The sequence below is a fragment of the Felis catus genome, chromosome D2 (assembly GCF_018350175.1).
Source record: "Felis catus isolate Fca126 chromosome D2, F.catus_Fca126_mat1.0, whole genome shotgun sequence".
Lineage (NCBI taxonomy): Eukaryota > Metazoa > Chordata > Mammalia > Carnivora > Felidae > Felis > Felis catus.
In genome coordinates, this window is record NC_058378.1 from 39,567,581 (window position 1) to 39,707,225 (window position 139,645).

The 139,645-nt window shown below is 48.8% G+C and overlaps 6 protein-coding genes, 2 long non-coding RNA genes and 1 pseudogene across 12 annotated transcripts in view; 4 read left to right on the plus strand and 5 right to left on the minus strand.

The window, feature by feature from the left end:
* Positions 1-3,283: 3,283 nt before the first annotated feature.
* On the minus strand, positions 3,284-12,130 carry TMEM254 (transmembrane protein 254). Its single transcript, XM_003994095.6, has 4 exons — positions 11,973-12,130; positions 9,535-9,638; positions 9,286-9,345; positions 3,284-4,977 (listed from the first exon to the last, which is right to left on the minus strand). Exons 1-4 carry the CDS (start codon positions 12,060-12,062, stop codon positions 4,857-4,859), a joined length of 375 nt encoding a protein of 124 aa, XP_003994144.2. The 5' UTR covers positions 12,063-12,130; the 3' UTR covers positions 3,284-4,856.
* Positions 12,131-30,912: 18,782 nt separating this feature from the next.
* Positions 30,913-43,360, plus strand: CPHXL (cytoplasmic polyadenylated homeobox like). The gene is made up of 3 exons (XM_045040212.1): positions 30,913-31,265; positions 38,233-38,435; positions 40,564-43,360. Exons 1-3 carry the CDS (start codon positions 31,160-31,162, stop codon positions 41,107-41,109), a joined length of 855 nt encoding a protein of 284 aa, XP_044896147.1. The 5' UTR covers positions 30,913-31,159; the 3' UTR covers positions 41,110-43,360.
* On the plus strand, positions 54,604-55,380 carry FELCATV1R-PS71 (vomeronasal 1 receptor felCatV1R-ps71 pseudogene; annotated as a pseudogene).
* Positions 62,541-74,495, plus strand: SFTPD (surfactant protein D). The gene is made up of 8 exons (XM_003994112.4): positions 62,541-62,661; positions 64,727-64,928; positions 69,788-69,904; positions 70,167-70,283; positions 70,581-70,697; positions 70,970-71,086; positions 71,700-71,783; positions 73,950-74,495. The coding sequence occupies exons 2-8, from the start codon at positions 64,730-64,732 to the stop codon at positions 74,324-74,326; spliced, it is 1,128 nt and encodes a 375-aa protein (XP_003994161.3). The 5' UTR covers positions 62,541-62,661; positions 64,727-64,729; the 3' UTR covers positions 74,327-74,495.
* On the plus strand, positions 65,777-69,166 carry LOC123380818. Its single transcript, XR_006587046.1, has 2 exons — positions 65,777-66,374; positions 66,871-69,166. It is a non-coding gene; the product is annotated as an uncharacterized LOC123380818 (long non-coding RNA).
* Positions 74,496-76,536: 2,041 nt separating the features above from the next.
* Positions 76,537-85,686, minus strand: LOC123380819. Of its 2 annotated transcripts, XR_006587047.1 has the most exons (4): positions 81,224-81,844; positions 79,400-79,491; positions 78,148-78,236; positions 76,537-77,247 (listed from the first exon to the last, which is right to left on the minus strand). It is a non-coding gene; the product is annotated as an uncharacterized LOC123380819 (long non-coding RNA). The 2 variants fall into 2 exon arrangements; XR_006587048.1 differs by lacking the exons at positions 79,400-79,491; positions 81,224-81,844 and adding an exon at positions 85,093-85,686.
* A 3,654-nt stretch (positions 85,687-89,340) lies between these two features.
* MBL2 (mannose binding lectin 2) lies at positions 89,341-94,707 on the minus strand. Of its 2 annotated transcripts, none has more exons than XM_019813387.2 (5): positions 94,588-94,707; positions 92,657-92,832; positions 92,127-92,243; positions 90,698-90,772; positions 89,341-89,793 (listed from the first exon to the last, which is right to left on the minus strand). In XM_019813387.2, the coding sequence occupies exons 2-5, from the start codon at positions 92,820-92,822 to the stop codon at positions 89,420-89,422; spliced, it is 732 nt and encodes a 243-aa protein (XP_019668946.1). In that variant the 5' UTR covers positions 92,823-92,832; positions 94,588-94,707; the 3' UTR covers positions 89,341-89,419. The 2 variants fall into 2 exon arrangements, with proteins under 2 accessions (XP_019668946.1, XP_019668947.1); XM_019813388.2 differs by having other exon boundaries at positions 94,564-94,651.
* A 6,880-nt stretch (positions 94,708-101,587) lies between these two features.
* On the minus strand, positions 101,588-106,086 carry LOC101101085 (pulmonary surfactant-associated protein A-like). 2 transcript variants are annotated; one of them, XM_003994114.4, is made up of 5 exons: positions 105,935-106,086; positions 104,956-105,150; positions 104,553-104,672; positions 103,758-103,835; positions 101,588-103,055 (listed from the first exon to the last, which is right to left on the minus strand). In XM_003994114.4, the coding sequence occupies exons 1-5, from the start codon at positions 105,936-105,938 to the stop codon at positions 102,679-102,681; spliced, it is 774 nt and encodes a 257-aa protein (XP_003994163.2). In that variant the 5' UTR covers positions 105,939-106,086; the 3' UTR covers positions 101,588-102,678. The 2 variants fall into 2 exon arrangements, with proteins under 2 accessions (XP_003994163.2, XP_019668945.1); XM_019813386.3 differs by having other exon boundaries at positions 104,956-105,169; positions 105,935-106,068.
* Positions 106,087-124,651: 18,565 nt separating this feature from the next.
* The window catches only part of MAT1A (methionine adenosyltransferase 1A), a 19,975-nt gene continuing 4,981 nt past the window's right edge, over positions 124,652-139,645 (minus strand). For both annotated transcript variants that reach the window (XM_045040214.1, XM_019813389.3), the window contains 8 exons: positions 138,282-138,359; positions 137,359-137,481; positions 134,427-134,539; positions 133,866-134,009; positions 129,401-129,619; positions 127,671-127,853; positions 127,186-127,319; positions 124,652-126,513 (listed from right to left, as the gene is read on the minus strand). In XM_045040214.1, the coding sequence (XP_044896149.1) occupies positions 126,411-126,513; positions 127,186-127,319; positions 127,671-127,853; positions 129,401-129,619; positions 133,866-134,009; positions 134,427-134,539; positions 137,359-137,461 (999 nt within the window). In that variant the 5' untranslated portion in view covers positions 137,462-137,481; positions 138,282-138,359 and the 3' untranslated portion in view covers positions 124,652-126,410. The remainder of the gene's footprint in view (positions 126,514-127,185; positions 127,320-127,670; positions 127,854-129,400; positions 129,620-133,865; positions 134,010-134,426; positions 134,540-137,358; positions 137,482-138,281; positions 138,360-139,645) is intronic.

The following is a 139,645-nucleotide window of genomic DNA, read 5'->3' on the forward strand; positions in this document are numbered from 1 at the left end:
TGAGGCCCAGGAAGGTGACAAACTTGCCTAAAATCTCGTGCCTGGAGCCAGGTGAAATGCCACACTTCAGTATCACTGCGTAGTGTTATACCCCTAAATTGTTAACAGTTTGCTGAATGCATCATTAATGTGCCTGGTGAGTTAGGTAACAACTGTGCTTTATTCTCATACGTATCAGAGGAAAAAAAAAATATAACGAACAAACCAAGCAGGGCATTTCATAGTTATTCTTCCCTAGGAAGATTTCTTAAAATGAATTCCTGTGTAGCATAGGCATGACCAGCCTTGCGGGGGTGGTCCCCACATGCCTGAGGGTTAGGGAACACTCCCTATCTTATCATTACTCTCCTTTATAGCAACATCAAAGCTTTGGTGGCAGTTTTTATCAACTAAGTTCTGTTTAGTAAGAACGGCTTGTGCAACCTGTTGGTACAAAGAAAAAGTGAATGTAACTCCCAGAGACAGAGTCCCCAGCCCCTGAAGGGGAACAACAGAGACATGGGCTGGAGGCAAGGATGGTGATTTAAAAAAAAAAAAAAAGAAAGAAAAAAGAAAGAAAAAGCTACACAAAGCCTGGGAGCTTGAGGCTGACCTTGAGGCTTCTAAGACCTCGGGCCTCCCACCTGGGCCCCAGGGTAACCCCCACACTCAATATATGCACTGGCATTGGGTCCAGCCCTGCCCGTGGAGAAGGGCCGGATCAGGCTACAAAGCAGGCAGTGATCGCCCTACTGTGGAAGGAGTTTCCCATCCTGTGGGCAGCAACCTCCTTTAGAGGCTTCCCCACTGTGTGTCCCAGCTCCCGGCCCAGAGAGACCCAATAATATCCAAACCCAAAACAACCTAGGGGCTGGTTCCACCTGGGGGAAGCTGCCGGCTCTCTCTCCCATTTTGAGAGCACACCTTCGTTTTAGGAAACTGCTTGGGGCTCGCTGTTTCCTTTTGGCTGGCTGTCCTTATTGCAGCGCGGTTCCCCCATGTGAATCGTCTCGTGGGAAATCCAAGGACTGAGACCTCCATTCCCACAATGCACTCTCTCACCCCTGACACTTACATGAACATTTCCCTGACAGTACTAGGGTGTCAAAGGCTTTTCCCCTAAGCCACCTTTATGCCTCACTACAAGCAAAAAGGAGGCAATCGGTAAACTCAATCCTATCAAGAAAGCCTAGTAGCCATCTTAAAATGGTCATAGAGGGGCGCCTGGGTGGCGCAGTCGGTTAAGCGTCCGACTTCAGCCAGGTCACAATCTTTGCGGTCCGGGAGTTCGAGCCCCGCGTCAGGCTCTGGGCTGATGGCTCAGAGCCTGGAGCCTGTTTCCGATTCTGTGTCTCCCTCTCTCTCTGCCCCTCCCCCGTTCATGCTCTGTCTCTCTCTGTCCCAAAAATAAATAAACGTTGAAAAAAAAAATTTTAAATGGTCATAGAAATGACAAATACAGTATTTTGAATAGGATTTTCAAATATCCGCTGTGGAATCAGAGGATGGTGTTCTTCCTCATAAAGAGAAATGTGAAATGACAATTAGTCTCTCACTTGTCTAAACTTGATGAAGAGAGAACCATAATTCCCAATTTGAGGCAGACAAGGAGCCTCGCGGACAGGTGTCTCCTGTGCTTACGCAGACATTACTCAGCTGCCCTACCAGCATCTTTTTGCCTGGGCCAATAAAGGGCAGATCAATATTTATGCCAAACTAAGAGCTTTAATTAACAAGGGTCCAGGAAGGGTCCAGGCAAAGATAAAAACGTGATTGCAGGGTTCTCTAATCTCAACGGCAGGTGCTCAGACTGTCCTTGTGTGTCTTCAGACCCTCCGTGTAAATACGTACAGCCCGCAGATGGCAAGCTGTTTTGCCAAAGACCCTCCATCTGGAATAGGACCTCTTAAGCCCAAGACTTGTTTTAAAACCATGGCTTGAGGGGCGCCTGGGTGGCGCAGTCGGTTAAGCGTCCGACTTCAGCCAGGTCACGACCTCGCGGTCTGTGAGTTCGAGCCCCGCGTCAGGCTCTGGGCTGATGGCTTGGAGCCTGTTTCCGATTCTGTGTCTCCCTCTCTCTCTGCCCCTCCCCCGTTCATGCTCTGTCTCTCTCTGTCCCAAAAATAAATAAACGTTGAAAAAAAAATTTTTTTAAATAAAACCGTGGCTTGAAAACATGTTTAGACATAGACTGCATGGAGTCCTAAGTAAGTTGAATGTTTATAAGGAGAAACTATAAACAGGTCTGTTACTATTTAAGTGGTGAGGTCATTAGTTTTTTCCATTAGTCCTTTCTTTTTTGTTCTTCCAAACTACACATGCTCCCAACATCTTCGGGGTAGGGGCAGGAGAAAACAGGTTAGTTTGTCTGCCTCCCACGGTTGCTTCCATTAAGGTGCTTCTGGTCCTTTCTCATCCAAACTCAACAAGGATGTTTCTCCCCTATCACCTTTACAGCTGCAACACAAAGCCAACAGGTCTCTGTATTTGTTTAGTTTTTGCTTCACAGGCTTAATTTCTATGCTCCTGGGCTGCAGAGGAGGGGAGACACAAGATCCAGCTGAGGTCTGGCCTCTCCACGTGATGTTAAGTTACTTCACCTCGATGGGATGCAGTTTATGGGTCCACAAAATGACCTACACTGTGTGCTCATTAAGATCCTTTTTTTGCGGTAAGCCATGATAATATCGCAAGTGAGATTATAGTTTATACTTTCGGCACTTAAAAGAGCACAAATATTCCTCTTGCCTGCTGCATAGACTGTATCAGATGCTGAATGAAATATAAATGAAAACAAAAGGGGAACACTCCCACAGTGAAAGGAGACACTCACGTCCACCGACGACTCTGTGCATGGAGGTAAACGGGCCCTGGGCAGCTCTGTAAATGTAACGAGGAGCATATGCCCTGCAACTAGGGCATTCTACGGTTTTTTTTTTTTTTTTTTAAACGTTTATTTATTATTGAGAGACAGAGACAACATGAGCATGGGAGGGGCAGAGAGAGAGGGAGACAGAATCTGAAGCGGGCTCCAGGCTCTGGGCTGTCAGCACAGAGCCCAACGCCGGGCTTGAACTCGCAAACCGTGAGATCATGACCTGAGCTGAAGTCGGACGCTTAACCCACTGAGCCACCCAGGCGCCCCTCTACGTTTCTTTATCCATGGAAAAAAAGCCTCAATATCTGAACTGTACGAACAGTTCCATAATAGTCTACCTAGAAAAGAGTAAAATCAAATGTGCGACAATAATGAAACTGACATACAAAAAAGTATTTGAATAGAAAAGGCAATTCACAGCATTTATTCAAGTTAATGCATTTTATTCAATGATCTGCCATATCGTTGCTGTCACCATTACTGTAATATTGTCATTACTATTTCTCTTTTGACAGGGCCATGTGTTTAAAAAATCTGGGTTGGATTTCCATGATGTTTAACTCTATGATTAAAAATCTGTCTCTTCACCAAAAGGCAACCCCTTCGCCACCAGAGAAACTGGAAAGACTGAGATTTAGTTGTAGAAAGTGATCACCACCAGAAACAATTCACAGTCCATCATCTCTCAGGGTTGTACTTTTACTTGGGGCCTCTTTAGGGGTGAGCGGGCTGCCTCTCATAAACGTTTGCTTAAAACAGGTAACATGCCCTCCTGCATCATAGAAGGAAAATAAGGTCTAGTCCCTGGGGAACAGATCCTCCTGGGAAGGAATCTGAATGGCTCCTAGGTGACTGAGCCATTCTGGCCAAGGTCAGGGGACAGAGTCAGTGACCCTTCTGCCCTGACCAGTCAGTAGTAAAAAGGTCTAATCAGGTGAATGGGAGAGGTAGTCGTTAGCTTCCAGTTAGAATCTCTAGCTCAGGAACATCTGTGTTAGGGTAAGCCAGAGCAGGAGGGAGATGTTAGAGTCTGGAGAAAATGACTAAGAAAAAGATACAGGTTTCCTAATGGGGAACCCACAGAAAGGTGGCGCTACCGGCCAAGGGCAGTCCTGTGCTTCTCTCTGAGAAGAGAATACACCGAGTGGGTTCTGCAGTTTTCATAGAACAACTGGAATGACACTGAACACGTGGAAAGTTACATCAGTTTCTGTCCTTTGTTCGGAAAACGCTGGTAGGACACCTGTGTGCAAAGCAATGGGCCAGGTGCTGAAACAAAAATAAATCTGTCTGAGATGTGATCCTGCACGGAAGGAGCAATCCAGCAGTGGCCTTCAGACCCTTGCACACCACAGAGTGCTATGTCCTAGAGGCCGCGTGGAGGGAAGGACGGCTTCGGGCTGGCAGGATCAGGGAAGGCGTCCCCCAATCCTCTCCTCTTGGTACTCAGCGTGTCCTCTGTGCCTCTATGTTACTGCTCGGCCTGGCCCATTCCATGCACCTGCTCATCTTTCTGATCTTTTCTTGGTGGTGTGAGAAAAGGAAGTTCAAGATGAGATCCTGCCTCACAGATGCCTACCGTGTGTGGAATTGAGGTGTCGTGGAAATGTCACTCTGTCTTGGTTCAGAAAGGTGGAAAAAACTGGCGGAAAAGAGAGCTGAGATGGGGTTTACTGAGAAGGTGGGAGCAAAATTATACCACCAGACAATTCTGGTGCACAGCTTAAACCAGACAACAGAATGAGCACCAGCACTGCCAACGACCTCAAGAAGGTAGCTGGAAACCCTCGGCCTAATAGTCTGTCTACAGAACTGGGAAGCTTAAATCCTTTCTTGTCATCCAGTCAAGCTCAACCAGAGCATATGAAAGAATAATGAATAACTAGACGGTCTCCAACTTCTGGAAAGTAGAAAGATCAAGTAAAGTCAGCATCTTCCTTGCCCCCAAAACAGTGAAGTGGAAGGCCAAAAGTGTAGAGAAAGCATTTGAATATCTTCCTTAAGTTTGTTTTTGGCGTTTTGGTCTGTAAGCAATTAAGATGGAGAGAGATGCCACCCCAAAGAGGAAAGTTTGTAGGAACCAGAGCACTTGAGCCCGACCGTCCGTGATGCCTTTAGACCTAAAAAAAAAAAAGAAAAAAGAAAAAAGAGAAACTTAACCACCAGAATTTTTATGTTATGGTTTCATAAGAGTGAGTCTTCCATTTTTTATTTTTTTAATTATTTATTAAAAAAATTTTTAAGGTTTATTTATTTTTGAGAGAAAGAGATACAGAGCACAAGCAGGCGAGGGGCAGAGAGGGAGGGAGACACAGAATCCAAAGCAGGCTCCAGGCTCCAAGCTGGCAGCACAGAACCCGACGTGGGGCTCAAACCCACGAACCATGAGATCATGACCTGGGTCGAAGTCGGACGCTTAATCAACTGGGCCACCCAGGTGCCCCTAGCCTTCCATTTTCTTAAAAAATGTATTCCTTCTAGGGGCGCCTGGGTGGCTCAGTCGGTTGGGTGTCCAACTCTTGATCTCGGCTCAGGTAATGAGTTCAAGCCCCACATCAGGCTTTGCGCTGACAGCATGGAGCCTGCCTGGGATTCTCTCTCCCTCTCTATCTGTTCCTCCTACTCTCTCTCTCAAAATAAGTAAAAAAACTTTAAAAATATATATATATTCCTTCTATCTATCTACTTTCATTAGGTTTATTTTTGCCATTTTCCTCTAGTTTCTTAACTCGCATGGTTAGTTCATTTATTTTCATTTTTCTTGTGCATTCAGGATGGTACACTCTTCCCTCAGATGCAGTCTGGCTACTGCCTAGGACATGGAATTCTGAAACTGTTTCTCGGGGCACCTGACTGGCTCAGTCGGTTAAGCGTCTGACTTCCACTCAGGTCATGATCTTGCGGTTTGAGAGTTTGAGCCCCGTGTCGGGATCTGTGCTGACAGCTCAGAGCCTGGAACCTGCTTTGGATTCTGTGTCTCCCTCTCTCTCTGCCCCTCCCCTGTCTCTCAATAATAAGTAAATGTTTAAAAACATTAAAAAAAAAAAAAGTTTCTCCTGTGACTTCGATGAGCGGAGGGTTAAAAAGCACTGGGATGCCTTCAGAGGAAGAGTTTTGAAGGTAGACCAGATGTAAATCCTAGCTTGGCCAACTACCAGCTGTGACGGCTGGGCAAGCCACTCCTCTCTTAGACTCCGTGTCCTCCTCTGAAAAACAGAAGTATCAGTATTTATCCCAGCAAGTTTGGGGATGATTTAGGAGATAACATACACACAGTGCTTAGTCAAAAGCCTGGCTCACAGAAATAATAAACACCCGGCTGCAAACTAAACTGCTTGAAACAGAGCTCAAAAGAAAATGGCCTAATGGGAGTGAATGGCTTGCCGGTCTCATCTGTATATAAATAAGTCTTATGTGGATGACTTCTAACTTAGAACAGTATACGTAGAAATGATATCGTTTTCCACACTAACAGATTAAAGGAGAAAAATCCTACGATCATCTGGATACATGCAGAAGCATCTGAGAAATGACAACATCCATTCTGAATACAAGTTCTCAGCTAACTTAGAAACAGGATGGAACTTCCTTACTCTAATAGAGGAGGTCTACGTGACTCTAGAAAAAACGGTGCAAAATTTGAAAGCTTTCCCTTTAATCAGCAACAACACAAGGGCCAGGATATATGAGGAATTCATGTTCATGCAGTATTATTTATAATAATAAAAAACTAGAGACTTCAAAGTCCATCAGAGGGGGGATTTGTGAAATACAGTGAGGCACAGCCATGTAACAGAATACTATGCACTAATAAAATGAATGAGGTAAATTTATAGGTGTAGACATGAAAATAGGCATATGCGACAATGGAAAGTTACGGAAGAGTTGATATCTACATTTATATATATTATGGTGGCTACGAAGTCAAACACATAGACCAATCTTTTCTCTGGTTAAAAAGGATTCACCAATTCCTTTTCATGGCTTGATAGTGTGATTTGGGAGGTTACAAAAATACATTCACTTAAATTCATTCATTCATTCATTCACAATTCAAATGGAATATTTATTCTGATGTACAGTGACTAATGATATACCGCAACATGTGACACCATAAAGAAATAACTTCAAGAACATAATGAGTGACCTCACCTCTCTATGCCTGCACTTCCTCTACCCTTCAAAAACTTGGATAGCAGGATGTTAAATTTGAGTCTTTTGGTTTTCACTAGAGGCTCCAAATGCCCATAACAGAACAGGCGTCAAATACTCCAACACTGTAAATTCGAGGGGTTAGACCACACGCCTCCAAGCTAAGATTTCAATGCAACGCTGAAGGGGCCAAGTGCTGCGGCATTTCCCGTCACAAGTCAGACTCAAAGAACAGCTTCAACAGACCCACTTGGAGAGCCTGACCCGAGTCCCCTGGAATTTAGGGAAAGAGATTAATATCTGACTCTAAAGTTAAGACTCAGGTAAAGCTTGCCTGATGGGAGACCAAACATACATGACTGCAGTGGGAAGTGCATGTATCTGCAGATTACCCCACTGGGAGGACAAGGAAGCTGTTACTGTGAGCCATCCAGATCTGGTGGAAGGCCACAGGCGTGGGTGGGCTGAAAAGGGACCCTGGCCCAGAGGCCCTAATTGAAGGGTAGAAGAGATCTCAGTAAAAGAAAACTTCCCCTCAACCACAGATCCTGAAGGGACACTGCAGGCGGCAGGCTGGAGGAGGCAGCGGAAGGAACCATCAAGGGAAATGCAGAAGGGAGACTGATCCCCAGTGATGGCTGCTTTCTCAAAAATCCACTGGGCCTCCGCCGGAGAAAACGAGCCACCACCGGGCATGCAACATCCACAGCCCCCAGCTGCCTGACCACAAGGCGGACCGTGCCCTGTTTCCCCAAACTTACTCCCACCCTGGTGGGCCACAAGCAGCTGTCGCTAACAAATAGGAAAAAGAGGTGGCCCGAGCGAGAAGACACTAACTACACTCTCTTCCCCAGGGCAGCCTCCTGAGCCCCAGCTGGATGAGAACAGACACTTTTGACTTTGGTTAACAGTTTCATCGTTTTAATAAATGGCCTGGACTAGACTGGATTACATCAGAGAGTGACTGGAAAACCTACGGAACCACTTTAGATTTCATCCACGGTCCAGTGGGAGGCAGACAATAACCCATAGGGTGAGTGTCACTGGAGAGGGGTGAGAAAGAATAAAGCAGCTTTCTGCTCCTCTCCTAGAGCGCCCAGTTTGTTTCATAAATCAGAAGACAGAGTGACATAATCTATTTGAAGCACTTAACAGGGGTCTGGCAGAGTGTGCACCCAATAAATATTAATTACTTTTATTATTAAAAGATAGTTGTTATAAAGTATCTTAGTTCTCACCTTTAGAATACAATAGAGGTGATAGTTCATCTCGACCAGATGCAAATTAATTGCAAAGTAAATTTGGCATGACGGTAACCATTGCTTCATGACAGCATGCTGTCTCTACACGCTTACGTAAAGTACTAATGGAAAGAGAATCTTTCCAAATACGCTCACATAGTATTAACTTAGGCTGGCATCTGCTGAGCAGGGTCTAGTTCAGAGACTTTTTTTTTTTTTTTTTTTTTAACTTGCAGAATTAACCCACAATTATTTGTGGAGCTTGAAAACAAAGAACATATTCTCATTTCTGAAGCAAGGCCTACCAAATCAGGATCTCTGGGTCTGGAAACCAGACATGTGTATTCTGAGAAAACTCCTCAGGTGATTCAGTCATGAAACTAGGACTGAGAATCTGAGAATTGATGGCCTATGTCCATAACTTGGCTCGTTTTCTTTTTTTATTAAAAAAAATTTTTTTTTAGTGTTTATTTATGAGAGAGAGAAAGAAAGACAAGAGCACAAATAGGGGAAGGGGCAGAGAGAGAGGGAGACACAGAACCTATAGCAGCCTCCAGGCTCTGAGCTGTCAGCACAGAGCCCGACGCAGGGCTCGAACCCAAGAACTGTGAGATCATGACCTGAGCCGAAGTCAGATGCACAACCAACTGGGCCACCCAGGGTCCCCTAACTTGGCTCTTTTTCAAACTAGAAAGCAAACTCCAAATCTTCTGTTCTAGTTGGGGCTATTCAGAGAATTTTTTTTTTTTTAATGAGAAAAACCATCTAAATTAAATAGCTCATTAATTGACTAGCCAACACAAACGAAATGAATCCATTTGTTAAATATTTACTGAGTACTCCCTCTGGGCTAGGCTCAGTATTAGGCATGGTGATTCAACCCTACACTGAGAATGCTCTTGGCCTACAAAGGCATGAATTATTTAAATGTGGCTACATTTAACTTACATTAGATACCAAGAGAAAAATGATAAAGACCTATTAAAAACAGTTACTTGCAAAAAATAAACAAACAAAAAAAACCCCAACACTTACTTGCACAAAACCATGGCATATAAGGCCTCTCCCACGTGAATCAGCCAGGCCAGCCAATACCTGAAACAAAAGTCAGCCTTGCTTAAGGTGATGGTTATCTGCTGATGAAATCTAACACAGAAACCTCAAAAAGAAAGGTGCCTTAATGTGAACCAGCAACACTCTTAGATATCTAAAGGCAAGTGCAGGCCTTCCAGGTCTTCGGCAGGGCTGGAGCTGGCCACACTCCACTTCCAGAGCTCTCCTTACCCACTGCGCAGGAGGGTGTGATGACGGTCCACCAAGTACTGAGTGAAGAGGCCCAGCGGCCCTAGGCTCTGGTAAGGAATACTCTGAGGCCAGAAGACAACCCACTGAAAGAGAATCAGAGGCACAGAAAACCTATTAGAGTGCTGAAATCAGCACAGGTTTATTTTTCAAAGAAACTATGAAATAATTCTACAAAAACAACTAAAGACCAAAGAAACTCTGAATTAAGTCATTTGGGTTTCCATTCTCCACTTGTTTTCTTTTTTTTTTTTTTTTTGAAGTTTTATTTATTTAAGAGAAAGAGAAGACAGTGCAAGTAGGGGAGGGGCAGAGAGTGAGGGAGAATCCCAAGCAGGCTCCACACTGTCAGCACAGAGCCCGATGTGGGGCTCGAACTCACAAAACTGTGAGATCAGGACCTGAGCCTACATCAACAGTCAGACACTTAACTGACTGAGCCACCCAGGTGCCCCTCCACTTAATATTTCCTAAAAGTTACCTGGTTGGGAGATTTATGACAAGGAAGCTGTGTGATTATCAGACTCAGTGTCCAGGCTGGATGACTCCTATTCTTTTTTTTTTTTTTTTTTTTTTTCAACGTTTATTTATTTTTAGGACAGAGAGAGACAGAGCATGAACGCGGGAGGGGCAGAGAGATTGGGGACGAAACAGGCTCCAGGCTCCGAGCCATCAGCCCAGAGCCTGACGCGGGGCTCGAACTCACGGACCGCGAGATCGTGACCTGGCTGAAGTCGGACGCTTAACCGACTGCGCCACCCAGGCGCCCCGATGACTCCTATTCTTAATGAATTCCTCCCAAAACATTATTTTTATACAGGTTACTAATAAATGTTTAAGTTTCCGCGTCCTTGGTAGCTTCTTTACGACAGAAGCTACAGCTTGAACCAAACCCCCATTTAACTTAGAATTCCTTCACTTCTTTCACTCTTCCTACCTCTAAAACTGGGAATGATCCACCTCAGAGCTGAAAAATATGTGAGTCAATATGTGAGTCAAGTTTGTGAAGTGCTAACACCAACTACCTAATCACATTAGGTTTGTGTAATCTGATCGACTTTCCTTTAATCTCTATGTTGTAACCTCTGCCGGATTTTTCTGAGAATAATTAAATGCCAACAGGTCCAAAACGTTATTGTCTCATTCAGATCTCAGGCAAGAGCAGGCCTACCTCTCCCATTATGTTGTAACACATCTAAAATTTAAATAAAGCTTAAAATATTACTGCACCTTCCAAAACCAAAGGGAATGGAAGGGGCAGCACCTGCCAGCCCCATAATATCCCAATTTGAGGTCCCCAGCGCTTTCCTCCATCTATTTTTCTAACTAGTCAGGAATGCAGAACCATAGAACAGAAATGCACCTTTGCAGAATTTCGGTTCAATCCCTCCATTTTACATATGAGGAAATCAGAGTCAAGGAGCTCAGATTTGACAACAAACAACACTGTGGACAGGACAACACACTTCTAAGCCCCAGTGTCCAAGGATCTCCCCGTCAAGATCCAAATAGATTTCCCTCTCTTCAAAATTATACCAACCTAGTCCCCACGCTACTTTTCCAGGCATCTTTCCTATTATCCTTTAAACGAACTGTCAGCCAGACAAAAGTCGCTCCTCTCTCAGCAGAGATCCCTTCTTCCTGATACCACATCTATGCCATAACATTTATATCCTGTCTATCCCTTCTTTAGGTTTATCCCCGTTTTCCAAACAATTCTAACTGCCTCAAACATTCTGCTTCGGAAGCCCTATTCTGAGCCGGCAGGCCTACGGCAGCCTGTCAACGTGAATTCCTCCTCGGCGAACTCTACTCACACCCGGTTATGCCGCAGTAAGTGTGGAGGCGAGAGGACGCAAAGGAGGGACGGGTGGAGTAGAAACCGTCCCGTGAGCCCACCTACCTTCCGCTTACGACAGTAACCTAGGCAACCGCCGGACGCGCAAGCGCGAGACCTCGCTGCCTGAGCTCCCCTCGCCCTACGAGGGCCTGGAGGGCCCAAAAAGATGCACCACCCCTCCCTACTCCTCACCGCGAAATAGCCCAGTGCCAGGACGGTGACCAGCGAGGGCAAACGTCTGGCTCGACGGAAGTAGCCAGAAGCAGCCCTGCCGGCCTCGGACTTCGTCACCACCATCTTGAAAGATCTACACACTGAATCGTGGGAGGGGGAACCATCCCCGCCCCCGCCCCCATCCCGACAAAGCCTGGGTAGCAGGTTTCTCAGGACCGCGAGAACCCGGGAGAGGCGCGGGCACACGAGTGCGCCTGCGTCTTCTTTCCCGGGCCCGGTCCCCGCCCCCGGGGCTCCGAGCCTTATTGCGCCTGCGCGACCCCTCCGGCCCGGCTGGCCCGGGTCCTGCGCTTGGAGGAGCGCTTGCTCCGCTCTTCGGACGGCTCAGGGCGGCCGCTGCCCTTACCGTGTAATACCCAAATGAAAGGATGATGACGGTGAACCACAACAGACTGCCCCTCTGGAAGTACGCTTTACCGCCTGCCGCTGTCCCCATGGTTGCGGCACTTCAGCGAGACTGCAAGGCGGGGCGCTCCGCTGCGCACGGCGAGGCGGGGCGGGGCCTGGGCGAGCGCTCCTCCCTTCCTCCTTACTCCCCGGAGGCTCAGGCACCTGCGTGTTGGGAAACTCGGACAGCGAGGCTTGCTGGCCTCTGACCTGCTGGGCCGGTCGTTGTCTCGCAGGGAACACCCCCTCTGTGCATGGCCCTTTCCCGGGCTTAAGAGGAAAGTGTTGGAATAGATGGTGCTTTCCGCCTCCAATAACCACGAGTCTGAGTGAAGGGATGCTTTTCCTCTTCATTAGCGAAGATGTATGGTATCATACTGCACAGCACTTGTGAGCAGGGGCTGTGGAATAGACGGCTTGAGTTTAAGTCCTGCCTGTGCCACTCATTTGTGTCTTAAGCCTACACTAGTCACTATTAAATAACAAAAATTCAAGTGAGTAATTGATCAAATTGGCTTTACTGAAGGATTCCTGAGTGGGGCAGCGCCCATCTAGCAAATCAAAAGGAGCTCTGCTGAGCTGCAGAAAAGGCTTTGGGTTGTTTGTTTGTTTTTAAGGTAGAGAGAGGGCATAAAAGCAATTTATTACCAAGGATTGCATTGTTTTAGGCAATGCATCCCTGCCAAAGGGTAAGGGGTTGACCGAGAAATTCCAATGTGGCTGGTTGAAGTTCACATCCGGGGAGTGGGATGGAGAATGAAACTGCAGTTAAGTTAGGTATTGAGTCTTGACATGGGGTCTGTTTCTTCATCTGTAAAATGGGAATATATCTATTCCTACCTCAGGGCTTTTCGGTGGATTAAATGAGTTAATACCTACCTATAATAACAGCACTCACAAAAGTGTCTCGCCCATAGTGCTTTATAAGTTTTGATGATAATTCCTGGGCCTTTGCATCAGGCCCTGTCAACATTGGAGTTACCAGTCCTAGACAGCTTTTCTTAGTACTAATTTTTTCCCATCACATCACTTTCTTGGTCCTCCTCTCTCTCTGAATACCTGTGCTTTTTCAGCTTCCTTTTTACTTCTTGTCTTCTAGACACAGGTTTTTCCCATGATCTTTTCTCTATATTTATAATCATACCTTTGAGATTCAATTTTTGCCTCCATCTGGATGACTCCAGCCTTAATGTCTGCAGCCTTAGCCTCCCTCCACTTGCCTGTTGGTCACCTTTACTAGGTGTTACACCGCACTTAAAAGACATGTCCACTATTATCCACAGGGTCAGTCCCACCAAGGCTCCCCTGTTTATGTTAATAGCCACTTCCTTCTTCCAGGAATCCAGATTCCCTCCCGCCCACCTTTGGCTGCCCTCATATCTAGTCAGCTGCCAAGAGTTCTGTTGATTGGGTAACATTACTTACCGTCCTTCTGGATTAAACCATGGCTTAATTTCTACTGCCTCCCTCAGTCATTCTCTCCTCTGTCCTACTTCTTCAACCCACATGCAATCCCTTTATCAAATCCGACCTACAGTAATCTACAAAGTACAGTCCTAACCCAACCTTTACCAAAAGTTTTCAAGAACTTCCCTAATTTTAGGCTATTGTTTTTCAGTATGCCTCTTCTGGTATTAGTCTGCAGCAAGGGAGATAATAGGAGGAATAACTCAGGATAAAAGTTGTTGAAGAGGCAAAATGGCTAGGGAAACCATATCTTCCACCATCATGCTCTGAGCCCAGCAAGATATGTAGTCCTCCGTGGCTCCCCTCCCCACACCCCTGATTATGGTGGGGAAGAGTGGTAGGGACATAACCAGGGGTCTTACCATCAGACCATCATGCACACATAAGGAATCCAGATGAAGGTACAGGAGATCTTTACTCAGATGTGAGTAGTTTTCGTCAGTTCATAAAGAACACACAGTTGGGGCGCCTGGGTGGCTCAGTAGGTTGGGCATCCCACTCCGGCTCAGGTCATGACCTCACAGATTCTGAGTTTGAGCCCTGCATCGGGCTCTGTGCTGACAGCTCAGAGCCTGGAGCCTGCTTCGGATTCTGTGTCTCCTTCTCTGTCTGCTCCTCCCCAGCTCACGCTTTCTCTCTATCAAAAACACAAATAAACATTTTTTTTTTAATCTAAAGACTTATCTCTTAAGAAAGAAACAAAGAAAGAAAGAAAAAACAGTGGTTTGAACAATATAGTGTCCATAGGGGTTATAGATAAATGGGTAGATTTGAGAGATACTGGGGCACCTGGGTGGCTCAGTCGGTTAAGCGTCTGACTTCAGCTAGGGTCGTGATCTCACGGTCTGTGGGTTCAAGCCCCGCGTCAGGCTCTGTGCTGACAGCTCAGAGCCTGGAGCCTGTTTCCGATTCTGTGTCTCCCTCTCTCTCTGCCCCTCCCCTGCTCATGCCCTGTCTCTCTCCATCTCTGAAAAATGAATAAACGTTAAAAATTTTTTAACGTTTATTTATTTTTGGGACAGAGAGAGACAGAGCTTGAACGGGGGAGGGGCAGAGAGAGGGGGAGACACAGAATCGGAAACAGGCTCCAGGCTCCGAGCCGTCAGCCCAGAGCCTGACGCGGGGCTCGAACTCACGGACCGCGAGATCGTGACCTGGCTGAAGTCGGACGCTTAACCGACTGCGCCACCCAGGCGCCCCTTCGTTAAAAAATTTTTAAAAAGATACTGAGGAAATGGAATTGTTGTAATTAGTGACTGACTGGATGTGGAGGAAAGAGGTAAAGAAAAGGGCAGTGTAAAGAACGACTCCCAAATTTCTCACTTGTGCAACTCAGATGGGAGGGTGCTATTTACTGAAGCAGAGAAGACTGGAACAAGGTTGGGGGAGAAAAGAATACAATCAATTTCAGACATGTTGAGCTAGGAGAGACTTCTGAGTGTAATTATCAAACAGACAGTCTTAGAGAAAAACACGGCACGAGGGAGACAGTAACTGGCCTGCTGACAATAATTTAAGTCATGGAAATGAATAGGTCATCTAGGGAAGATGTGTAAAATGGGAAAGAATAGGACTCAAAAACAGAGCCTTAAGGAATAAAATACTTAAGGTATGGATGGAGATAGGAATTAATTGCCAAAGAAATTTGTGGAAAACTAAAAATTATGATGTTGTAGAAACCGTCCAACAACTTCTTGAATATTTCCAAGAAGTTAAACACAAAGAGTCCACATGTGGGTGTATAAGGTTCCTTGCAGTATAGACTCGAGTCCAAAAGTAGGAGGAGGGGAATAAGTTAAGAGCCGAAGGCAGGCTTTGCTCATACCATCACATTCTGGTGCGGTGATATTGTCAAGGTGTGAGTGTGGAATACATTTCCTTTACTGCCTTGTTATCTTGAGTTACAACTTCTAAATGTTAAGACGTGGTATGTGAGCATTCATTTATATTGTTGCCCTGGACCCTGCAAATGTTAGAAGAAGGTCTGTTTTTTAATGTGTTAGATTTTTTTTATGTTTATTTATTTTTGAGAGAGAGAGAGAGCACATGAGCAGGGGAGGGGCAGAGCGAGAGGGGGCAGAGGATGCAAAGCACAGAACCCAACACGGGGCTCGAAACCACCAACCATGAGATCACGACCTGAGCGGAAGTCGGGCGTTCAACCAACTGAGCTACAGAGGTGCCCCACATGTGTTAGATTTTTATTCCTATGTACTAGTGGTCTACAGATAGGTTTACCTGTAATTTCCTCGGATTTGTACTTACCTTGGATTTGTAATTTCCCGCAGATATCTCAGTTCAGTCCCCACTGCAGAGACAGTGATGTTAATTTCCCTTCAGCAACTTACCCCCCTCCACTTTCTATCCATTACTCAGTTTCATTTTGTTTCTAGCCCATTACCTGTCTGACATTATTGAATTATTTGCTGCCTTGTTTATTTTCTGTCCTCCCACCCCTCCCAGCTCCCACCCATTGGATGGATGTTAGTTCCACTGGAACAGGGATTATAAGCATTGTGCTCACTGATGTCTCAGGATTTAGAACAGCACCTGAAATGTGGTAGACACCTAGTAATTTTCTAAAATGTAAATGAGTACTTTTATTTCTAAGTGGATACTGTGATTTATTTAAGGTATAAAAAATGGGTTAACCAAATATTTTCTGTAATATCACTGAGAGATTTAATAAACAGCTATATTGATATGCAAGTAGCATATCACTGATTTATCATGGAGATTTCTTAAGTAGTTGAGAGTTTTGAAAATGCTTTGTTCTCCTGGCCAATTTAAATCCTTCTCTAATCTTAAAATTACTATTTTTTAAATGTTTATTTATTTATTTTGAGAGAGAGATAGAGTGAGCAGGGGAGGGGCAGAGAGAGAGAGAGAGAGAGAGAGAGGCAGAGAATCTAACTCATGAACCATGAGATCATGACCTGAGCCAAACCCAAGAGTCGGACACTTAACCAACTGAGCCCTCCAGGCACCCTGTTAAAATTACTAATTTTTAAGATATTTCTCTTTCTAAATTTTGTAAGCATAAATTTAAGTTCCTCTTCTTTCCAATCATTACTATTTAATGCATTTACATTGCTTATTGAAATTTATTAATAAGTTGTTATTGTGACACTAATGATTGCTTTCAGACATAACCGATACTAAAAAAAAGAAATTAACTGCTATTTTAACTAAAATAGATGTAGAATCAGGGGTGCCTGGCTGGCTCAGTCGCTAGAGCATGTGACTCTTTTTTTTTTTTTTAATTTTTTTTTTTTAACGTTTATTTATTTTTGAGATGGAGAGAGACAGAGCATGAACGGGGGAGGGTCAGAAAGAGGGAGACACAGAATCTGAAACAGGCTCCAGGCTCTGAGCTGTCAGCACAGAGCCCGAGGTGGGGCTCGAACTCACCGACCGTGAGATCATGACCTGAGCCAAAGTCGGCCGCTTAACCGACTGAGCCACCCAGGCGCCCCTAGAGCATGTGACTCTTAATCTCAGGGTTGTGAGTTCAAGCCCTACACTGGGCACAAAGCTTACTTAAAAAAAATTAATAAATAAGATAGATGTGAAATCAGATAGAATAGGCAGATTTTTATTTTCTGAGCTTCTGAGGCAAGCTTAAACATCATGATATACTTCAGCATCGGTTTTTGAAAGCAAAAACTTAATCAGTTAAGAACATACTTCAGAAATAAAAATAACCGTCATAGAAACAGTGCTTTTCCCTACGAAAGTGCATTCATTAAATGTTTTATTTCACAGTCTGGCTGGCTCAGTCCAACTTCAGCTCAGGTCATTACCTCATGGTTCGGTTCATGAGTTTAAGCCCTGCATTGGGCTTTCTGCTGTCAGCGCAGAGCCCACCTTGGATCCTCTGTCTCTTTCTCTCTCTGTCCGTCCCCTGCTCACTCTCTCTCTCAAAAATAAAAAATAAACATTAAAAAAAAAGGTTTTATTTCACAGACTAGTATGTCAAATCAGTGTTCCTAGATGGTCTTTCTCAGAAGAAATTCCAGAAGCAATTTGCCTTCAATTACGGGAAGAAATAAGGGTGTTTTATTTCGCACAGCCCCTGGAATCACAAATGAAAATTTACCACTAAAATGGTAGTCATCTACTATTCGTTGTTTCACAAACAAATCATTCCACTTGGCTGCAAGTACGGTCAGGGTAAGGGATATATAGTGCTTGAAGCCTGCAAGGCTTGAGGGGGACTTTGCATTCTTGTTTCTAAGCAGCCCATTTCAAGGCTTCCTCTGTTTTCCCCAGCACCCCCAAAGCTACTCTCAGTGGTGCAAAGCTCCTTTGAGTACACAGAGGCTCCATATTTAGAAGCCATCTCTGGGAATTCAGGGTGTTCTGAGAGGAAAATTGGACTGTCAAGATTAAGGTGTATTAGTGAAAAGTTCTGTTAAATTTCTGTTGGGATGCTAGTCAGTCTCCTGAAAATTGTTAATCAGTTCAATTATGTAACACACTTCAACTTCAACACATGGTACAGGAAAAGAAAATGCCCTGGGGCATTCAGGAAGTCAGGGGAAATCGTCTAAACGAAAATCGTTCCCAAATAGTCTTTTAGCTTGATCTTCAATAGTCACTTGTTCTATCACGTTTGATAAGTTTGGGAAATCAATATTTAAAGCTCGGATAGCTGAAGAAGTATTAGAAGAATTCAGGAAATAGAATTAGGACAATTATTCTTTAAATGGAAACCCCTACTTGTAGTGCAGAAGACAATTTTAGCATGGATTATTAAACTCATGCTGGTAGCTTTAGCTCAAATTATTAAATAAAGAAATAATCCAGGGGCACCTGGGTGACTCAGTCAGTTAAGCATCCGATCAGGTCATGATCTCACAATTCATGAGTCTGAGCCCCACATCGGGCTCTGTGCTGACAGCGTGGAGCCTAGAGCTGCTTCTGATTCTGTGTCCCTTTCTCTCTCTGCCCCTCCCCAGCTCGCCCTCTGTCTCTTTCTCTCTCAAACATAAATAAACATTAAAAAAAGTAAAAGCAAAAAGAAATAATCCAATACTTTTTTAATATTTGAAGCCTGACTAACCACACTGTCAGCATTGAGCTAAATGAGTTACACTGTAAGTTATGCTCTATTCCTATTTATATTAAAATATTTTGTCTGCATTAAGAATATGGATCATATCAGAGTTGTCAAATATTAAAATGTCAATCCATCTCTAAATATTAGTGTACATGAAACGGTATGGGAAAGTATGTAGTACAGTGCCTAGAAAATTCGTGGTGGTCAGAAATGTTAACATGAATGAAATACTAGACAGAGGAACAGAAACAGATGATGTGATGTGACGACAAAAGTTAACCATAGCCTACAGATCTGCCCGTGAGTTTTACTCCTGGAGAATTGGATCGGGTAGGTCTAAAATGTGACTGAGGCAGCCTTAGTTTCTATTTCACAGCCAGGTCAGAGTTGAGAGTTGTGAAGGTCACATATAAGTAGCAGCACGTATTTTAACAAATAATTTTAATAAGTCATTTTGAGGAACTAAAAATTATAACATTTTAATCTTGGACCTATTTTTCTGTTGTTTTAAAAGAAGAAAGTTGATGTTAGTGATTCTGTTCTGGTTTAGAAAACATTTCTCTTGGCCACAGCTGAAGACTGTTGCCAGTAGGGTCGATGGAACAATTCACCAAGCTCACCTTGGCGAGGACACGTTGATCTTGGCTGTAATCTTGGGGTTTACATATTCAGCAACCCAATTTTATTGGTTCACTTAATGGATGATTAGACTTTAGATTCCTGCTTGTCAAAACCACTAATGACAATATGAACTAGAAAGATGATACCATATACTGGGGCTTCTGAGGGGCTGGGGAAAGGGAGCCTAGTTAAAGCAGCGGACTATTATAATAGAGTATGCTAGCAAAAGGAGGCTTGAAAGGGGTGCCATATTTGAAGATATTGGTGCAGTTGTGATGAACTCACTAGGGTCCTATAAAATCATTTTCTCGGGGCGCCTGGGTGGCGCAGCCGGTTAAGCGTCCGACTTCAGCCAGGTCACGATCTCGCGGTCCGTGAGTTCGAGCCCCGCGTCAGGCTCTGGGCTGATGGCTCAGAGCCTGGAGCCTGTTTCCGATTCTGTGTCTCCCTCTCTCTGCCCCTCCCCCGTTCATTCTCTGTCCCAAAAATAAATAAACGCTGAAAAAAAAAATCATTTTCTCAACATTCTCTGAACACTTTTGAGAGGACAATAACTAGTTTTGTAACCATAGGAAGACATCTCATTTTTATGGACCCTTGAGGTTCTTTGTAAAATCACCAGAACCTATTTATCTGAGCGTTTGGGGCCAGTTATTAGTCCTAGCTTCTACTGAGCTATTGAATTAGATTCTCCTACCAGTTCTAGCCGCTAAACAATCCACTTGTAGGCTTTTGCATACAGCTATCAGATGATCAAATTGCTCTTGAGTATATTGGGGTCCCTTTAGAAAAATGATTAATTATAACCTTATTTGTTTGCAGGATGTTTTTTGACTACGGGCTTTCCCTGGGAAAATATGGAGCCTTTTCTATTTATTTATTCGACAAGATAATTATATTTTAGGATTCCATCACTATGATTTTCCTAATAATATTGCCTTTCTTTTCTTACCTGATCATTTACTATGGATTTAAGGCCAATTATGCTTAAAACTTGGGGATGATTCTTGGGGAAGAATCTTGGGTGAGATTCTTTGGTTTCAGGGAGAAGAAAGTAAAGTTGAAATTTGAGCAGAGTAAAACATTAAAAACATTTTTTTAATGTTTTTATTTATTTTTGAGACAGAGAGAGACAGAGCATGAGCAGAGGAGGGGCAGAGAGAGAGGGAGACACAGAATCCAAAGCAGAGCTTCAGGCTCTGAGCTGTCAACACAGAGCCCGATGTGGGGCTTGAGCTCACGGACTATGAGATCATGACTATGAGATCATGACCTGAGCTGAAGTCGGACACTCAACCAACCGAGCCACCCAGGCACCCCTAGTAGAATAAAACCTTTTAAAGAGAGCAAGTTCAATTCATCATTAGGAATGAATCTTCAGGGGGGCACCAGGGTGGCTCAGTCGGTTAAGTTTCCGAATTCAGCTCAGGTCATGATCTCGCAGTTTGTGGATTCTAGCCCCAAGTCAGGCTCCCTGCTGTCAGCTCAGAGCCTGCTTCGGATCCTGTCCTCCTCTCTCTCTGCCCCTCCCTTGCTCCTGCGCTCTCTCTCTCATAATAAATAAATAACTTAAAAAAAAAAAAGTTTAAAACTTTTCTAGTAAACCCTTGTGGTTTCTTTGAAAAATGGCAATTGCTTAAGGTCAGTGTATCATCCTGACCCAAACTGGATTCACAGCCTAAAGCGAAATTTCGTTGAGATCAAATAACGCAATTCTTTTTTTTTTTTTTTTCTTAACGTTTATTTATTTTTGAGACAGAGAGAGACAGAGCATGAATGGGGGAGGGACAGAGAGAGAGGGAGACACAGAATCCGAAACAAGCTCCAGGCTCTGAACTGTCAGCCCAGAGCCCGAGGCGGGGCTCAAACTCACCGACCGCGAGATCGTGACCTGAGCTGAAGTCGGGCGCCCAACCGACTCAGCCACCCAGGCGCCCCAAATAAAGCAATTCTTGATCAGTCTAAATGAGAATAAGTTTTATATCTCCTCATACATCCAGACAACTCAAAAGTTTATTGATCAATACAAGCTATCTTCATTAAAAGAAAAACAATAGCACATTTGAATTCGACATACAGTGTTTATTAAGCTAACAAAAATGGATTCGTGTTCGGTTTCACTTTCATATAATATTGCTTACCTTAAACTTTCTTGCTCAGAATTGATTTCTGCTTTTTCTAATTTTTTTTTTCAACGTTTATTTTTTTTATTTTTGGGACAGAGAGAGACAGAGCATGAACGGGGGAGGGGCAGAGAGAGAGGGAGACACAGAATCGGAAACAAGCTCCAGGCTCTGAGCCATCAGCCCAGAGCCCGACGCGGGGCTCGAACTCACGGACCGTGAGATCGTGACCTGGCTGAAGTCGGATGCTTAACCGACTGCACCACCCAGGCGCCCCAATTTCTGCTTTTTCTAAAGGACTCGTCACCAACTTTAGGGAACCTCAGCTTGATCTCTTTTGGAAAACAAAGAACACGTTATTTCCAGTGTCTCTAGCTTAATTTCCAACAAAACAAAAAAACAAACATATCCTCAAGATTGGTACTTCACCTCCAGTTGAAGCACATGGAACTGACATACAAAAGATTTCTGAAAGCAGCAAAATTTAGCTGTAGGACGGCAATAAGGTGTGAAATCTGGGTTAAAAATTTAGTCTTGAAATGCCATAAATTTTGAGAAAGAATGTGGGAGGTTTAGGCTATGCAGAGAATAAGAAGTTCAATGGCTGCACTTTTTTCAGAGTTTTAATTGACTATACAATTGTGTTTATGTTAGGAGAAATTGTTACGGTTTAACATATTATTTTTATTTTTGATATTTTATGGCTAAAACGGAGTTAATAATTGTCTCTTAGAAGAAAAAGTCCCCGGGGCGCCTGGGTGGCGCAGTCGGTTAAGCGTCCGACTTTAGCCAGGTCACGATCTCTCGGTCCGTGAGTTCGAGCCCCGCGTCAGGCTCTGGGCTGATGGCTCGGAGCCTGGAGCCTGCTTCCGATTCTGTGTCTCCCTCTCTCTCTGCCCCTCCCCCATTCATGCTCTGTCTCTCTCTGTCCCAAAAATAAATAAACGTTGAAAAAAAAAATTAAAAAAAAAAAAAAGAAGAAAAAGTCCTACATCAGAGCCATCCCCTCATAGCTAGGTTGTCAAAAGTGAACTTTAAAAACTAAAATTCTCAGGGCCTGGGGGGCTCAGTTGGTTAAGCGTCCAACTTCAGCTCAGGTCACGATCTCCCGGCTCGGGAGTTCAATCCCTGCATTGGGCTCTGTGCTGATAGCTTAGAACCTGGAGCCTGCTTTGGATTCCGTGTCTCCCTCTCTCACTCTCTGCCCCTCCCCTGCTTGTGTGTGCTCTCTGCCTCTGTCTTTCTCTCAAAAATAAAAAACAAACATTAAATAAATAAATAAATAAATAAATAAAAGCCATAGAAGGAAAGCTAGAAATTGTAGCTGCATCTAAACTGAAAACTTACGCTTTAAAAAAAAAAAAAAGTTTATTTATTTATTTTGAGAGAAAGAAAGCGAGTGGGGGAGGGACAGAGAGAGAGGAGAGAGAATCCCAAGCAGTCTCAGAGCTGTTAGCGCACAGCCCCACCCAGATCTCGATCTCCTGAACCCTTGAGGTCATGACCTGAGCCGAAATCAAGAGTCAGACGCTTAACCGCCTGAGCCACCCGGGTGCCCTGAAAGCTTCATTCTTATGAAGGGCACCATAAAGTTGAAGGACTGGGGAGGGTAGAGGCTGCTTTGAGGCAAAGAGGCTTGAGCAACGGAATGTAGAAAGGGGCCCAGAGCAACCCCCTGGCTGAACACTGACAGGCCCCTCAGGAGACCCACCTCAAAATGTCCACAGGCCCTAACTGACCAATCAATGGGCTACGTACAACCAGGCACAGTTACCAAAAAAGAGAAGATTCCATAAATCCCCATACCTCCTCACCTTCTGCCTTTAAGTACAACCCCGCCCACTGCCTCTGTGCCCACAGCCTCTCCTCTGCTGTCCTGCTCACTGCTCCCTTGCAGTGTATTCAATAAATGTCTCTCTCATTTGTTCTGCTTCAGGTGAATTTGGGGGCTCTTATCTGATCGGGAGAGACACCCCATCTAGACACTACAAGAAGGAATTCTTCGATGTACACGTTTTGACAAATTAGTAAAGGGTATAAATCAGACATCCTTAAAAAAGAAAACTTGAGGGGCGCCTGGGTGGCGCAGTCGGTTAAGCGTCCGACTTCAGCCAGGTCACGATCTCGAGGTCCGTGAGTTCGAGCCCCGCGTCGGGCTCTGGGCGGATGGCTCAGAGCCTGGAGCCTGTTTCTGATTCTGTGTCTCCCTCTCTCTCTGCCCCTCCCCCGTTCATGCTCTGTCTCTCTCTGTCCCAAAAATAAAATAAAAAACGTTGAAAAAAAATTAAAAAAAAAAAAAAAGAAAAAGAAAACTTGAATGGCCAAGAAATGTGAAAAGATGTTCAACCTTCATGGCAATTTGGGATGTGCAAAATAAAGCCCAAATAAGATACTGTTTTGTTTTGTTTTTTTTTTTTTCCCATAAGACTGTTCTACCAGGTATTAAGACACACTATAGGATCACCTGGCTGGCTCAATCTGTAGAGCATGTGACTCTTGATTTCAGGGTCACGTATTCAAGCTCCACATTCGCTGTGGAAACTACTTAAAAAAAAAAAAGAAAGACACACTATGAAGAACTATAATAATTTAAAACATTTGGTATTTGAAACCCAAATCATATACATCAATGGGAAATGATACTCAAGAGACACATCTGATAAATACCCAACCACTTATTTTATGATAAAGGTAACATTTCAAAATATGGAGAAAAAAGTGAAGTATGCATTGACTTAGGATGACTGGTTATCTATTTGGGGGGAAAATATTTTTTTTTAATTTTTTTTTTTAACGTTTATTTTCGAGACAGAGAGAGACAAAGTACGAACGGGGGAGGGTCAGGGAGAAGGAGACACAGAATCTGAAACAGGCTCCAGGCTCTGAGCTGTCAGCACACAGCCCAACGCGGGGCTCGAACTCACGGACCGCGGGATCATGACCTGAGCCGAAGTCGGCTGCTTAACCGGCTGAGCCACCCAGGCGCCCCCGGGGGTGGAGGCGGGGGTGGGGGGTGAGGGGATATTTTAAACTCTATTCTCTTCCTTACACAAGTTCCTGGTGAGATGGGTGGGCATGAACTGATGAAGAAAAATCCCCCATACTGTCCTAGGATCATGAGGGGGAGGGGACTCTAAACAAACCTATGGGAAACTGGATAGAGCACTGTGTGCCCTGAGAATTAGAAGCCATTTGTTGTTGCAAGAGGGAACAATGTGACACTGAGTGAAGGAAGGTGAGGCTGGAAAGGCAGGTAGGGTCCTGATCCTTAATGGCATTAGGTGCCAAACTGAGGAGTTTCAATCCCTTAGCCAACGTGAGTCAGTGAAGATTTTTTTTTTTTTAATCGGCAGGGTGAAAATGGTGTACACATTGGATGGAGGTGAAACTAGAAGCGGGGAAAGCAGGGAAGTTGAAACATAGATGGAGGAGTAAAACGGGGTTGCAGAAAAGGTTACATCATTCATTCAAATAGTAAACATTTGGTGTCAGGCACCGTGCGGGGTCCTGGATACAACTGTGGTGAACAAGACAAATGAGGTCCAGACAGGGAGAGAGGGTTCTCTGAGGGCGCGCCAATCAATAAGGATTTACTCGAGGCAGCATAACTTAATCTTTTAATACAACGGAGCCATTTTGACCTTAAAATTTGATACCCTGGGGCGCCTGGGTGGCGCAGTCGGTTAAGCGTCCGACTTCAGCCAGGTCACGATCTCGCGCTCCGTGAGTTCGAGCCCCGCGTCGGGCTCTGGGCTGATGGCTCAGAGCCTGGAGCCTGCTTCTGATTCTGTGTCTCCCTCTCTCTCTGCCCCTCCCCCGTTCATGCTCTGTCTCTCTCTGTCCCAAAAATAAATAAACGTTGAAAAAAAAAAATGAAAAAAAAAAATTGATACCCTGCACTCCGGGGGGGGCGGGGGGGGGGGAATTGCAAACAGAGGTGTCCTTAGGGCATTAAATTAACAAATGAATGAAGGGGGCGGAGATAATGAGTAGGGGGTGATGAAGCTCTGGGAGGAAGGAGAGTGTGTTTGTCCTGCCTAAGAACCTTCAAATGACGGGTGATGACTGATGCTGATGATTAGATTTTGTGCTGGATCTTGGCCAATGGGACTCTGATTTTTTTTTTTTTTATATGAGCTTGGCAGTGGTTGGTTAAGAGGTGGCATAAAGTAAAAAGTCAGTGAATGCTTTCTGTCGTTCTTCCTACTGGTGTTGATTTCAGTGACCTAAGGGCTGTGATATGGGAGGAAGAGGTGAGCAAACGGCTAAAATTCAGTTTGAGAAAATGCAATTCATTGAATGGGCAAATTTACATACAATCAACAAAACCCAAAATGCACAAAGCCAATTGTTGAATCATCAGTTTGCAAAGTCACCAAATTTATGGAGTGTTGGCTTTATACTTTAATGGGGACAGTAAACAGCTTTGTCAGATATGTTTACTTTTGGTCATGGAGTAGCTTTTCCGTTTATTCTAATAGTTTGTGACTCTTAAGATGTAATTTCCTGTTTGTCAACCTTCAGAATTTTTACAGGATTTTTTAGCCATTTTCTCAGATAGTCTATTGTATTAGTTAGGGTTAGATATGGCTGTGAAAAAGCAAACTTTTATTTTTGTTCCACAAATCCAGGTGTTGATTTCCAGGGCTGGTTTGGGGACTCCCATGGGACTCTCTAGGCCTGTTCTCAGTTTACCCCCACTAAGCTTGTGGCTTGGTGGTCAACCCCTGCAGGTATCCTCACGCCTGTGTAAATGATTTTATTCTTTTTTGTGGAATAGCATTGCACACTGCACACAATTCAGCTGAGACCAACTTCTCATGTGCAACCAAGATTTCAGTATGGGGCACGGGATGCATGCAAGTGAAAATGCCTAAAATTTCCCTTTGAGCACATACCCTGAGAAAGAAAAATAAAAGACTATCACCTAGAGGCAAGTGCAATGTCTTTGTAAAAACACATTGTGGTTAATCTCTGCATAAAACAATTGTGGCACCGAGTAGGGACTCAGAAATACCTATGGAGTAGATAAATGAATGAAATACTCAGTTTCAAGTATCTGTATAGAGGGGCACCTGGGTGGCTCCGTCACTTAAATGTCCAAGTCTTGATTGCAGCTCAGGTCTTGATCTCAGGGTCGTAAGTTCAAGCCCTGTGTTGTGCTCCACAGTGTGGGTGAAGCCTACTTAAAAAAAAAAAAAAAATGTGTAGAGGGAAAATGTTAGTCACACCTTTGAAGTAAGCAAAGCGAAAACTAACCACTTGGGGGGCAATGAAGCTTAATTCTTAATATCACAAAAACAATGGAGCAAATGAATACAAAATTCATTGGATCCAAAAAGTGGAGGAAAGTTCCCAAAATTCTTGGGGGGGGGGGGCGGAGAACCCAGAGAAAAACACTTAAGGAAACAAGACTACAGAGCACCAAATTCTTAAACTCACCTATTCTTTCTTGTTGCCCTTTTAACCAGATGATCATTTTATTTATGTATTTATTTCTTTTTTAACGTTTATTTATTTTTGAGACAGAGAGAGACAGAGCATGAACGGGGGAGGGTCAGAGAGAGAGGGAGACACAGAATCTGAAACAGGCTCCAGGCTCTGAGCCATCAGCACACAGCCCGACGCGGGGTTTGAACTCAGAGACCGCGAGATCATGACCTGAGCCGAAGTCGGACGCTTAACCGACTGAGCCACCCAGGCGCCCCAACCAGATGATCATTTTAATCAAACTGCCACACTAATCAGCTTGCTTTTGGCTAGTTTCTTTTACAGGTGCCTGAAATTTATTTTCCCAGTGCCGGAGACACATCTATAGGCCAGGAAGGCAGAGGGCATCGCAGTAGCTGGAAATGGCCTGGTCTGGTTGGAGCTAAGAGTTTGCAAGAGGCCAGGCAGTCTCCAAGGCAAGGTTGAAAGAAGTACCGGCTAGGTCGTCAAACCCCGGTTAGGCGTTCTAGTAAGTTCTGACTTTTCCTTGTGGGTGATGATTGGGAGTTAGGTACTAAAAGCTCCCCGGAAGGCTGGTTTTCTGAGCACAGAAACTGTGTTTATGTGGAGCACGGCTGTATCACAAGGGCTCAATGCACAGGACCTGATGTATGTTGGGCTCTTACTGTTACGGGGTATTTTTAAAAAGTTTTAAGGACTCAGTGGGTGTCCCTTGAAGCCAAGCTTATTATAAAGAATCTGGGGGTGCCTGGGTGGCTCAGTTGGTTAAGCATCTGACTCCTGATTTTGGCTCAGGTCATGATCTCACGGGTCATGAGTTTGAGCCCTGCACAGGGCTCTGTGCTGACAGTGCAGAGCCTGCTTGGGATTCTCTCTCTCTCTTTCTCCCTCTCTCCCCCCCCCCACCCCCCGCTCATTCTCTCTCTCTCTCTCTCTCTCTCTCTCAAAATAAATAAATAAACTTAAAAAAAAAGAATCTGAAGTCAGCGAGTTTTCAATAAAAACTAGAACAAAGATTGGCCAACAATGTTTGATAACTTAGGGAGGCAGATTAACCACAAGACTGGGCAATTTAGGGGCTGATTTGTTGACCTTTGCCAGTGATGTCTAAAAACAGAGTGGGAGCCGAGGCAAGACCCACTGGAGGCGAGAAAGAATGTAAGGCAAGTAAAATAAAGATTGGAGGGGTCCGGTAAAAATGCTTTCAGGAAGCAGCTTGAGGGAGGACGCACCCAGTGTGAGTGCAAGGTACTGAGAGAAAATACGAAACAAAGACAGTTGAGCTGAACTTTGAATTACTGGGGGGAAAAATGCCAGAGATAATCAGGTCCAACCTTATTTTGGTTTGCTCTGCTCTCTTAGTCTCTGGACTTCTCCAATGCTTCCAGCTCCCCCAAATATTGCCCTCGACTACCTCAGAGCATCTGCTACTGCCCAAACAGATTGGCAGAGACACCAATGCCTCTGATGCCAGTGGCCAGCATAGGACCCATCTACAGCCATAACTCACTGACGTGACTTCCCATGATTTCATCTGCAGCTTCGAGTCTGTTCCTCCTGGTGATTTTTCTTCACTTTGGTTGGGGAGGCATGATCTATCTTGGGATCAAGTCAGAAATAAGGGCTCCCCTTCCACCGCAGCCATTAACTTGCACAATTAATATCAAATACTTTTTTTTTTTTTTTAAAGTAAGTTCTGTGCTGAACTCTGGGTCGTGAGGCTTGAACTCACAACCCTGAGATCAAGTTGCATGCTCTACCAACTGACCCAGCCAGGCACCCCTTAATTTGCCCAATAAAACCCTTACTTTCACCTACTTTATGTTTCTCTAGGGATTTTCTTATTTTTAGAGTTTGACCTATCTGTGCTTGTAAGTAATATATATCCACATTAAGCCACTACGATTTGAGATAATGTACAAAAAATCTGTTCTTTGGGCCTGCTACATAAATTTGTAGCAGTTTGGTTGAATAGAAAGGGGAACATGTAGACCCCTCTGAAGGTGGATAAAATCATCTGAAACAGCTGTCGAGCACGTGTTATGTTTTCCATACTTAGAGCATAAAAATCTTTCTCCCACACATTTGGGAAGGTACAAAGTCCTACAGTTGTGTAGAAAACACCAGTGGTTTGCAGTGTCCTCAACTGTAAAATGGAGGTTTCAGCTATCTCAAAGGATTGTTTTTTGTTTTTATTTTTTTTTAAGTTTATTTATTTAAAAATTTAAAAAAATTTTTTTTTATTTTTGAGAGGGAGAGAGAGAGAGAGAGACAGAGCATGAGCTGGGGAGAGGAAGAGAGAGAGGCAGGCTCCAGGCTCTGAGCTGTCTGCACAGAGCCCAATGTGGGGCTTGAAGCCATGAACTGCAAGATCATGACCTGAGCTGAGGTCAGACGCTCACCTGACTGAGCCACTCAGGCACCTCTCAAAAGATTGTTTTAAGGATAAGAGGAATTAGCAAACGATCTAACGTCCGTAATCTTTATTCAATATTAGTCTCTGGTCTCTCCTCCGTCTAATCTCAGTAGGCCTTAGGGATATATCAAGCAATGTGGATCATCTGTGAGCCATAGGGTGATAGTGACAAACATGAGGTCAGAGGTCAGCTGCCCCTGTCCGAGGCTCACTCTGTGGTCTAAATCTCTTTGCCCTCAGTGTCCTCAAGTCAAAAAGTAGGAAAAAAATAATACCTACTTTGTCAGGATATTATGGGGATTAAATAAAAGTTGATTTGGGGAGCCTGGGTGGCTCAGTTGGTTAAGGGTCTGACTTTGGCTCAGGTCATAATCTCACAGGTCATGCGTTCAAGCCCCGAGCCAGGCTCCGGTGCTTACAGCTCAAAACCTGGAGCCTGCTTCGGATTCTTTGCCTCCGTCTCTCTCTGACCCTACCCCACTTGTGCTTTTTCTCTGTCTCTCTCTCTCTCTCAAAAAATAAACAAACATTAAAAAAAAAAAAAGGTAGATTCAGTTTGTGCTTAGTAAACGGAAACGAGGTTTTGAAAGGTGGATTTGGTGAAGTCATCAAGAGGCGTGTCTGGGGCGGGGCATGTCTGGGGCGGGGCATGTCTGGACCGGGCGTGTCTGGAACTGGGCGTGTCAGGGGGCCGTGTGAAAAAGGTGTGGCTAGGGTGGGCCCGTCAGGGGTATATTACTGCCGCTCCCGTGCTCGTCACACTATTACTCAGAAAGACCCTGGCTGGAAGGTTGCTTGAACTCCCGACTGGTGAGTTTCTTTGGTGGGAGGCAGCCTACCTGATGGACTGGTGTTTGTAGGGTCTGTGCTTTCATCTTTTAAAAGTGCGGGCCTATCGGCTCAGGTCACTGGATTGGGGCAGTAGGACTTTCTGAGAGGCTCTGGTCTTTATTTATATTCTTATTTATTTATTAGATATATATTTTTAACGTTTATTTAGTTTTGAGAGAGAGAGAGAGGAGACACAGAATCCGAAGCAGGCTCCACGCTCTGAGCTGTCAGCACGGAGCCCGACGCAGAGCTCCAACTCACCACCGGTGAGATCACGACCTATGCCGAAGGTGGAAGCTTAACCGACTGAGCCACCCAGGCACCCTATTTATTGACAGAATCCGGAGCAGGCTCTGCATATTTATTTTTTAGAGAGAGAGAGAAGGGGAGGGATAGAGAGAGGAGAGACAGAATCCCGAGCAGGCTCCACGCCCAGCACAGAGCCCAACTTGGGGTTCCATCTTGTGAACCTTGAGATCAGGACCCGAACTGAAATCAAGAGTTGGATGCTCAACTGACTGAGCCATCCAGGCACGCTGATTTCATCTATTTTCGATATACAAAAGCATTTCAGGGTTCAGGGCATGGATGGGTTCCTGACCTAAGAGGGGCCATGTTGCTAGACAGTGCCCTGGGGTGATCGGATCACCAGGCTCATCATACTCCTCTCTCCTCATTTTCACGTATGTTTAAAAGTTAACACGATAAAAAGTTAAAAATTCTTTTTCCCAAACCCAAAGAGCTGCCCTGGGAGAATTAAAGCGGCCCTGGGATTTTAGTTTTTCCTAGTTCACAAACGATTTATTTTGTGAAGTTCAACAATAATTTGTAACTTTCCAAGCCTGGGACATGGAAGAGATTTTGACGCTCCGGTTCTTTGAGAAAGTAGATTGAGGATACATGGGGGTTTTGGCTTCATTTCGTTTTCTAGGTGAACCCTCCTTGAGGTGAGAAGTCTCCGTGGTCTGCTCCCGCCTTGCCAGGAGTCTTTTTGCGTTGTATGCTAATGAGGGGTGTGTGAGTCATCTGTCAGAGGCCGCTCAACTACAAATTGGTGGGACCGAGCAGTCCACTGGTCCCATCGCCATCTCTGTCTCAGAGACCAGAGTGATCCCAGAGCAGTGGTGGCCCAGCTGCAGTGCCTTCAGGAAGTCTTCCTTGAAACTGCTGTGGAAATGGCCTTCATCCCTGGGCCCGGAGAGCGGCCAAAGATGCAGAGTGTGGCCTGGGAGGACAGTAGCCCAATGGGCCGTCAGCCTCACAGCCAGGTTTTGAATACAGGTAGGTGGACTGCGAGACAGGCTCCCAAGGGTCTATGATGATACAAAAGAATGTCTGCTTGCTTGCTATTTTTAGGTTGATTTGTTTTGAGAGAGAGCGTGGGTGGGGGAGGGGCAGAGAGACCGGGAGAGACAGAATCCCAAGCAGGCTCAGAGCTGTCTGTGCAGAGCCCTACTGCAGGGATCGACCTCAAAAAAAAAAAAAAAAAAAAAAAAAAAAAAAAAAAAATCAAGAGTCTTGGATGTTTAACCGAACGAGCCAACCAGGCGCCCCAAGGGTGGGGGATTTTTATTCGATTTTAAATTAACTCCGCAGAGTGGGTGGGATAACGGCTGATTGTTATTATTTATTTACTTTTAAGAGAAAGAGACAGGGCACACGCGAGGGGGAGGGGCAGAGAGAGAGACAAAAGATCTGAAGCCCGGCTGGGTTCTGAGAGTGGAGAGCCTCCGAAGGAGGGCTCGAACTCATGAACAGTGACATCGTGACCTGAGCCAAAGTCGGTCACTTAGCGACTGAGCCACCTAGGCATCCCAGGGCTGATTATTTGTTTGCTGTGTATTCCTGTATTATAATGAAAACGTACTTCAAAAAACACCAAAAACAACTGGCTTGACAGTAAAATGAGCTCCCGGGCTCCGATGAACTTGGGATAGGGTTAAGGTCGAACTTGGATAGGGTTAAGGTCGTGGGAATCCATCTGCCTCCTTCATCTGAGGCCCTAGGAGTTGCAGGGCCAACCACTGAATATCTGGCCTGAGGGCTAGATTTGACCTTCAGCCTCTGCCTCTTCCGTGCATGCCCTTGGGCAATGCACTTACTGTCTTCTAACTTCTAGTACTTCCCAAGGTAAAATATTAATAACTTCCCTAGCACCCTAAATAGGAATTATGACGCTAGGAGCAAATAATTCTTGGGGGAGCACTGTCTCAAGGGGTGAAATGACATGCTCATGGTCACAAGAAAGTGGGAAAGATTTGTCTGGGAGAGATGGATCCTACAAAAACTGGGGCTTCTTTCCCTAATTCCCTTCCAGCTCTTTCTGTGGATTGTGGGACTGGGTTCAGCCCAGATGAGATTAACAACATTGCTCAGGGTTGATTAGCTTCCAGTTTGTTCAGGGATCTCTCCATACTGTCCTAATCTTCACTGAGGAAACATTTATGGGAAACTAGAAAGAAATTACCAATTGTGTTTTCAAGAATTGCCTTGGCCACTGGATTTCCCCCCATAGAATAGCTAATCTCATCTCCACACTTCTACAAGTGGAAGAATCTGGGTATTACAGGTTGTGAGCTGTTCTCCCCGAGCAATCCCCTCACTGCAGACTGAGACTCTGAAGCTGTCTCTTTGCTTGCCAAGTGAGGAGGAGCTCTTTGGAAAGAAGCTTGGATTTGGAAATTCCAGGGTAGTTTTTTTCCTTAAGCAGTCCTTAGTCTTTGTAGATTCTTGTGGGATTATTTCAGACCAGGTTAGGGAGGCCTGGGTCTTTTCCCACATTACTGAGCTGATATGGATAGAGACCCACGGCCAGGAATCAGCCTCCAGAATGCTCTGTTGTTGCCAGCCTTCCTCCCTCTCCTGGATCCAGTGAACTGTCATCTTTGGATTTGGATTACGGGTGGTCTGGAAGACAAAATGGTCAAGGATCCTGTACCGTCTGAGTTTCTGGGAGAAAAGGGTTCAGACCCAACATTTACTGTGTTCTTAGTATGAACTGGGATTTATTCAAAATACTTTACCCGTTGGGGCGCCTGGGTGGCGCAGTCGGTTAAGCGTCCGACTTCAGCCAGGTCACGATCTCGAGGTCTGTGAGTTCGAGCCCCGCGTCAGGCTCTGGGCTGATGGCTCAGAGCCTGGAGCCTGTTTCCGATTCTGTGTCTCCCTCTCTCTCTGCCCCTCCCCCGTTCATGCGCTGTCTCTCTCTGTCCCAAAAATAAATAAAAAACGTTGAAAAAAAAATGGAACCACAGACAAAATACTTTACCCGAATTATTCATGTAATTTTTTAATGGCTCCCTACCATAAATCCTCTTAGACCATGTGATCATGTGGAGAAATGGAGACTCAAAAGTCTGATAACCCAGCCGGCAGCAGTTAGGAAATCCCTAGAGCTAAGCCAATATTTGGAAATGTGTGGGGGCAATTTTTGGTTATTTCTATGACTAGAGGGAGCTATAGGCAACCTCGTAGGAGGGAGTCAGGGATTCCATGTGGCAGTTATGAGACAGTTTTTCACAAAGAATTGTCCCTGAATGCCAATGGCTTCTCTACTGAGAATTAGCCCCGCCCTCACTATGTGTGCCCTGTTTTCACCTGGGAAAGGAGAAACAACAAAAGTGAGAAGGAAGAAAAAAGGAACTTTCTGGTTAGTTCAGGAATTCAAAAGCAGAAACCTGGGGCTGACAGAAAGACTACGCCAAAAGTTTAAAGGGCACACGTTGGGCAGAGACAAACTAGGATGGGATTTTTCTTTTAAGGGCTTGATTTGCGTTTCCCTAATAATTAGTAAGATTAAACATCTTTTCTAAAAATTGTTAATGTTTATTCATTTTTTGAGAGAGAGAGAGAGAGACAGACAGACTGTGAGCAGGGGAGGGTAAAAGAGAGGAGGAGACAGAATCTGAAGAAGGCTCCAGGCTCTAAGCTGTCAGCACACTGCCCGAAGCTCGAACCCACGAACCACAAGATCACGACCTGAGAGCTGAAGTCGGACGCTTCACCGACTGAGCCACCCAGGCGCCCCTTAAACATCTTTTCATATGCTTGTAGCCATTTGTATATCTTTGGAGAATATTTATCCAAGTCCTTTGCCCGTTTAGAAAATCATATTTGTTTTAATGTTGAGTTGTAGTTCTTTTTTTATTTTTTATTTTTTTAAGTTTATTTATTTTGAGAGAGAGCGAGCACAAGTAGGGGAGGGGCAGAGAGAGAAAGAATCCCAAACAAGCTCCATGCTGCACCGATGTGGGATCTCAAACTCACGAACCAGGAGATGATGATTCAAGAGTCAGATGCTTAACTGACTGAGCCACCCAGGTGACCTGAGTTGTGGGAGTTCTTTATATATTCTGGATATTAACCCTTTATTAGACGTGATATGCAGATATTTTCTCCCATTCCTCAGGTTGCTTTTTCAATTTGTTATTGTGTCTTTTGATGCATAATTAAACATTTTGATATACTAGGACTTTTTTTTTTTAATTTTTTTTTTCAACGTTTATTTATTTTTGGGACAGAGAGACAGAGCATGAATGGGGGAGGGGCAGAGAGAGAGGGAGACACAGAATCGGAAACAGGCTCCAGGCTCTGAGCCATCAGCCCAGAGCCTGACGCGGGGCTCGAACTCACAGACTGCGAGATCGTGACCTGGCTGAAGTCGGACGCTTAACCGACTGCGCCACCCAGGCGCCCCATACTAGGACTTTTTAAATCTTGTTGCCTGTGCTTTTGATGTTCTAAGAAATAGTGATTGCCACACCCAATGTCATGAGATTTTGCCCTGTTTTCTTCTAGCAGTTTTATATCTTTAGATCTTTGGTCCATTTCTGAATTTTTGTATATGATGTAAGGTAAGCGTCCAACTTCATTTTTTCGCATGTGGATATCCAGTTTTCCCAACACCGTTTGTTGAAAAGACTGTCCCTTCCCCCTGAATGGTCTGGACACGCTTGTCAAAAATCATTTGACCATATATGTGAGGGTTTAGTTCTGGGCTCTATTCTATCTCGTTGGTCTGCATGTCGGTCTTTATGCCAGAACCACACTGTTTTGATCACTGCGGCTTTGTTGTAAGTTTTGAAATCAGAAAGTGTGAGATGTCCAAATTGTTATTTTTCAGGGTTGTTTTGGCTCTTCAGGGTCTCCTGAGATACCAAATGAATCTTGGGATGAATTTTTCTATTTCTGCAAAATATGCTATTGGGATTTTGATAGGGATTGCATTGAATCTGTAAATCACTGGGTAGTATAGACATCCTAACAGTATTTAGTTTTCCAATCCATGAGCATAGATATCTTTCTATTTATTTGTATCTTCTTTAATTTCTTTCAGCAGTGTTTTATAATATTCAGTGTGTAGGTCTTTTACTTCCTTGGTTAGGTTTATTCATAACAATTTCATTCTTTTTAAGTTTAGGTTTATTCATAACAATTTTGTTCTTTGTTTTTAATTTTAATTGTTTAAGTAATCTCTACATCCAAAGTGGGACTCGAACTTACAACCCTGAGATCAAGAGTCACACACTCTACCAACTTACAACTTATAACCCTCAGATCAAGAGCCAACCAGATGCCCTACAATTTTATTCTTTTGATCATGTTGTAAATGGGATAGTTTAATTTTCGTTTCAGACTGTTCATTGTGTATAGAAATGCATTGGATTTTGCATGTTGATTTTTGTATCCCACAACCTTCAGTTTGTTAATCAACAACAAACTTTTTTGGGGGTAGAATCTATAGCTGTTTCTACATATGAGATCATGTCATCTGTGAACAGACATCATTTACGGTGTCTTTCCTTGTCTGGATGACTTTTCTTTTTTTTACCCAATTGCTCTGGCTAGAATTTCCAGTACTATGTTGAATAGAAGTGGTGAAAGTGAGTATTCTTTCTTTGTTTCTTTGTGTTCTTTTTTTTTTTTTTTTTAATAAGTTTATTTTGAGAGACAGCATGCTCGAGTGGGGGTAGGGGCAAAGAGAATTCCACTGACAGTGCAGAGCCCAACACAGGGCTTGATCTCACGACCCTGAGATCATGACCTGAGCCAAAATCAAGAGTTGGCTGCTCAACCTGCTGAGCCACCCAGGCACCCCACGTTCTTAATCTTAGAGGATAATCTTAGAGGATAATCTTCCAGTCTTTCACCATTGAGAATTATGTCTGCTGTAGATTTTTTCATAGGGCTTTTATTACGTGGAGATAGTTCCCATCTATTCCTGTGTTGGTTGAGTGGTTTTGGGGTTTTTTTTTTTTATCTTGAATGGGTGAATTTTGTCAAATGCTTTCTCTACATCTCTTGAAAGGATCATATGGCATTTTTATCTTTTATTTTGTTAAGCTGGTGTATCCTTGCATCCTTGGGATAAATCCCACTTGATCACGGTATATGATTCTTTTAACGTGCTGTTGGATTCACTTTGCTAATATTTTGAGTTTTTGCATTTATATGCATCAGGATATTGGCTTATAGTTTTCTTTTTGCATAGTGTCTATATCTGGCCTTGGTATCAAGGTAATGCTGGCCTTGTAAAAATGAGCTTAGGAGTGTTCCCTCTTCAAATTTTTGAAGAGTTTGAGAAGGGTTGTGGTTAATTCTTCTTAAATATGTTAAGTAGAATTCTCCAGTGAAACCATCTGGTCCTGGGTTTTTCTTTATTGGGAGGTTTTTGATTACTGATTACTCTCCTTGTTTTCAGTCTGTTCAGACTTTTCTTTTTTAATAGTCTACTTTTTTTTTTTTTAATTTTTTTTTTTTCAACGTTTATTTATTTTTGGGACAGAGAGAGACAGAGCATGAACGGGGGAGGGGCAGAGAGAGAGGGAGACACAGAATCGGACGCAGGCTCCAGGCTCCGAGCCATCAGCCCAGAGCCTGACGCGGGGCTCGAACTCCCGGACCGCGAGATCGTGACCTGGTTGAAGTCGGGCGCCCAACCGACTGCGCCACCCAGGCGCCCCTACTTTTCTTTTTAAAATAAGTGTAGTCGACATACAATATTATATTAATTTCAGGTGCCGATTTTCTTTTTCCTCGTGATTGAGTCTTGATGAGTTCCCAGAAATTTATCCATTGCTTCTGGGTTACCCAATTTGTTGGTGTTAGTGTTCTCTTATAATCCTTTTTATGTTTATGGAATTAATTGTAGTGGCCTCATTTCTGATTTTTATTATTTTTTTTAGTTACTCTAAGCAAACATTTATCAATTTGGTTGATCATTTAAAAAAAAACAGCTATTAGTTTTGTTGATCTTTTCAATTTATTTTCTATTCTTTGCTTCTCTCTACTCTCATCTTCATTAGATCTTTTGTCTTCTAAGTTTGGATTTAGTTTGTTCTTTTTCTAGTCTCTTGAGGTATAAAGTTAGATTGTTGGGGCGCCTGGGTGGCTCAGTCGGTTAATCGTCCTACTTCGGCTCAGGTCACGTTATCGCGGTTTGTGTGTTCGAGCTCCACATTGGGCTCTATGCTGACAGCTCAGAGCCTGGAGCCTGCTTAGGATTCTGTGTTTCCCCCTGTCTCTGCCCCTACCCTGCTCACACTCTGTGTCTCTCTGTCTCTCAATAAATAAATGTTAAAAAAAATTCATATAAAAAAATAAAGTTAGATTGTTGATTTGAGATCTTTTGTTTTTAATTTAATTTTTTTTTCTTTTAGAGAGAGAGTGTATGAGTGAGGGAGGGGCAGAGGGAGAGAGAGAGAGAGAGAGAGAGAGAGAATGAGATTGAGAATCTGAAGCAGGCTCCAGGCTCTGAGCTGTCAGCACAGAGCCAGACACGGGGCTCGAACTCACAAACCTTGAGATCATGACCTGAGCCAAAGTCGGATGCTTAACTAACTGAGCCACCCAGGTGCCCCGATACTTTCTTTAACCTTCATTGTTCTTCCTCCACTCCACCTCATACATTGACATTGTTGGTTATCCACATGGGTGTGAGCTGATTCATTTTGTATTTCTTCAACTACTAATGAGGCTAACATTTTCTAATCTGTCTTTTCCTCTATAGCTATGACTCTTTGTTAGGAAGTCATTTGCTGAGGAAGTCATTCCATACCTTGACTCATAAATCTCATTTTCTCATTATAATTTTAAAGGCCTTTAACTCATTAGCAGTCTTATTATTATAAGTAGGCATGAGGTAAGGCTCTACTTTCCAACAATCTTATTTTATGAATGGTTAGCCAGTGAAGAGTGTTGTTTTTTTTCCCCTCAGTATTCCCCCATGCTTTTGTCTTTCCATTTATAGGTTTTTCAGGATCTCAAGTCGAAGATGGTCATAACAAAGTAAAAGAAATGAAAGCAGGAAGAAGAAACGGAAAACCCAGACGTAAATTTACTAAGGATGAATTGCACGTACTTAATTACACATTTGAAGAGAATCCGTATCCTGATTTCACCATTCGAAAAAAACTGGCTGAACAACTATATTGTCAAATATATGTAATTGACGTAAGTAAAATATTCAAAGTTTTCCATTTATGTCTTTTGTAGACAATATGGAAAATGTAAAGAATTAAGAAAGAATTTAATAGCATTTCATCACCTGGGAAAAAGTGTTGACATCTGGGTCACTTTTCTTGTTCATTTCAATGTGGGTATGCATACGCTCTGTGTTTCATGGAAAAATAGACAATTGTGAAGCAGGTCTGGAAGCAGAGACGAGTTAAGAGCCTATTGCAATGATCTAGAATTGGGACAATGATGATTTGGACCAGGGTACTGGTTGTGGAAGTATAGAGAGCTGGAAAGCACTTCTGTTATTTTGAAGGTGGGGCCGATAGTTTGTTAAGAGATCTCTGCATTCTGCCTCATTGCATATACGTAAGGAGGGCTCCAAAATGTCGGCTTAAGCAAGTGGAAGATAAGAGTTGGCTTTAAGGGAAAGAAGGCCTGGGAGTGGAGGTTTTATGCCAGAGACACTGGGAATTTCACTTTGGACATAAGACACATTTGGTATGCCAGTTAAACCTCCAGGAGGAGACAGTAAGTAAACACTAGGATACACAGGTCTGAAGTGCAGGAGAAAGGGTTTGTCTTGATTGTGTCCCCCGACTTGGCACCATACCTCACAGCTTTCGTGGGTGCTTCATAACCATTTGCTGTGTGGACCCATATCTTGTTCAGGGAATCTCTGACGTTACTTTGGAAATGATTGGTGACAGCTGCATGAGATTATTAAAAAATTACAGTATTTTTTAAGACACACAATTAGGAAAATTGTCATTTCTCTTCTGTTACCGTCCATAGCTTGGTGGATTTATTACTTGCTCGACAATTGGAAGACACAGGGAGCTTTGGAGGTTAAAGAGTAGGCAAATATTATGGAAGTCATGATGGTACATTAACAAAGTTTGAACTGGAAACATTGCAAGGAAGATAAAAGGCCATGATTTCACACAAATAAGTAGAAAAGGGATTGTTTCATAAGCAGATTCCTAACAGGAAGTTCACGCATATGGCCACTGAAATTACACTGAGTTGACTTGAGGTGCATGTGCTTGGAGAAAATGCCCGTGTGTGATCAGGAAGCCAGCACAGCTTACGGGAGGATGCTGGGAGGCTGTTACACTAGAGAAAGGGAGCACACTTGTTTTCAGTTGAGTCCTCATGAGATGATCTTCTGATTGGCCCTGTAACTTCTGACAAGTTAACTTTTGCAGCTTTGCTTTCTGTAAAATTATCTATGTTGTTCAGTTGTGAGAATGAGTATTTGGAGGTGTCAGATTCATTGTGCATGGAGTTTTGTTTTTACGCAATCGACCGTGAGTGGATCAGAGGTCCTTTAACTTCAGTGCTACTAACGGCCTAAAGCCTTCCTGGACTTGGAGACAGAGGAGACTCTAGGAGTGAGCAGATGGCAAAAGGCCCCCTCCCCCAGACACTATGACCCATGTCGCGTGACTGACTGACCTACAGCAGCCACGGCTTATTAGAATGGATTGTCCGAGAAAGCATCGTATCATTTCCACCTCCCCCAAAGTCCTGGAGATTATGATTTGGCATGTATAACTATCCCCATTGTAGGGAGGGAAAAAAATGGGAGACTGAAGGTGCTAAAGGGAATACTTAGGGTTACATAAAATAGGCAGTCACGTTATGAGTCAAGCTCTTATGGGTAGCCTTTGAAAATAATAAATTTCAGAACATAATTTAGAATACCTTGAGTTGAGAGTTCATTCTGGTGTGGCAGCTGGAGTAAAATTAAATTGTCGTGTGGGGAAAATTCATTGTGTTTAGGGAGCAGCTGGGAGAGAGTTCTGTCTAAACGCAGAGTAGGTTGTGAACAGGTCGGGGGAGATTTTGAAAGGCCTAGGTTTGCACGTACAGAAGGGCCCCTGTAGACCGTAACGGCCGTTGGGTTTTGGAATTGTGCACCACGTGACTCCTGTTGATCACACGTGCAGCCCCCGGAAAGACGGCCTTGATCTTCCGCGTCTCACTTCAGGTCAGGAGGAAAGTCAGTGAGGATACTGAGGCGAGGCTTAACTACAACAGTCTCTCCCACATTATGGAAATATATTGTGCAATGATACCAGATAAGTCAACTTGATAAATCACGAGTCTCTTTTCTCCTTAGAACTGGTTCCAGAACAAAAGAGCCCGACTGCCACTAAAAGAGAGACAGAGAATATTTGCTGCTAGAAAACTACGTCTGTTCCCTGTGCAGAGTCATTCACGTTTAAGCGTCCAGGACCCCCAGGCAGAATCTCCCAGGGCCACTGAGCAGACCTGCTTCTCTACCCAAGAGGCTCTTCCAGAAGGGGCTGGCTATTTTTTTCCGGGGACACAGCAGGCTCCCAGTCAACAGGTTGGCTCAGGGGACGCCGTGGTCCCAGGCATTGCAAAGGAACAGAGCTATGATTTGGAGTACCAAGGTGACACGGGAAGTAGGCTTTATCCTAACTATCCATTTTATAGCTATGACTCAGCAGTCTCGTTTCATCCTTCTACTTTTTCTGGGCGGTATTTGGAGAACTATGGGGCAGGGACAGGGGAAAGATGGGAGTCAAGGGCCCGCATCCTGCATCATGTTTGCGGCACACAGGGGGAGAGGCAGCAGCAGCAGCAGCAGGCCTGTTGTCCTTATTCACTGTGTCAAGGACAGCAGCACAATGGTTACTGATGTCCTCGGTAGCAGCCTCAGGTTCAGAATTATCAAGACAAACCGTGTTCTAGGATCAGCTCCCGTGCCTGAATCCTGGGGATTTTGGATAGCAGATGGCCTCCCTTCAGTCAGAGCAGCAGGGTGGATGTTCTCAAACGAGTCAGGTCTCTGCTAATGCTGCTGGAGCAAGATAGGCTTTGGGATGAGGGGTCTGCAAAGGTCTGCTGCCGGGACCAAGAACGTAGCTCTAGAATATGGTTCTAAGCTTCAGGAAAAAACACCCATAGGTCATCCCATGGTCGTCCACACAGCAGCCCAAGGCAAAGGCCTCTCCAAAGCCTGCACATAAACACTGTCTGCAGGAAGGCCCCATGAGCTGTGGATCCCTTCTGGTAGGGCAGCAGTGTCCCCCCGCGCTCCACCCCTGACTGTGCATTTACAGTGCCTGGAGAACGCTGGGCTAGAGTATGGAGCATAAAACCAACAAACACAGGCAGAAGCCCACCATCAAACGGCAGTTGCCAAACCCAGAGCAGTTTGCACTTCAGAAGAAAGAGGCTCTTTGATGCACCTGCCCCAGTTAGTGTACCCCCGCCCCTCAGAGACAAGAGATCCAACGAAAAGTACAAGGATATGAAGGTCCTTCCCCTGCAGTAGCCTTTGGATGAGGCTAGCAAGGCTGCTACCGCCAAGCTCTCTCCCCCGACAGAACCGGGGCAGCGGCCGTATGTCCTTGCTGGAGCCCTGACCGCGAAGGACATCCTGACGACAGCAGCCTGGTCTCCTTGCATCCAAGAGGCAAACCCTTGGTTGAGACCATTTAAGGCAGGAACTTGCATCCGCGTGCGGTGGATGATCCTATACCTGAGCCGGTGAGCAGCCCTCACTGTCCCCCTTGGCTGAGAGCTGCTGCCTGGAAATCAGTCCAGAACGTGGATGTGCATCAGCAAGATGTCGCAAGATCTGAGAGTTCCTGGTGGAACATCCAAATGCCATGCTGTTAACCAGAGTTTTTGAGGAAAAGCCTGGTATCTATGAACCTCCGACTTTGAAATGGTTTTCATAATTTTGAGCTTTAGGATACAGAACCATTTCTCAAGTATTTCAGAGCTTTTTCTGTCGGTTTGGTATGCTTTCTCCTACACTGTATAATGTGTTTTACATATTTTAGATTTTAACCCAAATTGTGTCCTGCTGACTGCAAAATAAGGCGTGTGTCCTACATCTTTCCAAGGCAATATGATATACAGATCGGCTTCATTTTGCAAATATTTCCCTTCTGTGACTACAGTAAGATTGAGAGTAGGAGGAGAAACAGCAACTCTGAATGAGTTGAGTATGAGCATGATTTGCACAGTCACTTTGCACGACCACTAAGAATATTTATTAAAGTTGTAGATGTCTGGAAACTCAGCTACTGGATGTATCCTTTAAAAAAACGTGTATGTACTTACAGCACAGAGCCCCAAATAAGAAATATCATGTACGGTAATAATCTAGCACAATTAAAAATAATGGATTAGGACTGTGTAGTTGAGAGTTCTGGTATACAATGTTCAGTGAAAAATCAAGTTGCCTAATTAGTTTTATAGTATGATGTTTATGAGAATGAAATAAGAACTCTAGCAGTAAATAATGTTGATTATTCTTGGATATACATACATATGCAGCAAAAACAAAAACATGGACTGGGTTTATACTGAATTATGGAGGGTTGCAAGAAGGGGCAACCCTTCTTTGGGCAAGAAGGGAAAGGAAAGGAAAGAATAACTTATATTATGAAGCATAGTTTCAGTGTATATATATATTTACAATAATGAGGGGTGGCATCATTGTCTATATTTCCCCAATTCACATTCGGTATGGTATTTACTATATTATGTATTATCAATTTCTGCCAAAGGATTTCGTTTACTTCTAATCGACTCAGTTTATTTCCTCCTCCTGTATAGATTTTGAAGTTTTTTTTCTTTTTTTTAGATTTTGAAGTTTTAATTTTTTCCAGTGATTTCCACAATATGATTTTTGATACTATAGCCTGTAACAAATGTAGTGATTTAGATACATTTTTCTTCTATTAAAGAATGTTGTGTTCTTGGAATAACCCAATTAGTCATGATGTATCCTTATGTATTGCTGGGTTAGAGTTGCTAATATTTTGATTAGTATTAATCAAATTAATCATCAATGTTAATCATAATCATCTATGCTCATGAATGAAATGGCCTCTAATAATTTACTGACACTATCTTTGAGGGCTTAGATCATGTTAAGCTAGACTTGGAATTATGTATGCTAACTCTTACTATTCTCTAAAACCTTGTGTAAAAATTTATTCCTTCATTAAATGAATTTCCTAATGAATCTGTTTGTCCTGACGTTTTCTTTATGGGAAGAGTGTGGACTACTAATTCCATATTTAAATGATGATAGGACACCCATTTCTCCTTGCTACTTATGGCAAAGTGAAATTTTCCCAAAATATGTCCATCTCACCTGAATTCTGAAATGTATTGCCATAAAGTCATTGAAAATATCCCCTTATGCCCAGAGCATATGTAGTAATGTATTTTGCATTTTATGATACATATCTGCATTTTCTATTTTTTTTTTTCTTTGGAGGGTTTGGAAAGACCCAGGTAGTATTATGGGACCTTATTTCCCTGTGGATGGGACTTCTGCAGGCCAAGGGTTGGGGGGGGGCGGTTGCTAGGAGTCGGGTTCGTGTGGGTTGAGGTCCCTGTGGACCAGGTCAGGAGCCTGGCGACCCAGTGGTGAGCGGATCCTGCTCCCTGAGGGCTGTCTGAGGGCACCTGCACCCCGGAGGTCCCGGCTGCTGCTCTCAGACACCCACCTGTGACAAAGTCATCCAAATGAGAGCTGGTAGATGACGGGTCAGAATCCAGGCTGGGACTCCTGTAGCTTTCTTCCACAAGAACACACACCCAGCCGGTGTGTGGAGTGTAGCACGGGGACCCAACCAGGGAGTCCTGTCGCTCTCTGGCCAGTGTGCCTGAGAACTGGGGGCCAGAAGTGTCAAGTTCTGGCATGCTGGATCAGGTCCAGGCTATTATCTGTGGCTCAGCTAAGACGACATAAGGAATTCCTACAGGAAATTTCTGTCAACTTACAAGTAAGGGCTCCATCTGGATCCTCTGTCTTCATTCACTTCATGCCTTGATAGCCCATCACGAGAGTGTTGCGGAAATGGCAGTCACAGATCTGCTGTTCATTTCTTCAATGATAGAAGAAACCAACACAAAGTCTTTGAGGTGTACCCCAAGAAACAGGTGCATCAGGAATATCTGCCTATTTGCATGTCCATTCTACAATTTTTTTTAAATATATATTTTTTTAACATTTATTTATTCTCGAGACAGAGAGAGACAGAGCATGAACGGGGGAGGGGCAGAGAGAGAGGGAGACACAGAATCGGAAGCAGGCTCCAGGCTCCGAGCCGTCAGCCCAGAGCCCGACGCGGGGCTCGAACTCACGGACCGCGAGACCGTGACCTGAGCTGAAGTCGGACGCTCAACCGACTGAGCCACCCAGGCGCCCCCATTCTACAATTTTTTAAAAGTCCGAGTTTATAATCGCCTGGACAGAGACAAATGGAAGGAAGAGCAGGGAAGCAAACATGATTTGTGCAAAGTTTTCATTAATTACTTTGTAGTATGTTCCATTCGATAATAAGGATAGAAATTCTAGTTGTAAGGTAAGCAAATATTTCTCTTTGAAAAGATTTAGCGAAAGGCATTGTAAAAATTTTTTTTTTTTTATGAATAGAATTGTCTTGGGACCACATCTTGACCTCCTTGCGGCATTGTTTCTCTTACTAAAAAGAGACTCAGCTGGAAAATGACATAAATCTGCTATCATCAGAAGAGATTTTATGGGGCACTTGGGTGGCTCAGTCAGTTAAGCGTTGGACTTGAGCTCAGGCTGTGATCTCATGGTTCCTGAGTTCGAGCCCCATGTCGGGGTCTCTGTTGTCAACACAGAGCCTGCTTCAGATTCTCTGTTCCCCCCTTCTGCCCCTCCCCCACTCATTCTCCCTCTCTCTCTCTCTGTCTTTCAAAAAAAAAGATTAAAAAAAAGATTTCATAAAAAAAAAAAGATGTGGATAATGCATGAACTCTGCACAAACTACAAAGAATAAGTTGGGGCACAAGGAACTATAAAGGTCTAGATGCTTCCATGTGGCCATTGTGTACCATGGACTTGTTGGTCCACTCCCTGAGAATGTTTGTGCAATCTTCCATCAAAGCTTTATCAAACTGATGTTTCGTTCTTAAAGATCTGTGTCCAAAAAGGATCTGGATGTCCTATAAGGGCTCTGACCTGGTTCATAGTGGAGTTCCTTGTTGAGCCATGGCTGATATATTCACGGTATGTGCCCTGGATCATTCTAGTTCATAATGTTGTTTTAGCAGACTGGGGTCTCACCCTTCAACTCCGCTTCAAGAAAAGTCCCAAGTACTGATTTGGCATATTGTAGGGACATTCCCTTGCACATAAAAGGATATCTGAACTCCTGGAAAAACATCGTACTTTAATCTGGGCTCTGGTGTTTCTTCTATAAATAGCTTTAAGAATTACCACTTTAACAATACCAATCTTGGGGCGCCTGGGTGGCTCTGTTGAGTAAACGTGCGACTTTGGCTTAGGTCATGATCTCACAGTTGGTGGGTTCGAGCCCCGCGTCAGTCTCTGTTCTCTCTCTCTCTGTCCCTCACCCGCTTGCACTCTGTCTCTGTCTCTCAAAATAAATAAATGTTTTAAAAAAAAAAAAGAATACCAATCTTACAGTGCCAGTGAGAAATCTTATAGTTTCCTTGAAAGATTTGGCATCTAATGTCATTCTGCTGGTAGGGTTGGAATATCCACCCCTCACTGATAGTGGACAAATCTGCAATGTCTCTCTAGTCATTGAACAAAGTGCTGTACCTCACATTGAGCACAAAGACTGGATTGATTGGTCTCCACTTCTAATAAATAGCTTTAGAACAAGGAGAAGTAAATCCGGAGAGGTCTTTGTTTTATCGCTTTAATCTTTTTTCCCAAAGACTAATAATAGCCACTCAAAGATAGAGAAACATTTGGGCCATTCTCTCTTCTTCCACCTGCAGGAAATATTCTGAGTCTTTGTCTCTTTAGTGCACTGGGGTCTCCCTCAGTTTCTGCACATCATGTGAGCACATGGACGAATACCTTCCTCACGTCTCTGATGTGAGGAATCTTGTCCTGTGGGTACCCTTGAGGCTTCCAACCTGAAGGAATGGGAAGCCTCTTGGAACATTTCATTAAGAAAATGAATTTTACGCCCTTCTAAAATACATGGGAATTTTGCTCCAGTTGAAAAGGGGGCAATAAAATCTGTAAGGAGGGACCTCTGGAAGTGCAGGTAAGAGCTGAAGCTGCTATCCATTTTGGGAATTCCTTCTTTGGGAGTTCTCAGCTTTGCTCTTAAGACCATTCGCTGATGGAGTCAGTCCCACCCAGTTATCTTGGATCATCTGTTTTTAGTTAAAGTCAACTGGGAGGCCAGAGGTCGGCTCACCTTCTCATCTTTGGGGAAGCTGGGAGTCTAACCAAGATCACTGCCAACCCGAGGCCCAAAGGAGGGCTACCCAGGTGCACCTGGCTGCCATTTCCCCGTCTGGTGGCCCCCAAAGGATGTCATTTCTGCTAGGCTCTACTTTGGTACTTTAGGTCGAAAGGCACTGAGGCCACGGGAGGGGCCCAGCATGCCCCGTGGAGCTTTTTCTGAGAGGCACCATGGTCCCCGTGGAGGCAGAATTGTTCCCTGGAAATGAGACCACGTCTCTTAAGTGGAAGAAGCAGAATGAGTGCGTGCCTGTCTTCCCAGCATCTGGAGGGGGCTCAGGGAAGGCTGCGGCATCAGGTACCTTCCCTGAGAGTCCCAGTTGTGCTCACATGCAAGCCTTTCCGCATGTCAGGGAGCCACCTCAGCCCGTGACTGTGCCAAGCTCTATGCCAGAGGCTAGAACCGACCGTAATCAAGACAGACCTGAGCGTCCGGAGACTCCAGTGAAGAAGGAAAGAAAGCATAAGGCAATTGTTGGCGCAAATACAGAGTGACAATTGTGCAAACGTCAAGAAGGAAACACAGAAAGTGCTATTGGGAGGGACCAGACCGGCCTATGACAGAGTTGAACCTTGCCAGATAACAAGGAGGTGGCCGGCCAGAAGGGGACAAAAAGAATAGTGAAGGCCCTGCAGTTGCAAGGAGTAGCGTGGCCCAGAGACCGAGGAAGGTCAAGTGCGTGCAAGGAGTGGTGAGCAAGAGGGGGCTGAGCCCTCTCTTAGAGGTCATGGTGAAAAGCAGGGTCTTGGTCCGAATCTTGGAGTCTTTTCATCCTAGACTATAAGTTCCACTGGCCTCGATCTTCTGAACCCAATTAAAACTTTTATGGTCAATCTGATCGATCACATTCGACAAATACAATAAACATTCACTGTGCCTGGCCCTAGAAGAACAGGACCAAAAAAGAGACTTTGTCCCTGTCCTCTGGTCCCCCTCTGGAGGACGAACTGGGGAGAAGGCAGCAGGTGAGCACTTTATTAAGTAACTCTAAGCAAGACAGACTGAGAGGAGTCTGCGAAAGAAACACAAGGGCTGAGGCTCAGGGACCAGATCTGACAGTTACAGGAACTTGTCATGTTAATGGCCACATCTTTGAAACGCCTGTCACATCCTTGGGAATGTTTCCAGAAAAAAGTATAATTTAAGCGGAGCCATGGACAATGATAGGGACTTTAAAAAAATGTTTATTTTTAAGGAGCATGGGTTGGGGGGCGGAGATGGGGAGGTGGACAGAGGATCCAAAGCTGGCTTTGTGCAGACGGCAGAGAGCCCGATGCAGGGCTCGAACTCATGAACTGTGAGACCGTGACTTTAGCCAAAGTCGGACGCTTCACCGACTGAGCCACCCAGGTGCCCCAGGACTTTTTTTTAAATTTTTAATAGGTTTTTTTCCAATTTAAAAGTAATATATTATCCTAAAAGAAAATTTGGTAAATACATAGAAAGATAAGGAAGATAATGACAACCCTACTTAATCCAGAGATACCACTGTGAACATTTTAGTGAGTAACCTTCCAGACTTCTTACCTAAATCTAACAACATTGAAATCATTGCATACATAGATGTGATTTGGCCTCACTCTCTTTTTTTCACTTCATGTGTAAAAAATTCTTTTCCATACCGTTATTCTTGAAAAATATTTTTTTTAAAGCCCGTTGATTTTATACTTTAATCATGTGTGCAAAATGCCTTCACAGTAACGCCTGCATTAATGTATGACAGAGAAACCAAAAAGCTTAGACCCGTCATATTGACACATCCACCAGATCATCATATTGATGGCAAAAAATATGTTTCCAGAAAAGCTGAGGCAAAGTGAAAAATACAAAATGAGGCAGACATTAAGCAAGTCCAGCCAGCATAATTAGGAAGCAAGAGAACTTGAACGTACCTGAGAACAAAGTGTCTGTATACTGGTTTATAGTAAACAGTTCATAAACTGGAAAGCACAGAACCCAAGTCATATTTGGAAGGATTTTATGATAGATGCAAAATTACACAGTAGATTTGTACTTTCACTTAAAATTCAACTTCCCCTTCATCCGATTTCTTCAAAAGTCTTTCTAAAGACATTAAACAATTAATGACACAATTAAATAGAAAGGTATTTAAGAAATGGGTGGGGCACCCTAGGTCTTATTAATACTGTGTCTTGGGGGATGCTTAATGGGCCAGCAGTCCCTGGAACGTAGGTGACTCTCTTTGGTTCAGCACATCAAATGATTAAGTTCCCCTCAGCCTCTCTGCTGTTTTCCTTCATGATGCCAAAGGCCTTAATTACTTCCCAGAATTTGTGACCATTTAAATCACAGCCATGATCGGAGGGACAGGTTTTTAACTGGTAAACTGGGAGTGGCGATTGATGAGTGTTTTGAAACTAGAGACTGGAATTTCAACATTTATTTATTTTTGGGACAGAGAGAGACAGAGCATGAACGGGGGAGGGGCAGAGAGAGAGGGAGACACAAAATCGGAAACAGGCTCCAGGCTCCGAGCCATCAGCACAGAGCCCGACGCGGGGCTCGAACTCACGGACCGCGAGATCGTGACCTGGCTGAAGTCGGACGCTTAACCGACTGTGCCACCCAGGCGCCCCTAGATACTGGAATTTCAAATGTAAGATGACAGTTAAGGGTCCCCTATATGAATGAGTCTTTAACCTGAAGTGTTATTTTAGTTGGAGGAAAAAATGGAGTTCCTCGTGTTTTATATTTAATTTTCTTAAACTGCGTTATTTATTCCAAAGTACCATGTTTTGGTACATTAACATTTAAGTTTTTTCATGATATTTACTTGTTTCATTTAGTTTCGTGAATTTTCCTAGTTTCTATCGCTTCCTCTTTTCTTTGCATGTAATACTGTGGATTTGCTGTACTCTCTTGCTTTGCACGCTTACATTATTGATTACCATCCTTTCCAAAATATATGTTTGTACTAATATGTCCGTGTTAACATGGCTTAATCTGTATCCCTAAAGTAAAAATAGATAGTCATTATTAGATGTGCAGACTTTCAACCTGGAATAAACAAAGTATGTGCTCACACCAGTTTTTAATTTTTTTTTTTAATGTTTATTTATTTTTGAGACAGAGAGAGGCAGAGCATGAACGGGGGAGGGGCAGAGAGAGGGAGACACAGAATCTGAAACAGGCTCCAGGCTCCGAGCTGTCAGCACAAAGCCGGATGTGGGGCTCGAACTCACAGACTGTGAGATCATGACCTGAGCTGAAGTCGGAAGTTCAACTGACTGAGCCACCCAGGCACCCCTCACACTGCAGTTTTTAAGCTGTAAACATATCCTTCATTCTCCTTTATCACTTTTTTCTTCATCAGACTCATTACAAAAAGAGCCCAGCCCAGGAGGATTGTTTTGAACCCGAGACAATAGGATACTCTCCAGTCACGGTGTGAACAGAACCCCTTTCCCAGAATAGCTCCCTGGGGACAACTGGTTAAAGAAACTGGCATTCTGGGGTCTAGAATTCAGGTTGGCATTAATTGCTATTTCATTCTCCCTCAAAGTCAAGGTAACAAGAAAGCTATGCTAAAAATATTTGAGCAATTCTTTTAGGTCAACTCTTTGCCAACAAGTTTTTTTTTTTCCTGTCGTCTAATGAAAAAATAGCACACAAAACCAAGAATTTTGCTTATAATTTTTACTAACAGTGGAAACATTGCTTGTGTGTATTCACTGATGGGGGAGGGATAACAGACTGGCTCAGGCTTTCCCCATAGGAGAGAATGAAATCATAGAGATTATAGAATTATAGAATATAGATTATTGCATCAGCACGATAATGATACGATGTCTTTAATGATTATATGTAGCACAACAATAATTAACATTATAGTTTTGAGAAAACCAAGGAGTAAGAACTCATGAGAATTCCCCGTTGATAGGCTAGTCTTTTTGTAGTTAATGTTTCAAACATGATTCACAAGAGTGTTTGAAATAAAATTCTATACCGAATTATTTTGAATAAAAGTACTTAAAAAAACCTTTTTGTAATGCTTGCAATTTTCTCTCTTCTCTCCCTCTCTCTCTCTCTCTCTGCCCCTTCCCCACTTGCACACACACTCTCTCTCAAAATAAATAAATAAGCTTAAAGACAAGAAGAGAGATGATAATATCATTCCTAAAGTGACATTCCTAAAGGATTCCTAAAGTGATATTCCTAAAGGAATATCATCCCTAAACTGCCTATCTCTTATGGATACTATCCCACCAGGAGATGCCAAACCAGTTTTGTCCGATTGGCTGGATGTTTGGAGTGACATAGACCGAGTGACTCACATTCTTTTCCACTTAGATTTGGTTTGAAAACCCCAGGGACAGGACGGCCTCATCTTAGGACTCACTGTAAGAACTCTTCAGTTGTAATGCAGTTCAACAACAGCGCTCCTCGAGAGGGTAAACAGTTCTGCATGTTTTCCAATTTTCCGTGAAGAATGCTTAGCATAGGAACCAATAATAACATATTTCGGGCTTCCTAGTGTCAGAGGTATATAACATTGTCCCACTGTTTGCTGGGATAAGCAGGTTCTTAGCAAGAAGGCTTTGGATTTTCTGTTTTCTGCTCTTGCTAAGTAGTGCCACATCCTGGTCTTTTGTCACCTCAAAGGTTTTATCCAGAAATTTAAAATCTATTATATTTCTATACATGAGCAATGAGCAACGCAAAGTGGAATTAAGAAAACAAATCTATATGCAGTTGTATGAAAAATACTTAACAGCCGATTTAACTTGCACAACAAAAACTACAAAACGTTATTAAAAGAAAGTATAGAAGCTATAAATAAATGGAGAAACATCATGTGTCCCTGTAAGGGGAGACTTCATATTGCCAAGACGGCAACACTCCCAAAAGAAATCTACAGATTCAGTGAATTCTTTTTTTTTTTTTAATTTTTTTTTTCAACATTTATTTATTTTTTGGGACAGAGAGAGACAGAGCATGAACGGGGCAGGGGCAGAGAGAGAGGGAGACACAGAATTGGAAACAGGCTCCAGGCTCTGAGCCATCAGCCCAGAGCCCGACGCGGGACTCGAACTCATGGACCGTGAGATCGTGACCTGGCTGAAGTCGGACGCTTAACCGACTGCGCCACCCAGGCGCCCCCAGATTCAGTGAATTCTATATCAAAATTTCAATTGCCTTTTTTGGCAGAAACTGACAAGCTGATCCTTAGATTCATTTGGAAAGTCAAGGAATCCGGATTAGCCAAAACAATCTTGAAAAAGCACAATGTTGGAAGACTTACACTTCCCAGTTTCAAAACTTACTACAAAGCTACATTAGTCAAGACGGTGTGGTCCTGACACGGTTCTTATATAAATCAACTGAACGGAATTTTGAATCTAGAAATAAACCCACTTATCTATGGTCTATAGAGTTTGATGCCAGTGCAAGATAGTTCAACTGAAGAATGTAGACTTTAGGGGCACCTGGGTGGCTCACTCAGTTAAGTGTTGGACTCTTGGTTTTGGCTCAGGTCATGATCTCATGATCTGTGAGCCCCACTTTGGGCTCTATGCTGACAGTATGGAGCCTGCTTGGGATTCTGTCTCTCCCCCCTCTCTCTTCCCCGACCCCACTCATGCTCTCTCTCCCTCTCTCTCTCTCAAAATAAACTTAAAAAAAAAAAAAGCATAGACTTAAAAAGAAAGGGCATTAGGGGAACTTGGATATCCACATGGAAAAGAATAAAAGGACACCTGTCTCACCCTCTATACACAAATTAAAAATTAAATTATTCCAATTGGCAAATATCAGATTCGTTTTCGTAACTTGTAGAACTCTTTCTACATATATGCTGCAAATCCGGGAAGGTGTCTTGTGAGTGATATGCCAAGAGCTCCCACCTCTGACCTATCTTGAGAATCACCCCTCGGGGAACAGAATCATCCCAGGAAACAACTTAAAAATAAGACTGATGGCACGGTATCCATGGGGTCAGATAATCACATCAGAATCTTTTCAGGTAAATCTGTACCATTAACATCTGGATGTGCATGCACATCAGCACATGAATGTTTTCATTTCCTAGATGATTGACGAATGTGGGGTTTACATGAGGCATAATAACTATTGCCGATTGGACTTGGACAATAAATACTACAGTTGGGATATCCCGCCGCTTGTGTTTTAGCGTATAAACGCTTGCACACAGGTGCGCACAGATGCACCGTAAACGATATCCGCTGCACGCTGTTTGCAATGGTGTGAAACTGGTATGTTTGCAGATATAAGCGATGAGCTAGTTCTGTGTGTACTGGCCTCATTCTCACGTCTTCAGCTGCAAAAAAGAGAAAGCAAAAGACTGAAAAGGTTGAACAGTGGGCAGAATGCAGTTTGAGAACATGAAGTAATATTTATCTTTCCCTTGTTTTTGTTGTGCAAAGGTAGAGCCACATACTCCTTGCTGTATGCAAGAATGTATTTTGGAAATGATCACTTCCAAGGAAGGGAGAAAGTAGAAAATGATGATTAGTTTTTAAAATTGAGATATCATTGGGGGTGCCTGGGTGGCGCAGTTGGTTAAGCGTCTGACTTCGGCTCAGGTCATGATCTCACGAGGTTCCTGGGTTCGAGCCCTGCAGCAGGCTGTCCGCTGTCAGCACAGAGACTGATTTGGACAAATCCTCTGTCCCCCTGTCTCTCTCTCTCCCCCTCCCCCACTCTCTCCCTCTCTCTCTCTCTCTCTCAAAAATAAATAAACATTTAAGAAAATAAAATAAGTTGAGATACAATTGACATGCAGTATTGCGTAAGTAAGTGTCAAGGTACAATGCATTGAGGTGATACATTTGTACTGCGGTAAGATTGCCCTTGTAGCAGTAGATAACGCCTCTATCGTGCCACATAATTATCATTTCTCCTAGTGGTAGGGACGATTGAAATCTAATCTCTTATCAAGTTTAAGGCTTACAGTAGAGTTTTGCTGTCTGTATTCCCTGTACTGTGAATTAGATCTTCAGGGCTTACGTATCTAGTAGTTTCCAATATGTACCCTTAAACCCTCCTCTTTCCCGTCCTCTCCCTGCCCCCAGTCTTTGGTAACCACCCTACCACTGTTTTTTCCTCTTTTTTTTTTTTTTTTTTAATGTTTATTTATTTCTGGGAATGAGTGGGTGGGGGAGGGGCAGAGAGAGAAGGAGACAAAAAATCCTAAGCAGGCTCCGCGCTGTTAGCGCAGAGCTCAGTGTGGGGCTCGAACTCACAGACCGTGAGATCGCGACCTGAGCTGAAATCAAGAGTCAGATGCTTAACCGACTGGGCCACCCAGGCGCCCCAAGACACTCCTATTTTTTTTTTTTTTAACATTTATTTATTTTTGGGACAGAGAGAGACAGAGCACGAACGGGAGAGGGGCAGAGAGAGAGGGAGACACAGCATCGGAAACAGGCTCCAGGCTCCGAGCCATCAGCCCAGAGCCTGACGCGGGGCTCGAACTCACCGGCCGTGAGATCGTGACCTGGCTGAAGTCGGACGCTTAACCGACTGCGCCACCCAGGCGCCCCAAGACACTCCTATTTTTAAAGCATAGCCTACCTAACACTACCTTCATCCCTGCGTTGATCATGAAATTTTGTTTTTCTCTGCAGCCTACTTTCTTGAGGAAGCAAATGAAATCGTGTGATATTTGCCGACATAATTCTTTCTGATTATTTTATAATCTGTCTCTGTCGTAATCTCATAAATGCCAAAAACAACGTTCCCTTATATGTACCATAGAGTGTTTGAAGAGTGGGGGTGGTTTTTTCTTTGCCTCTGGTAGAATTTTCCACTGTTATTTAATTTTCTGTGCACCAATCGATTTTATCAGCTGATTTCTAATTCTACTTCTAGGTATTTGTGGGCCTCCCTAGGCGTTGTTTCCACTTCTAACAAAGACTCAAAAGATGTTTGCGAGTAACGTGCTCTTTGGAATTGTGTTCCTTTCCCAAACTTGCGTTGGCATTTCAGGGAACTCAATGCCGCTCGTGGTTTATGTTCATATTTCCCTAATTGACAGATGCCGGAAGAAGACCACAGATAATATTCTCACCCATCTGACTTTTTGTAATATGGTTATCGTAATTGGTAGAGGCACCCCAGAAGTGCTGTTTGCTTTTGGAGTTAAGTGTGCTCTAGATGATGCTGGATGTAAGGCAGGGATGGATGTTCACTTACAGAGTCACACGTGGATTTTCCATCTGCTTCACATGTCTCCTGAGTATATCCCAGGCCAGCGCTGTCAGTCCCAGCACGTGCATTTTGGTATGGCTCAAATGTGAAATATCCAATTTGATTGTATCTTCTTTCTTCTTCAACATGTGGCTCAACATCAAGGTCATCAGAGGTAGTGCAGCACCAAAAAAAAAAAATGTCACTTTTCTTGGACATGGATTTTCTCTGAAATGCTGCATAACAGAGGACTCCATGTTACATTTATAAGTGTCATACCCACCTGTGACACTCTCTTTGTGTTCCTTACGGTCTCGACCAGTATTTACGTGGTGATTGTCCTGCACAGACATCAGAAGAAAGTTCAGGGCTGGCACAAGAGCAAGAAAGCCAAGAAACTGTCCCCAGAGAATAAAGCCACCCAAACCATCCTTTGGCTGGTGACATGGTTTGTTTACCTATCCTTTTCACATTACAAAGATTTTAATCAACAGAACACTGGTGACTTTTTCTCATCCTGTTACCCAATGACCTGCCCTTTGGTGCTGATCAATAGTGACAGTAGGGTTTTCAAAGTGCTTTGTGCTCTTCCAAAGAGAGGAAAGACCTCAAAAGCAGATAATTGATGGATGATACCCAAAATATGTTACACTTAATGGGTCGGGAGCAAAATTCTTCTTTGTCATGGTAAGGAAAAGTTCTGTACACAGAATTTTAATGCATAGCCCTTTCCCTAATGTCTCTGTTTATTTAATTCCAATAGAGATGTCTTCATGAGGTTATTATATTTTTCACTTGGCCGACAGAATTAAAGGTAAATTTGGGGAACGGTACAAGCAATATTGTCTGGGTAGACTCTTTGAAGCAATTGAGCGAAATATTTAAAGGTTTTATTATTTTATGTCAGTGGAAGATCACCTTAGATAAATTGTTGCATCATTATTTAGTTATGGTGAGAAAGGACTAATTTAGTGTTCTCTAATCTTACCACATAAATATGCATCAGAGTGTATATATATGTATATATATATAAATAATTTTTAATTTTTATTTATTTTAAGAGAGAGATAGAGAGCAAACAGGGGAGAGGAAGAGAGAAAGGGAGACAGAAACCCAAGCAGGCCCCATGCTGGCAGCGCAGAGCCCAATGCGGGGCTTGAACTCGCAAACCATGAGATCATGCCCTGAGCCGAAATCAAGAATCAGGCTTAACCGACTGAGCCACCCAGATGCCCTGAGGTAGACACAATTTTTAAGGAAATACTAAGAATTTTTCAGAACAAAAGAAATCAAGCCACAGATTTATGACAAAAACAATTTCCATCTTAGTGAGGATGCATGTGAGAAGGCTGTTCGTAGAATTACTGACCTTAATTTTTTTCTTAAAGACAACAAATCACACATGCACACACATCAATAGCTACCTATCAATAATTACTGGTATTTTCCTAAGTACTTTAATCACTTTGATACTAATATAAATGGACTATTGCTTGATTTCATTTTCAGATTATTTATTGCTAGTGTATAGAAATACACCAATATTTGTATATTGATCTTGTAACCTGCATCCTTGCTGAACTAGTTTATTACATGGTTTTTTGTTGCTGTTGTTGTTCCTTAGGATCTTCTGCACATTAGATCACAGCATCTGCAAAGTAGAGACACTTTAACTCTTTCTTTCCATTATGAATGCTTTTCATTGAGGAATCAAGAAAAAAGCTTTCAAAAGGGAAGGCTGGAAAAATCTGAGCAACAAAGTAAAGAAAGTAGTTGGACTACAACTCAGAGTACACAATAAATATACATGAGTCCATATTGATGTAAATAAATGATTGAGTAAATAAATGGAGAATAGACAAATATCCCATGCAGAAGAATTATAAACAATTTATGTAGATACTCCATCCTCAAGGAGGTGAATCATAACCCTCTACGTCTTTTTTTTAAAGTTTTTTTTTTAATGTTTATTATTTTGAGAGAGAGAGAGAGAGAGCAGGAGCAGGGGCGGGGCGGAGAGAGAGGGAGAGAAAGAATTGCAAGCAGGAACTCTGTGCTCACGCACAGAGCGCGACACAGGGGTCGAACCCACGAATCGTGAGATCATGACCTGAGTTGAAGTCAGGAGTCAGACGCTTAACCGACTGAGCCACCCAGGCACCTCTGTAACCCTCCACTTCGTAAGTGTGGGCTGCTCATAGGGCTATTCTTCAAAAGGATACAGTAAAGAATGGAAACAATAGTTACTTTTCAGTTGAGAAACCTGAGAAACCTGACTTTAGCGAGGTGATCCAAATCACCACCAACAGTGAAAAATCCTGTTCATAGTAAGTACGTTGGAAACAATATGATGAAAAAGGTAGTTTACCTCTACAGTATTCCTCCCCAAAAGTCATTAGCCCAAGTCTAATCACGAGAAAAATATAAAAATATGCAATAAAGGGACGTTCTACGAAAAACCTGGCTAGGAACTCTGAAAACTGTCAAACTCATCAAAAACAAGGAAAGTCTGAGAAACTCTCACAACCAAGAGGAGATTAACAAACCTAGGCATGACTATGAAAATAATGACGTATCCATGGTGAGCCCTAGGGATACAAAAATAAAATTACTTAAAACCTAGGGAAAATCTAAGAGTGTGGACTTTAGTTAATAATGTATCAAATTGGTTCATTAGTGGTAACAAATGTACCGTGTGAGTGCAAGATATTAATAATAGGGTAGACTGCTGAGGAGTAGATGAGCATTCTCTGTACTAACTTTGCAAATTTTCTCTAAATCCAAAACTGTTCTAAAAAAACAAAGTTTGTGTTCTAAAAATGGTGTATCTTGTACAAGTGAAAAGTAATATATTGCAGTCCCTGTTTTTTTATGATCAAGGGATGTTGGTCTTTATCAAATGCCTGTTGTCTGTCAATTGAGCGATCATGCAGTTTATGTCCTTTGTCCTGTAAATACATTAACATGTTAAAATTATAACAACCTAGTTTGAAGTGATACCAAGGTAGTTTCAATTGCACACCAAAACTCTGCTCCTATACAGTCCCATCCCTCCTTATTTATGTTCATTTCGTAAATTACATCTTTATACATTGTGTGTTCATTTACTTATTTTATGATGATTATTTAATATGTCTTTTATAAAAATTTTTTTGTAATGTTTATTTATTTTCAACAGAAAGAGGGACAGAGTGCGAGTAGGGGAGGGGCAGAGAGAGAGAGGGAGACACAGAATCCGAAGCAGCCTCCAGGCTCTGAGCTGTCAGCACAGAGCCTGACGCGGGACTCGAACCCACACAATGTGAGATCATGACCTGGGCCAAAGTTGGATGCTTAAGCGACTGAGCCACCCAGGCACCACATTTGGTTCTTTTTTTATAATCCCAATCTCTTTAGTAAATAACTCCTTCTGTTCATTAATTTTATTCTTGAGTTCATTGAATTGTCTTTCTGAGTTTCCCTGTAGCTCATCGAATCTCTTCAAAACAGCTATTTTGAATTGTTTATCAATTAGATTGCAATATTCCATGCCTTTGAGTTTGGCTGCTGGAGAATTATTATTTTGTGCGTGTGTGATACTATATTTCCCTGAATTTTTCAGTGTTTGAAGATAGGTGCTTCTGCTTTTGTACCTGAAGTAGCAGACGCCTTTCTTACTTAAGGTTTTATACTTTTATTATTGCTGTTCACACAATTCAACAAGCTGACTTTTAGAAGCCTTTCCTCTGAATTCCAGAAGGTGGCCCTATAGCTTAAGTTTGTGCATTCTTCCTACCAGAGAAGGTGCTCACGCGTGCGCTCTGCATACACAGGGATCAGCCCTTGGGGCTTTGAGGGTGCCGTGGGCCTGGTGGGAGGATCCTTGAGTGGCCACACACTCATCCCCCCAACCCCACCCGTGTGCTTGTGAGTGGACCTCCTGCTCCTGTCTCAAAGCAGACGGCAGGAAATGCATTCCTTCAGTGTTCTTATGTTCTCACCTGCTTCCTTCCCTGTCCTCTCTCTCCATTTCAGAGGTCCCTCCTCCGAAATCTGAGTGCTGGTGGACAAGAGCGGATCTTTCCAGCCACAACCCACGCACCTGGAACTGCCGGGCAGTCACTTGCTACTTTTGCTTTCCACTTCCTCTATGGGAGAGGTCAGTGCTTTCCTCCCCTTCTCCTGAGTGAGGTGGCTGCTATGCTGGTAAAAGCCTTGTAGTGTTGCACTGGGGAGGCCAGGGAGGTGGGGGGGGGGTACCTTGGTGAGTTCCTCCCTCTCCTCTGCGTCCTGTTTGACTCTGTTGGCATACAAGACTCTCCCATCAGTCAGGCTGGACCTCCACAAACTCTTTCTCTAATAGGTGCTCATTTTAGTACTCTCCAGATACCTCTTTTCTTCCCCAATTGCAGTGAGTGGGGTGGGGCAGGCTCAAGGACTCCTTTGGACCCACTGCCCCCACCCAGGTCTTACCCTTCCACTTTCAATTTTTTTTTTTTTCAACGTTTATTTATTTTTGGGACAGAGAGAGACAGAGCATGAACGGGCGAGGGGCAGAGAGAGAGGGAGACACAGAATCGGAAGCAGGCTCCAGGCTCTGAGCCATCAGCCCAGAGCCTGACGCGGGGCTCGAACTCCCGGACCGTGAGATCGTGACCTGGCTGAAGTCGGACGCTTAACCGACTGCGCCACCCAGGCGCCCCTACCCTTCCACTTTCAGATGCATGGGTGGGTAGAAACCTCTCAGGGGTCCTGCTGTAATGAGCAGGGGCACTCTTTTGTTTGGTTATGGATGTTAAGTTAGTTGTTAATCAAAAAAAAAAAAAAAAAAAAGATGGGGCGCCTGGGTGGCTCAGTCTGTTGGGCGTCCGACTTCAGCCAGGTCACGATCTCGCGGTCCGGGAGTTCGAGCCCCGCGTCGGGCTCTGGGCTGACAGCTCAGAGCCTGGAGCCTGCTTCGGAGTCTGTGTCTTCCTCTCTCTCTGCTCCTCCCCTGCTCATGCTCTGTCTCTCTCTGTCTCAAAAATAAATAAAAACATTTTTTAAAAATTTTAAAAAAAAGAGGGCAACTCTTGCCACCATAATGCTGACATCACTTTTCTTGAATGTAAATTCTCTTAAATAATAGTAATCAACAATTGTGTTTTCCACTCAGTTTTGTTTCCTATTTTATTGAACTATAATTGACATACAATATTATATTAGTTTCATGTGCACAACATAGTGATTTGACATTTGTGTACATTGCAAACTGATCATCACCATGTTTAGTTACCATCGGTCATCATACAAAGTTATTACAATATTATTGACTAGACTCCCCATGTTATACTTTACCTCCTGTGACTTATTTATTTTATAACTGCAAGTTTGCGCCTCTTGATTCTCTTTACCCATTTCACCCTCCATTCCCTACCCCTCTGGCAACCATCCTCTGTTCTCTGAATTTATGAGCTTGGGTTTTGTTTTGTATTGTTTACTTGGTTTTTTTAGATTCCACTCGTAAGTAAAATCTTGCAGCATTTGTCTTTGTCTGACTTATTTCACTTAGCATAATACTGTCAAGTTCCATTCTTGTTGCTGCAAATGGCAAGATTTCACTATTTTTTTAATGGCCCAGTAGTATTCCACTGTATGTATATATACCACATCTTCATTCATTCATTCATTCATTCATCTGGCTGTTTTCATGTCTTGGCTATAGTTCATAATGCTACATTGAACATGGGAGTGTATATATGTTTTCAAATTACTGTTTTGTTTTCTTCAGAGAGATAACCCGGAAGGGGAATTGCTGGATCATATGGTAGACCTATTTTTAATTTTTTGAGGAATCCTCATACTGTTTTCCATAGTGGTTGCACCAATTTACATTCCCACCAACAATACTCGAGGGTTCTTTTTTCTCCACATCCCCACCGGTCCTTGTTATTTCTTGTCTTTGTGACACTAACCTTTCTAACAGGTGTCGGGTGGTATCTCATTGTGGTTTGGATTTGCATTTCCCTAATGATGAGTGATGTTGAGCATCTTTTCATGTACTTGTTGGTTACCTGTATGTCATCTTTGGGAAAATGTCTATTCAGATCCTCTGCCCATTTTTTAATTGGATTGTGGGGTTTTTTTTGTTATTGAGTTGCATGAGTTCTTTATATATTTTGGATATGAACTCCTCATCAGATATATCATATGCAAATATCCTCCCCCATTTAGTAGTTTGTCTTTTAGTTTTGTTGATGGTTTCTTTCACGATGCAGAACCTTTTAAGTTTGATGCAGTCCCAATTGTTTATTTTTGCTTTTGTTGCCCTTGACATGGAGTCAGACCCAAAAAACAAAACAAACAAACAAACAAAAAAACCAATCAAATCCTAGCGCTGAAGAATACAATGGCTGACCTGAAAAATTCAAGAGATTCAACAAAAAACTTGGCCAAGTACAAGAATAAATCAGTGAACTTGAAGGTAGATCTTTTGAAATTACCCATTCAGAGAAGGAAAAAAAAAAAGTGTAAGTAAGTAAGTAAGCCTATAGGATTTATGGGACATCATCAAAAGAAATAATATATGCATTGGGGGAATCCTAAGAAAGAGAGCTAGATGGAGAAACAAAGTCTATTTAAAGAAATAGTGATGGAAAAAAAAAAAAAAACCTTGCCAAATTTGGGGAGAGAAATGGAATCCCGTGCTGATCTAGATCTCTAGGAGCACATGAACATCCTAGAATGGAGAGGGCTGTGTGTTAATAATGAAAGAGTTCTGTCATTAGGGGCTCAGGTAGCTCTATTACGGATCCCGCCTCAAAAAGAAAAAATTCAGCATAGGAAACAGAAGACCTTTCCCTATGAATTGAAGCATTATAGATTCAGCAGTACACAAGGGGACGCCACAGGAGCATCAGAAGCCGAAAACAAATCAGCACCACCAATGGAGGGGCCAAAAAGAGAAGCTTGGACACATGGGGATGCTGGCATGTGGATCTAGGAAAAGATTTCATGCAAGAGATAAAGACACAAGAATCTAGAAGCAAGCAGAGACGTCCTTTGCTATCAAAGGCAGGAGGGTGGGCAACTGGAAGTTAGAGTTTCCTTGGACATGGCTACAACAGTGTATCAGCAACTCAGGAGTCCAAACTGGTCACCTGAGCAATGCACAGGGCAAGCTCCAGCCAAGAAGGTGGGAGATAAGGTCAAGGAAGTTAAGGGAAGGCCATCCCCTAAAAGGCAAGTGGGGATGTCTCCAAGATCTAAAGTAGGAAGCAAAAGAGTGACCCTGCAAGAGTGGCTCCACAGCCCCTCCACTTGCCCCACCCCTGCCCGGATATGCCAAGGAACTGCCAGCTCTTTCCCAATATCTGGGCAGTAAAGTTGAGGTGAAGGAGGAAGAGAAGGGGGCACAGCAGGTCCTGGATCTTGGAATCTGCAGACGCGGGGCGCATTGACAATAGACGTAGATCATTGTGCCGCTTGCCGGTCTTCTCTGGAGCTCAGATTTTCGGACATCTGTAAAATACAGACCCTAATAATGCCATTTAACTCACAGGGCTCTAGGGAGGTACGGGTGAGATCACGGACTGAGAGTGCCGTATAACATTTAAGGTGATATGTGTGCAGTGTTATGAATATCAGTGGCAGGTTTCCAGAACCCAAGTGGGGTGAGAGTGAGTCAACAAGGAAGAAATGGCCCCACTTCTTGAAAAGAGCTCTTCAAAGACCAGGGCTGGGCAGCTCAGGTGACAGGGCAGGCATAAATAGCCAGTGCCTGCCAAGGAAAGGCTAATTTGCCTGGAGATCCTGGAGTCCGAGAGGCAGCATCTGTGAGTCTCTATTCTTGCCTTCATTTTGTTTGTTTTCAATGCCCGATGAATATCTCTCCCCCCGTATGGCTGGTTTATCCAACTGGTGCTGTGGAGGCAGAGTCTGGTCTGTTCTGGTCGAGGAAGTGGGAAAGGTGGGGGACGGGGTGAGGCGATGAGGAGTGCCCTTTCGCCCCTCACTGTTCCCTATGCTCAGTGGGAGATTTGCTCTCCGGGCTGTGGAAGGCGGTCAGTTGGACGATACCCACCCAGATGCCAGATGCCATTGTCTGGAAGCCCCAGGGGAACAGGCAGTTTCAACTTCTCTCTTGTTCCCCTCCATTCCTGATTTCTTTAGAAAGGAGGGTGGTAGAGGAGAAACAGACCAGGTCTCCGCAGGCCTGCCTTTTAAGCCCATCCGGGTACCAACTGCCTGTAGGACGTGGACATTCATGCTTCTCCCTTAGCCTCACATCTTTGCTTTAAAAAAGAGACTGACTGGGCTAAGTCACTAATTTTCCAACCAGTTTTCAGAGGAGTCTTTTTTTTTTTTTTCTTCTTCTCAATAAAATCTGAATCAGAAAGCTTGGCGCGGACACCGTGGGCTGAGGGGGCTGCAGCTCTGCCCACTCCCTCCGTAGCCCCAGCTAAGATGTCGCGTCTGAATCGTGGGTCTGAAAACCTGTGAGTCACCTCTCTTCACGGCCCCTTCCGGCTACAGTGGGTGCTGGTGCCTTGAGCTGCTGGGCAGAATGTCGATTGTTTTTCATTCTTCCTCCGGTTCGGGGCGCAGAGCCCCAGAGGTGCTGTAGCTGCGGACCAGGGGACAATGCCCTCGTTCTGGCCTGGGTCCTTCAGTGCTCATGACTGAGCCTCTGCCGCAATAAGGGAGCTCACCTGGGTGTTTCTAGAGATTCCCAGGAAGCCCAGGCAGGTGGTGAATTCAGAACTGAAAGGGGCTCCTGCAAAATAGGGTTCGTCCAGCCCAGGGTCACCAGCAACCTGGAGAAGGCACTTCTCTGGCCAGGAAAGCCCCTCCCCTGCCACCACCTCAGCCTGCCTGGTGACCCCCTTCTCCTTTGCACGTGTCCCCCAGGCTTTGTCCCTAGCCTCTGCAACTCCCACAAGCTCTTCCCATGCTCATAACCTTACCGTATCTCTCTGAGAGAGAAGAAAGAAGTCCAATAGTGGAGGTGACCGAGGCCCTGTACCTGCCCCGGTCTCACTTAGTCCCTAAGTCCCAATCAGATGGTGCCTGGACACCCTACTGGACATCTGCTCTCCCTATCCCCGAACTAGCCTTCCCTTGACTGAACCCACCTCACGTGGCCCTTTCCTCCATGAGGCCTTTCTCTCAAGTTCTTTTAGGTGGTCGGAGCAGAATGCCGCATGCCCCAGGGGCTCTCCAGCTGCTAAGTTAGCTTCTCTGAGAACTTTCACTTGGGTTCTGCGTGTGAATTTCCTCATGGAGATGGTGTCCAGTCCAGGGATGGCAAATCGCTTGGAAAACACGCAACCACACACCCATCCTGTGCTCAGGACAGACATCACTAAGCGTTCAGGATCCTAGCTCCTTTCCAGAACCACACTGCAGACAGCAAGAGTGTTAGTCCATCCAAGGCAGCAAGTGAGAGGAAAGGGGGTTGCCCTGTCAGAGCTAAGCCAACCACCTTGACGGTATAGACAGGGAGCTGGAGGTCCAAAGACAGGAAAGATCCTTCCCGGAAGCACCCAGTGAATCCTTCCTGATGTGACATGTGGCCTCAGTGAGGATTTCTACATCCTACCCCTGTGCCGACGGCAGTCCCCAAGGGAAGTCACAAGAAAAGACAACGCGGGCACCTGAGAATAGGTGGATTCTCCTGCGAACTTATAGTTGAGTTCCAGCTGGGTAACTCATGCTTTCCCAGACCAGACCATATGCCCACCTGGTCCCTAAACTGCTTTGGGAGACTTGCTTCTCTCAGCCCCATAGAGGGAGGGCAGGTGGGGAGGTGCTTCTCCTGACCTTCAGGAGCTGGGCCAAGCCCTAACCCATGTCCTGGGACCAAGAGCATGTCCTTTCTCGTTCTGTTCACCTGCCTAGGCCATGCTTCTCCTCCCTCTCTCCGTGCTGATGCTGCTCACACAGCCCCTGAGGTCACTGGGAACAGAAATGAAGACCTATTTCCAGAGAACAGCAGCCAGCGCCTGCACCTTGGTCATGTGTAGCCCCATGGAGAATGGCCTGCCTGGTCGCGATGGACGGGATGGGAGAGAGGGCCCCCGGGGCGAGAAGGGGGATCCAGGTAGAGCTGGGACCACTGGCTTGTCCTAGTGGAAAGGGGTGGGCATTGGAATTGTAACCAACCCAGAAGTACTGGGATGTTCTGCTATGGAAGGCTCAGAGGTGGATTTCTTCTTCCTGAGCGGATGGGTTTCCCCCAGATGTTTGGTCCATCTGCAACACTGCCTTACCGATTGGAAAATGCTGCTCTGAGCCCCCAGGTGCCTCCCTCCATTGCCAGCTGCCTTGTCTCCTTCTTTGGCACCTTCTCCTTCCTCCCACTCCCAAAATGAGGAAATGGTGGGTAAATCGAATCTGTGGCTCTCCAGAACCCTGCTCCAGGACTTAACAGTTGGTCGCCTGGATTAAATAGGGTCAGTGCAGGGTGTCAAATATTTTCAGTATCATATGCCTTGACTCATATGTGGAATTTGAGAAGCACAACAGATGAACACAGGGGAAGGAAAGGAAAAATAAGATAAAAACTGAGAGGGAGGCAAACCACAAGAGACTCTTAAATACAAAGAAGAAACTGAGGGTTGCTGGAGGGGAGGTGTGTGGAGGGATGGGTTAAATGGGTGACGGGCATTAAGGAGGGCACTTGTCGGGATGAGCACTGGGGGTTCTACATAACAGATGAATTATCGGGTTCTACTCCCCAAGCCCAGACTCCACTGTATGTTAAGTAACTTGAATTCAAATTTTAAAATACATATTTTTGGGGCGCCTGGGTGGCGCAGTCGGTTAAGCGTCCGACTTCAGCCAGGTCACGATCTCACGGACTCGTGAGTTCGAGCCCCGCGTCAGGCTCTGGGCTGATGGCTCAGAGCCTGGAGCCTGTTTCCGATTCTGTGTCTCCCTCTCTCTCTGCCCCTCCCCCATTCATGCTCTGTCTCTCTCTGTCCCAAAAATAAATAAACGTTGAAAAAAAAAATTTAAAAAAAAAAATAAAATAAAATACATATTTTTTTCAATAGTCATGAAGGACGGGAAAGAATGAGGTTCTGTGACCCCATACTCAGATCTGATCACAAGGATCTGTCCTAACACATTACAGAGAGAGTGAAAGGGAGCTCACATTCCTTTGTCCAGCCTTGTGCTTGGGCGTTCACTGAGTAATTCATTTAACCCTACCAGAAGTCTTACAGGGAACATAGGAATCTCATTTGACAGGTAAGAAAATTGTGACACGGAGAGGCTAAATGACACCCAGTCTGGAGGGGAAAGGACACGGGCTTCTGCATCAGACAGATCTGTGCTTGACTACCAGCTCCATTTCTACAGCAGGGACCCACCCTGGGACAAGCCAGTGCCCCTGAGTCTCAGTTTGCTCATCTATAAATGGGAATAATATCTACTACATAGTGACAAATAACGGAGCCAAGGCTTTCTTTTTTGTCAGGTTGTTAGGATAAAGTTACATCTTTCTGCTGGACCAATTGGGTGAATTCTCGTGAGGTTTCCACAGGTACTGATTATTAAGGGAATCATCTGAGAAGTACTGTCCCGTAGGGGAGGATCTGGGTCCAGTGGCAAGGAGTCAGAATTCAGTGAGCCAGCATCTAGGACAAGGGACCCCCAGGTTCTGGGCTAGGGCTATGGAGCTATCAACCGTGGTCTTTATCTTTTGGGAGTTGGCATTTTGGTTGGGGAGGAAGGAAACTAACAACATTTAAGTTGGAAAGAATAGGTAGCATCCCCAGGCTTTGTAGGATAAGGGACAAGTGACTACCTATCTGTCCTTTACAGACAGAAAGTGGCTAGCCGACATGAATGGCCCGGGGCTCAGGGAAGGCCCCTGGAAGTGAACTTGGAAGGCGTAGTCAAGGTGTCAGCATCTTGGAGAATCCCCGCTCTCTCTAGCTCTCAAAGGGGCCCTGAATTGAATCCTGGGGGGCCCTTTCCTATGGTCACACTGTGAGCCTAAGCATAGAGTGTGGCTGAGACCTCCCTCTCTTCTGCAGGTGGTTCACCCCATGCACATTCCAAGCCCGGCCTTGGGTTGGTGCTTGGAGAGAGAACCAGGCACAGACGGGCCAGGGGACCAGGCTGCACTCTGGCTCCTGAATTGCAGGCGTGTTAGTCACTCAACCATTATGGGTCTGAGAATTTCCTAGCGAGCTTGGAGCATCTCAAAATCCTGACCCATGTAAGTCTGACTGGGGCCAGAGTCTGCCCTTGTGACAATGTCCCCTGCAGATTTTGATGCACAGGGTTCCAAGAACCTGCTGTAAAGGGCAAGATAAGCCTGAGAGAAGAGAGCCTTGAGCAGAGGTAGGGGGTGGAGCGGGCTCAATGCGGTAATGCCTCAGGTATATCATGGAGGTCCAGTAAGACCCCACACTGCTTTGCAGCCTGTATTTCCAGGGACAGTCCTCTTATTCCTCAGCATCTCCAAGATTCCTGCCCAGAAGGATTTGGTGTATATAGGCATGTACCTCCCAGAGTAAAACCACACACCCCTCAGCAGCTCACAAGGACACTCTTCACCCTTGCATACTCCTCTGACCTCACCTCCTCTGGCCACACTGGCTCCTTGCTGGTCCCTAACCACATCCAGCCCCCTGCCACCCCAGGGCCCTATCACAGCTCTTCCCATAGCTGTCCCTGTGGGTCACTCCTCGGCTCCTTCACGGCCTTACTTACAGACCACCTTCTCCACGAGTCTGTCCCTGACCACCCTACTTAGAAGACACTACCCCCGCCTTCTGACACTCTCTGTGCTTTATTTTTCCTCACTGGCACTTATTCTGCTCTAATAAACCATATGTTGTACATTTTAATTTTTATGATCTGTCTCTGTGCAGTTGGGTTTCAGCCCCAAGAGAAAGAGAGATCTGATGTTGTGTCTGCTTTTTTCACTGTTGTGTCCCCGCATTGCCGATGGTATCTTGTGCACAGTAGAAGTTTCGAGTGAGTACTTGTGGAATGAGTGACTGTAAGATGTAAGGAAAGGAGGAATTTAGTGCAGTTCAGACTGGCCAGACGGCGGGTCCACAAAGCTTCACTTCAGGTGGCGTTAAGGCACAGGGCTGGCCTTTGGGGGACACCGGGATGCAAAATTAGTGCTTTGGGAGGCATGGGTGCTTGCTGTTGAAGAGGGAGTCCCTTCATGGTCTCCAGGACTTCTACACCATGGATGGGAGACCTCTAACACTCTTTCTACCGGCTGCCATCCCAGACAGGGTGGAGCCCAAGGGGGCCTCAGCCTAGGGATAGGACATCTCTGCCCAGCATGGTGCCCTATTGGATATGGGGTGAGGGGCCCATCCTGTAACCCTCCATGCTTCCATTTCATTCCTGGTGAGGATCATAACTAGAGGCAGGATACAATGCCCAGCACAGAGCCTCTCAGTCACCCATCACAGGCACCCACCCCACCACCAGCACGGTGTTACCCAGGCAGGCCTGGCCCCTCCTGGAGCACAAGTCTCCAAGTCTGACATGTCCTCTTCCCTCTGTGAGTCTCTCTAAATCCTCCTCACCCTGAAGTCCCATTTGCTCCCTCAGGAAGACAGCTCTGGCCATATGTGTGTGCACTGGGGTGGGGTGATGATGTGGTAGGACAAGGGGCATCTTGCGAATCTTCTTCCTCACTCATTACTTGTGCCTCACCGTTTAAAATCCTATTGCAAATCTCTTGCAGACCGGGTTCTGATGCTAACATTTGCATCTTGCCCGGTTATATTCCACAGATGGTTTCTCAGTGAACAGATGAGTGAATGAACAAGTCAGCGGCACCTGTCAGGTGTCATTCCTTCTCTTTTTGCACATGAATGTTTATAACAGCTTTATTCCCAACAGCCCAGAGATGGGAACAGCCCAGATGTCCATCAACTGATGAGTGGATGAACAAGACGGGTTCTGTCCACACAGTGGAATACTACTCAGCCACACAAAGGAATGAAACCCTAAGACACACTGCCAAGTGGATGGACCTCAAAAATGTCACTCTGAGTTAAAACAGCCAGACATAAATGGTCATCTATTGTCTGATTCCATTTATATGAAATGTCCAAGATAGGAAATAGAGACAGAAAGCAGAGTAGTGCTATCCAGGGGCTGGGGAGAGGGGAGGTTGGGGGTGATGGCTTAGTGGCTATGGGTTTTTTTTGGGTGACGAAGTGATTTTGAACTAAATACAGGAGGTAATTGCACACCACTGCAGACGTGCTAACTGCCAATCAATGGTATACTTTACAACAGGCTAATGTTATATTACATGAACTTAACCTCAGTAAAAACACAAAAAACAAAAAACAATAACAAAAAAGAATAACCAAATGAACAGAACTGAGTGTAAAACTCTATTTTTAATTTTTTGGGGACTCTTCATTCTGTTTTCCACAGTGGCTGCACCGATTTACGTTCCCATCAATGGCGCATGAGGGGTTCCCTTTTCTCCACATCCTAATCAACACTTGTTATCGCTTGTCTTTTGCTAATAACCATGCTAACAGGGGTAAGGTGACATCTCATCGTGGTCTCGATCTGCATTTCCCTGATGATCGGTGCCAGGTGTCATTTCTGACATAAACTCTGGTTCTGGGAAGGGGAGAACAAGGAGTCCATGATCAAGGCTAAATCAAGGCTAAGACTGCCTGCTGTATATACCGTGGTCTTGGGGCAGGGGGAGGGGCCCTGCATGGAAAGTCAGATGGGTCTTGGCTTGAGTTCACAGCCAGCTCCAGCAAGCCTGTTTTCTCACCTGTAAAATAGGGGTGTGGACACCCATTTCCTGGATCACCACGGTACCAAGGAGTGTGCAAGTGGGACGTCTACACCCTGTAGAACCCTGAAGGAATGCAAGGGGCCCGACCGTGCACGCAGCTGGCTCGTCTCTGGGCCTAAGGTCTGTGCCCGTTTCTTCTGCTGCTACAGGTTCGCCAGGAGCTGTAGGGAGAGCGGGGACGCCTGGACCGGCTGGCCCAGTTGGGCCCAAAGGGGAGAATGGCTCTGCTGGAGAGCCTGGACCAAAGGGAGACTCTGGACCATCTGGTGAGCAGCTGGGCATTCCAGCAGGTGGTGCTGCAGCCTCTAGAACATGCCAGTAGATATGCACAGATCCCACCCCAGGAAGAAGGAAGAAGGTTGTTCTGAAGGTGGTACCGGGTTATTGCAGGGGAGACTGAACTCCTGTTGACATCACCTTTTATGACGATGCTGCCTCTCTTGACTTCTATCACTGTTCTCCTCTCTTCGGACGCTCCCACTTCCAGCAGGATTTAGTGTCACTGACCATGCTGGTCCTTTTCCCCAGGACCTCCGGGACCTCGAGGTACGCCTGGTCCAGCTGGCAGAGAGGGTCCCTCAGGGAAGCAGGGAAATGTAGGACCTCAAGGCACACCAGGCCCCAAAGGAGAGGCTGGGCCCAAAGGTAGGTGGTTGGTAGGTGGCCGGTCTGGGAGGGAGAAGGGAGGAATACGGCACAGTCCAGGGTGTGACCCAAGGCCGGCTCAGAGTTGCCGGGAAATGCCCAGACCATCAGCGCTGAGCAGGCCTTATCGTGGCCCCTTCTCCCCCACATTCCCACATTGATGGCGTTTTCCTGCTCGCCTCCGCGGAGGAACCCCGGCCAGTAAGCAGCACCTTCTCACCGGTTCTCTCTCCCCTTGGAGCGAAGGCTGAAAAGTCCACTCTCGGCAGCTTTTGCTCCAATTTGTTCCTTCCTCAGGAGATGTGGGTGTGCCTGGCATGCAGGGCTCTGCAGGGCCGAGAGGCCCCCCAGGGGTTAAAGGAGAGAGAGGTGCCCCTGGTGAGCGTGGAGCCACTGGAAATGCTGGGGCAGTGGGTGAGTGACGGAAGGAGCTAGGACGGAGCTCCGGTTCCCTTGTGCATCCCTGATGCTGGTGATGGCCACCCCTCCCCCACTGCCACTCATCAAGTTGGAGCTGGTGTTACTGGGTGGTAGGCAAAGTCTATGTCCAAGGGAGGGTGCATGGCTGGGTTCTGGGAGCAGTCTGTCTCGGGGAGGGGGGACCACAGGTGGACAGCCCATGTCTTGGGAGGGTGACAATGCTGGAAAGTGGATACAGAGCTCACCCAGTTCTTCTCGGATCCCAGGGCCTGCTGGAGCCACGGGTCCGCCAGGACCTCCAGGTGCCAAAGGGCCCGCAGGACCGAAGGGGGACAGAGGTGCTCCTGGGGACAAAGGAGCAAAGGGAGAGAGCGGGCTTCCGGGTAAGGCAGCATCTGCTAGATCTGGGAGCCGCCACGGGGTGGGGACAGGGGGAGGGAGGTGGCCTTCTTTATCTCAGGACAGCCTATCTTCGGCCCCATTAACCGCAGGGAGTGGGTGGGAAGCAGGGACGCTAGCGGGCAGGAAGGCAGGGGAATGAGGCTCTGGTTTTAGACTCTTGCTCACAGGAGGGCAGCCCTGAGCAGCTTTTCCATTCGATCACCAGAGAAAACACAGCCCCCCTCCCAATTCAAAGGATAGCTCTGACTATCAAATAACCCAGTGGACAGGAAGTACTGGTGCAAGTATATTCCTGCCCCCCCAAAGAAGGTGCTATGAGATCCCCAGAATATGGAGTTAAATTTTCACAGGGTTCAGTGTCAGTGATGTGCAGGGACCTGCTCCGGGGACAGTTTGTTCATAGAAGTATAGGAAATCTGGGGGCAACAGGGGCTAGTTGTGTTAGTGGATGTGGGCTTGCTAGGGCCTGGTCCCAGCTCCTTATCCCGTCCCCCATATGTGCCTGCAGCTGGGTACCTTTCCCTTAAGGCCCAAGCTCTGAGCTGATCCCAGGCTATGCTGGGCTTGTCTTCACTCGACCTCTCTCTTCTGCAGACATCACTGCTCTGAGGCAGCAGGTGGAGGCCTTACGTGGACAGGTCCGACACCTCCAGAATGCCTTCTCTCAGTATAGGAAAGGTACGTCCCTGGATCCGAATCGAGCCAGGCACCAAGGCTAGGCCTCCGACTGGGCTTGGGCCTTGGTTTGGAGTTGGCTGGGTCTGGGTCTGGGATTGGAACAGGTTGGGACCATATTTAGAGCCGGATCTGGCTCTGGGGCAGGGTCTGGGGCTGAGAGTAGTGCTGAGACAGAGCAGGCAGCCCTATACTCCAGGATCTGGAAGTAGATGGCAAGAGACAGAGAGGAGGGTTGCCCCCCACCCCCAACATCACAGCCACCTATGACCCGATCAGTGCCCTGAGACCTGTGCAGTTCAACAGACCTTCACTCCTGCCTGCCCTGTGCTGCTCCCTGTGATAGACAGGGGACATCCAACCCAGGATGCATTTCTTACCTCTGTGGGACCCGGCGTGTGGGTGCCCAGATACTGTTTCACAGCCCAAGGCAGCAGAGAATCCGGACACTGTCCTGAGGGCTGGGGCTGGGATGCTGCTCTCGGGGTTCAAGGCTGGTGGGGGCCTAGCCTTGCTATGTGGCCATCAAGTATGTCACCTTGGACATGCCCATGGTTCTGGAAGGGGACTGGCCGCCTCTAGGCTCCAGCCAGTGCTGGGCTCTCCCTGCACACTGCTGGGTGTTTAAATCAGGGATTCTTCCTAATCCTGGAATCATGCAGAGTACCCTGTGCCTTTTGGAATCTCCACCTCGGTCCTTGATTGGCCCTCCTCATCAGCTCTCCCTGATGTCAGCTTTGGGTCATTCATCAAATCTCCCTCATCCAAAAAAAGAAGCGATTTCCAAAGGAGTAGATCCTAAAGGGGCCTCACTGGGTAAGACACAGGTTTGGCTCCTAAGTACCTAAGTACCAAGTACCTAAGTACCAAGGATGGGAGTTTCAGGTATTGGGTATGTCTCACTCCCTCCACAACAAATTTGCACATGTGTTCACTCACCCCTTTGCACTCCGCTGCGAAGTGGAGCATGTCCAGAGATGCCGGCCACATGTGTATACTCAAATACCATCACTCACCCCACACCATGACATACATGAGCACACGCATACGTACGCGCACACGTCCAGACGGTAAGTACTCCCATGTACCTCCAGAAGAATACAGGGACATGTTCATGTATGCGCACGTGTGCCCACCCAGATGCATGGAACATAAAACCCAGTAGCGGCACATGAACTCTTGCACTGACCTTGTCCAGGGCTGCCCTGAGTGCTGTCCGTCCTGAGCCTGTGGAGAATCTGCCCCCGAGCCCTAGTTGAAGCTACTCAGAGAAGGGCAGGGGGTCGGGGTGCACCCTGAGGTCTAACCAGCCCAGTGAGGCCAGGGCACAGCCCTCTCGGGGGCCCTGAAGATTTCCGTGCCTGAGCCCAAAAGCCAAAGGGATGGGGATGGGATGGAAGATTAGACACGTGATATGTCACATAGTTGATGTTTTTATGAAGCGTACCCCGGCTTCGGAAATGAGGAATTAGAAACCCTGAAAAGGGAAGTAACTTTCCTTTTTCCACCTAGGCAGTCATTGCCAGGATGGGGTGGAACACCTGGCTTCCGATTCCCAAACAGGGCTCTCCCAGAATTGATCCCCTCTGCCCCCTGCCACCTCTCAGGTGCCTTCATCCCCTCACCCAGCACCCTGGAGAGGCTGACTGGCTGGGGCATCACCCACATGCATCCCGAGGGGCCAACACCGGGCTGCAGTGAGTGCAGAGATTAGCACAGTGAGGCTCTCAGATGCCCCTGCCCCACCCCCAGCACACGCACATCAGAAACTGCCCCAGCCATCACTCACCAAAGTCATTGCAATTCCCACTGACCCCAGCGCACAACGTGGGGTGAAACAGAAAGAGCACATTCCAGCTCGAGCGTCCCAGCAAACAAGGTTCAGTCCTAAACGTACATTTGACGGGTATGTGACTCCGGGCCCCTTACTTAACCTCTCTGGGCTCTAGTGTCCTCATCTATAACTACGGACCACAGGAGTTCCTCCCAGGCTGCATTGTGAAGCCAGTGCACTGGAACCAAGTGCCTCAGTTTTGTCCTATCGGGTGCCCTGATATCCCACACGGATGCTGGGCAGGGCGGGTGGGGGCTGTCGCACAAAGGTCACAGAGCCCCGGAGCTCTGGCCTGGTGCTGCCATACCCCCAACCTGACTATCCTCTTCTCCTAGTGGAGCTCTTCCCCAATGGCCGAGGTGTCGGGGAGAAGATCTTCAAGACAGGAGGTATTGAAAAGAGTTTTGAGGACGCACGGCAGGTGTGTATACAGGCCGGGGGACAGATGGCGTCCCCACGCTCTGCGGCCGAGAACGACGCCCTGCAGCAGCTGGTCACAGTTGAGAACAAGGCTGCTTTCCTGAGTATAACCGACATCAAGACGGAAGGCAAGTTCATCTACCCCACCGGGGAGCCCCTGGTCTATTCCAACTGGGCCCCAGGGGAGCCCAACAACAATGGCGGCGCAGAGAACTGTGTGGAGATCTTTACCAATGGCAAGTGGAACGACAAGGCCTGCGGAGAACAGCGCCTGGTGGTCTGCGAGTTCTGAGCCACCGGGGTGGGGGGGCCGTGCTCCACCCGGGAGCCTGGCCAGCGAGTGGGGGCCTGGCCAGCGAGTGGGGGCCCAGACTTGTGTGCTGCCGATGCCCCAATAAAATGGCGCCGCCTCTGCTGGCCAGGGCTTCACCACAGAGCAGTCGGGGAGGTCCCTGCGGAAAGCCTCTCTCAGAGTCAAATGGCTTCACACGTGGCAGACTTGTCAGAGGAATGAGGGGCCAGCTGCTTTCCCAGTCGCAAGGGATAAACTTGGGTCCCCAAGACCTCCCCGTGGCAAAATCGGGTGACCCCTCTAGGCCCCTCCCCCTCCCTCCTCCTCTCCCTTCCCCCCTCCTCCCCTTCCCCAACTGTCAGCCATGTTTGACCAGCTGACCACCCCCGGACCTTCACTCTTCCTCCTCTGGGCTTCCAGGGCAGCACTCTTGCTTGCCTTGGTCTCACCCAACTAGCTACCTCTTTTCCTCCTCCCTCCTCCCACTTGACCACTTACTGGTGCAGGACTGGCCTCTGCTCTCCATCCTCTTCAGGCCGGACTCTCACTCCGAGTGGAGCTCGTTCTGTCCAAGGCTTCGAATTCCTTCTCCTGACAGCTCCCCCGTGCACATCCCTCTTCCGGACCCTTCCCTGAACTCCAGGCTCCTCTAGCCAAACGCAAGCTGGGGCCCCTGGGCTGACAGGCCTCAGTGGCTGCCTCTGGCTTCAAGCCCCGGGCTGGGGAAGCAGCAGTGGGATGGACGCCTGGCAGGGAGCATCTGCCTCCCCTGGCTGCCCAGCCTTATGCCCAGTAGACTGGTCCTCATCCTTGCACGGCCCAGGATCTCTCTCTCTCTCTCTCTCTCTCTCTCTCTGTGTCATACGACCACCTCTTGGTTCACAGGAGGGAGTTCCATCCGCACCACCTAGTTCCATCTGAGGTCTCAGGCATGGAGGGTGTCCAGCCATGCTCACATTTATCCCCAACCCTCCTCTTGCCTGGCGGTTGCAGGAATGTCCTTTCCCTGCTTTGCGCCAGAGGTAATCTAGTCAGAGCCTCCTCATTTTGCGGGCGTGAAAATCAGGACACAGAGTGAGCAGGGACTTAACACATGGGCACAGTCAGTATCAATGCTACAGCTCGGTCATGACAAAGGACACTGACCTCAAAGCTTATACTTTTGGCTTGTACATTTTTAGGTCGAAGCTTAGTTTGATTGTGCTGACGCAGTAACGGCAAAAAATTTTTTTTTGTTATTTTCGTTGTTTTAATGTTTATTGATTTTGAGAGAGAGAGTGAGAACGGGGGAGGGGCAGAGAGAGGAGAGAGAGAGAGAATCCCAAGCAGCCTCTGCACTGTCAGCAGAGCCCAACTTGGGGCTCCATCCCACGAACCACGAGATCACGACCTGAGCCTGTATCGAGAGTCGGACGCTTAAGCGACTGGGCCACCCAGGTGCCCCTTCTTTTCTTTTCTTTTTTTTTTTTTAACGTTTATTTATTTATTTATTTATTTATTTATTTATTTATTTTTATTTTTGGGACAGAGAGAGACAGAGCATGAACGGGGGAGGGGCAGAGAGAGAGGGAGACACAGAATCGGAAACAGGCTCCAGGCTCTGAGCCATCAGCCCAGAGCCCGACGCGGGGCTCGAACTCACGGACCGCGAGATCGTGACCTGGCTGAAGTCGGACGCTCAACCGACTGCGCCACCCAGGCGCCCCAACGTTTATTTATTTTTGAGACAAAGAGAGACAGAGCATGAACAGGGGAGGGGCAGAGAGAGAGGGAGACACAGAATCCGAAACAGGCTCCAGGCTCTGAGCTGTCAGCACAGAGCCCGACGCGGGGCTCGAACTCACGGACCGTGAGATCATGACCTGAGCCGAAGTCGGATGCTCAACCGACCAAGCCACCCAGGTGCCCCTCTTTTTTTTTTTTAATGAAGTATTTATTTTAATTCCAGTTAGTTAACGTGCAGTGTTATATTAGTTTCAGGTATATAGTATAGTAAGTAATTCAACAGTTCCATACATCACCCCGTGCTCATCGTGACAGGTACCGTAAAAACGTGTAAAGAAACTGGAATGACACCTGGGGTGGAGCACAGGCTCCTAGGGGAGGGCAGCAGACGCCCTTCCCCTACACAGGAAGCCAACCACTCTCTCCCTTGCTTCCGGGACCGTGAGATCTGCCCTGACCGGCCCTTCCTGAATGGATCCCCCAGTCCTCTGCCCACCACCCCCGCAGCCTCATCTGGTAGATAGGACAGGATGCCTAAAAACAAAAGCAGGCAGGTCAGGCTCTCTGCCAAGATCTTTCTCCCCCACTCCTGGCGGCTTCCGCGATACGTCAGTTCCACAGGAAGGCCACACCGGACACACTCACTGAGGGAGCTTAGAAAGGCCTTTTATTAATTATTCTTATTATTACTATGATTGCAAATGAGAACAACTGGACCCAGCTTAAGCGAAGGAGAAGCATTTTTTTCTTGTCGTTTATTTTTTTGAAAAATGCTTATTTTATTTGGGGGGGAGAGTGCAAGCGGGGGAGGGGGACAGAGGATCTGAGGCAGGCTCTGCACTGACAGCCGTGAGCACGGTGTGGGGCTCGAACTCACACACCATGAGATCATGACCTGAGCCGAAGTCGGATGCTGAACCGACTGAGCCACCCAGGCGCCCCAGAAGTATTTTTTCTAAGAACAGAGAGCTCTGAATTGGCCCAGGGAGGATGGGGGAGGGAAGGCGGGGGGAGCGCAGGCAACATCGAGCTGTCTCCTTGGCTTCTACCCCTCTCTGCATCCTTGCTTCGTCCTCCTTTACATACCAGCTTCCTCTTCTTCCCAGTCTCTCGACTGCCCAAGCGTGGGGAAACGTGTGTCACACAAATCGCCACACGGAGATTAGAAACTCTTGCTTGATATCAGTTCAAAACTCCTATAAAAATGAGTCTGTCTCAGATGCCCACCTCCAGTCCAATGACCTAGTCCCGGAAGGTGGGACCGCACAGGGCAATATGGCTCCCGGGATCCATGCAAGGTCACGGTGGTGTGGGCAGACCTTCTAAAAGTAATCACTACCCATCCCAGCACTTAAGCCCAGCCTGTTTCTTGACAAGAGGGAAGGAAAGAAGAGTGCAGAACTATGTGACTCAGTAGGAAGGAGGGAAATCTCCGGTGGTGTTGAAGGCCGGGGATGCTGAGACCCCACACCCTATGGGAGGAGGCTTCAGATCCACTGTGGGGCTGCGGGGGTCTGGTTTGCTCTCCAGCACAGAGAACAAGTAAGGAGGTCCAGCTGGGCTCTATATGCACCGCTTGACTAAGGCAGAGAACTGAGGCAAGTTTTTCAGAAAATTCAAGCCCTAACCCATGCCTGAGCATAGAGGCCTCCCTTGCACCTACATCATGGGCAAAGGTCAACACAGATTTCAACCATTCTCGGCCTCGTCCCAACCGTAGTAGCCATGGTCCCTGGCTTGGTAGCCTAGGTGCCAAGTAAAGCCAGGGCTGTGTGACTCTTAACCCTGTCGTATCTTGTGACCCTCCCAATGCCAGGTCACATCACGGGAGCAGGCTGGGCCCTTCCATGTGTGGAGAGGTGACAACCATACATTTTCTTAGGGATGCCCCTGTTCGGTTTGATAGAAGATTCTCAAGTTACCGCCTGGTTCTCAACCCTCCTGTCACCAAACCAGCCCCCATCCCCCAACGACCAGGCAGTGGGGAGCCCTCTGCTGTTTGCCTTTCCAGAATCCTATCTTTGTTCGGAATCCCCTTGATATAAAACCCTGACAGTGAAGTTGTTTACGTTCAGGGCATTCTCCGTCACTCTTACCTTCTGGATGCCCTCAGCCCAAGGTGAATGGTGTGCTGGACTTTTCAAGTTGCCTCTGCCTTCGACACAAGAGCAGAGAAACCAGGTATCTATTAGGAGGAGTAAAATACGAATTTATAGGTCAAATATTTGTCCAGGCACTGGGTACAGAGGTGGAGATGGCTGCTTATGCCCTCAGAGACGCTGCAGCCCTGCACATCCATGACATCAGAGATAAGCTGTAGAATTGTGTCCCAGCAACAGGCCATCGAGATGCTCTATAAGTAGGTGAAGAATGAATAGGCAATAATAACACCCGTGAACCAGGGCAACAGGGAGCCGTCTTTTGTGCAGTCCCCAGGCTACTCAGACACTCATTGTTCAGGCAAGTTGTCTGTGATTCTTAGGCCTGTTAGTGGCTACTAGCAGGTATTTTGTGGTAGATTTTACTGTTTTTCACCAATAGTTCGACACAAGAGGCTCTATGAAGGCAGGCCTGTGACATGCGTCACTTCTGGGTAGACACAGATGAGGACCAGTGTCCATTTCCCAAATGGCCTCCCTTCTGCTGCCGCCATGATCACAGAAGCATTGGCGGATGTAAAGGCGTGCAACCCAGCGTTCTGGAAGCCTGAGCGAATGCACGGAGAACAACTATCCTTGTTGACCCCAGGGGATCACTTGGATCCACTTGGACTCGGAGTGAGATTTGGGGGTTGTTACTGCAGCGCTCGTCACCCACCCTTATCCATGACACTTTGAATATTAACCTCCTTGCCCCCCATTTACTTAAGCAGTGTGGTCTCTCTCGGACTGCCTGGCTTGAATGACTCTGAGCCACAGAGGGACTCGTGAGGGCCCTGCCTGAGCAAAATAGTACTTTTCATATATTTTAGTACCTTGACACAATGAACGGAGTAAGTAAATGAAAGAGTTGAGTGAATGAAATCCTTAATTCCTACTTGTAAGTCTGTTTGTAGGGCTGAATAAAGTGTTTTCAGGATGTTTCCAGGCCCTTTGATCTGAGGAAATAGTGCCGTGCCTTCACCACCAGCCTCTCTGCCCTTTTATGATTTCCTAGAACATGGCATTTCGGGTGTGAGTGACTGGGCCCAGGCCAGGGCCGGAAGGTCAGGTGGAAACCTCAGGCCAAGCAAAGGCACTCTGTGACCAGAGGGCTGGGTCAGCACAAGAAGAGGAGGAAAAACCCGAGCTGGGTTTTGAGCAAGCCCGATGCCTGGCCGCCCACATGCCTGACCTCCCGCCCACTCACCCAGAGAGATGTGAGTTTTCCAAAGACGCGATCCCAAGACTTTTGAGGAGCTCATCAAGTGATCCCCAGGCTGTTGGGAAAGTATAAACATTCTAGAAGAGTGAGAAAAATTACTTTTAAAAATAATGAGAATGGACCTGGTCATCTTATGTCAAAGGGTGTTGTATAGCTAAGCTAATTTGTATAATACTGACACAGGGATAGACAGAACAATGTAAAAACCCACAAAGTCCAAACCCAGGTCCGAGGATGCACATGTATACGAGTATTTCATCTACGCATGATAAAAATAGAAGACCGAAATAGTAGGAAAATAGTGATGCTCAATGAATAATGCTGAGTTAGATGGTTAAACACTTAGAGGAAAAATAAAATCAGATTCTTTTACTTACATATAAAATCAAAACCAGAAAAAAATGCGAGCGATGATTTATATAGTCTTAGAGGGGACAAGAGCTATCTAAGAATGACGTCAGAGGAGCACCTGGGTGGCTCAGTCCGTTGGGCATCCGACTCTTGATTTCGGCTCAGGTCATGATCCCAGGGTCATGGGATTGAGCCCCGTGTTGGGCTCTGTGCTGAGTGTGGAGACTGCTTAAGATTCTGCCTCTCTTGGGGCGCCTGGGTGGTGCAGTCGGTTAAGCGTCCGACTTCAGCCAGGTCACGATCTCGCGGTCCGTGAGTTCGAGCCCCGCGTCGGGCTCTGGGCTGATGGCTCAGAGCCTGGAGCCTGTTTCCGATTCTGTGTCTCCCTCTCTCTCTGCCCCTCCCCTGTTCATGCTCTGTCTCTCTCTGTCCCAAAAATAAATAAATGTTGAAAAAAAAAAAAAAGATTCTGCCTCTCTCCCTTTGCCCCACTCCCCTGCTTATGTGCTCTCTTTCTCTCTAAAATTAAAATGGAAAAAGAAGAATGATGTCAGAAAAGAAAACCCAAAACAATAATATTGATACATCAGACCACACAAAAAATTACATAAAACTTTTCTGCCGAAAAGTAAAACCCAACATACATGAAAATTAAAAATGTTGATTTATTTGCAAAGCGCATAATAGGAAAAACAATAAGAAACTGATGAGTAAGTAGGAAAAAAATGGGATAAGAATGAGAAGCAAAAATCCAGTAAAGAAGGAATACTGATGTCCAATGGTATTGAAATGTCCAATAGAATTAAAATGCACAATCTTAGTAGTAATTAAAACAACTAAATTCAACAACAGTAAGTGCCCAAAAATCCATGAACTAGAATTAAAGCTATATTCAAAGGACAATATACTTCACTTTCATTATTTAAAAAAATTTTTAAAGCACGAACTGAAAATAATTGAACTAAGTGTTCATCTCTTTATTTTTATTTAAAAAAATTTTTTTTAATGTTTATTTTTGAGACAGAGAGAGAGACAGGCAGAGTGTGAGCAGGGGAGGGGCAGAGAGAGAGGGGGACACAGAATCTGAAACAGGCTCCAGGCTCCAAGCTGTCAGCGCAGAGCCCGATGTGGGACTCGAACTCAAGAACTGTGAGAGCATGACCTGAGCCAAAGTTGGACGTTTAGCCAACTGAGCCACCCAGGCACCCCGTAAGCGTTCATCTTTTTAAATTTTTTTAAAGTTTATTTATTCTTGAGAGATAGAGAGAGACAGAGCGCAGGCAGGGGAGGGGGAGAGAGAGGGGGAGACACAGAATCTGAAGCAGGCTCCAGGCTCTGAGCTGACAGCACAGAGCCCAGTGCGGGGCTCGAACTCAGGAACTGCAAGATCATGACCCGTGCCGAAGTCAGACGCTCAACTGAGCCACCCAGGCGCCCCCCAAGGCCATAGGTTCTTACGTGAGCAGGAAGCTGGACATGTCAGGAGCGCGAGGCAGGGGTGGACATTTTCCGCACACCGTCTCAGATCCCTTGGTAACAACCACAGGGCTAAACGGCTTTCAGGGTCTCATCCAGGCTGAGGAGGAGGCAGTTGATTAGTTTTGTCTGCCACCAACATGGGGGAGGAGAGGGGCAGCCTGCGTGCTAATGGTTGCCATTCTTGCCTTAAGAGAACGGTGCTCTGCAGGCCCTGAGGGAGCCCCACAAGAAGTCTGCCCCTGAGCCCCATCAGCGAGCCAAGCGAGGGCCCCTCCTGGGACCTCTGCAAGGATCCTGGTGCCTCCATCTTTGGGAGAACAGCATTACCATACAGATTGACAGGCAGCAGGACAGTCTTCTCTATTTGAAACCTGCAGGAGGTCCCCCATCGCTGTGTGCCGGGGTGCTCTGCTGGTGCCCAAGGGGCCCCCCAGGCAGTTTCTCAAGCCTCCTGACTTACAGGTCCTCAGCCTGATTTTGTGGGGTCACCACCAAAATCACAAGTAAACCTCCCTGCTGATAGTGGATGGGGGGGGGGGCAATAAAAAGCCCAGGGCTTGATTCTTTTTTTTTTTTTTATGAAAGGAATATTTTGTTTATTTTGTTTTTTATTTTTTAATATGAAATTTATTGTCACATTGGTTTCCATACAACACCCAGTGCTCATCCCAACAGGCGCCCTCCTCAATGCCCATCACCCACTTGCCCCTCTCCCCCACCCCCCATCAACCCTCAGTTTGTTCTCAGTTTTTAAGAGTCTCTTGTGGTTTGCCTCCCTCCCTCTCTGTAACTTTTTCCCCCCTTCCCCTCCCCCATGGTCTTCTGTGAAGTTTCTCAGGATCCACAGATGAGTGAAAACATATGGTATCTGTCTTTCTCTCTCTGACTTATTTCACTTAGCATAACACTCTCCAGTTCCATCCACGTGGCTACAAAAGGCCATATTTCATTCTTTCTCATTGCCAAGTAGTATTCCATTATATATATAAACCACATCTTCTTTATCCATTTGTCAGTTGATGGACATTTAGGCTCTTTCCATAATTTGGCTATTGTTGAGAGTGCTGCTATAAACATTGGGGTACAAGTGCCCCTATGCATCAGTACTCCTGTATCCCTTGGGTAAATTCCTAGCAGTGCTATTGCTGGGTCATAGGATAGATCTATTTTTAATTTTTTGAGGAACCTCCACAGTTTTCCAGAGCGGCTGCACCAGTTTGCATTCCCACCAACAGTGCAAGAGGGTTCCCGTTTCTCCACATCCTCTCCAGCATCTATAGTCTCCTGATTTGTTCATTTTAGCCACTCTGACTGGCGTGAGGTGGTTTTGATTTGTATTTCCCTGATGAGGAGTGACGTTGAGCATCTTTTCATGTGCCTGTTGGCCATCTGGATGTCTTCTTTGAATGAAGTGTCTATTCATGAATAGAAGGGTCTATTCACATCCTCTGCCCATTTCTTCACTGGATTGTTTGTATTTCGGGTGTGGAGTTTGGTGAGTTCTTTATAGATTTTGGATACTAGCCCTTTGTCCAATATGTCATTTGCTTGATTCTGATTGGACTGGAGAGAGATACCCAGAAAGTCCACAGGGAGCCCCGTGAGAAGTCCACAAACCCAGCCTCCAAAGGGCCAGCAGTACAGTCTCGTCCTTGATGGGATTCTGAAATTGCCCTGGACTCCGAGATCTGAGACGCAGACAAGGAGGAGGGTGGGGGTGGCCCGCGGGTCCTGCCTCGAAGAACTCACAGTTAGGTTTGGAAATGAGACAGATACACATACAAGGATTAGAGAATTACACTAGTACTAAGGGCTTGCTGGACACCTGTGGTTACCCAGAGGGAGTATGGCCCTCCAGATCCATCTGGATCTGGCCCTAAAGGGTTAGCGGCATTTAGGAAAGGCATTCCAAGGTGGGGATAGCAACCAGGGCAAAAGGGGAGGGAAGGAAATGAGGAGTGTCCTGAGGTTGCAGACAAAAGGCTCATGAGGCCCCCGCTCCCAGAACTTCCTACACGATTTCTCCATTTCTCCGGGTTTGGTAGCCCCGTCTTGGGGACAGCCAGCAGAGGGCAGCGTGATGCCACAGCCCGGGGAGCACAAAGCCGCTAAACTGGGCAAGGGAGGCCGTGCCCACATCCACGTTCCAAAATAAGTCTGGCCGCTTCTCTCTTGGGTTCAACTTGGAGCTGAGTCAAGTTCCAGAGAAGGGAGTCTGGCCACACATTTGCAGGGAGGACTGAGATTCAGTCATTCATTTGTTCGTTCAACAGCCACTGAATGTGTTTGCGGTTTCCAGCCCTTCCACAGGCCCTGGGACCGCAGGGGTGGATGATACGGTATTGCGACAGTCACAGTGGTGGCAAGAAGAAATGTTTGCGCGGTGCTGACTGCAGGCCAGGGCCTCCCTAAAGTGCCTTACTTGTATCAGGTCATTTATCCCTCACAGCCACTCTGTGAGCTGGATACTATTATTATCCCGGTTTCACCAAGAAGAGGACTTAAAGGCACAGCATGTATGTGACTTGCCCAGGGTCACACGGCCACAGAGTGGTAGAGCCAGGGTTTGAATCCAGGCCATCTGGATCCAGAGTCTTCCTAATGGCTTTGCTGCACAGATATAACTTGAACAAGTACATGGCTGAGGTGAGTTCAGTGACTATGATTGCTAACAAGAAAATAAAAGGGAGCATTGTAATGGTGACGGGGGTTGAAGCAATCTTAGATTCAGTGGTCAGATAAGGACTTAGGTGGAGAGATAGTGGTGACAAATGATCCAAGACCTGGCAGGGGAGGAGGATCATATTAGCATGTAGACAATCTCTGCTGAGTCCTAGGGGTCCCAGCGCATAGCTCAGGGCCACTCGTGGACCGTTTTTGTCCGGGACCAAGCACCCGCACGCCTCAACCAGAGCCCTAGGAACCCCCAGAGCCAATGCTCCTCAGTGAGGGGTGTGCAGAGAGAGGCCTGGATGCAGGCTGGGGGAGCCCCCTAACAGCTGGATGCTGGGTCTTTCAAGGACTGGGTCTGTTGGCTTCTATTTGATATTCACACACTCGCACAGGCACAAAAATACGTATAAATACTCCCAAATCCATGTGCACACAATTCCCCATTCAGAGTCTCACCTGCCCAGTGCCTCGCCTTCTCTGAGCTCCCTAGAGCTGTTCCAGGCCCAGACCCACTCCCTAAAGTCACACCCTGGAAAGTGAGACCCTGGAAATGCATAGGGAAGGATTGGGGTCAGAAGTTGCTTTTCACTAGTGGGGCATCGATCACTGAAGGAGATTATTTGGACTCTGACAATATGCAGTTAAGCAGGACGTCTGTCACTTCATGAAGGGCCTGCAAAGAATGGAGAATCCTTGGCTTCCTGGCTCCAGCCCTCCGTGCAAAGTTGAGGTACAGGCAGAAAGCGCTGTAGTGATGATACTTCTTGGGCCAGTGAGTTTCATGCAGATCACCTAGGGATCTTGAGAAAATGACAGATGTCTGGAGCTTTGATTCACCGGATCCAGAGTGGAGCTGAGATCCCATGATTTTGTCAAGCATTCCAGGCAGTTCCGCTGGTCACTACCCTGAAAAGCTGCACGAAGTGGCACGAACACTCTGTCTTGCAGGACAGGGCACGCTGGACCTTGGGTTGGTGCTGGCCAGCCTAGCCCAAGGCATTGGTTTAGCAAATAAATGGCTATTTGCATCCCACTTCTTTAGAGCACGACCCCTGTGTTTGGCTGGATAAAGCACTGTTCCACAGTTGGGGACACAGTTGTCTCCTCCCCCACACAGGCTGCTACCGGGGTGGGGAGCCCTCCTTCCCAAACTCCTTGCTCGGAGCTCCTCCTACCTTTCCAGCACTTCACCAGCCACTCAGGGTCATAGGACAGCATCGCTTTGCAAAATCCACTTCCCAACATCTCCAGCTCAGGCCCCACAGTGACATTCAATCCTTCCTGGTTAATGAGAAAAAGGAAAAACAAAAAAACAAAACAAAAAAAAAAAACCCGATTCCCGGCAGGCTCCAAACCACAAATCAGTTACACAATCATGAGCAAATAACCTTCCAGGTCAGAGGCTGTCTCCATGACATGTGGTCTGACTGACCCCTGGTGCTGGTCGATCTCTGACAGCCACAGAGAAGGGAGGCAGGCTGGTCCCAGGCAGGAAGGGGATTTGACGAATGTGAAAGCCTCGTCTTCGGCTGGTACCCCAAGTCCCCAGCTTTGGCTTGGGCGTGGCTAAAAGTGAGAACGGCAGAGCGGTAGGACTCTGAAGAAGGACTGTCCTACAGGCCCTGCAATTCCTGGATCTGGAACTCAGGCCGAAGCCTGGGCCTTGAATGTTGTGAACTTTTGTAGTTGTTTTCTTTTTTTTTCAACGTTTTTTTATTTATTTTTGGGACAGAGAGAGACAGAGCATGAACGGGGGAGGGGCAGAGAGAGAGGGAGACACAGAATCGGAAACAGGCTCCAGGCTCCGAGCCATCAGCCCAGAGCCCGACGCGGGGCTCGAACTCACGGACCGCGAGATCGTGACCTGGCTGAAGTCGGATGCTTAACCGACTGCGCCACCCAGGCGCCCCTATAGTTGTTTTCATTCTGGCCCAGGAAACAAGTCACAGTTACGTTGGTTGTGTCCAGTCTTCCACAGGAGACCATTGACTTACAGATGTAATTTAAATTCAAAGTTCCCGTCCTGAAAGCAAGGTGTATTTGTCCTTCTAATTTACTCAGACTGGCTTTCAATGGACTTGAGAGATGGGTGGTAAGTGTTTAGGCTACAATTCCTTTGGACAAAATTGGTTGACAGGTAGCAAAAGCTGAAAACAGTTCTCAGGCCCTACGGCTTTGAGCTCAAAATAGGCCCTGCAGATCTGAACCTCTGTGTAACCTTTGGTTCATCCAACTTTCCAGGGAAGAAGCCATTACAGACCAATTTACAGATAGGAAGACTGAGGGCCACTCGATGCATTAGTCAGGGAGCTGACCTCAAACCGCAAGCTCCCGGTTCCACATCCTGAACCTCCCACCCACCAAGCACCTCTCCTTCAGCCCTAACAGGGCACACAGAGAGTCAGGCCTCTTTCTTCCCCCAGGCGTGACCCCGGGGTCAGGGCCCCGGCTCCCCAGAGGTGTGAATGCCAGCTTCGTTTCCAGGAACACTCTGAGGTATGACCTTCAGGTCTGTGCTCCTGGCATGAATCAGCAAAGGAAGATTGCAGCTTGGAGAAGTCTCCCAGTTCCCTGGTCCAAAAAAACCCAGCCTGGGAAACGCGATGGCAGAGAACAGACATCAGAACCGACAACAGGGCTCGAGAGGAATGTGCTGCCTGAAGCCTGTAAGGTCTGCCCTTGGAGCGCCTCGGTTCGTTCTGTCCCTCGTGTGAGAGAGATCAACGACTGCATGCTCCTTAGTAAAGGAGACTGCCTGTCCTCAGCCCTTGAATGAGAGAGACCGTCTGGCGAGTCACCGCAAATCCATAATTTCCCTCTTGTTCCAGGTCCTGGGAAGCCTGGAGAATTGCGGTTTCTATCTTTGGACTCTCATGAGAATCCTAGATCTTTTTTTTTTTTTTATCAGTGTTTAAACGTTTATATCTTTTTGGGGGAGAGAGGCAGAGAGAGAGGGGAACAGAGGATCCGAGAATCAGGCTCTGTGCCGACAGCAGAGGGCCTGACCAGGGGCTCGAACTGACGGAACCGTGAGATCATGACCTGAGCCAAAGTTGGACGTTCAACCGACTGAGCCACCCAGGTGCCCTGAGAATCCTGTATCTTTAGATCAACTCCAACTCCTCTGAGCTAACTTGCACGGCACCCCGCTGCCAGCTGATAAGGTACAGGGAGCTGGGGCCTCAGTTCTAGATCAAGGGAAGTAGGGCAGCAAGGGGTTACCTTTAGAGAGGAGCTCTGAAGAGACGCTCAGTTTCTAGATCAGGGAAGAACAAGCGAGGAAGAATCCTAAACGGGATGGAAGGATCTGAGCTTGTCCTGTAGATTTTTATTGCCTTTCCCTGAACTAAGGAGGCAATCGGTAGACCCTGGGGAACAATCCATGTGAAGTACACGACTATCCCTTCTACCAGTTTCCAGCTGGACACCACCGGCCTTTATGCACAGTATAAACAAAGGGTAGACACGATCCCCACCCCCCTACGTAAAATAGAAGGAATTACCTAATGGTTACCTGTCCGTTTTCTCATTTTTGTCTCAGCCATGAGAAAATCCGGGGGTGTGACTTTCATGCCTGCTGATGGGAATTCTCTTGTTTGGAGCTGTTCTATGCGTATCTTCTTTCCTTCTCAAAAGTTTCTGGTCTTTCCTTTTTCTATTTGCCATACCTGTGGTTCCACATGTGCCTCTACACTGTAAGCACTCCCCGTTCTTTTGGTAAGCAGTGTGGGTTTGCACTGAAAATAGAGACCTGGTCTGCTCTACACCACGAGAATATTCTTCTCGGTGCCCCCAGGTACAGTGTCTGAAGAAGCGCCTTACTAAAAATTCAGTGAAGAGCTAATCCTTAGAGGCAAGGACCCAGGTCCTGCCACCCTCCCCCTGCCAGTGGCAATGAGGCAGTAAGTCCCCTCCCAGCGATTCCCGCCCCCCCCCCCCCCCCCCCCCCCCGCCCTGATGGTCCTGCTCGCCTGGGAGAGAACCCTACCCTCTATTCACTTCTCAGTGTCTAATCCTCTCATCTCTTTGGTAATTCTTTGCTGTACCCGTTCAACAAATACTCATCCAACACTTACTAAATATGAGGTGCTCTCTCTTGGCAATTCAGATACAAAGAAAGCTCATTTTTACATAAATATTTCAGTAGGTTAAAGTGGCCCTTGGTCCATTCGTGAAATATTTTCTGATCTCATTTTGTGAATGGCATACATTGAAGCTGGAATTCGCTTTCCTTCCCCAGTTTGCTGCATGGGCTCCATATAACCTCAGCTCCACCTACCCCGAGGTTGCTGGAAACCAGCCCTGGTCATGAGCAGCATTGCTGGCGAACAGGGCAACAGAACCCTGGTCGGAGGGAGGTTTTACTTGCTGACTGGGTGCCTCTGCATAATCCGACAGGGTGGCACCCGTGATCTGGATGACACTGCATAGTTTGACAGGGTGTGAAACTCACCTTTGGGGAGTTTTCCTCTTGTCTCCATAATAATGGATAGTGTGGACCCGTGTTAAGGCGAGGATGTCACAGAAGGAAGGGGGTGCTGAACATGAAGGGATTGAGACCTGCCCTGTGGAGAGGGACACAGCCTCCTTGGCCATCGCCTCCTCCGTGATGCTGGCATACGTCACAATGTCAAATCATTGTCCTAAAAGTATGCAGGGAGGGAAGGCTTCCCTTTGTCCTCAAGATCACCCTAGTGATGATAGGGAGGCCACGGCCGGTTGGGCAGGGTGAAGGGACTCCTGGTCTAATCCTTGTTACCGATGTGGGACACCGCCGGACATTACACTCTGGTGGTGAAAGATTTCCTGGTGCAACTCACGGACAACTAAAAACAGCACCTGGGGCACCTGGGTGGTTCAGTCGGTTGAGCGTCCGACTTCAGCTCAGGTCACGATTTCGCGGTTTGTGGGTTCGAGCCCCGCATCGGGCTCTGTGCTGACACCTCAGAACCTGGAGCCTGCTTCAGATTCTGTGTCTCCCTCTCTCACTCTCTCTCAAAAATAAATAAACATTAAAAAATGAAAATAAAAACAGCACCCACGTCAGACGGGGCTGGCCTAGCCATGGGAAGGCACGTAGGGCAGGAGAGCATGGCAACACGTCATAGTGGCAACATGTGGGGGAGAAGGAGCTGGGTCTCCCGGAGGCTGAGGTCTACTGCTCTGATGCAGACTGGCCTCCACTGGCCGCCCTGGGAGGCTGCGGTGTCCTCACTGCAGAAGGAAGGGTGTGATTTGGCCCTTTCCATGGCTGACTCTGACCCGATGCTGTGCTCTTAGGCAGGACAGAGGGTGTCCTTCACTACAGACTGGACCAGAAACCCTCGAGCCCGGCTGTCAACTTCTTGTCACTTCCTCATCCCCATAAGCACATCCCTTTATTTCCCTCCGTCCCCCTGAAGGAATGAGTCAACACCGTGGTGTGCGGTGGGGAAATGGGCCACGAATTCTCTTTCGGAGCAGCAGAGAGCTCAGTGGGCAGCCAAGGAGGCGACCTCCTCCTCAGGCTGGGAATTCACAGACGGCCAGGAAGGAGGAAGAGCAGGAAATGTCATTCCAGAGCCCGTCCTGGAGGAGGATGACACAATCCTCCCCGGAGCCGTGGTCATTAGGCTCATCCCTCTTCCAGTTGCTGTAGGCAAGCCTCCCTCCCGTCACGTACATAAACCGGCCTTCAGTCACTTCGTCCGTGATGCCCAGGAAGGCAGGGCTGCCGGCCATATCCTGGATGGCTTTATTCTCCTCAGCGTTCTTCGGCGTGGCCACGGTGCCCTGGAGCTCGGCGCACTGGGCCTTCACTTTGGAAAAAGGCATTCTTTCACCGTTGGTCACGTAGAACTTCTTCCCAGGTGTTTTGCCCAAGGAGAAGGCTTGCACTGAAATCACAATGGAAGGGATAGGTTGACTGGGCTTGGAGCTCGGCCCGGGAAACTAGGCGAAAAGCCCTACCCTGGGAACTCAGGACTCCGAGAAATAGCCCCGTGTTCAACCATGGGGTCAGATCCTAGTAAGGGAGCACTCCTCAGCTGCAGAGCAGGCCCCCAGCAGAAAGCTTGCACTCTCCCGGGACATCCCGCCCTCGAGAGGAACGTCTGTATAAACCATTCCAGTACAGGGGACATAGGGAAGGGTGTTTGGGCCACCCTGCCAGGCTCGGGCACCAGACGTGGATGGACTGCCATCTGAGACCAGGGATTGCTGGACAAAGAGCCAGGATTCTGGAGGCGCAGACCTTCACGTGCAATCCTTCCTCTGTTACTTCCTAGCTGTGTGACAGCGAGTGAATTACCTACACTTCTCGGACCTATTATTCCTCACCTGTAAACAGAATGGGTATAATATGCACAAATAGGGCCACTGGGAGGATTGAATGAAACCATATTAGGAGATAATGCTAACCTAGCGCAGGCCGCGGTGTGTGATAAGTGTTCATAAATGTTAGTTTTCGGGCGCCTGGGTGGCTCAGTCAGTTAATTGTCCAACTTCAGCTCAGGTCATGATGTCATGGTTTGTGGGTTCGAGCCCCGTATCAGGCTCTGGGATGCCAGCTCGGATCCTGGAGCCTGCTTCAGATTCTGTGTCTCCCTCTCTCTCTCTGCCCCTCCCCTGCTCAAGCTCTTTTTCTCTCTCTCTGTCTCTCTCTCTCAAATATAAATAAAAACATTAAAAAAAAAAATTTTTTTTTAAATGGTAGCTCTCGTCTACCCTCCCCGAAACCTAGGGCACTCTGAAGAAAAAGGTGACAGCCAAGAACACACTGGGGGCAGAAAACAAGCTTACACTTTTCGACATGGTCCAGTTCCGATTTCAGTCTCCTCATCTCTGCCTCCAGGTTAGCCAGCTTCGCCTCCACAACTACAAAGCAATAGGGAGAAGGGTATTTATTGGGAAGAGGAACCCTAAATTGGAGAGGAGAGTATTTTGCCAAAGCGGAGTGGGGGAGGAGAAAGCTTTACTGAAGAGTATGCTTATTCTAAAAAATAAGAAAACAAAAAGAAGCAAAAAACCCCTGCATTCCTGCCTTCTGAGATATACTTAGTAGCTCTTGTAAACTGTGACTCAGAACTAACAATAGTAATAATAATAATAGTGATAATAATAATAATCAAAACTTGTAGGGGCGCCTGGGTGGCTCAGTTGGTTAAGCCATCTGACTTGGCCCAGGTCATGGTCTCATGGTTCGTGGGTTCGAGCCTCACGTCGGGCTCTGTGCTGACAGCTCGGAGCCTGTAGCCTGCTTTGGATTCTGTGTCTCCCTCTCTCTGTCTGCCTCTCCACCACTTATACTCTGTCTCTCAAAAATAAATAGACATTTAAAAAACCTTGTAAATTATTATGGCTCTGGATCCTGTTGTTCACATATTGCTTAAAATGTTGTGGTATTATCGTTATTTACAAGAAAAAGCCCAACTCGTTATTCTCCTTTTTGATAACTTTTTCTTAATCATTCTCTTTCATTTCTTATTCTAGGCAAACTTCTTTTTTTTTTTTAATTTTTTTAAAGTTTATTTATTTCTGAGAGAGAGAGAGAGAGAAAGAGAAAGACAGAGCATGAGTGGGGGAGGGGCAGAGACAGAGGGAGACACAGAATCCGAAGCAGGTTCCAGGCTCTGAGCTGTTAGCACAGAGCCCGATGCGGGGCCCGAACCCACAGACCGTGAGATCGTGACCCGAGCCAAAGTCCTACACTTAACCGACTGAGCTACCCAGGTGCCCCTAGGAAAACCTCTTAATACTTTTATAAGTTTGATGGGCCAGCTGGCAGATATTAACAAGAGGTCATCATTTTACTTTTGTTGTCCCCGAATTTACTTGATTTTACCCTGAACGGGGGTTGCCACCACATTCCCTGGGATTCAGGGATCCTAGGATACCCACTGTTTCCACGCCACGCTTTTGACGATAGACATAGACCCCACTCTCGAGAGGACATTGTTCCTGCCTCTCAGCCTGGAGCCGCTTGCAGACTACATCCGCTGAGGAAGAGGCAGGCCCGTGTCCCACAGAGGCCTGGGGTTGGAGGGGGGTGACCCGGCAGGATTGGGAAGGCTGCACTCAGGCAGCACGTTCACAGAAACGCCTGTGCTGGATGGGCAGGAGTCGAGCGTCTTCCGATGGGGCAGCAGGAAAAGGGCCACCTCCCACCTGGCCCAGGAGTCCCCAGGGTCTGGGGTTCCCTAGGCCCACTGTGCTGGGGTGAGCTCCTTACCTGAATTGTCTCCACGGTCTCCTTTGGTGCCCTTTATTCCTGGAGCCCCAGGAGGCCCTGTGTTTCCCGGAGGCCCCATTTTCCCCGGAGGGCCCTGCAAGCCTCTGAGCCCCTGCCCTGTTGTAAGAGGAAAGAAAAGTGATCCAGGGGCTGTGGCTCATTCCCTTTTTCCAGAAGTTCAGTTCGATTTACAATGACCCCAGAAAACCTCCAGTCAACCAGTGGTGACCCAAGAAAAAAGATCTTCCTGCATTCCAGGGGACAGCCTGTCCTCCGGGCCAGCTCCCTGAACAGGCAGGACACCTGCTGTCTGCAAATAACCATGCATCACGGATTCTGGGGTGGAAACGTGGAATCCTAGAGCACCAGAGAAGCATCTTTGCTTTGGAGAGAATGACCTTTCACAGGAATGATTCTGAGTGAGTCACTACCCAGCACGATGACAGGTGAGCCTCGTCCTGTCTCCGCCGGGTCCCTTACGGGGAACAGTCTGGTGTTGGGGGCAAAGATTTAAGCAGCCTGTCCTGTACCTGGTTCCCCCTTTTCTCCCTTGGGTCCATCTCGTCCATCTCTGCCTGGGATGCCACAGGCGATCGCTGAGCAGGTCTTCAGGGCATCCTCGGAGATTTTTATTTCTGAGCTGGATGCTGTCAGCATGCACAGAAGGAGGACAGGAAGTGATGAAGACAGGAACATGGTCCTCACCTTAGAGTGGAGAAAGTCAAGGAAAATAATTCTGTCTCATCTTGTTCAGTCAACCTTTGCTATCACCTCTGGTGGGCTGGACCCTGTGTTGGGGGCAGCAGACCCAGAGGGGACTAGTATAGCCCTCGGCTCTGAGTTACTCTCACACCACAGGGGAAACACACAAGTAAAACGTCATAGAGGTGCTAAAACAAAGGTAAAGTAACAGAGTCATATACACAAGAGTAACACAACAGGGGCCCATTCTCCCTGGGGCTCCAGTGCCCCTGTGGGTTCAAGCCTGGGTAGCTTAGGCCACCCTGTGCACGAGGGCCCATGGGATCTGGAAATCACAAATTAGCCCCGCTCCCAGTGGCCTGGCAAAGGCAGAGAGCTGATCGCCTGTGTGAGCTTTGACTCTCTTTCTTGACTCCCTTGAGGAGTCTTGAGGGCCAAGGGAACCTCAGTTTCCCTCTTCTTCCCCTTCCCATGGGCCCTAAAGTTAGACAAACTCTAGCAGATGACATGAGGCAGGACCCGGTTTATGACATCCGTTCTCTCATTTCATGTAAGAAGTCCGTCTTTCACTCCAGGCCCCACCCGCCCTCAGAATCGTGTACAGCTGTTTCCCCCACAGCTTGTCAATCATCTTGTAGCAAGTGTCTCTTTTGTGACAGGCACTTGGTGGGGGCTCAGGACCCAGAGTGCCCTGAGGCAGGGTTCTGACCCTCAGAACAGAACCTCTTTCGGTCCTCGATCCTGGCCGGATGAGACGGATTTTCTCCTTCCCTTGGCTCGAGGTTTTCCACTGAGAGGTCACGTTTGCCAGCCAGAACCCAGGCTCCTAAAATTTCTGTTCACGCTGGAGCTGGCATGCTGTCCGGTCTGTTTCTTCTCCCGGCAGGGTCCTCTGCATGCTGCCCAGACGCCTCCCCAGCTCTGTGCCCTGATCCCACCGCCAGATCCTCATCCAGCTTTTGCTCAAGCTGGCCCCCTTTCCAGGAAACCTTGGCAGCCGCTGGGCTGCCGCTGGGCCTCTCGAGGCTCTAATCCCAGTGTCCCCGGGCCTTGCTCCCTAACTCCCGAATCTGCCCTTGCCTTCCCTGGCCTGTCAGCCGCCTTAACCCTTCCCTTCCTCCAGGACTCAGTGAGAAGTAATAAGTTGGAGGAGAACTTTTTTTTCTTTTTTTTCTTTTAAAAATTTTTCAATGTTTTTATTTATTTTTGAGACAGAGAGAAACAGAGCATGAGCAGGGGAGGGGCAGAAGAGAGAGGGAGACACAGAACCCAAAGCAGGCTCCAGGCCATCAGCACAAAGCCTGACGCGGGGCTCGAACTCACGGACGTGAGATCATGACCTGAGCTGAAGTCAGATGCTTAACCGACTGAGCCACCCAGGCGCCCCTGGAGGAGAACTTTCTTGATCACGTTCTTCTCCTCCATTCCGCTTCCTATCTTTTTTTCTGTTTTTTTTTTTTTTTTTTTTTTTTTTTTAACTTCCCCTAATTACGCTGGAGGCCAAAGTCAAGGCTTAAACATGTTGCTGGTGGACACACCCCACTTCCATTCTTCTCTTTGGCTGGAAAGACCACCCTTTAGTTCACAGAAGGTCAAGTGGACCCTGGAAGGATTCAAACGCCCCAGGTCAGCTGGAGATAGAGGCCCCGAGTGGACCTGAACCCCCCACCAAAGTCCCTGCCCGGACCTCACACGATCAAGTCGAGTGGCCAGACCCCTGGCCCGGGGCCTTTACCTCTGTCCTCCAGGAATGACTTACTAGGGCCTCCTCAAAGCACTGAGGCTATGGCAGGGAAGCAGGTCCTCCAGCCCAGGGACGTCAGGCCCAATTAACCTGGTGACCAGGGACAGTGCCGGACTGGCCTTCAACCCCAGATTAATAAACAACTGTCCTTAGAGCCGCTGTGCACTGGGCAGCTCTCCAGGGCTGCTGGTGGGGTCGGAGGCTCAGCACTGGACAGCTCACCATTTTAAGACCCTAAAGTCCTCCCTCCGTTGCCCCCTCCCATGCGCCCACCCCCACAGCTCCACCACTCTGACTCTCCAGACTCAGAGTCTAGCCGCTGGTTTCCTCCAGATATTCATTTCTAGAAGAGACACGGTTAGACGCTCTACCAAGCATGTGACCTCACGCGTATGCACACGCACATACACACACACCTACGTGAACAGGCACACACCTCTGTGTCAGCTGCTCTGACTAGTTCACCCTTCCATTTGTGTTAGGTTTATTGCGGTGGTGGGGGGGTGGTTAACCACTGAGTCCCCTCATGCCTCCCTTTAAATGTCATCTTTGGGGGCGCCTGGGTGGCTCAGTCGGTTAAGGGTCCAGCTTCGGCTCAGGTCATGATCTCACGGTTTGTGAGTTCGAGCCCTGCGTCGGGCTCTGTGCTGACAGCCCTGAGCCTGGATTCTGCTTCGGATTCTGTGTCTCCCTCTCTCTCTGCCCTTCCCCCTGTTCACACTCTCTCTCAAGTCTGAATAAACGTTAAAAAAAAATTTAAGAAAAAAAAATGTCATCTTTGGATGAGGCACCCATGTCGCAGAGGGAGCCACAGGGGAGGAAGTATTTGTAAATCACTCAAGTTCAAAGTTGAATGCAGGCACTTGCACTGCTGTTCCAGCCTAGGACACTTCCCTCTACCTCTGCATGACTCTTTGTTGTCATTCACGTTTCAGATTAAATACTATCTCTGGAGCAAGGGCTTTCCTTTACCGTTTAATTTTAAGTGGCCACTCTATCGTGTCTTCCTGGTTTAATTCTCTGCCTATAATTTCTCTCCCCGTAAAACTGTCTTGTTTACTTAATTGTATACTCCTTGACCACCGCACTCCTTTAGAACAAGAACTTCTCCAGAACGGGGGTGTGGTTCTCAGCTGTTGTGGCCCCACCCAGAAGGGTGCCTGGAAGCAGAGAGAGTGCTGGATAAACAATTACAGATGAACGAGTCCTTCCGCATCACCTCCTCAAAGCAGCCTGCCCGACTGCTGTCCAGCCATGGCTCACGTCGGTGCCCACTTTCCCAGATACCTTCCTGGCTTGTCTCCCAGGGCGCATCCCAGGGCTGGGCACCCAGGAAGGGTCCCCTGAGAGAGTCCCCTGGGAGGAGCAGAGACCCTGAGCAGGAGCAGGCCCCAGACCAATCCACGGTTCCTCCGTGCCTGGGTTTCCAGTAGCGTCAGCTTCTTATCTCCCGAGCCTGATCAAGTGGCCTTTTTCAAGTCCCTGACCTGACCTTTGATTCCCGCCCTCCCCGCAAACTTACACTCACTCTTTGAAACACTTAGCCTTACCAAACAGCTCAAGAGGTTTGCTTTTTCCCTGGTGAGGAGTCGGGGCGGGGCCACTTCCTCTTGACTCTGCCTTGTGATTGGTGTTCTGGCTTCTCAAGGGTCTTCAGCTCTGTGTACTCCCAGATTCCTGGGGCCCATCGTACAGAAGACCCCTCTCAGGGCTGTGTTTCCTGGTGCCATTGACACAACTTTGAAGGGCCCCGAGCTCAGAGGACAAAGACTATTCAACCCATGCAGCAAATGGGCAGACCTCCCAGCAAGGTGGGAATTTAAAACCGAGAGAATTACATAAAACCAGAACCCTACATGCTCCAGACTAGAGGAAAGGTGGCTTGGGAAGTAGGGGAGAGAACACGACTGGAGGAGGGAGGGATGAGCAGAGGGACAATGAGAAAGCCTTGACTCCGGTGGGGAAGGTCTTCCCTTGAAGATGCATATTCTTATGTCTGTCCTCTTGTAGGTCCGTGTTTTAATGTATGCTATTATTATTATTCTGCTATGATGACGATGATGATTTTGTAAGGTTTATTTATTTGGGGGGGAAGAGAATGAGTGGGGGAGGGGCAGAGAGAGAGGTAGAGAGAGAATCCTAAGCAGAGCCCCACTCAAGGGCTCCAACCTCACAGCCTGAGCGGAAATCAAGAGTCGGACGCTTAACTGACTGAACCACCCAGGTGCCCCCATGATTATTATTGAATTTTGTTATTAAGGCCAAGACGAAACATAATTTTTCATCTTGCGTTTCAAGATGAGTTTCAGCTCATCACAACCTGGTGCACCATAGGGACGTGCATCCTGGGCACCTCAGGATTTTCTCAGTCGGAGATCAGGTAAGTTTGAGTTCACTTTGTGAAAATCACCCAACACAGTAGGAAATAAGCAGAAAGAAATCTTCCTGGTACAACAAGCCTCAAAGCTAGTCCTCCAAGTATGGTTGACTCTGTGTTACAGATAAATTGATAGTTTTCATTTTTTATTATTTTTACGTTTTACTTATTTATTTTGAGAGAAAGAGCGAGCAAGGAAAGGACAGAGAGAGAAAGAGAGATTCCCAAGCTGGCTCTGCACTGTCGGCACAGGGCCCGATGTGGGGCTCGAACCCAAGAACCATGAGATCATGACCTGACCTGAAATCAAGAGTCGGACGTTCAACTGTCCGTGCTACCCAGGTGCCCTGATGAATTGATATTTTTTAAAAGATGGTGAAAGAAAAGAAAAGAAAAGAAAAGAAAAGAAAAGAAGGAAAGGAAGGAAGGAAGGAAGGAAGGAAGGAAGGAAGAAGGAGGAAGGAAGAAGGAAGGAAGAAGGAAGGAAGGAAGGGAAGGAAGGAAGGAGGAAGGAAGGAGGAAGGAAGAAGGAAGGAAGAAGGAAGGAGAAGGAAGGAAGGAAGGAAGGAAGGAAGGAAGGAAGGAAGGAAGGAAGAGGGAGGAAGAGGAAGGAAGGAAAGAAGGAAGGAAGGAAGGAAGGAAGGAAGGAAGGAAGGAAGAAGGAAGAGGGAGGAAGAGGAAGGAAGGAAGGAAGGAAGGAAGGAAGGAAGGAAGGAAGGAAGAAGGAAGAGGGAGGAAGAGGAAGGAAAGAAGGAAGGAAGGAAGGAGAAAGAAAAATTTAAATAATGAAATCAATGAAGTAGAATAAAGAAATCACTCTGAAGCTAATAATACAATTTTTAAAAACGATTCTTTGCAAAAACACAATAAATAATCTTGGCAAATCTGACCATGGTAGTTTGGATTATTGTTCCTGCTATTTTACTGCTCCGTGTCATAGAATTCTATATCCATGCCCTTGGCCATGGTATTTTGCAGAGCCTCCACTGGGGTATGTAGAGTCCCCTACATCCCAACCCCTGTGATATTTGGCTCGGCCGTGTGAGGGTGAGCAGACACAAAGGAGCGGTGCTTTAAATGCACGTGCAGGTTGAATCTGGCCTCTTCTTGGCTTTTCCAATCATGGGAAGAATATGTCCCCGCTACCACTAATATCAGAATAATTAGGTGATGTGGAGCACACACAAACCCACCTGAAAGCCAGAAGTAACTATTAAAGTCCAGCCCTGCATCACTGGTTAATAGCACAGTCTCTGGAATCTGACTTCCTGTATTCATGGCCCAGGTCTTCCTTGAACTGGCCGCATGACCTTTGGCAAAGCACTTTAACCTCTGTGTGCCCCAATATTCTTATTTGTAAGTTGGGGATAATAACAGCATCTCCATAGTAGGGTTGATGAGGATTACATGAGTTAACCCAAGTGTAGAATCTGGCTCCAAGTAAGTGTGATGAGAGTATCAGCCACTAATTTGACCAAGTAAGGTGTATCCCAGGAATGGAAGGATGGTTCAATATCAAAAAACAAATCCATGTAACTCACTAATTTAATATATAACAAGTTTGATTGAGAGTCTTAATGCAGACGTGTACAATCTGGAAGCTTGAAGCTCACCCTGTTCTCAAAACTAACACGTGGTCTTACAATTTTTCATACTTTTTTCCCCCAGATGCCGGCAATGCAAACTTTCTAGGGCTGATTTATTTTATTTTATTTTACTTTACTTTATTTTATTTTATTTTATTTTATTTTATTTTGGGGGAGAAGGGGAGAGAGAGAGAGAGAGAGAGAGAGAGAGAGAGAGTCCCAAGCAGGCTCCACACTCAGTGTGGAGCCCGATGTGGGGCTTGATCCCACGACTTGGGGATCATGACCTGAGCCCAAATCAAGAGTCAGATGCTCAACCAACTGAGCAACCTAGGTGCCCCCATAGGGCTGATTTAAGACCCAGTCCAAATGATTATCGGCCTCCAGTTTTGTTACTGGGATCTCCATTTCACCTGTGATTCATCACCACGCTGGCCAGAGGGTGTTGGCCAGGCTTGAGGCTGGGGTTTCTTGAAGTGAAGGGTGGGCAGTGGCCTTCTCTCTTGCTTCTCTGAGCAGGTAGGGGGTGGAGAGAATGATGGTGCCGAGGTGGACAATAGCCACTCGCGGGAGGAACCACATGTCAGTGGGGACACTTGACTGCTTGTTAGGTCCCTTTGTATGACTGATTCCCAATGACAGTTCCTCTCAGAAGCTGGGTCTTCAAGAAAGGACTCTGTGAGAGCCTCCAGCTGTGTGCTCCCTACCCTTAACATCAGGTCAGTGGATATTTCACTTCAGAGGTTCTTGTTCTTCGTGTTCCCAGGGGCAACCTGCTCATAAGTAGAGTTTAAACCTGGCTTGCTTCCATGACACTGACATTCATACAGGCCCTGGGAAACCCCATCCAGGTGGTGGCAATCCACATTGCCCTGGAACACTCCTGCTCACGGGTCCGTTCTCCCCTCCACCTCCCCGTGCCCCAGCCGGGTCAGCACATCAGCGATTGTAGAACCGGAAAATTTCCTCCTTCGCATTCCAGGGAAGGCGAAGCAATTTGGGCATCCCTACTCGCTAAGATTAGGACGCTAGGAGAGTCCCCTCCCCACGCCTATGGAAGGGCTAGTTTCCGCTATGGAAGTAGGTATGGCATCCAAGGTGGGTCGGCCTCCTTTCCCCTCTTTACTCCTTCTTATACTGACCGAAAGGAGGAGAATCACCAAACCACCCACGGTGAGCCCTCTCAGGTTCCATGGTGCCATTCCTGGGATGTCTCTCCAACCTTAAATGGTGAGGCACGTAAAACCTCTTATTTTCATCTGTGGGCTCTAGATGCCAGTACCCAGGTGGTGTGGGAAATGACTTAACCGCAATAAATGACTTTCAATGTTAACAGATTAAGTTAACACATGCTATTATGAATGGTTTTCCGTATACACTTAGCGCCCCCAAAAGATATTTATCGTTGAGCATCTTCAACAATGTATGGGGGCTCTTGGCCCATACAGAAGATTAAAACGATGCTCGAGACATATAAATATTATAAGGAACAGGCAGAATTTCTGTCATCTGTAACAACATTCATAGAATTTACAAAATCTAAGATAATTATATCAAAAATTTTAAGGGCAAAATGAGAATCCAAAAAGATGTTTGTGTATAAGATCAACAAAAAAATCAATAGCTTCCTTATAAACCAGGGATACTTACTTTAAAGTGGTAAAAAATAATACAGTAACCATAGCAAATAAAACCATAAAGTAAATAAAAATAACACTAAGAAGAAAGGAGAAGACATCAATCGCCAGAGGCTTAGATTGTTCGTCTATAAAATAGCAAAAATATGCTTCCCTTTTTTGCTTTTTTGAATTTTGGGGAAGCCCCAATAATTCGTACGCTGGGCCCTAAGCCCACGTGGCAGGGTGGCCCGATGGAAACTTAACATTTAAGAAGGATGAGAAATATTTCTACTCATTTCCACCTGGGCTGGTGGGGTTTGATCCACAGCTCTCTTTTGCCCAAGAAAAGATGCAGTGAGAGAGAGCATTTGAAGATGTAAAGGTAGGAGAAGTGGGGACCTTTCTGGAGATGGGGCACATACGCGTCTCCTGCCCCCTCAAGCAAGTAGAGACGCAGTCTGATTCCCACACATCCCTGGAGCACGGGGACATGGTCCCTTTTCATGTAGACCTGAGGCTGAGGTGGCTCACAGAGGCTGGGACAGAGCCCCGAATGCCATCATCTTTGGGCTATGGAAAACATCCAGGTGGCTAAGCGGAAAATGGAAGGCATGATATTACCACCCACCAAGGGACCATGAGGACTTAGATCCGGCATTATCTTAGCACCAGCCCTCAATGATGATGCCCATATGTTCTTCCAGGTGTTTTTTTGTAGCTCACCATACGCTCGTACCATATGTGTGCACAACATATAGCTGCACCAGTTGGAAGCAGGTCACCTCTCCCATCCAACAAAGAAGGCATTTACCTGAGACCCCAACGGTCCATTTTTCAGGCAAGTGGGGGCTTGGAACCAGAGTTCATTTGATTTACAAAAACACAGAAATGTGGGGCGCCTGGGTGGCGCAGTCGGTTAAGCGTCTGACTTCAGCCAGGTCACGATCTCGCAGTCCGTGGGTTCGAGCCCCGCGTCGGGCTCTGGGCTGATGGCTCAGAGCCTGGAGCCTGTTTCCGATTCTGTGTCTCCCTCTCTCTCTGCCCCTCCCCCGTTCATGCTCTGTCTCTCTCTGTCCCAAAAATAAATAAACGTTGAAAAAAAAATTAAAAAAAAAATACAGAAATGTGTTGTTTCTTTTTCTTTCTTTCTTTCTTTCTTCTTTCTTTCTTTCTTTCTTTCTTTTTTTTTGAGAGAGAGAGGGCACAGGTGAGTGAGGGGCAGAGAGAGAGAAGGAAGGAGAGAGAGAGAAGCAGGGCTCATCTGAAATGGGGTTCACGTTCACCCAGTTAAGGACTCGAGCACACCCAGTGAGGGACTCTAAGTCACCAACCGTGGGATCATGACCCGAGCTGAAGTAAGATGCTGAATGACAGAGCCACCCAAGCACCTGGAAACGTGTTATTTCTTGAAACCAAAGCAATGAAAACTCACGTTAACGCAGTCATGATTTATTACACGGAAATCGCCTCTGCCCGGCAAGAGGTGACGTGGTTGTGAGCATAAACTTCAGGTCCAGGTAGATAGGTGTGAATCCAGCCTCTGCCACTTGCCCCAAGTAATAAAACTCAAAACACTTAACTTCTCTAAATTTCAGTGTCCTTGTATAAAAATGGGGAAAATAAGGCCGGGCCTATGGTGTTGGGTAAAGATGAAATCATACTCCAAAAGGTGTATTAGAAGTGCTTGGCAAGTTTCTGGGTACCCAGACTCGGCACATACACTATTTACGTGCTCGATAAATAGCTCGTGGTGTGGGTGGTGTGAGCAACTTACGGAGACCCAAAACGGTGTGGGGATATGTTCGTCGGCAGGAAGGAGCTTGGATTATGTCTGGGGTCAGGGATGAGATCTTCCCTAGTGGTGTAAACCGGCTGCTTTTAGGTCAGGGAGTTGAGCAGGCAACCCAAGACTCAAGGAAGTGGATAATCCGTGCCAATCGTCAGGGTTAGGTTGGCCTCCACCACGCTGGGACACCACCTTGCCCTCTGACCTCACGGAGACAGAGACCGGATAATTCCAAATGGGTCCTTAGCTCCCGCATTTGGAATTCCCCAAAATTCCACCTGTCTCTATCATTATGCTTGACCAGAACTGCTAAATCTTGATGAGGCTGGGCAGGTGGTAGTCTGCAGAGTTAAGAGTAGGGGAAGCCAGGAAGCAGCCACCTTCTGTGTGATTTTGGAGGGAACTTCCATCCCGGGGCCTCACTGTTGCCGTCTAGAAATGAAGGGACTGGACAAGAAGAGGAAGAAGGAGGTCTCCGTCTCTTCCGAAGGGCAAAGTTAGGAGTGGGGCCCAGAATGCATTACCAGGAAGGGCTCAGGGGGAGTGTCAGACTGATTCATGATGTGGGTGGGGATTCAGGGCCTGTCGGGGGAGTGGAGTGGCTAAGCATGCCTCCCGCCCTGACAGCCACAAATACAATTTTGTTGAAAAGGGGCATCTCAGACATCAGGTGCATCTTCAGAATGGAGGCCGAAAGGCAAGGCAGGGCCCTATCTATCCTGTGGCCTGGGCGCCCACTCAAAACTCACAGATGGCCAGGCGGTACTGCAGGCAGTTCTTGTTATTCCACTGCCCGTCTGTGTACATCTCCACGCACTTCTCTTTGCCCCCACCCCTGGGCTCCCCTGGGTACCAGTTGGTGTAATTCACAGGGGCCCCATCCAGGTAGCAGAAGTCTCCAGGGCTGGGGCCCTCCTCCAGGCCCAGATAGGCGTAAGTGTTGTGCTTCCTCACGATGCTGGCGATGGCTTCGTTCTCTTCTGGGCTCGTCGGGACAGCAATGCGGCCACCTGCTCTGGCACATGACTCTCTAATGACATCAAAATTAACCGACTGCCCATTGGTGGAGAAGACCTTTTCTCCCACTACCAGCATGGACTCCTGCAAACTTAGGACTGGAGCAGAAGAACCGAGTCAGGCCACAGACCGCTCTGGATCTAAGTCCCTTCCCTCACTCGGGCTCTCGGCCTTCACGCCCTCTCTGCCTCTCCTCCCTCCACCAACCCCAGTCGTCCCAAATTCCCTTCCATGCTCTCATCATCCCATTCATTCGTGCACCCATTTAACACCTACTTATTTTCCACCCATTTAACAACTGCATTTTCCTGGGGCTCGACAGAAAGCAACATAGGCAGAGACCTTGCACTCCCCTGACATAGGGGACTGATCTGTGTCTACCTCTGGCTTTCTGAGTCATTCAAAGACATCAGGAAAGGCAAAGTTTCATTCTTTTCCCCCAAGACCTGCATATCCATGCCTGTTTGGTCAAGTCTCTAGGGTCTGGGGGCACCTGGGTGGTTCCTTCTGTTAAGCGTCCAGCTCTTGATTTTGGCTCAGGTCATGATCTCACAGTTCGTGGGATCGAGCCCCGAGTTGGGCTCTGCACTGACAGCATGGAGCCTGCTTGGGATTCTCTCTCTCTCCCTCTCTCTCTCTGCCTCTTCCCTGCTTGCTCATGCATCCTCTCTCTGTCCCTCTCTCTCTCAAAATAAATAAATAAACTTAAAAAAAGGCTCTAGGTTCTGGAGACTGATGCTGGGCAGCAGAGGAACTTATGGGAGACCCTCTGTGCTAGAGGCCCTGGGGAGCCCCCTTACCTCCCATGGCCTGCTGGATCTGATGTCTCAAGTCACGGAGCGTGGTTTGGAGCTCCTCATCTAGAGAAGCTGGAAGCCCTGTCAAGAGATTCCCACCCAAGATGAGGGCGAGCCAACAAAGACCCCCCCACTAGCTGCCAAGCAGGCACGCTGCCAGCTGCAAGCCTGGCATTCTGCCCTTTGCTTGTCCGTACCCACCACTCAGGCCCTGGAGTATGGGTCCACACGCGCTGCATCCTTTGACGCAGCCCTGCACCTGCTGGACCCCTCCCTGCGCGTCTTTCCTGCCTGTCCTTTAATGGCTCTGTCTGCCCACTCCTATGGATTTTTCCCGTTTGGACGCAAGCTCCCTTCCCTCACCCTCCACCAAAAGCAAACCTGGCTCTTTCTGCAGCCTCCTGATTGACCTTGGTCACCGCTCTGAGCTTTGGAGTTCCGCTCTGTGTGGGGGGCTCCCATTCACCTCATCTGCCTGGACCCCACCTAGCTCCCTACACCTTTCACAATGCCCCCCGGTGCCTCAGCCCTAGGAAGTGCCTTCCCTGCCTCCCATGCTGTCCCCACCCCACCCCTGATGCCCTGCCCGTCCCAATGTGTGGAGCGCGCTCGGCACCCACAGTCCCTCCCTGTGGCGCACTACTTAGACATCTCTGGCTCCTCTCCTCGGCCTCATCTTCTCTTACTTAGGTTGAGCGCCATGACTTTCGGGGACCTCCACGGTTCTGTCTGATCCCCATCATCCCGCATGTAGCTGGTCACGTGGGCGCAGTGCCCGTGTGGATGCGGCCCGCTCACCTGGAGGGCCTCTCTCGCCAGGCTCCCCCTGTACTCCACGCTCTCCAGCGACGCCAGGGGCTCCGGTCAGCCCATTAGGCCCGGAGCAGGCTGGTGTTCCTCCAGGCGGGCCCATCGGGCCTGGAAAGAGAAGGGGACACTGATCTGTCGTATCCACCACCCACAGCCGGGCTGGGGCTGATGTGAAGTGACCTCCCTTATCAGCCGAGCTGACTCACCTGTCACCTCATGGGCACTTTGAGGGTAGACTCTCCAGGGCTGCTCTAGTCTAAGGCCCCCCAGGGACCGCCCACCATGCCCACCATCCGGCCGACCGTTGGCCCCAGCCCAGAGCCCTGGACGGGTGGGCCTCCTGAAGGCAGGTCACTGTCCCTCGGCTGAGGCTCGGCCTCTCACTCAGTACCTGGAGGCCCAGGGTCTCCTTTGATGCCGTCTCTCCCATCTCTGCCTGGCAGGCCGTGGGATCCAGGAGTGCCAGGGATGCCAGGACTTCCGATACAGACCTCCTTCGCCTTGTACTCAGTGCCGGAAGCCATCAGCAAGGCCAGAGGGAGGACCAAAGAGGACAGCAACATGGCTTCTGCTGCAGTGGTTCCTCCTGCAGAAAGAAAGGGCCACTGGCCCATCTGAAGCATTTGCAAAGGTTTCCCCCTTGCTGGGCTTTGCCAAGATTCAGGCACAGGGCCAGGCCCGAGGGCTCGGGCAGGTACAGACAGGACTTTGAGAAAGACCCCAACTATCCTTGGAAACCCCCGGCCTCCTCTGCAGTCTCATGCCTCACCTCTCGGGCTGGAGGCCGTGTGGCACCTGGGCTGGGGGGGAGGGCCTGGGCTGTCAGGGGGCCTGGCTTCTAATGCAATCTCCGGTCATACCTCGCTGTGTGACCGCAGGAGCTCGTGTCACCTGTCTTGACTTCTGCTAAGACTTCTGTGCCCTGGAGACAATCCTGACCTGTCCCTCTCAGGCTTTGGGGTTCACTCCTTCTGTTCCTATACTCTCAGCTACCCTCTTGCGGGGTCTAAGGGGCCATGTTCCTGAGGATAAACAATAGATGACCAGTGTCAATGATAGGACATCCCATGCCCCCCCCCCCCCCCCCGCCGCTGCTGGGAGTCCCCTTCTCCTTGGCAGGCTGTCCTCTCCCTCGCTGGCAGGGAGTTTCCAGGGAGAGTGGATCTGGCCGAGGAGCATGGCAGAGTATAAGGATATTCTCAAGCCCATCTTCCTGCATCCACAGTTATGATTCTGGGAACAACTCCCCGTGGTGCATGCGGAGGCCCCCTTCTTCCCAGGCTGACCCTTAGTTGCGCTTGTGATTGCTGGGCTGGCTCTCGTGGCCTGTAACCCGTGCACTGGGTAAGACGGGATGGGGCTAAACTTACCCATCCAACAGAGCCCACGGGGATCTCTGCCTTCAGGTCAGAGTGGAGAGGTGGGCAGCACCATTTATACGGATGCAGGCTACCAGGCTTCCTCTCCACCCCAGAGAGGCTCCTGTCACAAGGGCTTCTATTTGGGGAAGGGCCAGTCAGGAAGCGGCCATCTTGTTTACACAGCAACATTCCCTCTCAGGGCACTCAGGCTGGAGGGGCACTTAGAAAACCGGCTAAAGAGAAACTTCAGGCCCGTAAGCAGGGAAATGTCTCATGGGGTGGGACTCTGACTTCCCCAGCAGTGAAAGGGGAGAACACTTACATAGGCACCGGCGGGGGCACGCAGCAAAGGGAGCCTTCTCCCTCCTGGGCCCCGGCCCCGTCCTGGCTGGTGACACATTCGTAGAACCACCGCCACCATCCCCCAGATGCCCACCAGCAGGAGACGACATACGAGGGTTGTACTCTTTTCCCAGGGGAGCAAAGACCTACAGGAATGTCTCCACGTGACTCCTTCCCGGGGCCATTCCGGTTCCAGAGCCTCTTCAGCTCTTGGGAGGGGGCCATTTGGTTCCAGGCAGTACAGAGGCCATGGCTTAAGAAGAGGGTGGTCAGGTGGAGCTAGGACAAAGTGTGTGTCATGGGACACGCCTCACCACCGAGCGGCCCGTACACATCCCCTACTCCCCACCCCGGCCTCACAGCTCCTGCTTCTGGAGCCCATGGCTAAGTCAGTGGGCACATGGATCAGAGTCGCAGGCAAACCCTTTCCATGTTCCCCTCTCCTCTGTCCTGGCAGGCTCAGCTGTGGGGAGGCAGGGCCGTGCCTGGAAGCCACAGGAGAGCAGCAGTTTCTGCTTTTGGCCACGGGTGATGTCTGGTAACCTGCAATGGGGATTAAGTGATAGAGGGGCATATGAAGCCGTAAGTGATGAGATCCCCGATTCAAGGCACCCGATCAGCAGGGGATCTCTACCTGTAGGGGTGCTACCAATGGGGAGCCAAGGCAAGAAAAAATCACCGTGCTTCCTTGTGAGCGGTTTGAGAAATCTCGGGGTCTTTGGGAAGAGTGCGAGAACAGCCAGAGCTCCCCCCCCCCCCCCCGGTCCCACCGCGGGTGCCGGCTGGCGGGATGGGGGAGCTGGAGCCAGCACAGGGCTGGGTAGGGGAAAACAGTTCCGTCGAGAGGACCTCAACGCGGTTGGGGTGAGGGACGACTGTTCTGCAGGTGAAGGAACAGGAACAGGGGTCTTGTGGGGTAGAAACAGAAGGACTTGGGGGAGGCAGCGGGGCTGTCCAGGGCCACGTCGGGGAGGGTGGGGATTTACAAGTCAGACGCACCTGCGTTGCAGTTTGGGCCAGCCACATATCCTCCATGTGGCCTTGGTCGTGTTACATAACTTTATCCACGTGGCCTTGGTCGTGTTATATAACTTTATCCACGTGGCCTTGGTCACGTTATATAACCCTTTGAGCCTTGATTTGCTTTCTTAAATTATTATTTTGTCGCAATAGCAAGCTTACAGAAAAACTGCAGGGACAGTACTATTTTTTTTTTTTTTTTTTTCCTGAGCCCATGAGACCAGGTTGCCAACAGGACACTCCATCATCCCGGTCTTTAATTTGCCTTTCACACAGACAGGTTTGCCTCTACAACCTCGATGTGGTCATCAAGGTCAAGAAATCCACACGGTTACAAATACTGTTTTTAAAATATTTAAATATTATTTCATCCTTTAAGTCATTTGTGCCGCTTGATGCCGATATTTTAAAACGCGGCATCCAAAAGTCTCATCAAATGACCCGTCGTTACCTCATTCTTTGTCTCATTACCTGGGCCCTGACCCTTCCCCTTCTGCAACTTTCTGACCGAGAATGCTCCAAGTTCCCCGAACTGGGGGGTGCTTTCCCTGTGTCTCTTTGATCATGATTTCTCTCTGTCTGGAGCGTTCTGAATGCCTTTCTGCCACAAAAAAAGAGAGAGAGGCAGAGAGAGAGAAGAAGGGAGGAAGGGAGGGAGGGAGGAAGGGAGGGAGGAAGGGAAGAAGGGAGGAAGGGAGGGAGGAAGGGAGAGAGGGAGAGAGAGAGGAAGGGAAGAAGGGAGGGAGGGAGGAAGGGAAGAAGGGAGGAAGGGAGGGAAGAAGGAAGGAAGGGAAGAAGGGAGGGAGGGAGGGAGGGAGGGAGGAAGGGAGGGAGGGAAGGAGGGAAGAAGGGAGGAAGGGAGGGAGGAAGGGAGGGAGGGAGGAAGGAAGGGAAGAAGGGAGGAAGGGAGGGAGGGAGGGAGGAAAGGAGGGAGGGAGGGAAGAAGGGAGGAAGGGAGGGAGGGAGGGAGGAAAGGAGGGAGGGAGGGAAGAAGGGAGGAAGGGAGGGAGGAAGGGAGAGAGGGAGAGAGAGAGGAAGGGAAGAAGGGAGGGAGGGAGGAAGGGAAGAAGGGAGGAAGGGAGGGAAGAAGGAAGGAAGGGAGGGAGGAAGGGAGGGAGGGAGGGAGGAAGGAAAGAAGGGAGGAAGGGAGGGAGGGAGGGAAGGAGGGAAGAAGGGAGGAAGGGAGGGAGGAAGGGAGGGAGGGAGGGAGGAAGGGAAGAAGGGAGGAAGGGAGGGAGGGAGGGAAGGAGGGAAGAAGGGAGGAAGGGAGGGAGGAAGGGAGGGAGGGAGGAAGGAAGGGAAGAAGGGAGGAAGGGAGGGAGGGAAGAAGGGAGGAAGGGAGGGAGGGAGGGAGGAAAGGAGGGAGGGAGGGAAGGAGGGAAGAAGGGAGGAAGGGAGGGAGGGAGGAAGGGAGGAAGGGAGGGAGGGAGGGAAGAAGGGAGGCAGGGAGGAAGGGAGGGAGGGAGGGAAGAAGGAAAAGAAAAATTAACACTGATACCATAACTCCACATAACCTTCAGGCCCTGCACAAAATTTGCCAAATGTGCCCCAGTAGTGTCCTTTATGGCAAAAGTTTCCAGTTTGAGATTGCGTGTTCCATTTAGTATTCATGTCTCATCTCCTGAAATCTGAAACAGTGCCAAAGTCTTTCCTTAACTTCCAGGACCTTGACACTTTTTGGTGATAACAGGTTAGTTGAGGATGTCTCTCGGTTTCTGTCTTTCTGATGTATTGCCTCAGGATTAGAGTCAGGTCCTGCAACACCGGCAGGAACATCAGAAAACGATGCTGTGTTCTAGCAAGGGCCCCGGTTTCAACTCAGCTCAGTAACGACGACGTCACTCAGATCATGTGGTTAAGATGGTGTGGGCCAGACTTTCCCTCCATACAGTTAGCTCGGTCTCTCTTTTGAACTAATACCCCTTTTGTGGAAACTACTCCAGTACTGCGTAAAGATCCCACTTCTCCTCAAACTTGCCCTTTTTATTTCACGTATGTATTCATCTCAGCGTGGAGTCATGCTTGAGGTGCACCAAACACAGGCCAGACGGAGGAGGATGGGGAGGCTGTCACCTCAGGATACAGGTGATAGGGGGGTGCGTTATCCGTAGAGAATTTAAAAACATTATTTACCGAGAATGTGTCAGCACGTTGCTAGTAATGATGTCATCACCCAAACTGTCCTCCCCCTTAAAACACATTTGTTTCTCTTGGTTCTGAGCCCTGTTCCGGGACCCCCTCTTTGTGAAGACACTCTCTTCACCCTGCCGGGGCCTGGCGGCCCATACGAAGCCACCTTCACTCCACCCTGTCCTCCCGGTGACAGGACACCTTCCTGTGCGGTCATCTCCTCACTCACCGTGGTTGGAGCCAGAAAGCGAACACTTCTGGAAGGATGGGCCAACCCCTGAGGTCTGGGCGAGCACTTCCAGGCAGATGTGACACCTCTACTGACTTACTGCTCAGGAAACTCCTCACCACCCCGTCCTCTCCCGCTGCCTGGGTTCTAGTTGAGTAAGGAGTCCGTAGGGCTGCCTGGAGCCAGCTATCATTGTGGATCATCACTAAAGCTCTCTGAGATGTACAGAAGTAAATCCTCACTTGAGAATTCCTTCAGCTGAGGCTGAAGGAGGTTTTGTGAATTTTCTAGGTCTGTTTTTTTTTTTTTTAATGTTTTACTTATTTTTTTTAATTTTTTTTTCAACGTTTATTTATTTTTGGGACAGAGAGAGACAGAGCATGAACAGGGGAGGGGCAGAGAGAGAGGGAGACACAGAATCGGAAACAGGCTCCAGGCTCTGAGCCATCAGCCCAGAGCCTGACGCGGGGCTCGAACTCACGGACCGCAAGATCGTGACCTGGCTGAAGTCAGACGCTCAACCGACTGCGCCACCCAGGCGCCCCGATGTTTTACTTATTTTTGAGAGAGAGAGAGAGAGCATGAGTGGAGGAGGAGCAGAGAGATTGGGAGACAGAGGATCAAAGGCAGGCTCTGCACTGACAGCAGAGAGTCTGATGCGGGGTTTGAACTCAAGGGGAACCATCATAAGGTGACCTGAGCCAAAGTCGGATGCTTACTAACTGAGCCACCCAGGCGCCCCCTAGCGGTCAGTTTGGATCATCACAAAAAGTCTCTGAGATCTACAGGAAGTAAATCCTCACTTGAGAGTTAAGTCCGCTGAGGCTGAAGGAGGTTTCCTGAATTTCCTGGGGGCACCCCCGCAGCGTTATTTATTACCCACCTCTCTTTTCATCCATTTTAAATCCTCTGCCATAATATTCTCACAGTCAGGGGGATGGGCTTATTTTGCTTGTACCTACAGGCAAAGAGATCGAGAAGCTAATTTACTAGCTAACCAAATAGGTCAAGGTCTAATCTCAGGAATCCAGGGGACAGCTCAACAACATGAAGGAAAAGAGAATTCAGACTATTGCTTCCTGAGATCGTCAACCCATCACACACATACACACACACACACACACACACACACACACACACACATTGGTGCCTTGCCAATAAATGTCATTTCATTTAAAAAAAAGAATTTACATAATAAATGAATCTATTTCTATCACCTAAAAATTCCACTTTGTTTAAAAATTCACATTGTTTTTTTTCTTCACACTCTGTCAGCATAGCCTTTCATCCTCCTCTCCACCATCAGCATTTTTAATACAATTTTGTGTGCCTTCTGAACTCTGGAGAAGCACATCATGTTTTAGGCTCTCTTTTTTTTTTTTTTTTTTGGCCTTTATTGGAATATACTTGACATATAACCTTGTGCGAGCTTAGGTGTTGAGACACTCACATGTTGTGAAATGATTGCCCCTGTAGCCCGGGCTAACACCTTCATCCCCTCACATATTTGCCATTTCTTTTTTGTGGTGACAACATTTTTTTAAACATTTATTTATTTTTGAGAGACAGAGAGAGACAGAGCATGGAGAGGGGAGGGGCAGAGAGAGAGGGAAACACAGAATCTGAAGCAGGCTCCAGGCTCCGAGCTGTCAGCACAGAGCCCAACGCGTGGCTCGAACCCACGAACCGTGAGATCGTGACCTGAGCTGAAGTCAAATGCTTAACCAGCTGAGCCACCCAGGCACCCTGGAGACATATAACTTTTTAATATAAGTGTGTCACATGCAACATTTGGGACTTAGACTAAGAAATTATTTGTGTTTATCTGACGTTTCCGTTTAATTGGGCATCCTGTGTTGTATCTGGCAAACCCTGCCTATAGAAGCTTGGGTGTGATCCACCTTCTGTGGGCGTGTCCTGATTCAGCATGCGATAAAGAGTCCTTATCATCCCCCAGGACACACAGCCAAGAGGGGTCTGCTGCTGAAAGAGAGAGAGACCCAGACCCAGACAGAGACAGAGAGACAGAGAGAGACAGGGAGAAATGCTGATGATTGACTCTTTCCTTCTAAACGATGAACTGAGCCCCTCGTGGGATCCAGGTCTGGCACTGAATACCTGTCATCTGCAGTGGACAGAAAGGGGCACGCTTGGGGTCCCTTGGAGAGGGCAGGGTACACACGGACACGGGCTGCCCCGTACGAATTCCACCCTTTGTAACTGCTGGGAAGGAAACCCCTATTATGTCAACAGCAAGAGATGGGACTGGGCTTAATATATTAGTATGTTCAAGATCCGCCTAAGAAGTGACTTTAGGCTGACTTGGAAGGGCGAGGGGCCCCGTGCAAAGAGGCCTGGGTCTTGGGAGGGGCGGCTGTGGGCAGGCTAAGCGGGCGGATATGCGACACGGGTGTGGGCCACACAGGAGGAAGCTAAGTGTCCGGAGGAAGAAGATAGCATTAGGGGACCCACTTTAGGAGGGGTGTCTGGAAAGGAGTCCCCTCAGAGCAGGTGACACTTCAGCTGAAGCCTGCGGGGCGAGAGGCAGGTGGCCATTTGAATGGAGCGCAGGAGCATCCCTGGCAAAAAACAACGGCATGTGCGGGGCTCCTGGCTGGCTCAGTCCGTTAAGCAGCCAACTTGATTTCAGCTCAGGTCATGATCCCAGGGTCATGGGATCAAGCTCCACATCGGGCTCTGTACTGAGCATGGAGCCTGCTTAGCATTCTCTCAAATAAATAAATAAGAAAGAAAGAAAGAAAGAAAGAAAGAAAGAAAGAAAGAAAATGATATATGCAAAGGACCTAGAACAGGAATAAGCGTGGCCTGTTGGGGAAACAAAAGAAGACCAAGGTGGCTGGGGTGTGGTGGGAGAGGGGAAGAAGAACCCAGAATGAAGGCAGAGAGAGAGATGGGCACTGGCCAGTGCAGGGGGGGCCTTGGATTTTATTCAGAAGGAGAACTGAGTTTACTGTGTCAGATATGAGAGCAATCAGATTCATGCTTCTTTTATTTTTATTCATTAAAAAAAATAATGTTTTATTTGTTTTTTAGAGACAGAGAGAGACAGACAGAATATGAGTGGGGGGCAGGGGGGTCGAGAGAGAGGGAGACACAGAATCGGAAGCAGGGTCCAGGCTCTGAGCTGTCAGCACAGAGCCCGACGCGGGGCTTGAACTCACGAACCATGAGATCAAGACCCGAGCCGAAGTCAGACGCTTAACCGACTGAGCCACCCAGGCGCCCTCCTCCATGCTTATTTAAGAAAAAATTTTTGTGGTGGGGGGGCACCTGGGTGGCTCAGTCAGTTACGCATCCGACCTCAGCTCAGGGCATGATCTCACGGTCCGTGAGTTTGAGCCCCGCGTTGGGCTCTGTGCTGACAGCGAAAACCCTGGAACATGTTTCAGATTCTGTGTCTCCCTCTCTCTCTCTGACCCTCCCCCACTCACGTTCTGTCTCTCTCTGTCTCAAAAATAAATAAACGTTTAAAAAAATTAAAAAATTTTTTTTTCACATTTATGTATTTTTGAGAAACAGAGTGAGACAGAGCGTGAGTGGGGTAGGGGCAGAGAGAGAAGGAGACACAGAATCTGAAGCAGGCTCCAGGCTCTGAGCAAGAGGTCAGCACAGAGCCTGATGTGGGGCTCGAACCCACAAACCGTGAGATGGTGACCTGAGCCGAAGTCGGATGCTCAACCGACTGAGCCACCCAGGCACCCCTACATGCTTATTTTAAATTACTCTGCCTCTATCCGGTTCATCCGAGACCTCCCGGGGACGAATCAGGGGGCCATGCCCCTGCCTCCCGTCGCGGGCCTTCGGCATCACCTCATGTCGGGCCGTGTCCCCTTTCCTGGAACCTCTGCCCTCACCTCACTCCTGGGCACAGACTCCTCACACCTCCTGCCCTCTGGCCAGTGCCTCACGCTCTCCCCGTCCCCTTGTCTGGCTCTCCCTCATCCCCCGGACTCTTCATCCTGGGAGCACCAACGCGCCGTCGGAGGCCTGCATCGGAGGCCTGAAGGCGGGCATCTCTCAGGCACGGCTTCTCTCTGGCCACCAGCAGCGTCGGCACCGTGAGTCCCCCCCGGCAAAGCCCCCTTTCCCCCGTGAGGTGAAGAGAGAAAGGAGGCAACGAGGACAGAGACTCACAGCCCCACCTGGCCACCACCCAGGATGTTCACGGGGGTGGGTCTGACGCCCGGCCGGAGGCCCCTCCTCCACTGCCACCCTCTGGAGCCCGCTGGCCGCAGTGACAGGTGGTTAGCATCTCACGGCTGCTCTGGCCACACCCTCGGGGTCGCGTCCCAAGGACCTACTTTCAAGGATATCACCTCTCTTTTTGCTGTACTCGCAGTTCAAGGAACTGTAGGAAACCGTCAAGCGAGGGCCACACAGTGGATTTCGAGAAGGCTTGACCATTTCCGCCATTCGCATCCCAGGCCCGTGCCACCCCTCCTCCTAGACCAGATGGACTTCACCGGTATTTCCCGAGTGCCCGCCTGGTACCAGCCTGGGTGCGAATGCCCACGGTGAGGAAGGGGCGGCAGAACAGGACACGGGCAAGGACTCAGGAGGCAGGTGCACAGGGCAGGGCAGGCTCTGGAGGAGACAGGGGCCCTTTGGCAGGACCCTAAGCCTCATGGAGACTCTCACCTATAAAGTGGCAATAGCAAGCCTACCCATCTCATTGGGCTGAAGAGGTGATAAGTGGTGGTAATTCACACTGAGGCCTGGCGGAAGGACCGGTGTGGGGACATCTGCCCGCACCTACAAGGTGTCAGGGACCCACACACCAGCTCAGGGTTCACCTTCCGCCGGGGGGGGGGGGTGGGGGGGTGGAAACAGGGCTTTCCTGGCGTCTGCATTATCCCTAACGAGGATCTTCTGGGACCATGCTGTGTGTCACGCCAGAGGGCCTTGGGGTCGGGGCCAGAGCCGGCAGTCAGCAACCCAGGGGTTCTACAAACAAAGACTCCAGCCTCCGGTCAGCACTTACCCGAAGCAACTTTAAGCGAAGACATCTTGGTTTTCTGGGGAATGGTGTTAATATAAAAAGTATGAGTAAGAATATAAATAGAAAAAACTGGATTTGTGCTTCACAGGTGGCCGGAGCCAGAGGAACTGAGCCCCCCACCCCTGCACACCGAGGGCAGGCCTGGTCTCTGCTAGAGCCGGGACTCTAATTCCGAGCTACGTGGCCGTGCTCCCACCTACCTGAGGGGACGCGCTGGGCCCTGGGCCCCACACTGCCCGAGGCTGGGGGCCAGGCCTGGAGGGACTTTCAGCGTGGGCCTTCAGGACAACGATGGCTGGGGACTACTGCAGGGACATCGACCTCTAGCCACGTGTGCTTCCACCAAGAAGCCTTGTCCAGGCAATTCAGCAGCACTGTCCCTAAGCCATGTCCTGAGGACATGTCTGTGTGTCTGTGTGACTTTTGTGTCTGGGGAGTTAGGGGTTGCGTGGAGAACACACATGTCATATCAACTGTGTGTTTGTCCACGTGTGTCTCTGCCTGTGTCAGTACAGGAGTGTCTGGGTCGGGTTGTGTGTGTGTGTGTGTGTGTGTGTGTGTGTAAAATGGCCAATTCCCCAGGGAGGGGCCACCAGCCCTGGAGAAAAGGATGCCACCGGCTCCCTCTTGCTCGGGAGGAGTAGAGAGCCTCGGTCGCCTCAGTGGATGTGTCTTGGGGCCCACGGCCACCTACATGCCCACTGTGGTCAAGGTGGACAGGCCAATCCTGAACAGGGGATTATAGAGCTCCACGAGTGACAGGCTAGGCCGTGGTGGGGACATGGGCTTGTGTCCTCAAGCGGCAGGGTCCTGGGGGCTTCATGCAAGGATTGCTTTCCAACCCTGCAGCCCTCCCCCAGTAAGAGGAAGAAGTATTTTAGACCCAGCCATCACCTTTCCCAGTTCAGCAGAGCCTGATGCCAGCCGCCTCTTCTCCCTGCCCCTGAGTGCCCGGCCATCCTTCCCCATCTCCCATCAAGGTCATCGGCCATTATCACACCAAGGTGGGGTGGGGAGGGGGCGCGTGGAGAATGCACACACACGATGAATTCCACCCCACGCTCAACTGGGGCTCTGGTCTCATTGATAACGATGACCTTGCAATGGGACTCAGTTTTTATACCTTTAAAATGGGCATAAAGACACCTCCTGGCTGAGAGACCCTGGTTGCAAGCCCTGCGTGGGATAGGATTCACGCACATGATCCTTCACCCCTGAGAAAAGTACTTTCCTAACAAAGAAGAAATGGGGAGCACTCCCTGGGCAAAGACGGGGCACAGGCACACCAAAGCCTTGAGAGATCTGGTAGGACTGATATATGAATATCTGTCTCATCTGGACTGTCCTGTTCTAGAGAGATGGAATATTGGGAAGGGAGTCCTGACCTCTCAGGGGCTCTGAATGGCCTCTTGTTCCATGGTGAAGGAGGGAGAGGTTCCTGAGCCCTGAGGCTCGTCATCCCCCATGGAGCACTCAGAACTCCCAACAGGAAGCCCGTTTGCCAGCCCACAGGGTATGTGCAAGTCAGCTCTGCCCTCTGGTGGCTGCATGAAGAACTGCAGCCAATGGAAAGGACGGTCAGACAAACGTCACTCATCACCCACCCTCTCTGTTCATTCATTCCACCCTCACAGAGGGCTACTTTGTTCAGGTGCCGTGAGAGAACAGGAGACACAGTTTAATGCTCTGACTCTCCCAGGCTATATCCCTGAGAATCCTCCCCTGCTTCCCCCGCTTTTCTCATGTCCTAGTCTGATAGATCCAGAGAATTTGCCCTGAGTTGCCTCCCCGTGTCAGGGTTCTCCTGGCTAATTGTCCCACCTCTATTTGTCCACAGAGGCTGACTCAGTACTCTGTCCCTGGAGAAGCCTAATGTCAACTGCTGCTGTTTCCTGAGCAACCGCCAGGTACCAGACGCTAGCTGGACCCTTTACATCGACTCTCTGGCAGGAGAGGGTCTGTCTTTATTCCCTTATAAGGGGAGGAAGCGGGCCCAGTGACCTGCCATAACTTACCGCAAGTGGCACGGCCTGGAGGCTCTAGAACCTGGTTCAAACATTGTTCCATCTGACCCCAGAGCATCTTAAGCATGGTGTCCCTGAAGAACCCAGTGCGTTCTCTGCCCACAATACCCACAGCCGTGGATTAAGCCCTGGACAGCCTCTGCCAGGACTATCACTCTGCACGGTGGATCTTGTCCAAGCCTCGGGTCCCAGGACTGCTTACTGTATCACCCAGAGGCTCCAGCTTTGCTTTGGCCATCCAGCCCTGGACACGCTTGATCCTGGCTCAGCCAGGCTGCCGGGCACAGCAACTCACACCCAACCCCCAGTCCCGAGGCTATAGACGCCCCAGAGCTTGGCACAGGCTGCCCCCAAGGTCCCTGGCATATGCATTATACAGGTGGTGGTGACACTGGGGCAGGCTCTTCAGTCTCGATGAAAAGACTGAGGGCCCCAATGGCCCAGATGCCTCTCCACCTGAACAGAGCTGAGAATCCCAGCCTGTACTTACCTTCTATTGCCTTGAGTAGCTGAGCTCAGTTCAACCCTGGCCCAGGGCCCCGATATCAAGAAGGCAGTAGCCCTGCTGGGCCCAGACCACCAGGAGCACCCCTGGGCCCTTCACTCCACACACGTGCCTTCCATGCAGTCAGCAGGGTCCGGCCATTCTTTTTTTTTTTTTTTTTTTTTTAATGTTCACTTATTTATTTTGAGAGGGTGTGAGAGCATGTGTGTGAGTGGGGGAAGGGCAGAGAGCGAGCAAGAGAGAATCCCAAGTTGGCTCTGCACTGCCAGCCGGGACCCCGACATGGGGCTCGATCTCATGAAGTGTGAGATCATGACCTGAGCCGAAATCAAGAGCCGGACTCTTAACCGACTGAGCCATCCAGATGCCCCAAGAGTTAAAAAAAAAAAAAAAAAAAAACAGATACAGATAATTTTTTTTAAAACCGCATTTGAACAAAAGAAAGAGATCTCGTGGTGATTCGGGGTTTGCACCAGCAGACTCGCGTTGCGGGCCCAGGGAAGCCAGGAGGTAACTCATTTCCATTTTCTGGATGAAGGTGTCCGGGGAAGCCCCTGAGGGAGGGCGAGGAGGATGGCGACCCCTCGTGGTGAGGAGGAGAACAAAGTCAAGAGAAAGGCAGCTGAAATTAAAGCTTACAACTTGCAGCCCATTGATAAATCCCTGAGGTGTGCAGAATATGACTTTCTTAAGGACCTCACGGCTGCCTTAGTGTTGATGTTTCTTTAGAGACTAAAGGCAACCTTATCTTGACAACAGCCAGACCTCCAAGGTCCCGTAGACCCTCGTTTCAGCACCCAGAAATTCCTTAGAGACGTACATTATCCCTAACACCTGCTAACAAAGAAGTTTATCATCAGTCACTCCTCACCAGCCCAGCGCACCTCTTTCTGCCCACGGGTCCTGTCCCTGTGTTATAAAAGGCATCTTTTTGCACCGTGCAATGTCTCAAGAATTCTCTCTTGACCATCTTGCTCGACAACCTACATCAGTGGGAAGCCAGCTCCGGGATTCCCTCAGGGTTCCCGGAGGCAAGGCATGGAAGAAAACATCCTTCTGCCATGACCTCCACATGTGAGCTCACCGGAAACACAGCCTTCGGGAATGGAGGAAGGACAGGGGCCAGGGGACCGCCTGGTGGCCAAAGGAGGACTAAGTGACAGGGAGCAGGTGCTCCCAAGGTGTTCTTGGTCTCAAGTCCGCACCTCCTGTCTGGAGGTGATGTGGCTTCTCTCAGCCTCCTGCTCTCTGAGCCAAACCATCATGAGTTTTCGGCGCAAGAGACGGAATCTGACTCTTACAAGAAGAAAGAGTTCTTTCCGCTTTTCTTCAAGATCTTTGAATCACTTTTGGTAGCTCCGGCCTATTTGGGACACGTCCAGGACACCAGGTACTTCTGGGCTCTCATCTTCTAGGGCAAGACATTTTTCTGGAACTCACGCGGAACTGCTATGGGCATGTTCCTCGTCCCTCTGTACACAATGTCTTTCTTTCACTGGTAGAACAAGTCTGTCAAAAACAAGAGAACTCTTAGCGGGGCACCTACTACCACACCCCCCGCCATCTCCCACAGAAATTCAGGGAGACCAAGACTTAGTCTCACATCATAAAGTTCTCCTGCCACAAAACTCCACAGCATCTCCCAGGTCCACTGCTCTAATAGCCCAGTTCCCGGGCTGATAAAGAGTCCCTGTGGCCCCCATGGCCGGCTGGGCCACAACAGTGAGGAGACAGAGGACTTCCACCAGAGCCACCCCTGAGCCTGGCCACCAGGGCAGACCATCATTACGGGGGGGGGGGGGGGAGGGACAGCAACAATAAAGTCACACACCCTCAAACCCGCCCCGTATACGGTCCCAGTGGACCCACCTCATCCTGTGCCCACACTGTTCCCTCTGCCTGGAAAGCCCTTCCTCTCACTGGCCATGTGGTGAGCACCTACCCACACGTCACCCCTGGGCTCCTCGGTCCGTGTCCCCGGCGCCCTCCGCAGGGGGCTCAGTGCTCCGCAAACTGTCTCCGGAAGGCAAGAAGGAAGGAAAAGAGGAAGGGAAGGGAGAAGGCAGGAAGGCAGAAAGACAGGAAGGCAGGAAGGCAGGCAGGAAGGAAAAACAAAGCCGTAATTTGCTATTGCATTTTTCTCCTCTCTTGCCAGCCGCTCCTAAGGAAAGCTTAAAATTCGTGTCCATAGAAATACCTAAATTACAGAATGTAAACTATAAATACATTCTGTAATTTAAAAATATTTAACATATTGATATAAATGAAAATCTACATCCTGATAACGCCAGGTGACAACATAACGCTAAAGTTCACCACTTTGGCCTGCGATGAAAACCTCAAACTCTTTTGAAAAAGTACAAATGACAGAGATTATTCTAATTGCCTATCACTGAAACTAGACACAAGTGAAAAAATTGAAGGACAAACAACCACGTGGAACTTTTACAGCTCCCTCTTGAGTAAAGTTTGGATCTAGAAGCCACCGGACCCAACGTGCAGCTCAGAAAGTTAGAAATGGGACATGAGGGGCGCCTGGGTGGCTCGGTCGGTTGGGCGTCCGACCCCGGCTCAGGTCATGATCTCGCGGTTCGTGAGTTCGAGCCCCACATCGGGCTCTGTGCTGACAGCTCGGAGCCTGGAGCCTGCTTCGGATTCTGTGTCTCCTTCTCTCTCTGCCCCACACACTGCTGGGGTCCCGAGGCTGGTCCTGCTGCTGGAGCTCATAACTGAAGGGGAGGCTGGACCTCGGGATCGTCACAACCCTGGGAACCGTCCCTCGGGAGCAGCAGGTGAGGCCCAGTGCCGAGTGGGGCTCAATCCAGCTGCTTCCCTCAGTGAAGTAGAAGGGAATCGTGCTGGCCACGCCTGAGGTCCCCGTCCTGCCCTGGGACAGGGTCTGCCCTTTCCTGAGTGGGGCTCCTCAGAAGTGGTCTTGCCTGCCTGGGCCTCAGCTTCCTGTTCTGTAACCTGGGGATCTCAATGGGCCTCTCAGGCTGCCATGATTGCCTCTGCATTTGCAGCCCCTGCTTCCCGGGGCCATCCCGTGGGGGCTCCTGCAAACACCCCAGAGGGAGCCCCTTCAACTTGGCAAAAAGAGGGGAGCCCCGCTTTTCTGTGGCCAAGAACAGACCTGGGCTTTCCCAAGAGTCTCCCCTCCACCTCTTTACCTCGATTCGGCACACACTGGCCTCACCTCCTGCCCTCCTCAGGCCGGGGCATGACACCTGACCCACTCTATCTTGATGGAACCTCTGACCCAAACCAGGCAAACATGACATTTAAATTTTTTTAATGTTTATTTATTTTTGAGAGAGAGAGAGAGAGAGAGAGAGAGAGAGAGAGAGAGAGGGGGAGGGGCAGAGGGAGAGGGAGACACAGAATCCGAAGCAGGCTCCACACTCTGAGCTGTCAGCACAGAGACCGACACGGGACTTGAACTCACGAACCATGAGGTCATGACCTGAGCCACAGTTGGACACTTAACCGACTGAGCCACCCAGGGGCCCCTAAATTTTCAGAATAAAGAACCAAAGTTCCGTCCAGAAAGTTCATTCCAAGTCACCTGTATTTGGGAATGCCCACTCTCTTACCTCATTGCCAGCTCTGGATTTTAAGAACTTTTTAATGTTCAGCCATCTGTTTGCCAAAATACAATATTGCATTTTTTAAAGTGTGTATTTCTTGAGACGTGTAGTTGAGCAGTTTTCATTTCTTGCGGTTTGTCCCATTCCTTTCCTTCCATCTGTGTACCCCTGTCCTCACACTTTTTCCATTTACTCCGGGCATTCTGTTGCGTCTCATCGATCTGATTCCATTAAATGGAAATTGCAAACAGTTCTTCATTCGTCCCTTCTTTTGCCTTCGCGTTTTTTCTCCAGTGCACGGAAGTTTCATTTTTATGAAATCAGATTTGGCGAGTTTATTTCCTTTGCAACTTCTGAGTTTCATACTGTCCAGTGAGAGCCACATCAGATGGGTCCAATGCAGCCTCCTTCTGTTAGGGGACGTCCACTACCCTCCTTGGTGCAGATGTTGGGGCTGTGAAGTCTCCTGTTTCCCATGGCAAATTGTTCACATTTTTCTGCATCTGGGGCTCCATGAACCAAACCTGGAACGCAGGGCCTTTTCCTTATTTCTTCTAAATCTGTCTCGTGAAGGTGTCATGGTAAGAAGGCAGAAGACCTCACAGCCCAGGGACCAGGTGTCTGTCACACTGCCTTTCCCCCGCCCCCCAGCTTTATTCAGATACAATTGACAGGTATCATTGTGTAAGTTTAAGGGGGGCAACGTGCTGATTTGATACTTACGTACTGCAAAATGATTGACGCCTCTAACACATCCACAATTACCGTTTCCGTGATTGTGTTGACATTTAAGATTTAGTCTCTTAGCCACTTCCAAGTCCATGATACAGTATCACCAGCTATAACCATTGTGCTGCGCAATAGATCCCTGGAACTTATTCATTTTTTAACTGGAAGTTTGTCCCATGTGACTAAGATCTCCCCTTTTCCCTCACCCCACAACCCCTGGTAATGACAGTTCCGTGTCTGTGGGTTTGGTTTTTTTAAGATTCCACATAAAGTGATATCGTAGAGCATTTGTCTCTCTCTGCCGGGCTTATCTTAGCATAATGCCCTCAAGACTCATCCCAATTGTTGCAAATGGTAGGATGTCCTTTCTCATGGCTCAATAATATTCCCGTTGCACATCTGTACCCCATCTTCTTTATCCAGTCGTCTGTTGATGAACACTTAGGTTGTTTCTATACCTTGGCTGTCATGTCCGCTGCTTCTTACACTATGCCTGGGTCCCGCCTACTCTGGGGAATTTGTCACAGGCAGAAATTTCCTCTAAAGTTCCCACCCCAAGCCTCTCACCCCAACCAACCACTGCTGAGATGCTAATTCTTTCTAATTCTCATTTCCTCCCTCCTCCATCCTTTGTCGACTCCAAAACACCTTTCGGACCAAGCTCCCTCCTCCCCATCCTCAATACCTGCCACGGGAGTGTCCCGGGTGCCTCCCGCCTGATGTCACCTTCCTCTGGCATCTCCGTGGGAAATGGGGTTTGTCATCTTGTTTTCACCCCACGTCCACATCTAGTGTCAAAATGCTAAAATGCCGAGTGACTGTTGTAGAAGTCGTCACAGTCACAGAGCTATACTCTTATAAGCAATGCTTCGAAAAAATTCTGTTGAATGGTTGTAATTTCTATCTCTGGGCACCTGAGCCTGGCACGGACCCTGTTGGAGGGCAAGTAGGAACCTCATCTCTTACAAAATCTCTTTGCTAAGGGGAGCTCAGGGGGCAGGAGCGATGGACACATCTAGAATCCATTCTCCGCTATGATCACATTGAGCACCTACCCCGGGCCGAGCCCTGCACGGGACCCAGGTATGAAACAGCAAACAGAGCAGACGAGGTAAGACCCCAACAATTCTGAGTCCTATGGGGACAACAAGCATGAACAATCAAGCACTAACATCCATAAAGAATCATAGCTTTTCATAGCCCAGCGGCAGGTAAAGATGGTGGGCATAATTTATGGAGGATGTTTGAGAGAGTCTTTTTTTTTTAATGTTTATTTATGAGGAAGAGACAGAGCGTGAGCGGGGGAGGGGCAGAGAGAGAGGGAGACACAGAATCCGAAGCAGGCTCTAGGCTCCGAGCCGTGAGCACAGAGCCCAATGCGGGGCTCGAACTCACAGACCATGAGATCATGATCAGAGCCGAGGTTGGATGTTTAACTGGCTGAGCCACCCAGGCGCCCTGAGAGTGTCTTTCTGGAGTGTCTTTCTTGAGGTTGGAAGGACTCAGAGGAACCGCGATGGGAAGAGAAGGAAGGGTGGTAGGTATGGAAGGAGTCATGAGGGGGGGTGGGCCCCAAGGAGGTTAAAGAAGGAAACACATATTTGCACATTGTGTTAAACACTGAACGAGAAACTAAAAATGGGAGTACAGATGGGAGGTTATCAAGGAAGGGGCTTTTCAGAAAGACAAGTTTCATCTGAAACCTACGGGATGAGATGGAGCATCCATTCGAAGACAGAAGGGTATCATAAAAGAACGGCATGTGCAAAGGGCCTGAGGCAAGAAGGAGCTGGGCCTGTTTGGGGAAGCCTTACCAGCTAGGGAGTCTGGAGTGTGGTGGTGAGGAGTGGAGTCCAGAACAAGAGCAGACAGACGGACACTGGGCAGGCACGTAGGGCAGTACAGCTTAGTTAGTACTCTAAACTTTATTCAGAATGTATTAGGGGTACCAAAGGCTTACAATTGAGGTGGGGAATACGGCCATATTTACATCTTCCTAATGACTCTCCTTCCTTTTCCCAGCCACCACCCACCTCCACAGGGTGATGTCCGCACACCCTCCAGGCCTCTTGTCATGGAACCCATCAGTGTTTCACACGGGTGAGCCCTCCCTGGTCCCAAACCCACCATCCTCACTTGGCTTCCAAGAACACTACACTGTCCTGCCTTCCTTCTACCCACTGGCCGCCCCTCCCCACCCCCAATTCACCACTGCCACGTTTCCACGACACTATGACACAATGAAGCCCAGTCCTTCACCACCTCCCCTCTCAGGCAAGCATTCCGATGTTTCCCGTGCCTTTTTGTGTTCTGACAAAATGTGGATGACGTTCTAGGAAAAACATGTCGCGCAACGGCCCATGTAGTGACTGCTCACGTCACAGACGGTCTCAGACAAGACGGTGGTTCCGCCACATCCGAGGTCTCCGCTGCTCTTCTGCCCTTCCTGGCACCCGGGACCAGCCCGTCTCAAAGCCCCCTCACGTGGCTGTCCCCTCAGCCGGGACCCGGATGTCTCTCCAGCGCGGATTCCTTTCCCCGCAGGAAGTCCCGCCCCTGCTCTCACCAACCCTCAGGGCTGCCTTTGCAGGGCCTTCCTTCTGCTCCGACAGTCTTCTAATAAAAATTCCATCTGTGAATTCTCCTCACACAACGTGTGAGAGGGAAATGTGCCCATTTACACCCACTTAAAGGCTTGGCTCCTCTCTCTGCAGGCCAAACCCCTCATTCACTCACTTCCCCTGACTTCGGTTATTCAGTCATTGAACAACGATGGCCGCAGTGCCCCCCTCACGACGGTCTGACTGCAGCTGACTCCCACGCAGGGAGGGCGGACGAGGCCCTGGGCGGCAGCACGTGGTGATGGAGAGAGCACGCTCAGGAGACCGGGGTGCCACTTCCCAGACAGGTGCCCTCAGTCACATCCCTAACCCCCTGGGCCTCCGTGAAACTCAGCAGAGTGCGGTGGGGAATAAGTAGGGAAATGCCATGACTTAACACAGTAGCTGGTGGAGAAGCCCACCCGGACGGGAACAGAGGGCTCCAGTGGGGGGGGGGGGGCACAGAGCAGAGGGCACCTCTATGCTGGGGGGGATAGAGATGCTCCTGGTGAGGTACGTCTGAAGGTTTGCAGACAAAAACCGAGCACAGAGTAGTTGTTTATTCACTGTCCCAGCAGGAACTATTAACACATAAAGGTTCGAGTTTCATATCAACAATGTCCAAAAAAAGATCTTTTATCTCCGGGGGGGAGGGGCAACCATGCAATTCTGAATTTTCGCTGTGACTAGGGCTTGGGTGGGAGGCATTGACCGCCTGCAAGCTTGGGCCTCCCTCTCCTGGAGGGAGCTTGAGACTTGCTGGGAGTGGACACGAGCTCTAGGTTTCTGTGGTAAATGGGCCTTCTTTTTCTCCCCTGAAGAGCTGCCCTTTCCCTGACGTAAGGAGAAAAGCTTGGCGTCTTTGTGCGTCAGGCCTGGAGCCCAGATACAGGCCGTCTGCTCCCCAGATGAGGGTTCTTGGGCTGCCTGGTTCAGCCAGAACCAGCGCCGTGGACCCTGGAGCAGAGCCCAAGCCTCAGTGCTCTATGGGACCCTTGGGGGCCCCTACCTGAGCCTGTGGTCTGGGCAGCTAGGGAGAAGGCAGAGACACTGCCGTCAGCGGCCCAGGCTGACAGGCGGGGGAGGCAGGGCTGGCCAGGGATGGAAAGGCAGGTGAACGTGCAGCCTCCGAGACCTTAGCGCACCGAGGACCACTCAGGCCCCTTGAGTGCTGTGCCCCGGGAGCCACCTGGCAAAGGCAGAATCTCCTCATGACACCTCAGCCAACTTGTCTACCGCTAGGAGTTCAGCTCCGCCACCTGGGGTCACCACTTAACATTAGATATTCGGCCCTTACGAGTGGCCTCTCTGGAAGGGGCGTCTGAGGGGCTCACACACTTATTCCCACAGCATTCAGACCAAGAGGCCAAAGAGAGAAGGGCTGGAAGCTACGGGGTTCCGGACCCATCTAAGGGGCTGGCCACCTGAGCTGGGACAAGCTGCTTCTCTGTCCTGACTTTGCATATCCCTGCCCAGGGCTCACCAAGAGGAGAGCAGCAAGCTCAGGTCTTCAGGACAGAGGCCACAGAGCTGCTGGTCATTGCTCAAGCCTCCGTCCGGCATGAGATGGGAACAGGGTTGGGGGCTGCATACAGGCTCCCGAGTCAAAGCCCCTGGATCACGTGTGGGTCCTGACACATGTGGCTGTAGGACCTTGGGAAAGTTACCTAGGCGGTCTGCGACTCAGTTTCCCCATATGGAAAGTGGGAATGAGGTGTCACCTCACCGTGTTGCGGTGAAGAAGAAACGAGGTCGGTAATTGGCTCGGGCCCTCGCACACCATAGCTGCTCAGCAGGTGTCAGCCCCTGTTCCTGTCCCCGCCGGATGCCTAGCCTGAGATGCCTCCGTGAAGGCCCTTGGCTCAGGGCACAGGCCATAGATGGGAAGGGCACAGCCAGCACACCCAGGATCCCTGAGATCTGTGAGGGAGGAGGGGACCAGCCATGGGGGAGGCATGGGGGAATTTACTCTTCACAGGGGTCGTTTTTCCACTAAATTAACATCGCTTCAGTCTGAGGGAAAAGCAGGGGGACAGTGTGACTACCGCCATGAGGAGGTCTGACCCCAGGCACCAGCAAGCCCCCTGCCATTCACAGTGACGACAGCACAGGGCTAGTCTTAGGGGTGCAGCTTGGTCCAGGAGGGGGCAGTGGGTGGGGAAGGCACTCCCTGCAGCGGCAGTGGGGGGTGGGGGAGCGGTCAGGGCCCTGGGCCTGGGACATCTGAGAGTTGGGGTCCTGGACAAGAGGTGCCAATCCAGAAGCTTCCAGGGCGAGGCAGGCCCTGCGCCCACCAGCTCTAAAACACGAGCTTCTTGGGAATTTCCCATGGGAACTCGTTTCTTCCAAAATGGCCGTAGCACGCCGTCTTCTGGTAGATGGGCTTCTTCAAATCCAAGTCCCTGCACAGTCAGCAGAGGAAAGGGTCATTTTCAGTGGAAAAGGAGCAGAGTTTCTCTGAATTTTGAGCACAGGAGGAACAAACCGAGTGTGGACTGTCACTGCTCAGAGCAATTTCCCATACATTTCCTGTCTACGCCACACCACATCTCATGAGGTGACTGTCACTGGCCCCTGGGAAACAGGCTCAGAGGTTCGGGGGCAGCCTGGTTACACAGACACACCCAGGACTCAGAATCTGAACTCTGGCCTTGCTGTGCCTTCCTCCTCTTCTCTCCTCTCCACTCTACTGGCCTGGTGCAGACCAACCACACGGCCAAGCTCCGCAAGGCAAGAGCGGCCTCAGAAACACGGGCCGATGGGACCAGACCCGCCAGCTCAATTCTCAGCATTCAGCCTTGTGATTACTTTCCTACAACCCCCCACCTGCTCAAAGATGGCCCCCCTGGATGGTCAGCGTCTCTGGGCCAGCAGGGACCTTAGACACCCCCTTCAACCTGAAAAGCAGACATCTTGCACTTGGGGTGTGCATTGAGCTGGGCTAGGAGCTTGGAGGCCCTCCTGCTCCGGGGAGGCTGAAAGTCCTTTTTTTCCCTTTCTCTTTCAGAGGAGCCAGACATCTGGGGGAGGGGGGGAGGAAGGGCCCGTCTGGCAGCGATGGGGCAGTGATTTACCTGACGATGACCCCGGGCCGAAGGTCGAAATTCTTGTTGACCACATCTAGCAGCTCTCTCTCTGTCTTCTGAGAGGTTCCATAGGTGAAGATGGAAATGGACAGTGGCTCAGCCACACCGATGGCGTAGGAGACCTTCCAGAAGAGACGAGGGTCAGGGACAAAAGCCTCTGTGCAGGGGGTCTGCCCTTCACAGAGATCCCGATGCTCTCAGAAAGGGGCAGCTGGAACCACCCATCCCTGGCCCGACGTGCTCCCCCACCTCGTCTGTCTAGGAATCTCCACCATCTTTGCAGCGAGCAGATTCAGTATGTGCCCCTCTCCCTGAACATTTTTTTCCCTCCCTGAGGTTTTCAGGGTACATGCCCTGGTGCCCCATGCAACACACAGTCACAGCCTTTGGCAAGGAGTGTGCCCCCCCCCCCCGCAGGCCAGCACGGCCTCAGCCGGGGCAGAGGTGGGGTGGTCGGAGTGGGGCTGACCCACCTGCACGAGCACTCTCCGGCAGAGTCCCGCTTTCACCAGGGACTTGGCCACCCAGCGGGCAGCATAAGCTGCCGAACGGTCCACCTTGGTGTAGTCCTTCCCGGAGAAGGCCCCTCCACCGTGCGCCCCCCAACCGCCATAGGTGTCCACGATAATTTTACGGCCAGTGACGCCCGCATCCCCCTGCAGACAGAAAGGAAGAAATGGAGGGGGGGTATGAGAACCAGGGTCCCCACAGGGCAGGGCGGACGGGCGGCTGCAGCACCGTGATGGCCACCGCACTAACAGGGAAGGGGGGCCCTGAAGCTGCCCGTGGGCACTTTTCAAAGACCCGCCTCCCCCCACTCCCCGCCCCCAAAGCTGGGAGTCAGCCAGAAACCTTGCACTCTCACCCCAGTTCAGTCACTGACCCATTACAGCACCCAGGTAACCTGCCAGAGCCTCATCAGAAAGTGCAAACGAGGGGACAGAGGTTCCCTGGAATCCTAGCCAGCTCCTACTTCAGCCTGTTTTTAGGAGTCAGTTGTGATGGGCAAATCCGAGCTGCAGGAGGGCCCTGAGCCTCGACACACACACCCTGGGCCGTGGCCCTGGCTGGCGTTTCCTCGAGTGTCTGCTCTGTGCGACATTGGGCAGTAATGATGGTTTGTATTTTGTTTTTTTGAAGGGGGGGAGGGGCAGAGGAAGAAGAAGAGAGAAAGAGACAAAGAGACAGACAGAGAGAGAGAAAGAGAGAGTGGGGAAGGGCAGAGAGGAGCGGGGAGGACAGAGGATCCAAAGCAGGCTCCACACTGACAGCAGAGAGCCTGATGTGGGGCTTGAACTCACGAACCACCAGGTCATGACCTTAAGCCAAAGTTGGATGCTTAACAGACTGAGCTACCCACGCCCCGGGAGAGACAGAATCCCAGGCTTGGAGCCTGACTCAGGGCTCCATCCCATGATCCTGGGGCCTTGACCTGAGCTGAAATCAAGAGTCAGATACTCAACCAACAGAGCCACCCGGGGGTCCCAGTAATGATGTTTTAAAAGGGCAAGGGCTCCATGTCGAGTACTTTGGGGAAAGACCACGTACTCTATCCCCCCTGCTTAGAGATCCACACTTCCCACTAGCACATCTAGGCCTTGGGAAGTCCTGCAGTCCTGCAAGAAATGACAGTAAGCTTTGCCTTTCTTTCCCCCTGTGTTTCTGCACTACATTTGGTCACGGAACCCGTTACGGGGGCTCCGCTCTGAGTAACGCATCCCCTCTGAGGCGCCCCTGGCAGAGGTCAGCAGCCTCTCAGACGTGCTCTGCCGATCTCTACGTCCTCTCTCCTGCCGTACAGGAGGAAGGGGACAGCAGGGGTCCCCGCCTAAAACCTGCCCGAACACGAGTTGAACATAACCTGTGGCAAAGACCCAGTGATGCCACCTGGGAAAGGCCAGTCATCCGCAAAGATGAGCTGGCATCTCAGCAGGGCAAGGCGGCAGCATGGGGCAGTATGACATGTCTGGAGAGGGAGGGCCAGGCTGCACGAGGTGGGAGAGTCCTGGGGACATGTCCCCAATTCCTCCTGCACTGACACACGGACAGCAGGCCCCACGGAGTGTGAGCTGACCTCATGTTGTGTCCAGGGCTGGACGTGGCTGAGTCACACAAAGCCACCTCCTCCTTTGCGCCCAGGGAGGTGAGCAACCCCGGTAACAAAGACGAATCAGGAGAGATCTGCTCTGAGGCAAGGGCGCACCTGGGGACCTCCGATGACAAACCGCCCGCTGGGCTGCAGGTGGTAAACAGTGTCTTCGTCCAGGTATTTGGCTGGCACCACGGCCTCGATCACCTGCTCCTTCAGGGCCTGGCGCATGTCCTCCAGCGTTATGTCTTCATTGTGCTGCACGGAGATGACGATGGTGTGGATGCGCACGGGGATGACCGCGCCGTTGTCCTGTATGTACTGAACTGTCACCTGTCGGGTCACAAGGGCAGGGGAGACGTTGTGAGGCCCTGCCCTGAACTGAGGACACACTGCGGCCAGGCACAGACACTCAGACGGCAGGCGGGGCTCCCAGGATCCAAACGAAGGGGCGGTGGGGGGGGGGCTCCTGTCCTCCAAGGACCTCCAGAAAAGTTAATCTGACACATTCTTGTATTTGAGTAGCTGCCCAGTGCCAGGGGATGACTGGGCATGAGGCATAGGCTATTCCCAGCTATGGCCACAATTAGTGCCACTTAGAGACTCAGGGTTGCAGAGTTTCCTCTCTATTTGTGACCCAGCTAGCCTCCTCCCCTTCTATCTCAGCGGGTTCTGGGTGCCACGAATCCCCCCCTGGCCAAAGCCCTTTTCTGACCCTCCGTGGCACAAAGCCAAGGTATCCTGGCTCCTGTCAAGGAGCACAGGTGTCCATGAGCCACGCCGGCTGCCCCAGTCCCTCAGTGGAAGAGCTCTGGAAGTGTGTGGGGCCAGAGGACTGGCCTGCTGTAGGGACAGGGTGAGAAGGGCTCAAGTAAGGCTGGCAGAAATGGAGCAGCGAGCTTGGGAAGGCCAGCCTCTGGGTGTTTGAGCAAAAGAAAGGAAAAAAAGCTGACAGCACATTGGAGGGAAGGAACCCGCCTGCGGTGCCCTTGCAGGTCGAGCCACGGGGGCAGGTCTAATGCTCGCTTCTACCCCGGTGGGGCCATCTGCGCATGATCAATTCACATTTCGGCCATCCCGGCAAGACGGGCATTATCATCTCCACTTCACAAATGAGAAAAAAACCAGGCCAGGAGAATCGAAGCAACTCGTCTGAGGTTACACAGCAGTCAGCGGAAAGCCAAAGAGCCAGACCCGGTTCTGCCTGATCCCAAAGCTGGTGTCGTTCCCGTAGCAGCACAGACAAAATCCTTCCTCAGAGACCCTGTGCTATAGTGACACGTCAGTGAGTGTGAGAACCCGATGCCACAGCCTGGTCTGACTGGTAACAGAGGACTGCGGTCTGGGCACCCCGGGCTTGCGGGGCGAAAGGGAAGGGGACAGTGAGGATGGCGGATGAGGCTGGAGGGAAACCAGCTCGGACTGCAGTGCTCTGTATGCGGGAAGCCGAGCAGAGGCTGTGAGAGGCTGCTGGCAGCCCTGTGTTAAAGATGGGAGAGCTGGGGCTTCAGAGCATGAACACCTCGGTCAAGACCACACAGCCAGCAGAGCCGGGCTCTGACCTGGAGCTCTGTGGCCTGGTAGCCGGGGCTCTGCCCAGCAGAAGGCTGTCACTCAAGACCCCGAGGGACACATGGGAGCCCCAGGCCCGCGTGCCACCCGGGGCAGTGTGGACCCACAAGAGCAGTGCCCAGAGGAGGCCTGGGGGTGTGTGGGGCCTGTGGGAACGCGGCTACGCCAGGTGTCCCTGGCTGGCAGCCTTACTTCCTACCCCAGGGCCTTGAAAGGACCACGGGACAGCAAACAGTGCCTCCCCGGGGACGTGCCTGCAGCAGGGTCTCTGTCCGCCTGAGGCCCCTCGGATATCCGCCAAACACTGGGCCTGCATCAAACTCCCGCTCTGTGCCCTGCCTGGTTCAAAGAGCAAGAGGGTGGGATCCGGAAGAAGGAAGGGAGAGAGCCCTTCCCATGTGATGTCTGACCCTCGTTCGAGGGGCAGGTGCACAGTGACATCTGTGTCCCGAGACCAACCTTTAAATCCTGGGCTACATGCACACAGCTGTGACAGGCTGCTGGAGTTGGGGCGGGGGCCCCCAAGAGGGGAGGCCCTGTGACCGGCTCTGGGACCAGATCCACGGCATCAGCATCAGGCCCTGGGAGAAGGCCCGCTTCCTCCGCTCCCCCGCTGCCAGCCATGAGCCCAGGCAGCGTTTCTTCCACACAGAACCACAGGGCTGTGGCCGAGCCGAGGGTTCCGAGCATGCCTCTTCGTTCATCATGTCAGCAAGATGGGGGGGGGGTGGGGATCACACCACGGAAAACACAACTCTGACCAGGTACAAAAACAGCCATCCGTACTGCCGCTCGGTTCTCAATACCAGCAGCCAGAATTTGCTCGGGTGGAAAGACTCGTCCTGTTCACAGTTAACACTCTGGTCAGGTGATGAGAGTCCTTCACAAACAGGCCATGGAGCCGGCCTAGAAACCGGTCCTGGCACGGTGCCGCTCACCTCCAGGCAGCTGTGTGCAGGGGCCCTCGGGCGGTGGGGCCAGACCCGCGCCCCTGCCCCTGAGATGCCCGGGGCTCGGCCCCCCCCCCCCCCCCCCCCCCGCGGCAGGGGAGTGAGGCGGACTTTGGTAACCAAAGTAGCATTAAGAGAATTCCATGTATCCCTGCAGGAGGAGAAACCCTGGAGGAGCACACCCCCGCCCCCACCCCTCCACTGCTGAGCGGGATGACGCGGGCCTTCCCTCTTCAGCCGGCCCCACCGCGGTGCCTCTGGGTCTCACTGCCACACAAGGAAAAGGAGAGCCCCAGCGCTCTCCTTCCTCCAGCCTCTGTTCTAGGCTTCCGTTTTCTGCAGACGTGCCTCCCGCCTCCCGACACAGCGCAGCTCTGGCGCACGATGGAGCCGGGCGCGCCAGCCGCCGTGCACCCTGTTCCTTTGATACCACTGCAGTCTTCGTATTTGAGCTCTCCCGCCCCGGGACCTCGAAGAGCAGCCGAGGAATGCTGATGATGGAGGCATGTGGAGAACACCGGGAAAGGTCGGCTGTAGGCCACACATGCAAGTCCTTGTCCCGGGTTCAGACAGTTGCAACCTGTGCCCCGCGTGGCCTCGCACCTGCGGTCAGGTGGACGCGCCTCTGTGCAACGGGGGCAACGGGACGGTCACGGTCACGGTCAGCCATGCTGAGCTACACAACCGCATGCGCCAAATTCCAAGTCCGGGGGCAAGAGAAGGCCCCGTCTGGTGGTGGCCACCGGGGAAACCATGGGAGGTGGGAGCTTCCTGGCCACTGACGGACAGGAGGGAACCGAGCAGATCCCAGGAGAGGCGAAGGGTGGGAGCAGAGGCACAAAGCACTAGGGAGTGAAGTAACTCCGACTAAGCAAGGACTGGGGTGGGGAGGTAGAGGAAGGTAAAGCTGGAAGACCATAAGGGGCTTCAATGCCAACATAACAAGTGGGGGGTTCTCCCCCTGCGGGAAGCAGAAAACTGTAAAGGATTCCGAGCCAGTATTAGGAAATTAAAAGTTCAAAGGGAGTTAAGTGGAGTTTCCAGGCAGGGAAAGTCCTTGGGAGGGCACGGCGCAGATCCCTGCTGTGGCCTGGGAACCAGGCTGGAGCAGAAGAGGTGCTCTCTAGGCAAAACATGGAGCGAGGCTGGGTGGAGACAGAGGGGGCGCTGAGCAGGACGGGGGGGGGGGCACCATGGCCCTCCCTGGAGCCGAGGAGGAGGTGACCGTGAGGCTGCACACGATGGCTGTCCGGCACACATGTGTGTAGGGGGAATGAGAAGTAGGGCTGCTGGTCCAGACACCTTACAGGTGACAAAGTAGGAATTGGGCGCAAGCATGGGTGGAAGGGGACCCGTTGGGGGGTGGGAGACGAGCCAGGGGAGGAAGCCCCGGGAAGGGGGCCAACAGGGCCGCCAGGGTGACACGGGGCAGGGACGTGGAGAGGGGAGGTGGACGGGGCGCCTCCACCCACATGCGCTAACACTTGCATCATCGCCGGCCTTCACATGTGGACTCCGGTGAGGACTTCCCCACGGTCCAGAGCAGAGAGGTCAGGGCCCATGGGAACAGAGAGTCCAAAACAGCAACGGGAAAGCCTTTTTGCGAGAAACAGTGATAAAGGGCCACAGCGAGGCACGGATGGCCCTTGTCAACTCGGCGTTCAGACCTTGCTCAAGGTGTGGAGACCTGTGGGTGTGGACGGGCAGTGACCTAAAGTGTGAAGCCAATTAAGAAGTAAATGTGTGGCAGGAACCAGGGAAACACATTGCCAGAGTCAACATATGCTAAGAAGGCAAAAAAAAAAAAAAAAAATCCAGAACCGTTCTTTCCATTTTTCTGTATTTTTGAGACTTTTCACAATAAACATTAGGGGAGAAAACATGTAGACCTGAAGAGTTTTTGGATAAATAGTTCTTTTCACAACCAACAATATTTTGAGTGCCCGGACTGACCATTTTGTTGCCAACAATGACAAGTACCAAGAGGACCCAGAGGGGTGTCTGGGTCCCCAGTGTGTGTCTGGGACTCCACGGGAGGGGGGTAGGAGGAGGCTCACCTGGGTCTTAGAGTCAGGCCTCAGCCAGGGGAGGACCCCGGAGCGTCTGAGTTCCGCCATTCGGGCATTGAGTTTGTGGGCGAGGATAATAGTGAGGGGCATACACTCTTCTGTCTCGTCGGTGGCATAGCCGAACATCAGACCCTGGAGGAGAGCGTCAACGGAGCAATATGCATTTTACCTTCTCATCTAAAGCGTGGCTGTATTGGGTGCCCCGTGCACGTAACATCTGCACGGGGAGGCGGGGCACTTGTGGACAGGAAGACAAGACAATGTTCTGGGAGGGGGGGACAAACCCAAATTGGGCATCGGCGACCACAGTCTTCCACAAACAGGCCGTGCCCTCAAGTCGCTGCCCTGAAGCAGGGGTGTCCTAATGTATTCCAGGCATACGGACCCCTCCCCCCGGGAGCTCCTGCTAGGATGAGGGGGGTCCACCCCACAGCGTGTCCAATCCATTACTCATGAACTTCCCAGCTGTCAACTCAGCGCGGGTCAGAGCCAGGGCTGACACAGACAATGCTATCCTGACCCCTGACCCTGCACTCCACGTGTGGTCACCTGGTCTCCGGCCCCGACGTCTTCTTCGTTTCTGTCCAAATGTACACACTGGGCAATATCCGGGGACTGCTGCTCCAGAGCTACCAGCACATTGCAGGTCTTGAAGTCAAACCCTAAGCAGAAGGGAAAGCAGGCCTTCGTGGGGACACGGGTCAGACAGAGGGTGGCTTCCAGCGTCCTGGCAGACCGCTCAGCTCCCGACACGGCATTTCGTGTGGGGGTGGGCGGTCTCTAACCAGCTGGGATCTGTCTGGGACCTGTTGGGCGGAGCTGAGGCCCAGGATGGGGAAGGCCATGTGTCCATCCCATGTTATCATCTGGAAGGCTGGTCGAAGAAAATCCTCCACAGCGCATTTTACTACATTAAATTATACCTAGATTAGAAATCTATATCCTACACAGAACGGCAAGATGAAAATCAGATAACGGCTGCGGCTGCGCTGGGTGACTCGTGGCCCTGCCCCCTTACCCTTCTGGAGGCACGTTCCAAGACCCAGGCTGAAAATCACCTTCCAGCACTGCTGTTCGGAAGCCCAGGCGTAATCCACGTTATGAAACACACTGAACAAAGACAGTGCACGTGAACTATCCAGAGAGGCTCCCAGAGCTAGAGTCCTCTGATCCCAAGCTCTGCACAGGGCCTGAAGCCAAATGGAAAAGCCACACCTCGGGAGGCTGTGGCCACGTCTGCCCACCCCCAAAGTTCAGGCACACACGTGGAAGCTGTTCTTCCCAGCCCCTGGGAAGAACTCGTTGCTGGCGAGTGGCAGCCCCGCCCCCGGAGCCCCAGAAGGGGCCGCTGGGCACCGACAGCGCCATCTTCTCCCTGTGGGCCCTCGGGCCTTGCTGGGCCCGGCCGTGGGCACTGTGTGACTGAGGGGCTGAAACTCACAGAGGCTCTACTACCAGGCCAAGTATTGGTGACGAGCCGAGTAACCGTCACTCTCTTTCCAGTCTATTCTACCTATGCTGCCAGTGTGAGCTTTACTAAAACCAACCAACTGACCCAGATCCAGGCTGTTGTCTATGTCCATGCTTCACGTGGGGCCTGCTGCCCGGTGAAGGAGAACTGAGACGCCTCGGGTCCACCCAGCCCCTCCCAGCTGAACTGCCCCAGCCAACACACGCTCACTCGGGGCCAGCCTTCTGCGCGGCACACTTTCCTACCTCCGCTAGGTCTCTGTCTAGAATGCTCTTCCTCCGGCTCCCCATCCCCACACGTCCAAATCTGATCAGCTCTCAGTAAACGTCCCTGGACCTTCCCCCCTCCCTCCCTCCCACCGACTCGCCGCTGGGCACCCCATACTGCGCCATTTAATGCCAGGCAGTGCCCCCACTCCGGAAGCACCAGGATGCCTTTATCCTCTGCAGGTTCCTGTGCCCAGCGAATGTTTTTGAACACACACACCAATGAGCCATCTTTAGAGGCCTGCCAAGGACTCACCGATTGTGCATTAAACATTTTGCATTTTCCCTAATCGCTCTCTGGACAGTGAAGCTTCTCAGCCCTGAGAATCCATCAAGGGCTCCAAGCGATTTGGAAAAACAGAATTCAGGGGACCAAGGGGAGAGGAGCAGCGACTGTGCAGCCAAGAGCAGTGCGGGGCGGTTAGCCCGGGGCCCTCTTAGTGCAGCCACTGCGCTGTGTCGCTGTGTGGGGCCCTCTGGGTGCAGGCACAGCGACAAGCTGGGCGTGCCGAGATGCAGCCAGCAGCAGAGCTGGGCTCTCTCTCGCTCTCTCCTGCCAGCACACACTGCCTCCTGGGAAGTTTCCCTTCCACCTAGTGCAGAACAAGGCTTGCTCTTGAATAAGGTCTACACGTCTTAAACAACCGCCTTTTCCTGGTAGAACAGGTGTAGCTGTGCATGGTGACATGTTGGGAAGCTGCTGGTCCGGGACAATGTGTTTCCTCCAGAACACTGTGCTGACTGGCAGAATGAGCCTGTGCTCATTGGTTCTGTCTCCACTTCCGTGTGCTGAGTGAGTACTCTAAGTGGGTCAGAAGGTGGCTGCACGGAGCTTGTGTGTCTGCACCCTCAGCGGCGAGGGACTCTCACTCACACACATGCAGCACATCGTTCCAGCCTGTCCCGACCCACAGAGGTGGCACACGTCACCCTCAAGAACCCATAAGTGGCAAGCCCGTGTGCACAGGCCCTCAGCATCTGACTCTCGCACCCTGTCCTCTGGTGCCTCTCCAAACCGGACCCTTTCCCACCCTGCCCTGTCTTAGATGTTGGACTCTGCTGCGAGTCCCCCCGTCCCCCATTCTTTCCAGCTGTCACCCCGGCCTGATCACGGCGCTCCTCCTCGATTCCTGCCAGGGCCTGGGTCCCTTCCCTGGGATACAAGCTCCCACACTGTCTGCCACTGGGGCCAACCTCGGCCAGCCTGTCTCCTTCCACCTGCCACGAGTACCAGTTCTGGACTGAGTCACTTTGTTTTTCCTGGTCTAGAACGAGAAGCGGCATCTTGAAGCAGCAAGTGCAGGAGTCTCCAAAGGGCCGCCTACTACTGGCTGTCACCTCGTGCAAATTATTTACGACTCCAAGCCTCAGTTGCCTCGTCTGCAGGAGTACGGCAGAGGGCCTCAAACGATGAAGAGGACAAATACAAAGACCAGCGCCCACGCCCGGCAGAGAACATCTCCCCAGCGGAGGATGGCTCCCTTTACTCGGTGCTTCTCTCTTCCAAAGCCTTTGCCAGCACCAAGACCAGAGGCGACGACAGATGGACACGGGCTAGTTCAACCGGGCGCCATCCCGTGGGCCGCCATGCTATCGCCAGAGACCGTGACTCCTGACCTGCCAGGTGGGCCAAGGAATGTTCTTTTCTCCCAGTTGGTATCTGCACTGGCAGAGGACAGAGAGCCTCGGATCTGACACGGCGGCGGGGGCGCCCACACATTTCAGACCCGGGGGCCCGCCTCACCCTTGGCGGAGTCGTCGTAGCCGATGTGCCTGATGGTGCTTCTCACCACCCGCTGGTAGTCCACTGTGGCCGTGGAGGTGATCTCTCCGCAGAGTAGCACCATGCCCGTCTTACACACCGTCTCTGCAAGAGAGGGGGCATGGTCAGCGGCCACGGGCCAGCCGAGGGGAGCGCCACTCCTGGACCCCCGCACAGCGCTGATAAAGGGACTCACGAAGAGTCTTACGAGGCGTGGGTGCCGGAAACGAAGGAACAATGTTAACAAGCAGAGTAAATCCCGGCAGAAGTGCTGACCGTGTGTGAATGCTGCCCAGAGAACTACGCTTTGGACAGACCCGGTCACACCTCGCTTTCACAGTGACCCCCGTCCTTCTCACATGGTCTTGGATCACTTATTTAGCCTAATTCGGTTTCCCCAACTGTACATGAAGACAACGTTACGACTGCCGCGTGGCTCAAAGTGAGACAACGGTGGCAGGTGGTTGTCATAAAGAATGCTGTCAACATGCCTCCGGGAGGCCTCTCCCGCCCCTTGTTGCTAATATTCCACCGCAGGCTGAGGTCCTGAGATCAGGGCGGGCCAACCTTCTCACTGGCCATTCACAAAGATATATCTCAGGGTGAAGTGTACCCTCAGAAGGCACAGGTCCCAGTGGTGCTCAACGCAGGGGCTAGGGAGCCACTGGAGAGGGAAGGAGCTGTCTGCGCAGCACACAGTGAGGACAGAGGGGCTCTGGTCTCCCTTCGGGCACCCCTGCCCCATGACCTTGGCCAAGGCCCTGATTTGGCTGCAACCGTGATCACCTCGGGGGTCCTCCAGGCACTGGAGCCCCTGGCTCTCTGTTGTTCCCAGGGCCTCAGCACAGGCAAAGACCTCGAGCCCAGCCCACTGAGGTCTTTAGCAGGGAGTAGACATCTCTTACCACAGGCCACCTTGGCATTGGGGTCCTGCCTCAGATGGGCATCCAGCACGGCATCACTGATCTGGTCGCAAATCTTGTCTGGAGGAGAAGGAACATGTATAAGAATCACAGAGATAGTGGGTCTAACAGACTGAAGTATCAAAATAATCAGGTATTTGGTAAGCTTACATATGAAATCTATCTACCAAAGAGGACACTTCTTTAAATATACATAATTAGGAAATTTTGAAATTTTTATTTCATCCCATTTCTGCCTAATTTTGGATGATGTATATTACATGAAGTCGTAGCATTCCCCCCAAAAAGACATACGTTCCAAAATCAGTTCTAAAAGACCATAGCAATTTACACAGACACACACACACACACACACACACACACACACACACACACATTCTCCTACTAAAAAGTCTCTCATTCTTTAAGATATTCCTTTTAAGTCTAAAATCTAGAAAGCTCCTAGAAATAGAAGTTAAAATATCTGGGGCGACTGGGTGGCTCAGTGGTTGAGTGTCTGACTTCAGCTCAGGTCATGATCCCGTGGTTCCTGAGTTCTAGCCCCACATCGGGCTCTCTGCTGTCAGTGAGGAGCCTGCTTCAGATCCTCTGTCTCCCTCTCTCTCTGCTCCACCCCTGACTCACACACTCTCTCTCTCTCAAAAATAAATAAACATTAATATGTATATATATACATATATATAGATAGATATAGATATCAAAATATTTAACAAGTGGATATGATCATTAAAATGTGTAATTATTTAAAAAAAAGAAGTTAAAATAGCTAATGATGTCAGTAAGAGTAGGTGCCGACACGTAAAATCAGATGGGACAAACAGATACATTTCTCTGCAGATTCCATGAGCTGAAATATACTGTGTACACAGCACTAAGCCCGAATCCACACCCCAGCTGTAGAAATTCCATAAGAGAACCTCTACACATCATTGCTGTTCTACTGAACATTTCCACAGGCAGCTCTCAGATCATCCCCACTGCCACTCAGCCCCCTGAAGGCTAGATGTTCTAGCTGGGTCTGACCTCAGTCAAGGTGGGGCTGACCACAGCTCAACAGAAGCAGAGATTTGACCTTATTTTTCCACCACTTGCCTTAAGAATTCCACATGGTTGAGCATGCAGACCCCTCAGTGGCACTCTGGAAAAGTCCGCTCTTGCTTTGGGGTTGTGCAAACAGTCAATGTTCACAGATTCAGAAATAAAAGCGACACCTATTTATACATATTACATCTCATTTAATGTTCAAAATACCCGCAGAGTTGACTTTTTTAATGTTTATTTACTTATTTTTGAGAGAGAGAGCAAGCTAGAGGCTGAGAGAGAGAGAGGGAGAGAGAGAATCCCAA

Excerpts from the sequence above, each read along its gene's own strand:
- CPHXL (XM_045040212.1), top strand. The coding sequence starts at position 31,160 with ATGGCCTTCATCCCTGGGCCCGGAGAGCGGCCAAAGATGCAGAGTGTG. Across the intron at positions 31,266-38,232 it reads CAGCCAGGTTTTGAATACAG|GTTTTTCAGGATCTCAAGTC; the intron begins GTAGGTGGACTG and ends TTCCATTTATAG. Across the intron at positions 38,436-40,563 it reads GTCAAATATATGTAATTGAC|AACTGGTTCCAGAACAAAAG; the intron begins GTAAGTAAAATA and ends TTTTCTCCTTAG.
- LOC101101085 (XM_003994114.4), bottom strand. Across the intron at positions 104,673-104,955 it reads AGGAGACCCTGGGCCTCCAG|GCCCGATGGGCCCGCCTGGA; the intron begins GTACTGAGTGAG and ends TTCTCTTTCCAG. Across the intron at positions 103,836-104,552 it reads TGGCGAGAGAGGCCCTCCAG|GGCTTCCAGCTTCTCTAGAT; the intron begins GTGAGCGGGCCG and ends ATCTCTTGACAG.
- TMEM254 (XM_003994095.6), bottom strand. The coding sequence starts at position 12,062 with ATGGGGACAGCGGCAGGCGGTAAAGCGTACTTCCAGAGGGGCAGTCTG. Across the intron at positions 9,639-11,972 it reads TTTCATTTGGGTATTACACG|TGGGTTGTCTTCTGGCCTCA; the intron begins GTAAGGGCAGCG and ends ATTCTCTTTCAG. Across the intron at positions 9,346-9,534 it reads CACACCCTCCTGCGCAGTGG|GTATTGGCTGGCCTGGCTGA; the intron begins GTAAGGAGAGCT and ends CTTTTGTTTCAG.
- MBL2 (XM_019813387.2), bottom strand. The coding sequence starts at position 92,822 with ATGTTCCTGTCTTCATCACTTCCTGTCCTCCTTCTGTGCATGCTGACA. Across the intron at positions 92,244-92,656 it reads GGGAGAAAAGGGGGAACCAG|GGCAGGGGCTCAGAGGCTTG; the intron begins GTACAGGACAGG and ends CTCTTACAACAG. Across the intron at positions 90,773-92,126 it reads AGACCGTGGAGACAATTCAG|TTGTGGAGGCGAAGCTGGCT; the intron begins GTAAGGAGCTCA and ends ATTGCTTTGTAG.
- SFTPD (XM_003994112.4), top strand. The coding sequence starts at position 64,730 with ATGCTTCTCCTCCCTCTCTCCGTGCTGATGCTGCTCACACAGCCCCTG. Across the intron at positions 64,929-69,787 it reads GGGCGAGAAGGGGGATCCAG|GTTCGCCAGGAGCTGTAGGG; the intron begins GTAGAGCTGGGA and ends CTGCTGCTACAG. Across the intron at positions 71,087-71,699 it reads GGGAGAGAGCGGGCTTCCGG|ACATCACTGCTCTGAGGCAG; the intron begins GTAAGGCAGCAT and ends TCTCTTCTGCAG.